We start from the raw sequence: 125,948 nt of genomic DNA, 5'->3' as shown, positions 1-125,948 counted from the left end.
GTGTGAAGTTGGCTGTCAAAAATTAAGTCCTTTGTTGGGAAGAAACGAAATTACTTTTCGAAGAACCCAATATAATGAAAGGAAAAAATCCTTTACAGATCCTTTAGTTTATTTAAACTTAGAAAATTGTTAAGAACAGTTACCAGTTGCACGAGTCATAAAATTCAATTCCATAATGTATAAAATGCAACAGGTTATATAAAATGGGATCACCATCAATCTGAACAGACATTTCCAGTTGAAATGGCTCCGACTACAAAGAGTTAACATGTAAATGTATGGAACTGTGTAAAATTGGGATACATTTTTGGCACATTTACGCGTTAATATCGATGTAAAAATTAACCAAAAATGCTATCCACTTTTACAAATTTCTTCAGCTGCATTCAAAAATTAAGATGACATAAAGTGAATTCGATAGTACAAGTTGCAACGAGAAAAATGCGTACTATAAACAAATCAAAATCGTGTGAAATAGGAATATAAATAACGTCGATTTTAAATAAATAATAACTTTTTTAGATTTCAAACTTTCTGAAATTTATTGTTAGAAGTATGAAACTAGCAATACAAATTAAAAAAAAACTTATTTTTTTAACTTTTGACCCTAACTTTATAAATTAGTACGAATACTTATGTTACGTAAAAATTCGATGTTTCTGTATATTTTTGCAATTATGTAAATAAAGTTTTATACTAAATCGAAAATTCGTTGCATTTTGACACTTATATTCTTGTCTTTAATATATTGTAAAGGATTTTTTCTTTCATTATATATTTATTTAAATATATGGCGTAGAAGTCAAAGTTACACTAGTGTGCGAACATTTTTTGGAGTCGCTGTATATTCGTGCCTTTGTTATTATATATATTAAAATCAATATATTTTTCTCTCATACAAAAGGCCACAGGTCTTTCTTTCGATCTATTTCGTTTCTTTCCTTCTCTTTGTATTTTTCGCGATTTTGTAAAAAATATAATATAATAGCATTGACTTCTTTTGTTTTTTTTTTGCAATTTGTACTTGACTTGAAATCCAGTAGATTAATTTCTCATCCTCGGTTATCACCTTTCCTCGTCTCATAATTCGATTTCGAATTAAAAAGTACTTAAACATTTATAATCCAACTATTAACAAATCATTTCTATAGAACAGATTCACAAAAAACTGCACACCAACGTTTTACAACAAACTAATTCAAGTATCCTAACAGTTTGAAACTTCAAACACTTGAAACTTCAAAACATTGAACATCAATGACCACAGTGCTTTAACTTTAGTTTGTTTATACTATTATGTGGCCTTGAGAAGAAGATCCCCGCTTATAACGTAGTTTATTTCTAACACATTAGCATCCGGGTGACTAAAAATAGTTTTCTTCACTGCTCTTGATATGCCGGATGTCTAAAAATAGTAATTTCCTTGATCGCTCGTAAAATGCTAGAACATTTAGATAGTTAAAATTTAACAAAAAAATTTAATAGTTGAAACTTTAATTTCTTTTTGAAAATGAGAACCTCTCTTCTTAACCCCTTGGCTACTGTGGCCTATAGGCGCTTAGAAATTTTGCGTTTGCAACACTGACAGCGCCTGTAGCCGTTCTGAGAATTTTATCGATAATTATTCCGATAGATCGGACCACGTTTAGACAAAAGGCGTAAATGTGTGATGCGACAAAAACATAACAAAAGAAGTGAGACATATTGGGTTGTTCGGAAAGTAATTTCGTTTTTCCCGACAGAGGCTTTATTTGTATTTTTTACACCCAACTCCACACTTAAGCCGCATAATCATTATATGTTTTGAGAGCTGATATAGCAAGGTTTGTGTGTGAAAAAGTCCAATTGATTCTACGCAGTAGTTTTTGGTTGGTGTCCTTTTAAATATGGAGAGTAATAAGCAGCATTTTCGTCATATTTTACTGTTTTTTTATTATAGATAAGGTAAAAATACTATTCAAGGCAAAAAGAAATTAACCGATGTGTATGGAGAAGATGTGTTGACAGTACGCCAGTGCCAGAAGTGGTTTGCAAAATTTCGATCCGGCAATTTTGATGTCGAAGATGCACCACGTTCTGGAAGGCCGGTTGGAGCTGATAAAGTCACGATAAAGGCATTAGTTGGTGCAAATCGGCGAATAACAACACGTGAGATCGGTGAGAGGTTTAATTTATCAAATCCAATTGTTTATGACCACTTGAAAGGCCTGGGTTTAACCTCAAGGCTCGATATATGGGTTCCCCATGTTCTCACGGAGAGTTTGTCGTTGCGTTGACGTCTGTGATTCGCTTCTCAAACGTCACGAAAATTATCCATTTTTGAAGCACATCATTACTGGGGACGAAAAATGGGTTGTACATATTTGGGTTGTGTATATAACAATGTAAAACGCGAGAGATCATGGATCAAAGAAGACGAACCGGCTCAAAGCATTTCCAAAGCCAATATCTATGAAAAAAGAGCGATGCTGCCTGATTGGTAGGATTTTAAAGAAATCGTTTTTTTGAGCTTTTATCGGATAACACAACAATTAATTCGGAAGTCTACTGTCATCAGCTGGACAAACTGAATAATGCACTTCAACAGAAAAGGCCAGAATTAATCAACAGAAAAGGCGTAGTGTTCCACCAAGATAATGCGAGACCTCATACAAGTTTGATCACTCGCCAAAAGCTTTAACAGCTTGAATGGGATACAATGCCATACCCACCATATTCTCCAGATCTGGCCCCTTCGGATTATTATTTGTTCCGGTCGCTGCAAAACTTTTTAGATGCTTAAACCTTCACTTTAAATGAAGAGGTTAAAAACCACCTCGATCAATTTTTTGTCAGTAAAGACCAAAAATTTTATGTGCGTGGAATCATGCTACTACCAGAAAGATGGCAAAAGGTAGTGGGAACAGAATGGCCAATATCACATTTAATAAAATATTTGTTCATTATACGAAAATTGTCTTTCATTATCACAAGAAAAAATGAAATTACTTTCTGAACAACTCAATATTACGAATGTAAGAAATGTGACGTAAGATTTTGTTTATATCCATGTTTCGAATTATATCGCACTTTACTAGATTACTAGATATATTGTGAGATAAGCCTTACATTAACCCTTTGGCTTCGGCGAATCAGTCTGCCGTTGCGTCACTCCTGAACAGGTCCTCCCGCCGAAGGTGAGCATATTGCTATCCAAATCAATTCTCAATCTATCCAAGTTGCACGCCAGTTGCAATTCCCTTGATGCCATTTTGTGAAGGGCGCCACATAACACTTCATTGAAATGATAGTAACTTATAATACTTATAAGAAATGGGATGATATTTTGAGACAGCAGATGGACGTACCAATAGAAAACTTCACTGAAATTCTTTACCCTAAACTTAGTACTTTCGATTTTCTATCCCTTTATGGAATGTAACACAGTAGTAATCGAAAAATGCAGGTATAACGAATATAATTTGAGTGGTGTGTCGTTTATTTGTTTCGTCAAAAGATTCACGCATCAGTCGCAAGAAACTGTGCTATCCAAAAATTAGACCGTGATTTTACCGGTATGTCGGATATATCCGGCGTTCGGCTCCGCGAGTTTTCATATGGATGACGGATATATCCGTCGTTCGGTTCTGCGAGTTTCCATGTGGTTGAAGCATATATCCGTCGTTCGGAGCGAATGGATTAATATTACATGTTCAATGTTTAAAGTAGCATTCCGGTTCAGAATATGAAGAAAGAAATAATATTGTTCTAATGTAGTGAAATTTAATTTCTTGTTCATTGAGATATGTTTTCATAAAACTGCATCCCTAACCAAGAATTTGCCGTTCACGGCGCACATCGTAATTCAATTCCTGCCGTATGGTAAAGCCGGTGCGTATCAAAGTTTGCCGTAGTCAAGGGGTTAAGAACCTCGTGAAAAAGGAACCAGGCCGTATTATGCTAATAATTTTAAGATTTTATTAAATATATTGGTTTAGCAAAAGATTAATTTCGATTTTGAAGCATGAAATGAAACTCATTTTTTCGTACGCAGAATAAACCTAAATCAATCATGTACTCTCCATTTTGTTTAATGATCTTGTGCCATCTCTCTTGCAGCTTCATGATTTTGATTTAACATTATCGCCATTTCAGCTGTTTGCAGACAAAATTGATTAACACCACTTTTTGAAATATTTTAAATGTCTAAGCACTATCGGTCATAAGTTGTTTTATCTATACTAAATTTTCCAGATAATACAGATTAACACCATTAAACAAGAATATATTTCGATCGCTGTGTAATAAGTAATTTATTTCAGAAGTCATTTCGATTAACTCTAATGTAAATCGTTGCAACAATGAAATCCACGTTCTCTAGTAAAAGCTTGATATAATTATAATAAAAATTATAATAAAATTATAATAAAAATGATAATTGTTTCATAATACTTGTGAATTATTATGAAATAGTTATAAGTCCTCTTCCTCTAACGTTTTCTTCAGCGTAATTACAATTTGTTTACGACTTATTAAAGAAAAACACTGAGCAAGAAGCGCGAGGCGGTCTTGCGTCAACTGAGCTTACATTGGTCACTCTTTTTTATTAATAACTCTTAAACTAAGGAAAAATTTACTTTAAATGACCTCAGGAACCCCTCATTTTCCGATTGATAGTGATTTTTGGGACACCCTTGTATATAAAATTTCTTATGTATAAAACGGTACCTCGTTATTTCGTTCATCAGTGTACGTTAATGGTTTCAATTATTGGGAAATGATACAACGGTATTCACACACAAGGAAGAAGAAAGATAAATAGACTTAAAATAATAACGTGATGTTGGGGCAAGTAGGTGTTGGATGAAAAATGAGGAAAAAGGTGCAGAATGTGCGGTAGATAAGAGTGATAACACAGCGTTACCTACATTTAATGAATGTTTGCGATGCAACGAGGGAAGATATGCTAGAGTGAAGAAAAACAAAATGAATGATAAAAGCAACAGAGAAGAGAAATTAAAATAGATACGAGATGGTTTATCTTTTTAATTATTATAAAAGGAAGAAATTTATATTATATTCCAGTTAACATGTCGACGCCGGATTGCATCACCGATGGGTCACACGTGCTGTATTTGTTTATTTTGCTTGTATTTCACGAAGTAGATTTATGTTATTTTATCTTAAGATTATAAACAGATATTCGACAGTAAAAACATTATGATCGAATATTATAAACGTAACATAATTATTTAATTTCTTTTTAAATTTCCGTGTCAGCGTCAACGTGTTAATAAGAGTAGAATAAACAAGCGAATGCAATTCTCTAATTAGATGACCTTAAATTAAGTGAGATATGCGACTATAGTTATAACTCATATGTATTCAGAAAGGGAAATATTATTCAATAAAATAAAATATTTAAAGATTCTCTAAATACTTTTACGTTTCGTATTTGGTCTACACAATGTTGTTGCAACTGTATAAAATCCACAGTCTAGTAATTATACTTCTCATCTTTGTGTTTAGCTTTTATTCCTAGGATCTCTACAATGAACGAATAAACAATATCTGCGAAACTTGGAGATAAGTTGAGTCGAATTTGAAGATTGTATAAAGAGATTGCATAAAATATTTTTAGAAAAATCACTGTTCAACGCATAAACATTTAACGACACATTTTCTAAACAATGCAATAAATAATAGTAATAACTGTACACAGCATTATAAAAATCGGTGAAAATAAGACAGAAGAATAAATTAAGAATAAAGTAACCTATAACACGATAAGAAATAATGAAATGACAAAATGACAGTAAGGTAATAACAATATTAATCCCAGTAACAATTATAACGTAGCAAAATTAACTGACAGAAATATTTCAAAAAGTGTCTAATCAAAGTAAAAGATAAACATCTAAAATCTGGTAAAATAAGTAAGATTAAATATAGTAGAAATAAATAAATGCAGCAGTAAATAAAATAAAATAATAAAGTACCAGTAATTATATATAAAGAATCGACGAATAAATAAATAATTACGTATATAGACCTGAGAAGCAATGAATGGACGAGCGGAGTCAAGGTCCAGCGTTGACCTTGGAGTTCATTGACTCGACCGAATTCTCGCCGGCAATTATAAATCGTACGATTATAGACCGGGCGGCTCCGGCGAACGAGATCCTGAATAAAAACAAGTGACACACGAGGCGGTCGTCTATTTCCTGTTCGCTGCTATTGATTGCTGCTTTAAATTCGACTGCCACGATCACGCCCAGTAATCCAACAGATTAAACGCTGTTCTGTGATGTGTCTCGATCCCGAAGCGAATACTCCCGAGGGTCGAAGGATTGGAGAAATCGTTAAACTAGTATTCAAACGTACCCAGACACCGAACCATGGAAGCTTTGGTTTCAAATTATAGTGCGAGTGTTTCCTATGTCTTGATCGATCCTTGGAAAATAACGATCCTTGTTCGTTCGCCGGAACCGTGAAACAATGATTCCGTTACAAAGCATTTGACTGTATCTGCAATCTTATTGTTATCGTCTTGTATACAACTGTATTGTTAGTTTTACTTTCTACTGTCGAAATGATAATTGTTGTGCCAAATTGTGGACTTCATTACTTAGTATTTGAATATAATAAGATTTGAACGAAGATTTCATTCATATTATTCGTAAATTATTTGTTATTCTTTATTAATAACGCGTAATGCGTAAAATACTATTTTTTATATATGCAGATACCTATATCTGTTAGTGTTCCCATTTTTGCGTATATTTATAGTAACAAAAATAATAAGTATAAATTTTATAAATTAAATAGTAAGTATAAATTGTGTAAATTAAATTATATAATAAATTATATAAATTAGATCGTGTAGTTTTCCGTGCACTTAAAACACACCAAAGTGTACAGCAAAATTGTTTCGTGATTAAGGCAATAAAGAAATAACCGATATAATATATAACGAATAAAAAACTATAACATTGTTTTCGTATTAATCCTATGATAAAATGTTATCGCAAGCCTGCGCTCGACAATTTTTTCGAATTTTTGTAATGTACGCTATAGTAAAACATATCAAGGCTGTTGTGATAGTACCTCGATCATATACTACTGTATATGATTGATATTCTATATAATTGATATTATCATATAATTGATAATATTCCCAAACAGAAGTACGAAATACTCAAATGTGGGGACGGTGCTATAGTCACGCTCCTCAGTGTGGCTTTCGAATACTTTCATGTATGAGTGTAAATGCTTCTCCACCGTATCAAAGCATAAGGTTCTCGAATTGGTTCAGGCGAATCACCTAAACGCATTCACGGTTCATCGTTCGACCCACTGACCCTGTGCACGCGAACAGGCTTCTGAAAGAGACGTCTTTCGACGGAGGCCATCGAATGCAACCTCTTCTCGCCGAGTTCTCGGTTCATTTCGCGAAAATGAAAATAGCGGGGGCTCTTCTATGCTCTCGTACCTTTCCGCCGCTACTTTTATCTCGCCGAAGAGGAAACTGAAGAGGAAGCCGAAGAGGAAGCCGAAGAAGGAAGCCGGAGAGGATGCCTCGCTTTTTGCGAGTTCCTGTTCAGAAGTGTCGAATTTGGTCCGCGCCGTTTCACAACGCGATGACAATGCGACCGCTCGGGAACTCTGTGCTCGTAGTACGTCCGATCATTCTCTTTGCCGAATCATTTGCCAGCGGGTCTCGTGCGTTCAAACAAGTCGGTACGACCGACGGTACACTCCAACTTCCGGTAGCTTTCGACCGCCATTTTTCTCATTTCGGTTTCAACCCGTCTGTTGTTAAATACTGTGTCGAACCGGAAGAATGGGGCGCATGGCGATCAAAGGAACCACATGGCGCAAACGTTTGAAGACGACCTCGACGGAGCGAATATCTCAAGGTCATCACCATTTAAATGGGAAAAAGACTAAAATGCTTGGAGTTGTGAAATTTGAATCGAATTTAAATACAGTAAATTCTCTCAAATTGTCCCTCAGCTTGTAAATATAATTATTGACAATCGATGACTGTAAAATTAGCCGCGAGGCTCTAGTGGTCGTATCTCCTCTTCTCAAATTATTCATTTTTTATTACAACCTGAGGGTTAATTCGAGAGAATTTACTGTGCTTTCCAACAGGCATCTTTTGAAACACAGTAACTATTTCAAAACTAGGTTAAATCTCTTGAATTTTTAGAGATGACAGAGTGTCTAATTTACTGTAGAAAGTTTACTGTAATATACTTGAAATGATACAAAATGGGAGAATCTTGATTCTTAACTTTTTCATCCGAGCTTATAGTAAAAATTTTAAGAATGTGTTTTCTAGATCTCGATAACTTATATCAGGGCTCGGAATTAACCTGCATGCGATATGAGATTTGCAAGGCCATGCCTCCTGACGAGTAGAAGAAATTTAACCCTCCATGGGCCGAATTTATGTCTTAAATATCTATCTGCAGACAACATATATGGCATTTTCTTTGACATTTCCGATTGATGGTGATGCCAACCGTTATCGATATTGTTATTGGCTAGCTCAGGGATCTTATGTAATCAAGTGTGTATAAACCATGTGATGAAAAATCTAAAATTATTTGGTGAAATGTCGATGTATTTATGTAGCTGCAGCTTTGTTATGTAGGTTTCAGGTTACATAGTTATGTAACCTGGAAGTTATACGGGCCTATAGAGGGTTAAAGCTGTAAAATAATTGAGAGAATTTCAATACAATGATCAATTTTCAGTATTTCTAAAATAATTACAGAGAGAAAGAAATTTCTATAAGTCCTGTAATTGATGCAAACATTTTTTATTTTTATATTTTGAGATTCTTGAAGGAATGTTGGAATTGAAGAAACTATGAAGTTATGTCAAAGTTATTTAACTTGTGAAATTGTTGAAGAAATTACTAAATTAGTGAGAAACTTTCGATTTGATTATCAGATTAATAATAATTTAATTTATATAGTGATTAATCCTACAACTACCCACTTATAATTTTTCGGCATAAGTAAAATTGCGGAGTTTGCAAGGACTTGAAATAAATTCTGAATAATTAAGATATTGTTCATTGTTTCCAAAAATTTCTTGTTTTATTCTCCGTTTGGCACCTCTCAATTATCAATAAAATAATTTTTCATACGTTGTCGAAGAAATTATAATTCACACGAATCATTGTTTCAGTACGTCATAGTTATGTCAGATATTTTCACTCTTCCTTACGACCGATGCCAAATCGATTAATTTTGGCGTTGTTTCATAGAGGGAGGCCAGGCCACTTCCGCGGTAAAAAAAGGAAATCCACGGAAGATGTTCGGATAAGTTTTTTTGAGGGGACGATGACACGTCGCGACGCACGGAGGTGTCCCGGTTTTCTTATACAGGTAACCCTCCTATAACACGGTGGTTAGGTTCCTAGAAAATGCCGTGTTGTGTGAAACCGTGTTGTATGAGACCCAGAGCTAGTACAAAAAGGGGGGTTACGTTCCAAAAACTTATTAAAAACAAATATTTTTTTTAATTCGACATAAACAACTTAATTTTTATTAAATAATAAATGTATATACAACACAAAGTAAGAAAAAAATATTTTTATCTAACGCAACCCTAATTTAATAAATTTATTCGTCCTCACTGCTCAGTATAATCAACCTAGAACGTTTTTTGGGTGGAACGATAACGCTTTCACTTTCAGAACTTTTTTCTCTATTTAAAGTTTTTGCATGTTTTTCCCTCTTAAAAAAATCTGTAATCGAACTTTGCTTGCTGGTTCTTACTAGGTCATTGTAAATTTCGCGGTATGGAGCTAAACAGTTTTGCAGTTCCCTTTTGAATTTTCGACTTCTTTCCGTGGAAGGGTCTGTATTCAAGAAAAATGACTCGAGATTTTCCGCTAGGCATAGGCCTTCTTGTAATTTTTTTAATGTTAAATTCTTAACTGCACAATCTTTTCTCATCACGTTATAGCGAAATCGTGTTATAGGATGCCGTGTTGTAGGAGGGTTCCCGCAATTTACGAATCGTGTTATAGCGAAACCGTGTTATAAGATACCGTGTTGTATGAGGGCTACCTGTACTTTCTTGTTTATGCTCTCGGAGAGACAGAGGACCTACAGGCAAAAGTTTTTTCGCCGATGTCTGTCAAAGAAACACAAAAGTTGTCCCGCGGTGGAATATATTCGATTAATGTAACGGGTGATCGACAAGTTACTATTCGACTTATCTGTGATTTTGTTTCATCATTCACAATATCTCGCAACATATAATTCATACTCATATTTTCAGTCTTAACACTTTACCGACCAGTCATTCGACCGTAATATTATCTATATTTTCATAACATTAGCATTAAATAATATTTGTTTTAGCTATTTTCATTGTTTTATTCATCGCGAAAGGTATGTACTATTTAAACAATTGTATAATATTACCTCAGTAATAGATAGCAAATTATTTGTTGCCATGACAACCGATTCACAGACTACCGGTTGGGGTAAAAAGCTGATTTATAAGATATCGGTGTTAAAAATTAGTGCAACGTAAATAATACAAAACAATATACTTTCATTAAATTTAAATATTGTAGATAATAACTCGAAGAAGTTCATACAGATGATTTATAATACATACCACCTTTCTCGTAGATAAAAGTCAGTCACTTTAACTAGCTGTAAAAATTATACCATCCTGTACATGGTGTAAGAAAATATTATATCAGGGCTGTCACATAGACACATTTTTACACTTTCAGATCGACGGAGATCTGTTAATAAAATTCTCATAGAAGTAACCATGACCATTTTCTTCAAGATCAAATTTTCTTATGATTGTTTCTATTTTATTCATCGAGAGGAAAAAACTTGCAAAACGAACTATATGTCCCAAAGCAATCGATTTTCCAAAAAAATAAAGAATGGTGGCCATATTGAAATTAGAGCACAAGCAGATTCGCTAACGTAACATAAACCGAAATAGATCTGTCTCTTAAAAAAAGGAATGACAGATAAATATTTTTAAAAATACGAAGGAAAGATTAACTACGAACTTTTACGACCTATGATCGCATTTCATTTTTTATTTGTTCGATTCTATCTTCACTAATGCACAGCGGCAAATACTAGAACAATTAGAATGACACTACTGATTCTGATCAATGTCTTTAATGTAAAATAATAGGTCGGTTAAGGAAGAAGATTATTTTTACCTTTTGGGAAAACGGTCGCTTTGGGATATCGATTAGTAGATTAGGATGCAATCGTAAACAAATTTGACTTTGAAAAAATCTCAGTTCTTAATAATATAATCGGCAAAAAGAATTCTTGTAAATATTAAACGTCAAGAAGCAATTAATTTATTAATAACTCAGCAATTCTTCCAAAACGTTCTTGCTCGAAAAATTATTCCACATCTTTGATTCTGTCGGTTATTGTCACTAACAAATTAAATGGTAAAATAGCCAAGAGAATGTTTGATCATATTTCTAACAAACGAAATTGTTACAAATATCAAGAAGCCAGAAGTAATAAATTTATTAATGAAAGAAATTCGATTGAATAATCGACAATATCAGAGTCAGTGGTGACGGTCATTGTAGGTTAACCATTCACCGGAGTATTATTATTCAATTAGTTAGCGCACGCTTGCCAGTGAAAGTTGTTGCATATCATAGTGTGCTCGTCGTGTGTGTTCTCATGAAATGCTCTGACCGAGGATAGACCTCCATGGATTACTGCTGACCATTGGTCCACCCTGTGGTCACTAGCGATCATCGTAGTGTTCTGTAGTAATCATTCAAGTAGTTATCAGTGCTCATTCAAGTGATTATCAGTGGTCGTCCTAGTGGTCATGTGTGGTCATCCTAGTGGCCATTATTGGTCATACTTGTGATCATTACTGGTCATTTTTCCTAATTTAGGCTGTCTCATATCTGCACTTCTTGCAGCTGCTTTTTTTCTTCTGCTGCCTTCCTTTGCAGTTGCTGCTGCTTCCCGAGCCAACGTCACATTTAAATGTGAGTCGCACGCTCTTTATTTTATAAGAGTATTGTTAATGTTACTAGTACAGTGAATAACATATATGCATTGTTAATTGGTCACAGTACTCGCTGCAGTAGTAATAATAGTTGTAGTAGTAGTAGCAGCAGTATTTAGGCTGACTTTGTCGCTTCAACGATCAATCAACCCAGATTGACACATCCGCGACTTGCAATAGCGTCGCGAAATAATCATGCGTTGTTTTAGTTCATTTTAAAGAGAGATCAACATGAGCGTTGTGAATAAAACAGACCGAATTATCACTGGCATTGAAATTAATTGCTTAAATTGTAGCGTTCCGAATAGAATAATTACGATCTCATTTTAATTGACATGTGCAATAGCTTTAAAGATAGCATTGCGGATATGTATGATCGGGTTTTGAAATAGGAACTTTGAAGATGTTGAACGGAAGAGACATCTTCAAAAAGTAGATGATGATAGTCAGAGTATCAAACTAATGGGGAATTATTACCAAAGATCGACTGTTCATGGTCTACAGTTTAGGGTCATATTCATCGTATATGAAAAGCGTACAGGCAAGGAATTTGAGTTCCTCATGAATTGTCGAAACGGCACTCGATCAACGGTGTACAATCTGCGCGTCTCTTTCGTCGCGGTATGAAACCGATCCTTTTTCGCGATGAACTGTAACTTTTTCCTCGTCCACCTTATTCACCAGTTCATCCACCAGATTACCACTATTTCAGATTGTTAGAGCATAAATGAAGAGGTAAACCTTTAACAATGTTGCAGAAGCGGAAACGCACTTGGAAAAGCTTTTCAATGCAATATCGAAGCACTTGGTTAAAAAAGAAATCAAACAACTGCCTATACGCTAGTAAAAGGTGTTGAGAAATGATGGAAATTATTCTGTTGATGAAAATGTAGGATTTCCTTAATAAATGAATGTTTTTCGCCAACAAAATAAAATTTCGATTACTTTTTGGTTTATCTAATATATTGCTGTAAGCATATTATAATTAGACACGATCTGGTAAAATCGTACCAAATTTTAGACCTCGTACCTTTGTCTCGCGAGCCTTTGTTCTCGTCGCACTCTGCGGCACCAGAGTATACTTATAGCGTATCGACTCTCAGCACTTAAACAGTTAAAGCTCCGTATAAAAGTCCCTGACCTTTACCAATATACCGATTGGTGAGTCAAATGTCAGATTTGCCAATTTGTTTTGGCTCGCTAAGGTTGCGCGCCTGCAGATAACATGACTGTTCTTTTTGCGGTACACGATATTTATCGCATTGATCGTGTTAAGCGTCGATGAATTCGAGCGGTTCGGGGTCGAAGCTGCTCAATTAGGGGTTTCGCCAGAGTACCGGTGAATGCTAACGACTTCCAATAATCGGCGACGCGGGGTATCGGCCACCGTGGGACTCGTTCTTTCGACAGAAACCGGATGCGCGTTGAACCGGGCCTTCGCGAATGCATCCGCGACCACATTCCTTATGGAACGCGGTCCACGTTAACTTCTGGTTTCAATTTATCCAGCGGCAAGAGCGTTAGCACTTCGACGAAAATTCCGGTTGACCGTGAATCGCAATTCACTCGTTATTATTCTGTGTCCGGCGAACTGGTTCGCCACAAGATCGCCAATGAAATGGTTTCATGAACGTCTCGTTGCTATACAATGCTGTTTCGACGTGATTATTTTCCATAATAAGCGCATTCAAATTCCTTGTCATATAGGTTAGTTACGTCGTCTGAAATCGGGAATATTAATTTATCCGCTGTTTTCTAATTATACCGTGTTGGCTGCGTACCAGAGTTGCTTAAAAATTAATCTGATTAATGATTAAATTATTATAAAGTAGTTATATCGTAACGTAATGTTATGAATTGTAAAGTCATTATTATAAGCTGTTACAAATTGTTATAAATTCTTACGAATTATTATAATTACAATTTGCTGTGTATATTTATTATTATTTTTTTGTAATAATTATTATAATTATAAATTATTATAATAATTGTAATTATTAGTTCTTACAAATTATTATACATATAAATAGGCATAAAATCTAACGAGTTATAATACTTAAGCATTTACAACAGCACATTATTCAACACCCAGGAAACATGTTCCCATGGACCTAACATATAACAAAACTATAACAAAATATTATATTCATTGTCTAGTATACTATGTTATTTTAAAAAATTCGAATCGTTTGATGCAATCTTAAAAAAGGTTATTGCGTTTTAAAATATGTCCAAATATTCATTAGAGTCGCTGTATATTATTTCAATATTGAGAAATATTGACAAATTGTAAAATGACGGGGCTTTTATATTTCAATTTACTAAAGGAGTGTAGAAATATTGCAAACGAATGAAATGTTCTTTCGAATGATCAATCGGAATAAAGAATGGCGGTGGTCGTTTAGGATTCTTTTTACGAATTGCTGATTTCTAGGAGGAACGACAGCGCGTAAGAAGGGCAGCTTCCATGCCGATCGAACCAATTTCTTTAAAAATTGAACGCAGAAGCAGGGAGATATCAGCGTTGCGGACGACTTAGAGAGGATTAACGTGGACGCCCCGCGGAATTGCTTCTGATTCAGGAAACTGCAGATGGAATGAATTTGATTAATTTTTAATAGCGAGACCTAGTTTCTTCTTCATCTGCGCGATGGGGTATTATAGTAATTGGTGAAAGAATTCGGTACATCGGTTGTACAAGGTGACCCATTTAAGTTGAGATTCTAAACGATCTGATAGACACGTGAATTAAAATAAACAAATTGACACACATTCTTTTATATTTCGAGTGGAGAATCAAATGTGCGAGTGTTTTCAAGGCCATGCTTATTTTTTCGATAATAAACCTACATTATTTTTGTCGGAATCATATTGTACGTAAAAGTATGGACAACCATTGTTTGAAACATTTCTGTAGATTAACACGTTCCGTGCCGAGCTGTATTTAGTCGACTTTCCATTCTGGTCGATCGAAGCTTTAAAAATCAATATATTATATTTATTTATCAATTATTGTCGATATAACTATGAAGCAGACTTATTACGAATCCATTCTTTTGGTGAAAATTATTTCTTGCATTCTAACTTGTCGTAAAATATTTTTTTAACACATTGGATAGCTATTTAAGCGTGTACCACAAATGGTACACGTGGCACGGAACGTGTTAAGATATTTAGCTGATATTTCACGTTTGTGTGAGCAATAATTTCGTTTTTCTGATAAAATGACAACGTTTCGTTCTTCTGAAAGGTATTTCATTTCATTTAAGAATTTGAAATTACAAGAAAATGTTCTAAAGTTGTGCATTTCTTGCAATAGAGATTAATGTAAGTTAAGAAACAAGTAAATACAGAATGTTAAAGATTTGAGCCGTTCAGAGGCTAAATTGATTAACTTCACTTTTTGAAATATTTTCAATGTCAGAGCACTATCAGTCATAACTTATCTTATCTATATTAAATTTTCCAAATAATACAGGTTAACACCATGGAACAAGAAAATATTTTTGATCGTTGTGTAGTAAATAATTTATATCAGAAGTCATTTCGATTAACTATAATGTAAACCGTTGCAATAATGAAATCCACGTTCTCAAGTAAAAGCGTTGCAGAACTAATTGTCACAGAAGTGAGTACATGTGAATTATTATTAAACAATTATTTCACTTTGAATGTCAGTTCTTTTTAGAAACATTAATATTATACCGTCATTGATGTTAAAAGTAGACCGAGAAGTACAATAACAAAAATACACTGAAGATATATTGACGAAAGGAATATTTAATTTTCTCTTATAAAATTTACATTACTTTTCTCACAACGTAAAATATATAAATATTATTATCATGATATGAATATATATCATAGTATATTAACATATTAAAGGCGGGGCATCTTGACGAAAGTATGCTAGGTAACGCTTCAAACCACAAAACATACTAAATACAAATGTAAAGTGCGCATAGATTGGACATGGATTGCGCAATGAGGTTGCAAACCGTACTAATACGACTCCCGCCTTTAAGCTACAGTCGAGATAAATTGTATTACTACGACTCCTACCTTTAAGCTACAGTCGATATAAATCGTAGTACTACGACTCCTGCCCTTAATGTGTTAATATAACAATATAAATATATAAATATAATAATACAATTCACTTCGTAAAAAGTTTATAAAGTTATAACAGTTTCTTATCGGGGTTTTATTTATTGAATTTTCTGAAAGTGTTCTAATACTTTTGGAGGGCGTTGTACGTATGTGCCGCTGTGAACGGTCCTTGACCAAATGTCAGTCGATGACAATATATTGTTAAATATTAGTGAAATTATACAACAGTGAATAATGCAAGAATAATATCAACGAAACGATAATAAAATATAATATAATACAATATAAAAATAAAATCGAAAAATAACTAAGCAGTAATGTCAGCAGAATTAATTAGGCAATATAATGAAATAAAAATCGAAGAACAATAGAATAATAAAGACTCCCATCGAGTTGCTCGCTACAATCTCTGGCGATGGATAAATTAGGGTTCAGGAGACGATCCAATTGTCCCGATTCCCAGACATCATCCTTACCATAAATCTGTTTACCCTCGTTGTAACGTTATTCGACTCTGGCAACGTTAAAAACTACGACCGCCGTTATGCAAATCGAATTTCGAAAAATCTCAGGTTTGCTCTAGGAATTTTTTTCCTATGGAAAGTTTCGTCCCCCCCCCCCCCCCTCTCTTGAGATTGATCAGTATGCAGAACAACCGCGTCTGCGCGCTCACGTATTGCCTCAAAATGATCAGATTTATACGAGCGACCTCCGTAGGACCGAACTTTGCGCCATAAAATGGTACGTAACGATACTCGGAGTCACCTTAAACTTGATTTAGATCGACCTTTAGCGTAAGGATATCAGGTTGAGGATTTCCCGGGTGGGGAAGCTCACCCTCGCATTCTCTTTAGAACCTGTTAACCCGAGGAGACGAATTATCTCGTCATTTTCTACGCTATTTGAGCGTCCGGACGTTTTTCATTTCACTGATCGAAGATTTAAGCAACCGTTCGTGCAAGATTCTAATATTAACACTATGCCGTCCGGAGATACCACAGTGGTGTCGCGTACAAAGCGTCGCTCAACGGCCGGCGACACCACGGTGGTGTCCCGTGCAAATATGTAAGACATACAAATTTTACATTAATTTCCATATGTATATCTTCGCAGTTTCGTGAAAATAGGGGGACAAGATTGACAAGATTTTCGTTTTCCCGATGAAGGCGACAAACGAAGTAATCTGAATCAGTGCTACCGAAGAAATTTTTGCAAGACGTGCGGACGGCAAAGTATTAATCCTTATCACTTCGAGAATTTTAAGAAACCCTGGAACGCTGGCTTATGCTTGGCAGTATCATTGCCAGTTGGAACGATAAGGGTTAAGATTGTGAACTATACATAGGTATACTATACATACGTATATATTGTCGAGTAAATTATTGCAGATCATACCTTTTATCGAATTGTAATTGTTTGAAATTAGGTTTGGGGTACCAGTTACTGTGAGTCAAAAAATTGCTGAGCCTTTAGTTTATTTTCAAACGTAATTAATTTTTATATTTATCGAATACAACATAGCAAGTCTTTTTAGTCAAGGCACTGATTTCACAAAGTGACCTTCATATCTTGATAAGAAAATATCATAATTTTCATATCTTGAAAATAACATAAAAGTGAATAGAATATTACATGTCCCTTTAAAAAGTATACAACTACTGTGGGAAACATTTTTTTGTACAACAAATATTTTATGTGTTATTTGAGGTTGAGTATATGTACACTTTCATATTTATTATTAAATTATGTGTTTCGTAAAAGTGTTGTATTTAAACAATGAATAAGGAAAGTCAAACATATAATTACGGTAATTCATACAATTGTCAAAGAGATTGCAACAGTTAAATTTTATAAATGTGCAATAAATATTGCAACTAATTAAATATTAAATTTTAGAGCACTAAGGGAGAGTTCTCAGTATTCGAAGCACAGTGATAGTATTCGTAGCACAGTAACTGATCTTTGTAAATCATATGCACGCAGTACTGATTCCAGATTTTTTTAGTTTCTTTCTCTTAATATTCAAAGACGATTTGATATTTTTTTCGTGGGAAAATTTATATAGGTAAAAGAATGTTTGAAATGTACTTTAAAATCTACAGAAACGTCAACTAAATTGCTAAAGTTGTTTACAGTAGCGAAAACTCCTTTAGTTCGACAACAGGGCACAGTAATTGGATCTTCACTATACGATTAACATAATACAATTAACATTAAACCTGCCACAGTCAAATGACCAATCTTTAATTTTACAGTATTACAAAGCTTAAAGAACTTTTCGTGGAAAATGATTGAGTAAATTACGTTATTGGAGCAAGTTTTATAATTAAAACTTTAATAAACCTAAGTGACTTACATCTTTCTACTTTTTATGAGTCCGTGTACACTAGCCGCCATTATTGATCGGTAGATTTATTCGAGGCAAGCTTTGCACTTTTATTAAATATCCTAGAATGATTTTAGGACTGAATTCTATGATTTGCTCAGGAAATGTTTATCAATTTCTTTGAGGTAATTTCAAATATAATCTGCAGATATTATTAATAATTGCGTTAACAATGCTTCGCGTAGAAAGAGACGACCAGAGGAACGAAACACACGACGGGAGTCAAGAGGCGTAGCTCTCACTATTCTAATATTGCATGCAGGTTAATTCCGAGCCTTGCATGAAATAACTCTTAATTTATTCTTCATTATCCAAAAAATAAACTTTCTGCCAACACTGTTTCTCCGTTCAAGACACAATTCATAATAATGTTAAACTAGGACACATCATGCTAATGACAAAAGTTGGAAATTCAAATAAAATCTTTTATTCTAAGAATTCATGAATAGTGATAAATAATAAATTTTAAGTAACGTTTATATGTATATTAACAGGCGTATCTTCATTATTTAATTAGTTCCTAGTGATTCTATAATCCATATACAAATACCGCAATGTTTAAGGGTTTTAAATTTTGAGAAGGGTTTGACAAAAATTCATAGAAATGTTAGACATGCGACTCGTTTAATATAAAGATTTGTGCGATTAGAAAAAGAAAGACTCAAATGTCAAGTGACTTTTGACGTTTGTTTTTACAGTTGGGACAATGTATTGTTTATTGTTGGAAATCAATTAATAATTGTCGTTAATACCTAGGGATTGTAAAAATCATTGTGGATGTGGGTCAGGATGATTATTCTAGGATAAATTATAGATTATAATAGGTTACTATTTATTATACACCTGACAGTATAATCACAATTTTTGTAAACATATTTTTCTTTTAAAAAAAACGCCATCGAATTCGATCGACAGATCGAAAATTACAAGGAGATCAATATACAACACTGTACAATAGAAAACCTGCGAGTTAACACGCTTCTTATATGGCCTCCGCGGCTGAATCAATCCTAATCCAGCAAGGAATTAAGCGTAAGCATTTGGTTTAGCTGTAGAATCACCATGGTTATTCGTAAAACCGGTTTCCAGTGAAACCCATCTCGGGAACTACTACCTGAAATGGTTTTTACAAGATAATTATTAAGAAAACGTATGCTTAACACATTCCGTGCCACGTGTGTACCACTGGTGGTACACGCTTAAATGTCTATGTAATGCATTAAAAAGATATTTTATGAGAAGTTAGAATCGAAGAAATAATTTCCACCAAAGGAATGGAACCATAATATGTCTGTTTAATAGTTATATTGACGATAATTAATAAATACACATAATATATTAATTTTTAAAACATCTATTGACCAGAATGTAGAGTCGACTAAATACAGCTTGGCACGGAACGTGTTAAAAATTATTATGCAGGTAATTTCCTGAGTAGTTCCAAAGCAAATGGAAGATCCAACTGTATAAACATTTATAGAGTAGAAACGTTCATCTATACTGTGGAAATGTTATCCCAAAGACCATTTAATCTCATTAAACAGTTACGTGCTCTCCAACAACGAACTTGTCTTGGATTGAAATGTCACTTAATTGATCCAATAACGGAGTTTGTAACTGTATTCAATTCTACCTGACAAGCTACTACTACAAGCTGCTTCTACGAGGTGTCCCAAAAGTCAGTCGCAGTCGAGAAATTTCCCATTCGAGAAAGTTTTTGAGATAATTTGCAGTAACTTTTACTTAGTGAAAATATAATCCGCGATTTTGTTAATCATTTGTTAATGAAAAACATCGACCAGCGACAGGAGAGCGCAGCTGGCGTAAAAAAGCTGAGCCAATCAGCAAAACTGGGCTTCAACTGCTCATTGGCTCTAGCGGAATTCGTTTCTTATTGGTCAGCATTTTTTGTCAATAACTCGTAAATAATGCTACAGATTGCATTTGCATTAAGGAAAAATTTGCTTCAAATTACTTTAGGAATCTCCCGTTTCCTTATTGTGAGTGATTTTTGGGACACCCTGTATACTATGCATATTCGGAAAATCATTTTCTTGCGAATATATTTACTATATCGAAATTTTATATATATAGTCTATTACATTTCTTAAATAGAAACTCCAATCGTAAATGTTTATTCAAACAAATTTATCACTTTCTGAAATAATATTATTAATTGCAATCTCTTTAAACTTTTTGAACATTACGTTTTAATTGATTACTCGTTTTTAGTAAAATTTGAATTGCAATCTTTCTGAAAACAATACATAGATAATCTATTTCGTTTAAAATTCCATATGAATCTATATAAATTCTATATAAATCTATATCGACTCTAAATAAATAAATATATTCTATCTAAGTCTATATAAATTTCAAATATTCTACATAAATTTATATAAATTCTACATAAATCTATATAAATTCTATATAAATCTATATCAATTCTAAATAAATAAATATATTCTATCCAAATCTATATTTTCAAATATAATCATTGCTACCATAGTTTATCGTTATTGTTTATAATTTTGTGTAAATTTAAAATTTATTTTAAAATTGCGTAAAAATTATTGAATATTGTATAAATTTTCTATATTTTTGTATTGATTAAATTTTCTGGGTTTTGAGTATATGTAATCGAGCTGTATGTTCAAAATTGAAGAATTACGTGCGGATTAATGTAACGGGTGTTCTGTAACTACGTTAGCAATGAACGCGATTCGTAGTTCGTGGTTGAATAAATATATTGATGAGAAACCGTTTTGGTGATGAAGATAGGGTGCAATATTTTCAGTTTACCTGGAAATGGTTCGATACACCGTAGTAGGGAAAGATGCCACCGAGGATGTAGCGGTAGTATCCGTTGTGCCTAATACGATATTCACCCTGTTTGATATCCTCCGGGACCTGCCACGTAATTGTCACCTGACTCGAGCCGAGGACCACCGACGTCCTCTTCCATTCGAATCTGTGTCAATCGTGTGAAATTGGATTCACTCAATATTTTCTTATCGCCAGAAACTTCTCCGTTCCGGAACAGTCAGTCAATTAAGAAATATATATAGTAAATTCTCTTCAATTGTCCGTTAGTTTGTCAACAAAAATATAAATAAATGCGATTATTTGAACCTCACGGTTTGTTCTAATCATGACTGGCAATTCTCTTACAAAATTAAATGTTAATTCAAGTTAGAAGAAATTGATAATATTCATATTTAGTTGGTCATGCATTTAAACCTTTATCACGAATCTGACTCGTTATTGCAGTGGATCAACTTCGTATAGTTTGTCAGCAGAAAGACAAATTCGAAAGCAGAATTTGCTCTGTCATCCTTAGTTTTCGAAAAATATGAATTTTTATAAAATAACACTATTTTGGGTAAAAATTTACCGGAATTCTACATCACACAGTGGATTGCAAAATCTCTTAATATGTCCAAAATGAAATTTTTGAGGTATTAGATGTAAAATTCTTATATTAGAGTTTAAGACATTCAGACCTAAAATGGGCGTAAAATTAACGTCTTTAAGACGACCAGTGCTTATTGAGAGAGTAACAGATCAATTCTTCTTTCGGATTTTAATTCGTTGGACAGCGCAATCTAACAAAAAAAAAGGTTTGTCTGTTTGTCGACGCTTTCCAAGCGTCTGTTTGTCAAAAGGTTTAATTATCTCCGAGTTACACGTGTTTTTGTAAACAACCAAAAGTTATCACGATAATGTACCATGTCATACTGCATTGATTCTTCGCGACTTTTTTGCCAAAAACTCGACTCATATCGTTCCGCAACCACCGTATTCGCCTGATTTGGCTCCGTGCGACTTCTGGCTATTCAGCAAACTCAAAAGGCCAATACGGGGACGCCGTTTTGACACGATTGAGGAGACAAAAACCGAATCGAAGAAGGTCTTGAAGGCTATACCGGAAAAAGACTATTCCGACTGTTTCGAGGACTGGAAAAAGCGTTGGCAAAAGTGCGTTTTATCGGACGCGGATTACTTTGAAGGGGATGAAATTGATTTGTAAGAATAAATAAAGAATTTACATTTTATAAACAAATTCATCTTATTTTTTGTTCACAGTAGTATAACGTCACAATTCGTCACTATTACTGACGACGCCGTGACGCCCCAACAGGTACGAACGTTAAGAAGAACACCCGGTATATGACTTACAGAAAATAAGCGTGCGAGATCTCGAGGTAAATGGGTTCGTGAGAAAGAATCTTACGAACGTTTGATATTTTGTTCAATATTTGCATGAGCGCGCCCGGTCGGTAGAAATGCATTAATATTGATGCCTGCGCCGATACCATGAATATAAATTGCCGTTAAATGACGGAATTTACGTACTTGGTCTCCCAGTTGGCATCTGTTGCAACGGGCACCCACACCTCGTCGTTCGTCAGCCTCTCGACCGTCAGAAACGTGTTCTCCGTCATCAAATTGTTACGCGGGTGACCGGAAATCTGCGGGTGCGAATATTTGCTCAGCAAACATACCAAAATAGAATATCAGTCGGCGGACATTTCTTTTCCGCGGAAATTTATTATCCACGTAAAATTAAAAAATGCGCCCCGGCAATGCAAATTCCACCGTGCAAAATAAATGTTACCGTATCGTATAAATTAGCGTGAAAATACTCAGACCGAATTCTACTATCGCTGCTATTATTTTAATTTATCAGTGCTGCGAATTTTTCCTATTTTCGAGAACAATTTTGTTCGCTAAACTTTTACGAATGCATCGATTTAGTGTAAAGTTCACATGCAAATTGACGGATGACTAATTTCTCTTTATTACAGAAATATATCGAATTCTGTTTTGTAGCAGACATCGAGAAATAAATTAACAAATGGCTCCTTATTGACAGTTTCAATTGATGTACCTTCGATCAATCTATGACCATAATAATTAATTTTTACAAAAGCGCCAAGCCATTTCGTATCCAAATTCGAGCGTAAATTGATAAACAATCTATTACTATTTTTAGAACTTGTGTTCTCAATTTTAATTCCTATAAAAAGTCAGAAATGAGTTAATAAATATTTGGCAGAAACGATCTCGCTATTATACAATTTTTCGTAACAGCTGTTTTATATAAATAAATTGAAAACCGGTTAATAAATGCGCGAACGTAATGATTTTCATGATAAGACCGAAGCTGAATAAAAATTCTCCCAAAGGACGCAGGATAGTTTGGAGCACTTTACGATCGAGATTAGTATGATGGCGCGAGATCGAATTTATTTCTCGATTTACATCGATCGACACGATATTTCCATCAACCGATGCGTTGTTTCTACTCGCAGAACGAATACAAATCGCTGATTTTCATATCGCTGAAACAGAATTTCCCGTCGAGTTTCACCGAGTTTCTGGATAATCGAAATTAGGTGAGTGGGTTTGCATAACCGGGGTCGTCTGTAACGCAGCGGGTCACGGTCGTTGGCCCGAATGTTCCGAGACAAAGGGAGAACCCTTCGGTCGATACTCACGAAAACAGCTGTGACCGTGTCACCGGGTTTCGCCACTTTCTGCGGCTGTTTGATACAATCGCCGAAATTGCGGCCCCATTTAGGCGTGTCGTATAGTACAGGTGTGACGAAGGTGAGCAGATTCTTCTTCCCTAAATCTGGGGGTGACGGACCGGGTTCCACTTGCTTTTTCTAAAACAGAGCCAGAAAGTTAACTCGTTGCCGTACCTTTATCTTCATAGTTACAATGATAAGCAATTTTTCTATTGCAATAATTTCTTGGAAGAAAAAGAAAATTTAAATTTATTGTATGTATGCATTTATTAGAATGATTAAATATTGGTTATAAGGGGATAGAACTTTATTCTGACATGAAAGAATGGAATCAAAATTATATTTAACAGTTTATCGGTCAATCATTCGACTATTTATGTCATTATAGAGTAATTAAATTTGCTAACATTTTTATATTTTTATAACATTGGCATTAAACGATATTTATTTTTTCTGTTTTATCTATTGCCGTAATCTTCGTTTGATCTAAAGGAATGTTATATTTAAAAAATTATATAATAATATTGGAGCTTACAGTAGTATAATTTAACACTTCCATCTTAATAATGAATAACAAATTATTGATTACCGTGACAACCGATTCACAGGTTACAGATTGGTGGAAAAAGCCGATTAGTAGTCAACACTTTACTAACGGTCATTCATCACTGACAAGTTCGAACTTTCTAATGTTCTTAATTATATAATGCCTCTTTACACTCAAAACAGTACTGTTTGACAAAAATTCATATTTTTCGAAAACTGAGCCCAGATAGCACTAGAATGTCGTTAAGACATCTTAAAGACGACTCGTGTACGTGTGAAAAATGCATCAAGAATGTGAGCTTAAAATAACATCACCGAACATAACTTTCCGGTAGCCTAATATATGTAATAAAAATTATATTTATACATATAGGAATGATTGTATACTTGTATATGTATACTTAGTATGTATCCAGAGGCAGATAGCTTGGTGATATTCTACTTTCAGTTGTTTTATCGTAGGGTCAAGGGTTCGCTAGAACGGAAAAGCTACATATGGTGTCGGGAATCTCGAAGTTATGCGCGTACTTGAATTTGTGCATTCGTTAACATATGTTTAGAGAGCTAGACATCTTTAAGTGTGGCAGGCGAGCACAGGACGTACCGTTACCTCTCTGAGGTGGTGCCCGAAATTTAAAAAATTAAACTATTACATTAAGTTTATAATATTGAATTTTTGTTTTTACTATAGAATGTCTGTTTATAATGTTGAAATAAAATAACATAAGCCTATTTCGTGAAATATAAGCAAAGTAAGCAAGCATAAAGAGTACATGTTGAAATATTTGTTTGAAAGATTTCTCTGCGAGTTCAATATTTTTTAACATGTCCCCCCTCAAAGTATTACAAGATGGGTGTCAGATGATTTTTGTTTTTTAGATCACGTAATTACGAGAGAGTTTACAATCTGTTCCTCTTTTTCTATGGAATTATTACAATAAAAAATCTTTCACTTGCACTAACCAAAAAGAAAATGACATGACAAGTGGTGAATTAATAAAACTACCGGAACATCCACGTAACTGATGTTTATTAGCTTAGAAGAATGACGTTTATAAAAGTCAGGCCATTTGCAACGTTTCTATAAGGTTGTTCAATCATTTCCTATGAAAGAAACCTTAAAATTTCAATAACGAGGGGCTAAAAAATGTTTACCGATTTCATAGGATTAGTGTTAAAACCAGCTTATATTAAACTATATATAAGATAATAAAAATGACAGAATCCAAGTTAATTTCTACTGAAAAACTATCTCTCTTACCAACAAAGTTTTTTTTATATATTTTTATTCCTCCAAAATAAATAATTAGGTGTTCAAATAGATTTAATGAAATTATAATTTTTCCTGACATAATCTTGACATTACAAAGTATAGTACTCACAAGAATGACAGCAGTGGCCAACTCGGTATACTGTTTCAAGTAAATAGTGAGAGTGTGCGGTCCATATATCGTGGAAGCACCCTCGTACCTTTGAATCTGGAAGTTGAAATTGCACGGTAATTAAACAATTGAATCGAGCACAAATAAACATTTCTAAAAATATCCTCGACATCCCCGAGATCATAATAAATCTGTGAAAAGTGGTTGAAAAATATTCTTGACAATTTTTAAACCGTAATTCCGTGATTCAGTTATTCTTTATTTCGCGAATACTGTGTCAAATTGATATTTGCGCGTCACGATGATATTATCCGTTCAGGCATGAAATGTTTATGCCATGGATTTGGTTCAGGCAAATGCATACACTATTTATATCATCAGTTCACGTTTTGCAATCGTCAGTCGGAAGAAGTCTTTTATAGACTAACTGTTGACTCAAAATGTTTTCACATTTATCTTTAGAAGATTTATGATGCATAACGATATTATTAGATTCAGAAGGAAAGGAGTAAAAAGGATAACTTCGTTTCGCTATTTATAAAATGTTGATGGAAGAGAAAGTTTATAGGGAATATTAAATATAATTAAATATTATTAATTTTAAAGCCCTTCGTATACTAGAAAATGTGAATGTACAGGTTCAATTTTTTCTTGCAAAGGATTGAAAATTCCACTATAAAATAAAATAGAATTAAGTAAGAAGTCTTTGTAAAAAACCAAGAAAGGTGTCATTGCATTAAATAAGAAGCAGGGAAGTATATCAAAATGATAGAATATGAGAATGTTAGGAAGTGAGAAAGCTAATATGTCAGGATATTAAAATGTCAGAATGTCTGAATATCAGAATATGAGAATGTCAGAAAACTAAGTGGCAAAATGATAAATTGTCAAATTGGCAGAATATCAGAATATCGGAATATCAAAATAGCATAGTATGGGCAAATCAGAATGTTAGGAAGTTAGATTGTCAAAATGTCGGGATATCAGAATGTCAAAATGTCAAAGTATAAAATGTCAGAATGTCAGAGTGTCAAAATGTTAGGTAGTCAGAATGTCAGAATATCAAAATATAAGGATGTCAGAAAGTCAAAATGTCTAACTGTCAGACCGTAAAATATCAAAATATCAAGATTAAGTTACATCACTCCAGTTCTTGCCTGAACTAAATGCATTATTCGGTTATTGCGAAAGTAATTGAATTTTTCTGTAAGCTATCCGTATGGAAACCCGAAATTACTTGTACAACGAGCGAATACATCGAACGGTCTTGCATATTGACGAAACCACGTTTCATCACGCGTTGCTTTATGCAAAACATTGTTTCAGGACATGCCAGTCGTCGCATGTCGGAAATGCATCGCGTTCGAATCGATTCCCAGCGCTATATATAGACATTTACATGTTTATTCCTACAATAATGTTTAGTTGAGCCGAACCGTGTCGTAAACGTTTCGCGCCTGAACGGATAAGGATAAATCGATCTAATACGTCGGAAACAATTCCAGAAATTTATTTGCGACCCTAAATCGTTTTTTTCTCCTGTGTTTCCTTTCTTTCTTTCTTTCTTTCTTTCTTTCTTTCATTATCGAAATAAATTATTTGGAAAAATAATCATTAAGATAATATACTGTTCTCTTTGGCTACAAGTTATTTCAAATAATTATGCGTTAGTTTAATCGAGCGGCCGAATTATTTTTAAAATGATATTTCTTTTATTGAATTTAAAATAAAATATGTTTTATTTATTATTCGATCAAATATTTATTTAAATAGTTTCTCAAATACTCTCTAATCCATTTACTCTCAAAAATGTGAATGCAGGGAAATTATATATTAATATATAATAATATAAATAATTATAAATTAATTTTTTCCATTATAATACTACCATTCCGTGTTCAGTTAGAGTTTATCTGTGTCTAACTAAATTTATTTAAATACAATTAATTCTCTTCAATAACTCTTAGTTAATTCCAAATTATTCATTCAAGTATTCTTATCAATTCATATTAATTTTAGTTGCAATTAATACGATAGTTCTTATATCAAAATATTTGTAATTTTATATTTGCAAGTAATTCAAATAAAAAAATCAATTGTAAACAATTGATTTGATTTGGTAATAAAGTTATTTTTCTATATTATCTGTAATAATAAAGTAAATTAAAAATAATAAAGTATCTGAAATAATGTGATTAACTCAAATATTATAGTTATTTGTTATTTTATTCCAAATGAAATGTGCCTAGATCTGCTTTCGAATCGCATTCCTTTTTCCAATTAAAAATGCAGTAACCTCCTCCCCCTAATCGATCGTAATGCGAATGAAATGGTTGAAATCCGGCGCGCGGAAACTAAAGAAAAAAAATGATTCTCTATTTTACTTGATATTCCTCGGGCGTGGCGATGTAATCGCTGTATATATTACAGAGGCCGGCGACTATGACGGAGGTTTCGTCGTCGGACGCTTCGTTCATGACCGTTCTGATAGCCTCTCGCAATCTTCTTCCGGACATTGTTGTGAACTCTCCTGGCACACCGGCGATGACTACGCTACCGATCAGCGCGACCTGCGTGGATACCACTTTCGGCTGCCATTCATACGGCAGAGTCATCTGAAAAATGGATACCCATCAATCAAGATGACTGCTCCAGAACATTCAATGGCGGTCTTCTGAAAGCGAATTCGACCCGTAATCCTGCAAACATAATCACTCGTGGTAAGGCATTCAAAAATTCCTGGTTTCTGATTTTTCTCTTCCACAGTTTCTTACAAATTCAATCGTTTATTCTGCATAAATGATAACACGTACAGAGATTTTTGATCAATCTCTGGCTTATGTTAGAGACTACGTTGAACACTACGCCAAATTCAAAACAATAATAGATTGCAACATCACCCAAATCAGTTGGAAATTAATTTAATCAATACTGGAAACAATATAAGAAGACTGGAGAGAACCAAGCCCCATGAATTAATAACAGACTACAAATATCAAATGGATAAGGGTACACATAGGTGTCCCCCTTCCACCTGCTTTAACGCATGAATTAAAATTACTGATAGGCCCATAGAGAATGGTGTAATTATAAATAGAAAATTAAAAAGAACTCTGCTTTGAGAAAAATTGCACTATTTGGAATGTTTAGATATAAAAAAGAGAGGTGGAGTGACTGTCATTATGGTACCACAAAATTTTTGTGACGCAAAAAGTTTACTTCCACGAGTTCCCGCAAGATGCACTAGTGAGATATCCGTGTTCGTCAATACTTTAATTTTTTTTAAATTATTTAGATCAACAATCACAATCGGCAACTGAGGGGTTCCTGAGGTCATTTGAAGTAACTTTTACATTTACAATAATTTTCTTCGAGCCATCGTTAACGAGTTATTAACGAGAAATATTGATCAATGAGAGACGAACTTGTTTGACGCTAAACGGTTGGATTAACGAGTGGGCGGAATCTAGTTCCGTTGATTGGCTCAACCGCCAAAAGCGCGTTTCTCAGTGGTTACAGTTTTTCGTTAATAATTCGTAAACAAAGCCACGAACTGAATTCGCGCTAAAAAGAAAAATTTATCTCAAATAATATGTCATTTATCGATTGTGCGTGACTTTTTGGGCACCCTCCATATTATTTTAATTACATGTTTATAAAGTTCAGCTTTCCTTGAAAACATCATGAATAGAAATGTAACTTTGAACTATTCAGATAGTGATTAATGATCGACACTAAAACAGTGTCTTTTCTTACAAAGTTTTTGTTCCACTAATGATTGTATAACCATATGAAGAATTTGTTAAATGATTTCTTTCATTGATTTTATGTAAGTAAAATGTTGCGATTATGCACAATAATAATATTATTCGAATTCTAGAGGGAATATTTTGTAGGAAAGAACTACTATGAGCAGGATATTACTATTATCTAAAAAATTATGAATCTTTCTTTAATAAAATTACTCTTATTCATTAACTACATTTTGCATATTTAAGTGGACATGATTTGAAATTGCTAGCAGTTAATACTTAACTATGACAAACAATTAATTTATACTATACTTGAAGATAAGTATATTTGTCCTATTCTCTCGTAACATTGTATGAAATACTGTTACTTTTGGTAGAACTTTTATTCTCCATGAATGTTCACATATATCACCAGATATTCTTTTTTTATCATAATAATTAAAGAAGTTAAATTTTTAATAACCAAGTTTATGGATAGACCGTGCACTAGCGTGCGTGCTCCCTATAGTCCTCACGCGACAAGAAGACACCTTTGCGTTTACATTCCCCCTCTTATTAGCTGCGGTAGTGTAGCAGCTAAAATAAGAGGGGGAATATAAATACTACAGTGTCTTTATCGTCCCGTAAGAAGCATATGCATACCCTAGGTGTTTCGTTGCCGCAATAACGTAATCGTAAAAATTAGAATTCAATTTATTTAAGATTAACCCTTTGCACTGCAAATTTTATTTCAATTTCGTTACCAGCATCTCCCAATGCTTTTAAGTATTTTATTTGATATTTATTTTAATTAAGAAATAAGGTAATTCAAATAAATAAAGGATGAAACAAATTCACTTAACCCTCTTAGCACCTAACAACGATATATCGTTGTTGGCTATTGTTGAAAAGATAGTTTTCTCAATATTTTTATTAAACAATAATTTCATTTCTTATTTCTTCTCCCCTTTTTGAATTTGTTATTTATCAGGCTTTTCAAAATTCTTGCAATTTCTTTCCGAAACTTTATCAAACTTCGTCAAACGAGTTTTAAACATTTCGCTCGGATACAAACTCTTTTGGCCGGTACTAAGAGGGTTAAACACCGATTTTATTTATACTATTGTCATATTTTGAAACTTTGAAGAGTATGATATCTTTTGAAACAATTTCCAGAATGCAATGGGTGACGTCGGTAACGTGTGCACATCTATTTCTTTAGACATGAAATAATGTCGAGTGGGACTCGACAATGGAGCTCTTGAGATAAAAACTAATGCCGAGTCACACTCGACATAGGAGTGCAAAGGGTTAAAAGAACAAGAACCAATTATTCTCGCAGTCAGTTTTGAATGGATGGGACGTGACTGGATGAAAAATGACTTATTCCGAGTTCGTGAGACTCTCGAAAGTGAAGGAAAGTTTTTCCTCGCGGAACTTACGCGTCCAGTGGCGAGCAAAATCGGTTTCGCGCCGTGACACTTGATATCCTCCGGCGTTGGGACCGCCAATAAGTTTCTAACCGCGTTCCACAGAGGATTGGCCGTGGTCGTGCCTTGCTCGAACGCGAACGATCCCGGACCGTCAGTTGTTCCAGCCGCGAAACTGTAACCCATTGCGGGTAGACAACCGTGAACCTGTCGATACAAGAAAGAAATCGATTATTAAACTTCTGAAGCTCTATTGTCTCCGCCAAAGCCGATTTAGAAATACGCTTCAACAAAATAACACATTTCAAGTACCGATATACATGTATGTTCCATCCTGTAACGGAATTTTATTATTTTTATTTCTCCTCCGACAGAATTTTCTGCTTTCACTTTGAACAAGTTTATTTCGTGATCGCCCTCTTAACGGAGTGATAACCTATTAATAAATTGAATTGACGTACACAATTATTATTGCATTAAGTTTATATTGGGTTCGGAAAGTAATTTCGTTTTTTCTTGTGAAAATGAAAGACAATTTTCGTATAATGAACAAATATTTTATTAAAATTGGCTATTCTGTTCCCAATACCTTTTCCATCTTTCTGATAGTAGCATGATTCCACGCACATAAAATTTTTAATCTTTGCTAGCAAGAAACCTATCGAGGTGGTTTTTGACCTCCTCATTTAAAGCGAAGGTTTTACCGTCTAAAAAATTTTACAGCGATCGGAACAAATAATAATCCGAAGGGGCCAGAGCTGGAGAGTATGGTGCGTGTGGCATTGTATCCCATTCAAGCTGTAAAAACTTTTGGCGCGTGATCAAACTTGTATGAGATCTCGCACTATCTTCATGGAACACTACACCTTTTCTATTGATTAATTCTGGCCTTTTCTGTTGAAGTGCATTATCCAGTTTGTCCAGCTGATGACAGTAGACTTTCGAATTAATTGTTCTGTTATCGGATAAAAGTTCAAAAAAACGATTCCTTTAAAATCCAACCAATCAGGCAGCATCACCCTTTTTTCATAGATATTGGCTTTGGAAATGCTTTGAGCCGGTTCGTCTTCTTTGCTCCATGATCTCTTGCGTTTGACATTGTTATATATAACACATTTTTCGTCCCCCGTATTGATGTGCTTCAAAAATGGATAATTTTCGTGACGTTTGAGAATGGAATCACAGACGTCAACGCAACGACACAAATTTCTCTCCGTGAGAATATGAGGAACCCATATATCGAACTTCGAGGTTAAACCCAGGCCTTTCAAGTGGTCATAAACAATTGGATTTGATAAATTTAACCTTCACCGATGTCACGTGTTGTTATTCGGCGATTTGGATCAATTAATGCCTTTATCGTGACTTTATCAGCTTCAACCGGCCTTCCAGAACGTTGTGCACCTTCGACATAAAAATTGACAGATCGAAATTTTGCACACCATTTCTGGCACTGACGTACTGTCAACACATCTTCTCCATACCCATCGGTTAATTTCTTTTTGCCTTGAATAGCATTTTTACCTTATCTATAATAAAAAAGTAAAATATGACGAAAATGCTGTTTATTGTTCTCCATATTTAAAAAGGCACCAACCAAAAATTACTGTGTAGAATCAATTGGACTTCTTCACACACAAACCTTGCTATATCAGCTCTCAAAACATATAATGATTATGCGGCTTAAGTATGAAGTTGGGTGTAAAAAATACAATTAAATCCTCTGTTGGGAAAAAACGAAATTACTTTCCGGACAACCCAATAGTTTTAACCGGTCATAAAGAAATTTCTGCAATAAAATCGGATGCTCCATTGGTATTCTCTTTTTGGTTTACGACAGTGCTGCTAGATGTGCCGTGTCGACCATTTGCTCAAGGTTTTCTGCTACCAGCTTGGCTGTGCTACACATGCCTTCTGACTTCCCTCTCTACTTTGCCGTCAATCAATCCATGTTCAAGTTCCCTCTTCGATAAAAGTATAAAGAGCAGAAATTTTGACTCGAGACACTTTCTTATTTGCGCTTATTCACGATTCGCTCTTATTCACTTTTACTAAGGCTTTATTCACCCTTAGGTCTTATTCGATCAATGCTCTTCATCTTATCGAGCTCTAGCTCTCTTAGTTCTTATCGAGCTCTAGCTCTCTTAGTCTTATCGAGCCTTAGCTCTCTCAGTTCTCATGGAACCTTAGTTCTCTCAGTCTTATCAAGCCTTAGTTCTCTCAGTCTTATCAAGCCTTAGCTCTCCCAGTTTTATCGAGCCCTAGCTCTCTTAGTTCTCATCGAGCTCGTCATTTCTTCATCATTTCTCGTATAGTCTCATCGCGATACTCATTCTCGCTCAATCTCGCCAGTCAACAATTCGCTCTTTCAGATTGCTCAAACAATCGACAACCAATCGATCGCGATATCTGTGCAACTCAATCACCTGTAAATACACGACTTTTTTTCCAAATCAGATGTTCATTTTTAACACTTTATCGACCGGCCATCTGGTCGTAAAAATTTTTGTTTCTATTTTGATTTTATTTATCTTATTAATCGCGAAAGGTATTTAATATTCAAAAATTTATGTAATAATATTGAAGTTTGTAGTACAATCTAACACATTTATCTCAATAATAGGGGGATCGGGGGAAAAAGCTGATTTATAAGCTACCGGTGGATAAAGTGTTAATTAAACAGGTAGTGATATCGTTCTATCCCGTTGCCTAACGTCTCGGCCTTACAACTCAAGATATAATTTGATAATCGCGGAGCAACGGTATCACGTGCTCGCCGCGAGTCGCCTGCAATATACGATTCCCAGCATTAAACAATATTTATTTCATCTATTTTATTTGTTTCATAATACCTCATTAATAGATAGCAAATTATTAGTTGCCATGACAACCGATTCACAGAGATAAAGAAATCGAAGGAAGAAAGAAAATCGCAGAAGCGAAGAAAATCGAAGTAAAAGGCGAGAATCGAAGAAAAAGATCAGAGAAAATCAAGGAAAATTGACGAAATCGGAGAGAATCGATAAAAAATTGGGAAAATCCGAGAAAATCGAAAGAAATTTGGGAAAATCGGTGAAAATCGAAAGAAATAGTGAATATCGTAGTAAACGTCGTGGATTACCTCTTCGACTTTTTTGGTGGTCTCGTTGTAGAATTCGGCTGTCTGCTCCGGCATGTTGACGTAACGATGCACCACTCGGATTGGCCCGATCACTTCCTTGGCATTCCCGCCGCGCCAGAGCCTCTGCAATCATCGGATAACGGAACATGAATATGGAATGGAGACGAGGCGCGAGAACAACGGGACAGACCGCGTGCGTAGCTATACAAAACAAACCGGCGGGGTACGAAACGCGTTCGCCTCGACTGTTTCTCTCCGCACGGCTGCATTATCATGCTAATGGTCTACTCTCGAAACTGTCGGAGGCTTCGCTGACCGCGTCACGGTTAAGGAGCACGCGAAGCGGATGCTAATGACGACGCACCGTGCTCCCAAATCAAGATTTACCGACTCCGAATCGATGCGAGCTATTAGGTTGGTACGAAAATAATGTCGGTTTCCAAACTATATCTTCAACCCTTTCGCTCCGAACGACGGATATATCCGTCATCCATATGAAAACTCGCGGAGTCGAACGCTGGATATATCGGACGTAAAATCACGGTCTAATTTTTGGATAGCACAGCTTCTTGCGACTGATGCGTGAATCTTTTGACGAAACAAATAAACGACAAACCACTCAAATTATATTCGCTATACCTGCATTTTTCGATTATTACTGTGTTACATGCCATAAAGGGATAGAAAATCGAAAGTACTAAGTTTAGGATAAAGAATTTCAGTGAAGTTTTATATTGGTACGTCCACCTACTGTCTACAAATATCCTCATTTCTTATAAGTATTATAAGTTACTATCGCTTCAATAAAGTGTTTAATTTGTGCCCTTCACAAAATGACGTCAAGAGAATTGCAACTGGCGGGCAACTTGGATAGATTGAGAATTTATTGTATTTGGATAGCAATGTGCACATTTTCGGCGGGAGGACACGTTCAGGAGTGGCGCAACGGGGGAGTGATTCGCCGTAGCGAAAGGGTTAAATCGACATATCACAAGTCGGAATAATTTTTTTTAATCAAAATAAGATCCATTAAAAGCTAAACATTTTTGCCAATAAATTGACAGTTTGTTAATTCCAGTAGCGTAAAATTCTGTTGTTCTGGAATTGATAAATTCTTCGAACGCACTTTCAGCAGCAGCTTGGTTAATAAATATGTTCCCTTGCAAGTAGTGGTTGAGAAGTGTGAAGAAGTGGTAATCAGTTTGCGACAGATCTGAGGAATATGCTGGATGGAACAGGTGTTTCCCGTCTCATTTCCCGGTGTTACTTTTGAATAATAATAATTTTGTTACAGCCTGTATATAATGGAACAATTAATATTTGGTGTAATACTTCCTTATGTAAAATTCAATGCTCTATCCGAATTCGGGAAGAAATATTAACTATTCCATTTGAAAAAATTAAAGGTTTATATCTTGATAAAAAACAAAATAATATAAAACTGATTAGAATACTATATGTTCCCAGACGTCATGCGACTTTTACCCGAAACTTTTTCTCATACAATAAATATTTTATGAGTTATTTGAGGTTATGTTACGAGACACTCTGTATACGGTTTTTCAATAATATATAAATTCTAATAAAATAAATTCTCGATCGGTCTAAAAACGGGTTCTTTGTTGGTGAAAAGTCAATTGCACAAGTTAAATCCTGTAAACAGCGAGTTCCCCCAGCGTGCTACTCTTCCTGTCCCCTGCGCACGTTCGCCGATAAAGGGGATGAAGATTAATGAATTGACCCTCGTTAGACCGGAATTCGGAAGACTCTCCCGAGCCTCCCTCGAGAAACCGGGCGCGATAAAACGGATTCCTGCGCGACGCTTTCCCTGTTTTCTTCTACGGCTTTTAATTTACACGTTCCTGTGGCAGTATTAGGGCACTAGAAGCCGCTTTCTGTTTATCGATGATGGAAAGAACGCGTGGAATACGCCCCGGGGTTTCGAATTCGGGGTGTGTTTAATCAATGACCCCGGATGCTTATGCTAATTTACTAATTTCTTGAGGAGCTTGTCGAACCTGATGTAAAATACTATTCCCGCTCTGTATTTTTATTTCACTATTATATATTATTTTAGATCTTTTTCAAATGCAATAATTTTTAAGTAGAAACACAAGAACTTATATTTATTCTGTGCCTGTATTTAATTGAATTGTTTAGGGGAGAGTTGCCATAATCGTACCATTTAAGCTTTAAAACTCATGTAAAACGGGTAATCTTATTTATAAAATTAATTGTTTAGAATAATATGATGACATGTTATTTAAATGTTTTTAATCTTTATAAATGTGTAGAGAGGTTTATTATTAACTCAGATTTCGATTTTCAAAAAGGCTGATAATTACGATTTTGGGAACCTGTATCCTAAATCGTATTGCTATTAGAACTTTTATAATTTCTATAACTTTTATAATTACATAGTTTAGAAAGTGCACTGCTCAAGGTGAAGAATAGAATACGCTTATTTATAGAATGATTTCAGTTTAATTTATGTATTTATTTATTAAAGAAATATCTTATCTAACACATTTTTCTAAAAAAAAAAAAGGAGTATGGAAGAAATTTAATCGATAAACTATGAAAAAAACACTTCGTACTCTATCATTCTTATTAGAATCCAATAAACTCTTATTTTCGATCGAATATCAATTTCACAATCTTGAATAAAATTAAATTCGTCGATTCTTCCATAACTGTCACACATAATACTTCCTAATGAAATAAAAGAAACCAATACAATACAAAACAGTTCCTTTTTTATTTAAAAAAAAACTTCCCATGGTCTATTTCGATTCAACGAATATAGTTTGATTCGAAATTGTGGAATAACTATTCGATTGAAAATAGTATTTATCCAGATGAAAATTTGTTTGAATAAGATTTCATGGTATTCGAAAAAGTATCCAAGTTGAATCTTTGCAGAGGTTCAAGGCCAGGCGATAACCAATCCCAAGTTCGACCCAGTACCCAGCATCCCCTGAATTCCCAGCAGCGTTAAAGCAGCACCCTCGTCCCCAAGCGTTAAAGGAGCGGCAGCGTTACGCGGATCGTCGTAGATCGCAATCGAGATCGCGATCGACCGAACGCGTTCCTTGACATTAATCGTCATCCATTTCCACGGGAATCCGGCCGGGCCCTATTCGCCCGACGTAAATCGCCGCTATTAATAAGCTCCGCGCCGGTCCCTCGGTGTTCTTGACCGCGCACGATTGCAACACACTTTCGCAGAGACTGCCGCACGCGCGACGAGAAAGCGGCATGGCAGGAAGATAGCGTCGCGTGTGCACGGAGATCCGATCTACGGATACGAGGAGATAGTGAGGGGGGCGAGGTGGATCGGGGCCGATCGAACGAGTTGTTAAAGGGAGAACCGGCGTTGCGCGCGGCTGGGGGAAAGGGGTTGAAAGGAGAGTGACACCGGCGAGGGATTGGGGCCAGCCAGCTAGTAGTGTGGCCTGAAATTCTGCCGACATCAGACCGGTGACATGACGTATCGGGTGGGGATCGATTTCCTCGGGAACCCAGTGTTGATTAATTCTTTTTCCCCCCCTCACCTGCGGGCTCATTGTTCGGCTCAGAATGCAGATGGTTTTCCCTCTATTTCGTTCATTGGTCATTTTATGACTAATGCGTTTAGGATAAATGTGGCAATTACTATGCCACCACCTGGTTACTGAGCTTATGCGATAATGTTATTTATATTTGAAAGCAACATGATTGAATTAAAAATATTCCATTCTTTCGATGGAATTTGTTCAGTATTTTTTTATAATTAATTTTTTTAATTTTTGGTAATACTGTGGTGTATTTTATGAAAGAGGTATAAGATATATGCTTTCGGAAATAAAAGTATGAATTATTGTATTCGTAAAACTCGTTTATATTACAGTAATATAATAAAATATAATGTATTGTATTGTATTTTGTCATATTTTATTATGTTCTGTTGTATTATGTTATATTTTGTTGTATTAAATTGTATTTCCTTATATTATATTGTATTTTGTTGTATTATATTATATTGTATTTTATTGTATCGTGTTGCATTGTATTGTATTCTATTGTATTGTATTATATTATATTACATAGTACATATCATAATAAAAAATATCAAAGAATACAAAAATAATAAAATAATCTCAGGTACACTTTTTTACCTAAAATAACTATTGTAAAACAGATTTACGTTTTGTTTCTATCACTGTGCACGGTAACTAAATTAAGTATTTATGTATTTCCCGATGCGTGCATTGATTTTTAAACCGTCCCATATCGATATACGTGTTAGACATGGGATTTTCCCCTGTGAAATAAAAAAAGGGTAATTAACGAATCGATGCTGCTATACATGTTCCACAATTCTAATTGATACAATGAAAACTGAAAACAATTTTCATCGAAAACGTATCACACCACGGCGTTACAAATAGTTAAATTTACCATACAAAATTAGGATTTACCATGCAATTTGAAAAAAAATGAAGGTGGTTTTGATCTTTTGGAATAAAATATTTCTTTCGAAATTTTCCTTATTGTAATTTGTAGTTAACCAAAAATTGATTTGGATTTGTTAGAAACACATTTTCATCAGATTGTTGGAAGTGTTTGGAAAAATCGCGGTGACTGTTATGTGTAACACCCGGTATAACCCTATTTTTTTAGTTCGTGAAACGTGTATGTTACGCGAGATTTTCTTTTCTTTTTTGAATCATATTGAACTTATTGGAACATTGGTATATAATAAATTAAGCTAAATCATTTGCTACGGAATATTTCAGGTTTTCACATTTTTACTGTACTAGCAACAATATTATATGTATATGTATACTATGTAATACTTTTACTATACTATACTAGGTTATCAAAGTATTTCCCTAGAACTGATCGCAGTAATCGAAGCACAGTAATTAGATCAGTGTACAGAAACTGACACTGAGTAAATAGATCAATGTACAGAAATTGACATACAGTAAACACAAGGAGCTGGCTAACTGACACACAGTAATTAACTTTCCATCTTTTTAAGGGCTCAGTACCTCATTCAAAAACTGTGAATATTTTAATAACTATTTTATATTCTCCACATATTTCAATCATGTCAGAGTTCGTATTTATATAAAAAGAATTAACTGTAATTAGAATATTTCAAGAAGTACGTCGCTTTAATGGGCACAGTAATTAACAGACTTACTCTAGAATTTTATTTTAGGATTAACTCAAACCTATACTATATAACCTCATAAATAAAAATCTAGAGGCGTGAGATGCGGAGATCTCGGTATATGTTTGTAAACACTGTCCCGGACAGAGGCAAGCAGAGCAGTGAAATACACGACAAGCAAATTATATTAAATCGTTTACAAGTTGAATGAACTTTGAAGTGGATTATTATAAAAACGGAGCACCGGATGAAAAAATGTTATACCAAAATATTTTCTTCTTTGTTAATGTAGAATCACCACCTGCCCGGTTGTACTATGATTTCCGGGACACCCTGTATGTCTCTTAGTAATTTTATCATATCTTGATTTCATTTCTTGTTCCATCTCGAGAGAAAACTTCAAGAAAACATTCATTCCTTAAAAATTTGTGGTGGAATAAGTCCATTCTCCGCAATGGGATATCCGAATGACATGCTAGAATTATTGTCCCCCGAGAGGGTACAGCGGAGTGCAAAGGGTTAGTATTTCTATAGACCTTAAAGAAACATTTGAAAATTGTAATTAATTGTCAAAAGCTGCGTAATCAAATAACAATATTTATACTCTGGGTTCTAAAGGACCCTAGTCCCGTAAAAAAAAGCGTGTGTAAGAAAAGAGACAGAAGAGCGAACACGTTTTCTCATTTTTATTGCAGCCATGTGTATCAATTTGTAATACCAAAAAAATTCCAAGCAGTTTTCAATTGGTAATGGTATTATGAAACGGTGAATTGAAAGACCCTTTTCACAATATTTTCACTTTGCCCTGTTCCCCGTGCTTCGGCGCCAATTAAAATCAATTCATTTTATCGCGGAGGAGGCCGCGAATCAATAAACACCATTACGGGCGTTCAAATATCAATAATCGATCGACAGCCGTCCCAAGCACAATTTGCCGTAGGTGAGATTAACCTCTGCGAAACCGAGCGGCGACGCAATCACATCGCAATTTCAATATCGAGAATAGTGCTTAATTAAACGATGAAAACATTTGAATATATCGCTGGAGGCTTTGATCGAACCAAATCGGATCTTGGCTCCTTATGAAATTTCACCGAGTATTCCACAATTCGCATTACCTACAGCGTAGTGGAGCTGGTTATTACGCGATGGCCAATTGCTGCGCCTTTTCGTCTGCTTTTCAGCATAATTACGTCTTATTCATCGTATGCGACATATTCAATTTTTATATTCTTTTATTTTGGTTGTGTTTTGAAGCAAATTATAATTAGCGACTCGAACGAGGAGCACAAAACTATGTCACTGACTGTTAAAAACTAAATGTCACACTTTTTGAAATATATTGTTAAATAATAGAAGTATAAAATTACTAATACAAATTTAAAACAAATTAATTTTTATATCCTTGTAACTTAATTTTATAAGGCCTTCAAATACGTATGTTTATTTCATATTGTTTTAATTATATAGGTAACATTTTTTATCAAATAGAAAATTTTTTTCACATTTTGACATTTATATACTATATTTTAATACACCGTACAGAATATTTTCTCTTCAGTGTATGTTTATTTAAATATATAATGTTGGAGTCAAAGTTATACTGTACTGACAAGCATAACTATAGCAGCATCCTCATTTTTTAACAGTTCGGACTTCTTGATGGGATTGCATAAAGTGTTCTAACGTAAAGTGTGAGTTATAGCACTTTTTTCCATACCCTTTACCCTTTCTGCACGTTATTGTTTGTTCTACAGCTTAGTTATAAACTGTATCCATGTGCTGTTATATCTTCTATATTTATATTCATTTATAATCTCTTTGTATTATATCAAATATATTCATTATAACTTTACATTAAGCCATAATTTTTTAATAGAAGAAATTAATACGTCTTATTCGATAAATAAACACTTAATTACGCTTGATAATAAATCAGAGACACGGCAACTGGTAATCCATAGTACCCTTCATTGATACACAATAAATTTGAAATCAAGTCATCATTATTGATGCACAATCAATTTGACATCAAGCCATCATTATTGATACGGTATCAGTTTGTCATCAAGTCATCATAATCAATATTTGTTAATACTTGAGTTGTTACTATAAATACAGAATCATTTTGGCATCAAGTAATCATTATTGATACAAAATAAATTTTACCTTACGTTCCTGCTAGTGATATTGAAATAGTGTTCACTATTTAGAGATTAACGGAACGACAGTCAAAACTCAAAAAATCCAGAATATTTCTCAGAAAAGTTCTTATTGGATAAATATGAAGCTAATTACCCTGAAAACCAAAGCAGATGCACTACGATTAACCATCTCAATTTCTAGCTTTATTACCCTAATCGAATAATAAAATGACGACTCCGCTTTATCATAGCGAGTAGAATTCTTTACGTGGTAGAATACGCATGACTAGCTAGAAGATTTGTCGCTTCTTCACTTTTTAATTAAGTTAGTGCCGCGTTGTTAGACAATTTAGATTGACCCAATATTATCCAATGTTCTTTCCAACCTATGCATCATAAGTTGCGTTCATCACGCGGACAGCGCGTGTCTGTGATACTACTACGTTCCATAAAAGGAAAAAATGAAATAAAATTATGCCGCGCGGTGTTCAAACGTGTACCATTGCGATCAATCAATCTCATTTTGAGAAAAAGTTGTCCTCACCGTAAAGCAAACTGAATTTACAATAGATCATTCGATAGTTTGTTAAAAAACAGAAACAATTTATGAGAATTTTCTACATGACTAACACTAATTAAGTAATATAAAAAATAATCGGTTTTTTATTCTTTTTATTATGAAATCCTACTTTGACAAATCTGCAAAAATGATATGTTAGGAACCACGATGAGATCCTAAAATTATAAAAATATAAACTCGGTCGTCTTAAATCTTTTACATATAACAAATCAGTATTTTAAATTCTTTTTTTTGCGATCAATTCTGAAAAAATCCATAGACTTCCCTAATAGCTAAGATATGATTGATCTTATTAAGATGTACGAAAAAACATGATTTACATTGTCACCCCAAGAGACAACTTGTGTTTTCTTTTATAAATTATCGGATGGCCTATTTCAAATTTGATTTGGTTTATGGAGGGCAACTTATGCTAGGATAACTTTTTTCCAAAACCAGATTGTTTGATCGTAATGGCACATGGTTTTAACAATGCGCGAGACCTTTTTATACCATTTTTTTCCTTTGTGGGACGTGGTAGCTTCGTAAACACGCACTGTCTGCATGATGCACGCAATCTAAGTTGCATATGATGAATACAGCACTGGATAATATTTGGTCAATCTAAGTTGTCTATCAACGTAGGATTACCTCAATTAAAAAGGAGAAGAAGCAATGGAAGTTTGTAGCTAAATCGTGCTCATTTTACCACACAAAGAATTTTAATCTGTACAGTAAAGTTGTATAGTTGTTTTATTATTCGATTAGGGTAGTAAAGCCAGAAACTGAGATGTTTAATCGCAGTGCTTCTGGTTTGGTTTTTAGCGTAATTAGCTTCATATTTATCGAATAAATCATCTCTAACGTTAACTGTCAATTCGACGAATATCACCATTCAAATGTTAGAGAAGGATGCACGCGCCGAATAAGCTTTCGTCATGGACCTGTCATTAATTATGCAGTAACGTCTCTGCACGCAGAATTGCATCCGTAATGAAGTGGGAGCTGACGAGTTCTTCTGTTCACACGAGTCCCAGTTATTACCACGGAATGACTTAAACCTTCCGCCGGTCGACATTGAACCGTTTATCGGTTTTCCTATTATTTATCGCGTCATAGCGATTAGAACAGTCATCGTTCGAGAAACCATATCGCTTGTTCTCGGCTCGAGGTCTCTGCTCCACTTCCTGACGAAGCGCGTACCAACTTCCAAGCTCCTTAAAAATACATTCCGTGAACTATTAACGAAAGAAAAGCAGCTCTAACAGAAACTCTCGAGGAACGTAATTTTAATTGGAAACTTTATTAATCTCACTAAGAGAAACTTAGAGTAATCTCCGAAAGCAAGTTTTAATCCCCAGCATGATTGAAATTTTGATTTTATTGCGCTCCCGCTTGTCGCAATAAATCCAGCCGCTAAAGATTAACCTTTTGCACTCGAGCGACGCCTCTGAGTAGCCAATGAAAATTGTTATATCATTTCCAAAATAATTTTGACATTATTAAAGCCCTTTCTATTTAAAGAACTGTCAAACGTAGTTTTACAAGTCACAAGACTCAAGTTCGTGTGCATACAATTGCACTTTAATCTTGTTCCTTAAACATAAGTTCTACACACTTAGCTCCTTCCTAATCGAATCTGATATTAAAAGCCATCAAATTATATATCACTTCGTAATAAAATGAAACATAAGAATTTAATTACTAATTTCTGATAACTATCGTATATAATGTACACAATTATAGTCTCCTGTACAAGCTTCATATGGTTTAACCCCTTGCATTATAACAATGTGCTAGATTAGGGACGAAGATTTCATACATAACCTACAAAATATGAATTTTACATATTTCTAAATTGAAACAAAATTTGGTTCTGTTTTTATTAAAATCTAGGAAAGAATGCAGATGAAAATATAAAGAATCAAAAATTCTATCGTTCTTTTAAGGAAATTATTAAGAATGATGCAGCGCTCATCAACATAATTGTGAAAATAGTCATAGTGCAAGGGGTTAGGCAATAAGATGTGGTATCGGGAATATTTCGGCACTCTGTAGATAATTTTAAGAGTAGTTTTAAGGACATAGTTGTAAAAAGGAAAGCGACGTTGACCTGCCTTAAGTTGCCTTCGGTCCATCGGCGACGCGAATGCCCTCTGGGGTTTGTAGAAATTAAGGTAAGGGAGGCAGGTATGTATAAAAAGCCGAGCCGAGATTGAAACGTGAGATTCTTGTTTTGAAAGTCGTTGCGAAAGGGTCGCAAGTTAAATTGTAAAAAGTAGAGAGTCGTCGTGGTCGTATAAAGTCGAAAGTTGTATTTATAAGTTGTAGTAATAGACTGACAAGTTGTTGAACCGCGCAACTATCCTACAATATAGTCTTAATTTCTATTGAATCCACAATTTGTAATAATTAATAAATATCTATAATATCGTTACTATATATATATAATATAAATCAAATAAGTATATATAATATAACACTAATATAATAAATAAAATAAATATAAATAAATATATGAAAAATAAATATCTTTTCTTTATTATGCCAGTCGATGAACGAAGCTCTCGCGCGACAACCCCGTTTCGCAAAATCAGCCAACGGAAACAAGGATTCCCGAGCCGAAGGACCCCGTTCAATTTCGAGAAAATTGCTGCGGCAACAGGGAGCGATCCGCTCGAAACTCCTTTCGCTCCCGCGAGACGTGTGAAAACGCCGCGACGTGATTCACGAAGCTTCGTCACGGAGAAAAAAGTCCATCCGGGACACGGCTCTTGCTCGAGGAAGGAACAACGCCGTCCTTGCGAGCTAGTCGCGTGAATCGTGTCTCGTAGGCCTCCGCAGGGTGTGGCGTTTTCTGGGAATCAGCCTGGAAGCAGCCTCGTTCAGCTGCACTTTCCCACTCGATCCCGAACGATCGGCTGTCTGCGATGTTTCCAGCGGACGTTTCGCGTGATGTCGTGGAGACCGACGAACCTTTCGCGGCTTTGTAACTTTTCTGACATTTAGACCCGGCTCTCGGCGCCGTTTCGTTGCTCGAGTTAGTCACCTTATTCGTGAACGGTGTATGTACTACCGCCGCTTATAAAGATACCAGGTGATTAGAGACGTGTTCCGCGGTAATGGATGTTGAATTCTATAGTTTGGTCTTCGTTCTGCCAAGTTTCTTTCAGAGATCGGCGTTATTCGGATTTCGAATCATGTTATATTATATTATGCTATGCCATGCTATGCTATGCTATGCTGAGCTTTGCCATGCTATACTATACTGTACAAAATTACGAAAATTTATTTTATCCTAGGTCAATGCGTAAGATGATATGGATTTAAATCTCACTTTCTTATTCGGAATCGCATATTTTTTCTTGCACGAATCGACGAAGCTCATTAAATTCTACGTAAAAGACACGTTGCAAAAGATCACTGGTTTAGAGAGTGAATTTTAAGTTTAGTATTAAGAAGTTGTCAATACAAATTAAATTTTGTTAAATGCAATTAATTAAATTTAATAATTTTCAGTCAATTCCAAATAATGATTTCAAGAATCCTCATTAACCATTTTTAATTTTTGTTACTATTTATTCAAGAATTCTCACGTCAGATTTTATTCCAGTATAATTCCAATATATTTCATTTCTAAATAAAAAGTTATTCAAATAGCAAATTATTTCGAAATAAAAACGAAAGTTTGAATTAAAAACGAAATAAATTTACTTTTCTATATTATCTGCAAAATAAAAATGATAAGCCATTGAAATAATCAAATTATTTGATACCTTATTTCCAAGGGCTCCAACCCTTTTACTTAAAAATTTGTCTCCTACGTACCTCTACAGATTTCCATTTCGTACATTCAAAATGGGTGCCTCAGTAACGAGTACACATCTTTCGTCGTTCGCAAAGTAAGAACAAGCATCGACAAATAATCGAAAGGACAAACAAACGTACGAGGAAATCTATCCTTTATTTATAAAGGGAGCTGCTGGAGCTCGGTTTTCGCAAGAATCGCTAAGACAGGATTTTTCTTCGTGTTATAACTCAATCGCTATCGGACGGTTGATCAGCCGAGCCCGAAACGTAACATCGATGTTCACCGTCCCCCGGCAAAGACAATCGGTCCTCTTTTATATCTGTTCTCGCAGCGTATCATCTGATCCCGTTCGGTCGGATACTAATTCATAACAAAACGGCCGTAACGCGCGGGGCCGTATGTACACGTCGCGCGCGTCCGCGGCCGACGGATTTTCATGCGCGGAAGCAGAATCGTGTCTCGCGAGATCCGAGATAAGCCGGCATAATGAGGCGAGATAGTACGCGATTGCAAAGTCCTGCTTCAACAGACGTGGGAACAGGAACGTGTAAACACGTGGATCACCGTGCCCGGCTGGGCTCGTTCCATTTTTTCCCCGTTTTCTTCTGCCACCTCTTCCTTTCCCTCTTCTGCCGTCCTTATGGTTTGTCCTCGTGCTGCGCCTCCCTTTCGCCCCTTTTTCCTCTCTTCGACGACAACCGAGCGGTAATCGAACCTTGCACAAGCGATACAGAGATCTATTCGAGGCTCGTGGGATCAAATTCGTCGAGATAATTATTAGGTCTTCCCACAAGTTCGTGCCGAGATCGTGTTTATTATATTAGGTTAGTAAGAAATTAATGTCGGGTTTCGAACTTTCGAACTTTCGAACTTTGACGCATGTTTTGGGATAACAATTCACTTTATTCTGTTTACCTTCCAATGTCATCTTACAGTGCAGATGTCGTACTGCGTTCTGATAGGTATGCTTTTGTTTTTACTGTTAATTTCTGGTCACTTCAAGTTATTTACTCAATGGATACCAAGCAAGTTCTTGTAATATTCTTATATCAATATAAACTGGGTTATAAAGCTGCAACTGCGACACGTAATATCAACAGTGCATTTGGAGAAGATGCCGTAAATGAACCCACGGTGCAGGGTTGGTTCAACAAATTTTGAAATGGAGACAAGAGAGCCTCGAAGATGAAGATGGTCGTGGACACCTTCTCTCGTCGACAATGATCAACTGAAGGCACTAGTAGAAGCTGATCCACGAACAACGGTTCGACAACTTGCACAGAAGTTAGATGTAATCCATTCAACAGTTATCGACCACCTGAGACAGCTAGGAAAGTCAAAGAAGCTCGACAAATGGGTGCCGCATGAGTTAAGTGTAGACCAAAAGAATCGTCGTTCGACCACATCGCACAATTAACGTTACAAATGTTGAATAAATTGAGATTTGAAACCTTGTCCCATCCAGCAAATTCCCCAGATCTGTTGCAAACCGATTACCACTACTTCACACCTCTCAACCACAACTTGCAAGGGAACATATTTATTAACCAAGCTGCTGCTGAATGTGCGTTCGAAGAATTTATCAATTCCTGAACAACAGAATTTTACGCTACTGGAATTAACAAACTGTCAATTTATTGGCAAAAATGTGTAGCTTCTAATGGATCTTATTTTGATTAAAAAAACTTATTCCGATTTGTGATATGCCGATTTAAAGATATAGTTTGGAAACCGACATTATTTTCCAACCAAGCCAATATAATACATAGAAACGTTTCAACGAATCCATGGAAGAATCGTCAGAATTTTTTATCTCTGCGATAGAGATTGAAAGCTGCAATTGATAATCGAGATTCGTGTGAGGTGCACTGTAAATCTGGATAAGGTGGAATGTCAAAGGTTTTACGTAACGACAGATTTCTTTTGATACTGTGCCGAGACACCTTCCAATTTCTTTCTTATTTCGCTGGTGAAAGAAGCTCTACCGAATTGCTTGCACGCTTCGATCATTAGCTTTGGCTAGGTTTCGAAGGAATTGTGCTTGGTGCTGTCACGTTTGCATTTTTCTTCAATCAGTTGTCGTTTCCAGCTGAATTATTTTCTTACTTCGGGTTTACTTACATTATTTTATTATATTATTTTATATATTTATACTTATACATATATTTATGCGTATACACTTATATATTGATTTATAAAGAATTTCTACAATTATTTGAATGAAAAGTTTTCCAATAAGTATAGAACAGAATAATTTATATATTCATATTTATATATTAATTTTATATATTGGAGCAATTCTATTATTGGTTAACCTAGCTTTTATATTGATAAAGTAACCCTTCACTGAATTTACTTTGCAGTAACCTAAATCAATTTATGGAAAGCTAAACTGACTTCTACATATTTGAATAATTGTATTGACAGTTGATATAATTTTGACACAACTTACAAAATAAATTTACTAATTTTCAATACATATGACACTTGTTGATTGAGTATAAATTGTAAGTTGTCATTCAGTGTAGGTTATAGTTTATATTTATTATTAAATTTAATAGCAACGTATTGTTGGAATTACACATTAAGTGGCATGTGTCTGTTAATTATGCAATTAGTTTATTATTTCTATTACATACATTGGATTCATATATGATTATATACATACAATATTTCGATATAATCCGGTTATCTCTTAATACTCTTCAGCTAAAGAGAATATAGTATAAAATATAAAATTAATTCTAAAATATAATTAATAAATAAAATATTAAAATAAAAAAAACTATATAAATAATATACACAAAATATATAATCTATAGAGAATTTATTAATAGATAATATATGTATTTTATATTAGACAATTTAATAAATGATTATTTATCAGAGAATCAATGTAAAAATAACCTATAGTTTAATTTTCAAAAAATGTTCCTTGTTTTCCATTTTTCATAATCACTGCTTGCATCCGAAAAATCCGAAAAAATTCTATAATATGCATCTCGATGTCGAAAGTAAGCCACATTTTTTCAGAATTTTAGGAAACCACACAAAGGGAGAAATCAACGGAAAAGCGCGCAACATAATTTTACTTTGCAACTACCCCCAAAGACAAGTTACAGGGCTAAAAAATTTCGCAGAAATAACTTCTTCTTAATCGACTATCGAACGCCACAAGAATCATTGAAAACCCTCGAAGTGCAGTTTAGACTACCCTAATCAACTGCGCGGATCAGAAAGGACTTGCGTCACTGTAGATCACCGTAGGAAACCTGGTGTTTTCATAGAAATTCACAGTTCGCAACAGGCCACAAAGTGGAACCGCAGCAGCCGACTAATTTAACGAACGCCGTGCACGGCGCGCGCGTGGAATACCGTGGCGGTTCAGCCCTCATTAAACCCGGTGTTGCAACCCTCGAATTCGAGAGAAGCCCTGGTCCCGTGTAATTGAAGCGGAAGTTGCGCGCGGACCAGAAAATCGCTCGTAAATTTCGGCGCGTTGCGAGAGATCGTTTTTATCGCAAGCGAAATAACGCGAAGCGGTAACGCGTGCTCGGCCGGTCGATTTGCGCAACTATGGCCCCCTTTCGCCACCGTGCCTGTTGCGCAACCCCTCAATTATCTTTTAATTAGATGCGAGAGGAGAGCGCGTAACAATTGTCCACTTTCCAGATTGTAGAAATCGCGAGTTTTGAGAAGCGCGGAGTAACTGCCATTTTTCCAGCTGTATTCCTCCCCGGTCATGTCTCGCGAAATGATTATTCCAGTCGTCAATGGGAGGGGAAAAAAAAGGAAGGAAAACCCGACGGATCGACGGCAGCTTCCTTCTGGGTTACGACACGGTTATTCAACCGATGAAGTTTCACTCTCGTCTGGCCCGGAACGGCGCGTGTGCGTGAAATCCAAATGCGCTCGTCAACTATCCGCCGGTTTATGTGCTCTCATCGCGGTTCGACCGGCCCGGAATTACAAGCGCATCTGTTCCCAGTCGCCGCGATTCGAGCTGGCCGCACACAGGTTCGCTGCGAGTCGTTGCCATTCTTTGCCATTCGCTGGACGCTTCGCTTCCCCCGGCCTTTGCGGAACCGTCGACGGAACGCGAAGAGGAAACGTCGTCGCGTCGCGCAGTGGAGTGTTTGCCGGATCTAGCCGGCCGAAATGATTTCTTTCACTTAATGCGTGTAAAATATGCATTCTAAGTTGATCATTGAATTTTAGCTTGGAAGAAATAATTTTAAACACGAAAAAATAATTATAAACAAATGTAAATAAATGGAAGCAAATAAAAACAATCATAACCAAATGTAAATAATTACTAACAAGTGAAAATAATGATAAACGAATACAGATAATGACTAACAATTAAAAATAATGATAAACAAATACAAGTAATGGCTAACAGGGGAAAATAAGGATAAGCAAATACAAATAATATTACAAGGAAAAAAGAATGATAAACGAATACAGATAATAGCTAACAATTAAAAATAATGATAAACAAATACGAATTACTATTATAGTAAAAATAATTAATCAAATATTCAAAATTCCAGATAGGAACTTATTTGTATCTACGATAAATTTGATAAAATCGACTTTCCTAATAGCACGAGGACATCTTTAAGACGTCTCAAATGTCCTACGAATCTCTTAAAAACGTCCTAGAAATGTGTTGTGTTACAAATCAAGGCATCTTATGGACGTTTTATGGACGGTTACTAAAATGAATGTTAAATAAACGTCTTTAAAAGGGTCAATGTTTTGGGAAGAGATTACAGTACTTCGAATAATTATTGTTACCGACGGACGATGCGCGTCTTTATCAGTCCTATTAACTATTAAATTATATTTATATATTACGTGTGTTCGTATATTCCATTACGACCAAGCTCCTGCTATCAATTATAAATTCAAAAGTAATTTTTACATTCATGCACGTATTTAAACAAAAATCGAGAAGAAGAACTATATTTGTATATGTCCAATTTCGGATGCTTTTAATATGTCTGTTACAAGACGTCGTTATGAAGTCCCAAATTGGACGTCCCATTAACGTCTTAATAACGTCTCAATTTAACGTGCTATTAACGTCTAAAATAAGACATCCTAAGGGCTTCCATTATAGGGCGTAGAACGGCTAGACCTAAAATTCTTTAAGACATTCGTCTTTAAGACATTCAGTGCTTATTAGAATAGATAGATAAACCCAACAAATACCCTACTTTGTGTCATCACCGTCGTCACGGTCGTCTAATCGCCTTCAAAATCTCCTTTCGTTTCTGTACCATTCAACACTTCTTGCAGCTGCTGTCAATGTTAAAAGACTCTAAGAACTACTCTGATTCTGGTCCAGTAACCTTAAGAATAAGACCCAGGACGCTAGCCCTTTAAATGGAGCTGCAACATTCCGCTTCATGGACCACGTTGCTTCATTACTTGCATTTGCAACATTCAAGTCCTACGATCTTTTTTACAAGGTTCACACTCTTTCTGCAGATGTTATAATCTTTATAACAGTTCTACAATAATTTAATAGGTCCTAGAATTTAATAGGACCTAGAATTTTCGTTCTAAACCTACTATGTTTTACAGCGTCCACAATTTTTCTGTAAATGCTACACAATCTTTATATTGATTCCACAATAGTTTTGCTGAACTTATCATTTGTACAAATAGTATAATTTGTGAAATAACAACTTCCTATAGACTTCATAGCTTTTTCTACAGATTCTACAATTCCTTTATGGCTTCTATAACTTTCTTACAAGTTCTACATTATTGACATGTACTTCATAGCTTTTCTATTAATTCTACAATTTCTCAATATTTATATAATTTCTAAATGGAGCAATATTCATACAGTCTCTACAATGTTTCTGCAGCTTTTACAATTTCCGTATACATCTTGCAATTTTTAAATAAATTTTGCTTAATATCTCGCGTATTTATATAAAAAAAAACCAATAACGCCAATTAACGATCGCCTAAATTTCCTTTTAACAATGTTCGTATCAACGTTGATCTAGAATTACCGAATCTATTAGGTTGGTAAGAAATTAATGTGATTTTTCGAACTTTCGAAATTTGACGCATGTTTTGAGATAACAATTCACTTTATTCTGTTTACCTGCCAATGACAGAATTTTACGCTACTGGAATTAACAAACTGTCAATTTATTGGCAAAAATATGTAAATTGTAATGGATCTTATTTCGATTAAAAAAATGTGATATGTCGATTTAAAGATATAGTTTGGAAACCGGCATTATTTTCTTATCACCCTGATATAAAGACCGTGGAAAACGTTACTCTAAGTCAGCTCATCCGTGCGTATCCGTCGATCAAACGTTCTCGAATTGTGAAAAACCTGCAGGCCTTGTCCGCGGAGAAAATCGAGAGCAGTTCGTAGCCAAAAGGGGGCCCTCGTTCTGGCAAGGCCCAGACCGTTCGCGAATGGAACATGTATCGGGGTGTGCCAAGGATACGCCAAGACATTTCTTCCCCACGTTTTGCCAGCCGGAGAGTTCTCACACGATTGTATTGAAATACCGGTCGTAAACAATGAGTTGCATCACGGCTGTATCCGATTGACAGAGGCGTGACAGGAGGAGAGCAGACGGGAGAAAGAGAAGAAGTTATGATCGAGAGAAAGGATATACGGGCAGTCGCACTACGTAAGATTATCGCAAATTGAGCGGGTCAAACGTCAAAAGCCAACTTGCAATATATAGCGACTTCCAATAATATTCGGACACTGGTATGACTTTAACTTCGACGCTGTATATTTAAATAGATTACATTGGAAGGAAATATTAATTTGTGGATATAAATTAATTGTTACATGAACTTAAGAAAACTAGATTGAAGCCAAATTTCTGGATTTAAATATAGATCCATATATAACCCTACAAATCTAACAAGTAGTCGCTAAATGTTCTTAAGCAGAAGCGACATTAAATAAACAAATTAAAAGAGATCATTATATCCCCTGAAAAGCGTTCTATAATAGGTACTTCTACCTTAAATATTAGGTCTACCGGAAAATTATGTCCGCTAATGTCATTTCATTTGCAACATATATTTCTCAAAAATGATATTCATAAATCGCCACCACGGTGGCAACAGGGCATAAGTTACGATTACATTAAATTATTATAATAATACAATAAAAATTAGGTGCATATAAAATTGATTGTTTTCTTTCTTTTTAAGAACAGATAGAATTTTCCGGTAGACCTAATATATTCAGCATTATATGAGTAATACATAATGATTATTACGTTAAATAAATATTAATATTTTAATATTTGTTAGGGTTTGAATCTGGCGATAATATAAACCTTCGGTTTATATCTAACTTGATATATTTCTGTTCTACTCTTTTATGCTAACACAATGAAGCAGGCGTATATTTAAATGGTCAAACTTACTTTAAATATGTAATAATTAAAATAACATTTGAGGTGTTGTTTTCTTAGACCTTATTATTTTTAAGCCTTCCCCATCACGATAATTTACGGTTTCAACAATATTAATACATGTTAATTGTTATATTAAATATATATATTAATATATGAATATTACTTTAGAGTATAGTAATCCACAACATGTTTAGAGCAATTCTTAAGCGAATTAACGCTCGCCGCGCATCTTAAATTAAGGGATGTTGCAGGTACTCTTCTGAAAGGATTGACTAGAAGTCCCAAAAGTGTCATTGTAATGAAAAAGCCATAAAGAAACTGCATACACGGCCGCGAAATCCTCAGGGAATAACCGAAAAAGGAACACAAAGAAACGACAGTGACTCATTTTCTAATATCTCCAATGACACTCAGTAGCAATATAATATGTAGTGTATACAGTAATATCCCTTCTTATGACAAGACCATTTTAAATTGTATAAATAAATTTTAATTATCATTATCACTCTAATAATACCCAGTAACATTTTATGAAATGTTGGACTTGTGAAACTTTTAGATTCAATTATTGTTAGAATTGATTAATTTTAAAAAAAAATAAGATATTGAATGTAGATAAATTTTAAATGTTATGGATGATTTGAATTTAGAAATAATTTTGGATGTTTTAAAGAATGTATAAATAAATTTTAATTATCATTATCACTTTTCATTGTTAATGTATGTTCGTCCCGCTAGGTTTATAAAATTTTGCAACGCGCGTCGACGAAATTAAAAGCGACTGCTGGTTCCATCGCGTGGGCGAATTGAGACCAGCAAGAGAATACAGAGAATCAGATTTGGAGATAGTTCAATAATTGTTCTTGTCAAAAATAAATGTTTATGCCGCAAATTTTGACCCGGGGGAATTCTAAAAATTTATATGTAACGCAAGTTTTAGATTTTTATTTCGGTCAAAAATATTTCATTAGAAACTTCTTATTAGCTCTTGATTTATCGATTTGCTATATTCGTATCCATGATCATTATTTCCATGTTCTATTGTTAATAATTACTATGCGAATGGAGCTCACCACAAACCGACACGATTATTATTTCGTGTAAACTACGAATTAGTTGCCGGTACTAGAAAAAGCATCATTTCAATCCAGTCTGTATTAAATCAAATTTCATTAAGCGATTAACGTCTATACATATCTCGTAATCTTCAATTGAAACACCACTTTGAATGGATGTATGAAATAATTAATTAATCGCACGAGCAAATTCGATTCCAATACCTGTAATTCATTATGCAAAATTCTCGCACCAATAATTTACACAGATTTTGCGTTTCGAGATCACTACTGTGACTTGCATGATTGTAGACTCAAAGTAATTTTTATAGTATTAGCGATATTTCAATAAAAGCTTACCGAATCGTCTTAAATACATCCATAAAACATCCATAAAACGTTCATAAAATGCCTTTTAGACGCTTAAGGAACATTTTAAAGGCGTATAAAAGACGTCTTGATTCGCAACACAGGACGTTTCTAGGACGTTCATAAAACATTCGAGACGCCTTAAATATATCACGAACGTCGTACATCAGAAGTCCTTAAAACGTCTTAAATACGTTCTAGTACCATCTGAATTTCATGTGAGTCATCCTGTATATTTAGAAAAAAATGTAACAAAACACCATATGTATATATTTTCATATTATAAATAATATAAAATATAAATATATAGATATAATATTTTGTTCCACAATTATAAAATTTTCATTTAAACATAAGCAACATTGTAACATAAAAGTTACTTTTAGTCTATAATTATGGACAGCACTGTACCTCCGTGAATAGTTAATTAAACAAATTAAGCAAAAGATTCTTCTCTTGTAGCAAGAAACTTGATTCCATCAAGCTAAGTTCTTCGAATTCACCAAGAAACACCACTTGTCCAAATTGTTTTGGACAAAAACAAATCTGTGGAAGAAGTTTGCTACAAATCGCGATAACTTCGATCAACAATTTCCTCGATCTCGTCTAGCCTGTTGCTTCGTGACGATATGCAACCGCGAACCGGAAATTGGCGACAACGAACAGTGTTACGCCCTGTACCGTGGGAGTGTGTAATCATTTTTTCCGGGAGCGTCCGCGCTGCCATTTCGAGTGCAGTCGCCATATTAAACAACCCCGCGACGCACGGTTCGAGCATTTAACGTGCGGCGTCCTATCCGCTTTTGCATTACGGTCACGAGCCAACCTTTCACGGTTTCACGGCTGTTAGAATCGTAACAGAGACAAGACCTGGGCCTCTTCCAGGTTCGACGCGGCGCGTGCTCCGGATTGTTAGTGTTGCTTTTAACAGCGGAAGGGAAATTACTTTCACTCGTTCTTTTTTTCGACTGCCTTCTTCGCCGCGCCTCCGATATTGTATTAAAACCGGCCACGACGGCTTCTACTTGTCGTAACCATACAGAATCCCATAACTTGAAAACCACTTCCCGTGGTAATTGTATACAACCCGGGGCAAATAGACAGCACTATTCATGATTTATAGCACTATCTATTTTCAGTAAATTTTTGCACCGTCATTTACAAAATGCCATTTTTTGATACTATTTGTAGAAATGATATGGTCTATGTAAAAAAAACGTAACGTGTTAAAAATCATATAGTCTTCAGTGATGGTTATAATTATACCATCTTTGGTTAAAATGATCTCTGTTTAGTAAAAATTAGAGTTTAATTTACTTAGAATTAAAAGAACAAGAATCAATTATTTTCTGTGATACGATTTTAACCAAAAATGGTATGATTATAACCATCACTGAAAAATATATGATTTTTATGTGTATCAACGTAGCTTTAGTTTCTTTAACGTTACAATCAAAACTTTGTTTTAATAAAATCTTTCAAAATGATACGATAAACATATATAGATTAAATAAAATTGAATTTGTCTAGTCCATATAATTTTATTTAAAAGGGAAGCATTTTTAAAGTAATAAATTAGGATAAAATGATAGTACATTTAGTTAAAAATTATGTACAGCAATAATTCAGCGAACAATATTTAATGCTTAATATTTTTAGGCTCTTCATTTATATTTAATAACAATTATCATTTTCTTTGGCAAAGATTTATTTAAAGAAATACCTTAATTGTTTTTTGTTCCAATTGTTTCATCTTGGATATACTTTTTAATAAATTAAAAAAAATCTTGGTTTTAATATTAAATAAATAAAAATGACGTTACTTTTTATAGTTTTTAACCATTTCCTACAGGAAGACTAGGTTATCTTTCAGAATTAATTAAAGAAAATCACATAAAGTAACTTTTTGCAATGAATTCCAGTATGATTCAGTACCGCAGACTCATTTTTGCATCATGCTACAGTGAATAGTGCGTGTTGTAGACAACGCTGAGTCACTTGCTGATAACATAGAGTATCTTGTATAATTTATCATAAAATTAATTGCTATAAGAAGCGGTCAATCGAGAATTCAATCGATCGATCCCATTCAGAAGTGCCTGCCATAAATCGATTGAACATTATTCTAGATTCAATAATTAACTTTTAATGTCATTGATCAATGTTGTTGCAACATTATGGACGACTACTATACGATTAAATTCAAAGGACTTAGTAGAGTTAGATATTTGGAAATAATTCCATCACTGTCATCTTGCAATTATTATTATTATTTTTTTGTTATATTATATTATCATTTTTATGTTACATTATATTATTAATGTATATGTTATATTATTATCTTCCAATTATTATTATTTTTGCAAAACGATATATTGTTACGGCGTCTTGTCTAAATCATGTCTTTATAATATAATGCTGTCTTATGATGAACGACATGTCAAAAAACAATAGAAAACAAGGAGTTTCTTTGTAGTTGTTACACTGATAGACAGTCGTGAGTCAAGATCGAACAGTTCAAATCTTGTTCGTGTTGCACATATTAGTTGTGAATATGCCACGTAAAGGGAATAATACCTCGTTTAATGTACGCCAACTTGTTATTTATCATCGCGAAAAAGGAAAATCGTATAGAGAAATCGGAATATTATTAAATTTGAGCAAGAGCACTGTTGCGGACGTTGTACGAAGATATAACCGTAAGGATAGAATTGAATCTATCCCTCATAAAGATCGCCCAAAGTTACTTAACGATCGCGATAAACGTAATATTATTAAGAAAATAAACGTAGACCCTAGTTTAAGTGCCACAAAATTGACAGCAGAGTTTTTTGAGAAAACCGGCGAGAAGATTCATCCCGAAACAGTTCGCCGGATGCTTCATGAAAATGGATATCATGGCAGAGTTGCCCGAAAAAAGGCATATGAGCCGTTCAGTGCACACATCGACTACTCCATAAAACAAAAAGTCGAGAAACGCGATGAAATGATGTACATTGATTTTTAAAATTCCTGTTATAACATAGATTCACATATATAATGTAGAATGAATAAATACAGATATAGCTTTCATTTAACGTATAATTTAATGTATAAAATTAATATTATTTAATGTATAAAATTAACAAGAAAGAATAGCTAAAAAGAAAAAAAGAAAAAAAAAATTTTGCCGTTTAATGGTGTTAATCTTTATTATTCAGGAAAGTTATTATAAATATAAAAAGTTATGACTATACCAAGTGCTTTGACACTTAAATTTAAGATTTTTCAAAAAGTGGAGTTAATCGATGTGTGCACTGGGCGGCTCATATGTATATTAACGCTATTAATCGAAAAAAGCGAATACTCTTCACTAAAAAATACACTTCTAAAGAAGAAACATGGTGGAAAGGTGTAATTTTTGCAGACGAAAGCAAATATAATATTTTCGGATCCGATGGACACAAACTTATATGACGTAAAGCTAATGAAGAGCTTCTTACTAAAAAATTTAAACTAACGTTGAAACACGGTGAAGGAAGAGTTTGGGGTTGTGTCTCAGCTGCTGGAGTAGGTAAATTAGTCTTTATTGATGGAATTTAAGACAAAAATAAATATTTAAATATTTTGAAACAAATTTATTAAAAAGTGCTATTACTATGAACATTCGTAACAATTTTAAATTTTACCAAGATAATGATCCCAAACATAAATCACGTATAGTTCAAGAATATTTATTATATAATTGCCCAAAAGTATTGAAAACTCCTCCATAATCACCAAATCTAGATCCGATTGAAAATTTATGGGATTACTTAGATCGTCGAATCAGAATGTCGCCAATAAAGTCCAAACAAGAATTAAAATTACGATTAACCGAAGAATGATCATGTATTCCATTAGAATATTTAACTAAAATTATTTCGAGTATGCCTGAACGATTAAACCATGTAATTAGGCAAAAGGGCAATCCAACAAAGTATTAATATCAATTTATTTTTGTTAAAATATATGTATATCCTTAATGATCAGATTATAATTTGTAAAGTGTCCGAATATTTTTGCGACGTCAAAATTAAGCACTAGTTCATTTAATATCATTCAATTTAATATCAATTAACAATGAAACTATACAAATTATGTAAGTTAAACTTATGTTTGTAGAATCTAAACTAAGTGTTCTGACTTATTAAAAAACTATAAATTCATTAGTTCAACAAAGAGTAAAAATACGGAGTAAAAATTTCTCAAATGCGATGGTGTCCGAATATTAATGCGGCCCACTGTATCTAAACTAAGCAATATATTAGCAACACCATCTCTTGTGAGAATCGACATATTAACTGAAATATACCTATTAATACAATTCAGTATTGCGATGCTATAAATAAAATGTCGCAACACGTTACGAGTAGAGTTAATGAAATTCGCAACGATATAAATAATGCTCGATCGTTACACCGTTTCGAGTATCACTAGGAAAGGATGTTCCAAATCCGCCAGCCGATCTAGATATCCAGCTTTCCTCCGAGAAAGTAAATTGTTTTAAACGCAGCTGGAAACTATTTTCGCCCGGATCCGATAATTGGCTAATTTAACGAGCGCTGGAACTCCGATCGCATTTGTTATCAAGTTGCGATGGACTTCCCTCGATTTTCCATGCACACTTTCTGTCGCGATCCACGGTAATTTCCTTAATTGATGCCGGCGCAATCAACATGGACGGTAATTGCTTCGACAAACATTAATATCGCCGCGAAACCGATCGAGCCACATTTACAAAGTGCGCGTTGCGCTATCCGACGATCGTCGATCCGGATTAGAGATTCGGTGAACGATGTTTGCGAGAGCGGCGAATTTGTTTAGCAAATATATGGTACAGAGTTTGATAACGATGATGTAAAAGTAGAATTATTTTGGGACCATCGAATAAATATAAGAATAAACTTAGGACTGATCGTTCTCAGGATATGCATTCAATTGAAAATAATTAGCACACTGCGAAACTATGCAAAGACAATTTCTTATATGCATAATTATTTGCATTTTTTGCTTGCGATATAATTTATAGAAATCTGTTTTCCTAAATGATTTTGTCCTGACTCGATGTAGATATTTTAAACGATTTTGGAGGAATAGATTGTAGGATATTAAATAAATGAAGATCAGGTATTAGACAGATAGCACGAGAACAACGTATCGAATGTCGTATGAATGTCCTAGAAACGTCCTGTGTTACGAATCAAGACGTTTTTTATACTTAAAAGAAATCGCCCACAGTGCTTTGAATAATTATAAATTCGAAGTATCATTTATGTATAATATATAATATTTAATTCATTTAATAAATATTACATATAACATATAATATTTAATTCATTTAATAAATATTATATATAACATATAATATTTAATTCATTTAATAAATATTATATATAACATATAATATTTAAGAAAATGCCAATGCTTTGTAAAATATAAAATCGATGAATAAAGTAAATTGCATAACGACTCATTACGAATGTGGTGTAAATTACAATAAATATGCAATATTAATATCATATGTTAATATAATTTAAGTAATATTTAATTTTTCGTAATTGAAACATGATTTTTGCAATTGACTAATTATGAAAATGGTGTATGTCCATTTACGGTCCATTTATATAATCAAATGCCGTATTAATAAATTAGTTGAAACATTGTCAGACTTGATTAATTTATATTAACATGATCAACCGTGACATAATTAATTTACATATTTAAGCTGACTAATACGCTAACCTTTCTTTTCCCGAAACAACAGAAAAAAATTTACTTGCACCACTATCAAGCTAAACGGTCCATATAATGAATTTAAAATTGCAAAATCCACTCGAAGGTGTTGAAGGTAGGAGTCCGTGGCTCGCGGAGACGCCTCGCGGTTGAAATGGCTCAAGTAACAGGTACTCTTCCTTAATAATCCTTTCACGCCGGCTGACCATGGACATTATCTACTTTAACTGGCCGTAAACCCACGTTCTTGCCTGGGCAAGGTCCTCCTTCAGGATCGAGCGACTTCCAAGCGTTCCGAGTCAGTAAGAAGCGAAAGAAAAAGGTCTGGCCAGGGCTCTTTGAAAGATCGTTTCCGTTAAATGGATTAGAGACCAAGGTTTGGCAACGCACTATTATTCCCCCGCGAGCCAAGGATTCCTTTCGTAACGCGCGCTGCCGCCGGAATCCTCACGCGAAACGGCAACCATTATTATTTATAGAAACGCTTGTAATAGTTATACGTGGCTTCGTTCGGATCTCAGACCCGTGACCTACGAACGAGACCGGGATTACTATCTTTATGTCATGGACAGGGAAGAATGCAACGATTGATACGGATCTAACTCGCGTTGCAATTTCGCGGAATTTGTTCTCTCCCCGTCGTTTCGCCAACGAAACTGAATACAAAGGATCCTCCGCTTTATCCGGGCTTTATCGTGTACGAGATACATTGACTTCTGTTATTATTTGAACACTTTTGTGAAACGAAATAACTTTTTTCAAAGTGGGCTAGACGATTTGAATTTTTCTTAAATAGAGGGATTAGATAACAATACGTGTACAACCCGTAGCAGAAAGTTTCCAATAAAAACTGTTTGACACAAAAATTTTACTGCCGAGAAAACTGCCGTGTTTGGGGATATTAAAATGTTATTGTGTATAATTAAAATCGATCAGAAATGTAAGGCAGTTTTATAAGAAATAATTAACCAGAAAATAACACAATATAGAGGAGAAACAAAATCTGCAATTTGTAGTATATATAGTATACCATATATGTATGTATCATGATTAAACTACTTTGTTAGAGTTTGCTTATTACTTAGAATGATAAAGCAAGGTAAAAAGCTCTCGTTTTTTTAAATTTTTTAATATATTGTATTATCATTTATTATTCAGAGTTCATAATTTAAGTAGATAGCCTAAAATAATATTATAAAATATTCTAATATTTTTGTGCATGCTGAATATTTCATCGACATCAATTGATCCTAGAACGACACTGTAGGGTTGCCGGTGACTCCATAACATTTTTAAATTGTATGCAAACATATAAATAAATACTGAAACATCGAGGTTTTTCTTATTCTACTGACATATTTTATGTTTAGAAAATGAAAAAATAATATTTTGATTATTAAGATTTTGTTATGAATCGTCTGCAACCCCATGATGTCACTTGTGTTGAAAAATGAAAGGGGGTTGGTCTAGGGTTATTGTAAAAATTACAATAAAAACTACCAATTTTAGCAACTGCAGATTTCGTACAATTTTTTATCAATCGTGAACTACGATTTTTGACAATCTTTAATTTGTTGTAACACTCTACAACATGAACTGATTTCAATAAAATTTTCAGTATATGCGTATGTTACCGAAATCTGTAACAGACATTTTAAAAAATTTTGTTACAGGCTCACATAAAAATGATAGAGACGAAAAATTAAAAAATATTTTTGCCATTCCAAGTAATAGTCTTTAGTATAGTAAAGTATAGTATTTAGTATATTAAATTTTTGTATACTTGTCTCTAGTACACTAAACTTTGGTACACCTATTTCTAGTATAGTAATTACTCTATCATTAAAAAAAAAGATCGAGGCACATAGTTCAGTTCGAAAAAAGTCATTACGTACCGGATAATGTACGGTTTCGCTTTAAATCGTCAGCTTAAATCCGTTCTACGAAACGTGTTTATGACTCTCAAAAATGAGCGTCCAAAGTCCTCGAATTAATGTAAACATGCTCGCTTGAGCTGTTGCGTGAATTAAAAAAACCGCTTTCGAAATGGTCTACATAGGACCATATTGTGACAAGAGCGCAGAATGATTTCTGTGCAACGCGAGATTGTCACAATCGCGAATAAAAGAAAACGTCTGCGCAACGCGTGTCGCAAACGACGAAAAAAAAAGATTCATAATAATTCGACGATCAGCGGGTCTAAGGAGTCGTGAAACCTCGAGCTGAATATACAGGACGGAAAGCGTTCGTTTTTTTCTGTGTTTTTTCGATGTTAGTTATGTAAACAACGGACAGACGAAGGCGCGGTTAATTAAATGGAAAGAGTTCGGGGAAGGAAGCGACCGTACGGGGGAGAAAAGGGGGACGGCAAAAGAGGTCCGTTTTCCCATGTGGTCCGCTCTTGACCGACATTACCGATCCGCAGCCAGCCGGGCGAAATCGTTGCCGTTTTTTAACGTCGCCTTTGCATAACAACCGCTCGATGCGACGCTGGAACACCATCGCCATTCGTTCAGCTAGACAAACGAGCTTTGTTGCGGGTATTGTTGCATCATTTCGGCGGGAATCGGTAGAGCAGACCACGCCCTTTACGACGAAGCTTCGCGTACTAACACGTGTGAAACGAGTTTCATTCATCGAGGTTCGGTGTCGTCGCTTTCGGGCCATCGGACAATTGATTTTCAACATTCTGTAAACATTTCGAGGTTATCTCCGCGTACAATTGTTCGCAGGAAGCTAAGGTATCGTATTACATTGTTTGGAATGTATTGCGAGCAAGCTAAAGTATAAAAATAAATGCGCAACTCGGAAATATTTAAATGAATCAAAATTGTCAGTAATTTGATGTAATTTAATGTGAAATCAATAAAATGGGAATTTGGAACATATTAAATGATTAAGGGGATGGATATTGTCCAAAAATTGTGGATTTAAAGGGAATATAAATTAGTGTTGGCAGAAATTTTATTTAGACATTGAGTGACAGATAACGAGTCAAGTATTTATTTGATACTTTTATTCAATTAAATGAAAGTTTATATCGAACAAATTTTATTTATATAACAATTCTAGCAAGAATTTATTTCTACAGGAACTAAATTGAAAATAATTGATTTAAATATGAATTATAGGATGTAGTGTTTATCTAGTTGATTACTTTCTTTCATGTTAATTTTTGTAATTAACTTTTTAGTGAACTGATCATTGACGCATGATTAAGTAACCTTCCTTTGGATGCAAAGTATCTCTCAAGATTGAGATTGTTGAATGCTTAAAAATTGTGATAATAATTTGCGAATATTTTTACAATATTTATTTAGAATTAAAAGCTGTAGAATTATTCGTATAAACAAACATAATAATTGATAACGAATTATGAATGATTCGAACAAAATATTCGACTAAAAGGATATCATTTGAATAATTATTTTACATAAATATGTACTCGAAATAATTCGAAGAATGCTCAACTACTTACAATAGGGCAATACAAATATTTTCTTAATAAATAATTAGTAATGGTATTATAGGAATCAGAAATTTCTTTTGTTCAACGTAGAGAGTAATATCAATGATTACTTCTTCAAACAATTTTAATTTTAATTTTAAGAAGTAATCATTGATATTACTCTACGTTGAACAAAAGAAATTTCTGATTCCTATAATACCATCACTTAATTCAATTAATAAAATTAAGCGATTCCAGAAATCCTTTGTTTTCCTTGATCACTCCTCCATAGAATATTCATGGTATGTAGTTAGTTCAGTCTTTCAACATTAACGCAATACCCGCCATTGTCCTTTTTAAGAACATATACATATTAAAATTTATAATATTAATCTTTATTATGTTTGCAATAATTTATTCGGTCAATGTCCCAAATATGGGACAGGAAATATTTCTAAAATTTGCAAATAAATAATAATAATAATAATAATGATGATCAATTCAGTTTAAATAAGTTTAAGTATAGTTATGTTGCATATAGATATTATTATAATTATATTGATTTTTGAATTGCGGCGGTTAATGGGTTAACAAAACCCTTGCGAGCCGCGGCGTCGACCTCCTCTCCGATTTCAATTAACCTTGTCATAGGAAAAATTGTTTCGACGGCGCAAATTTTTTCATAGGGCTCCAAGGTCCGTATTGGATAAAGCCGACCCTGACAAAACTTCGCGTTAAGTGTCAAGAATCGAAAGAGAACGTGACCAGCCACGCGTGACCCTCTCACGCGTTCGGCATCGATGTTTTGAAAACACTTAGTGTCTGACATCCCCTTGGAACAGGAACCTTGCGAAAATACCGTACAATATATGGCAATGTGTGGGGTAGCACCCTCCATTTAATTTCGTTTTCGTAAATCTTTTAACCTGCCCACGAATATTTTTCAGAATTTCCCTTGCCAAATCCTTTATCCTTTTTTTTATTTAAACGAAATTCCCTTTTATGTGAAAAAATAAGTATTAAACGGTATTTAATACTTGTTGTCCACACTCCTGTGATTTCAAGGTTAGCTTTTTTTACAAATTTCAAACAGAATGTTTTACTTTGCATGAAATATTATTATATTATTTATTATTACTGCCTTCAGTCATTTCAGCTTATACAAAAGGCTGCAATATTGTACATTGTATAGTTAAATGTTACAATCCATTAAAAAGTGATATATAAGTTTCAGGTCGAAAATCATTACTTATTAATTTTTAATTTTTTAGAAAGATTAATTTTTTGAAAGGATCTCAGAAAGAATAATTAAAAGAAAGAATAATAATTAATCTCAAGTTTCAATAGATTTCGAATTAATAAATTCGCGACCGCTTACGTGAATTCACGTCATTTTAAATTCTATTAAAGCAAGTATAGCAAATATAATAATTATAACAATTATAACAATTATAAAAGTCTGTTTATTTCAAACAGCACATAATTTCAAAATCAAATGTTTCAAAACAAATTTTATCATTTTTGCGATCTATAGTCTATTAATTAATTTTCAGACTTTTGTAAAGATTTCAGATAGAATATATTTAATTTTATATGAAACATTCTGAAATAATTTATTTGAAGGCCCAATAGTTCCAAAGTTAATTTTCTAAAACGTTTTAGAAAGAATGTTCTATTTTGCACTAAAATCTGCAGTCTAATAATTAATCTCGACGTTCAGGGGAAACATAATGAACATATCAAAATGTTTCAAATAAAACATTTCACTTTACATGACAATCTACAGTCTATTAATTAATCTCTGTACTCGTCGCTTCCAAGACTAATTTTCCCGATTTGTTCGAAAAGCAACATTTATTTTGCACAACGATTCGCAGTGCAATAATCACTGGTACAGTGATTTCGAATGAACTTTTCCATAAGATTTGACACACGCCATTAAAGTGGATAACGATTCGAGGCACGGGTTGTCGAAAAGAATGGCGTTTCTTTTCCCCTATTTCACACGTGTTTAATGCCGGGCGAGAAAAAGAGTCTGGCGTCATTAGCGCCGAGGGAATTATTTCGCCGACGGGACGATTGCATCGGGTGCAAGATCGCTGCGCCGTACAAAAGGCATATTACCTATGCGGAGAAGCGAACAGGCGAGCTTTGTTCCAACGCTCCTAATCATTACGACACTTCCTAACGTAACGGAGGCGGCCACGCCTCTCGCGCCTCGCGTTCCTCTTCTTGCCAAATTAATTTCTTTACTCGACTATCCATCTCTACCGTCTCGCCAGCACGATGCGCAAGAAAATCGTCGATTAATTCGACGACCTGGATCGAGACACCCTTAACCCCTTGCACTCTAATAACGAGTCAGAGTAGTGATAAAGATTTCATGCATGGCCTACTAAGTATGAATATTATTAATTTATTTCAAATCGAAACCAAATTTAATTCTTCTGTTAGCAAAGTATGGAAACGAAAGTAAATAAAGACAATACAAGAACTAGGAATTGTCTAGTCCTATTAAAGAATGTATTAAAAACGAATAAATGCTAATTAACGCAGCATGAAGGAATCATAGTGCAAGGGGTTAAGGAAATGTTCGAAGCCGATAAAAATTGCTGGCGTGAATCTTTGCCTATAGTTTCTATTTTTATGGAGAAATTGTAGTTATATGACTATACATAGTTATATTAATTAATTATGTAATTATGGCACTGTCATTTGGATCTTTCACTTGTGCATCTTTCTAGGATCATTTAGGATGAACCCCTACAAATTGCATAAATATTAAATTAAATTAAATAATAATAAAATAAATTCCACAATGTATAAAATGCTTCAGGTTATATAAAAAGAAAATATTTGCTCTAAGTCTGGAAAAATATTTTGGATTTCCAGTTAAAATGTCTCCGACAGCAAAGGGTTCAAACTTATGGTATATAACCATACACAAAAATAGTGAAATCAATGCAGTGATGCTGTTTACGTAAACTAAATAAAACAGTTATAAATATGTCACTTCATTGATTCCATTTTTTTTTTACGTTAAGGTATTTGTCTTGACACGAGCTATGATAATATGTGAAGTAAAAAATACATTTATCATACTATTTAAGAAAATGAAGGCGATGTTCATTCTGATGCGACGCCATCAATATTTGTCGAGAATCTGTTATGTTAATAATGAAGTTAATAAATTACAAAGGTCAATTTTATTGTCAACCCCTTGAACTACGATTTTTTTTATGCCTTCATTAGCACTTATTTCTTCTTATAGTTTACTTAATTTACCAGACAAGTTTTATTCCATGTATCGTCTTTAGCTATTCACGTTTCGAAACTTTGATAACAGAAGAAACTAAATATTAATTCGAGTTAGAAGAAATTAATAAAATTCATATTTAGTAGATCTTGCATGAAATCTTTACCACGAATCTAACTCGTTATTACAGTGCAAAGGGTTAAATAGAAAATTTATAGAAAATTAATAGAAAAGTCTTTCCTCATTCTAAAAAATATAAAAAAATTAAATATTCACGTCAATATTTACCTCAACGATCTTAGCAAATATTTAAAAAAAAATTAACTCAGTACTCGAATAGTCAAGCGTGATAATATAAGGGAGAGTTGCCATAATCGTACCACTTAAGCAAATTTTAAAAATGTGTAAAACTGATAATCTTATTTATATAAGTAATTATTTAGAGTAATACGCTGACACGTTATTGAATCATTTTTTAACTTTATAAATGTGTAAAAGGACTTATTATTTGAATTCTCAAAAAAGTTGAAAAAGTACGATTTGGCAATCTATATCCTAAATCATACCTTCGTTATAACTTTCATAATGTAATACCTTTAACTTTTACAATTACATAATTGAGTTTATTGCTTCAAATTGGAGTATACTTTCATTAAATAAAATCGCTTTTGAAGAAAGATATGTAATTTTATATATTCACATAGTAATCCGACATTTCACATGCACCAACCTAATATTTATTTATCAATAAATGTTCCCCCGGGCTTACAAAGAATACCCGCGGGTAATTACAAATCCACTGCTATTTTGCGGGCGCTAAGAAAAATATATAATAATAAAATAAAAGTATGTAGACAAAATTAATAATGAAAACATTGGCTAACCAACCGATCTTCCAATGGGTGTTACTAATTACCTTCGCAATTTCAAGCGAAATCTTCAATTTAAAATGAAATACAATCGAATAGAAACTGGTACGATATTTGCAACTTCCCCGGTAACCTCTAAACTCGAAGAAGAAAGTGACCGTTGTGAAACGAGTTGCACGAAAGTTAATTCACCGATTAACAGATTAGAGGCGTTCGCAGCCTAAAAATCGGCCGAAATCTCCGAAAGTTCCTGTCCGAGCCGGAAGTCGAAGCTCGGCCAGGTCGTTCCGCCGTCCGTGGCGGGGAAAGAGAAAAAGAGCGGCACGTGGACGATCTGCGGCCGTGTGTTCTCCAGTCAGAGAAAAAAAACGGAAAAAAGGAGCCGAGGAAACCGCAGGTGGGGGTGGAGTGCCGGGAGAACGCAGTAGGAGGACGAGGGCTTTTGCCCGGAACGGAATAGTCGCCGGGTGGGAGATAGATATAAGGCGATCGTCCCGGAATAACGACTATCAGTGTGTACCGCGGCGTTTTCGCATATACCAGTGAAACGGGACACCCCTCGAACTCTCGAGCAACGATGCTGAAGGTACGCTGCTGCGGGGTGGGACAAAGTCGGCTTGTGTGCGCGCGCGCGCTCTTTCTCTCTCTCTTTCTCTCTCGCGTCCCCAAGTTTTCCGCCGGGTATTTCTTGTGCCGGATAGATTCGTCGGGATATTTTTCAGAACTTTCCCTAATCGGTCCTCGGCCTATCTATTGTAATTCTTCGAGGCTTCTCTGTGAGAGAACTTTTCCTCGGACACACCGGGGGAGCGAATTGGGTCGCTCTTCCGGAATAAATTCACCCTCGGCTCTATGTCCCGCCGGTTCGGCCATCGTGGACGCTGAATACACGCGGATAGGGTCGGTCCTTATTGTCGCGAGAAGCATTCTTCTTGACCACCAGAAATTATTTTAACCCCTTGCATTCGATACCTCTCGAGTGGTGACGTGACGTCAAATTGGACTTTGGGACGATGATGATGGTGACTTGACGGCAAATTGGCTGGCGTATTCGGTAATGGAGACTTAAGTCGAATGGACTCCCTCTATTTAGTAATGGTAACAGCGTCAAACTGATTCTACACCAAAAGTTATAGCGGACGCGGTATTAATTTGTCGTTGTATCATTAATTGATATTAATTGATACGGAGTCAGTTCGATGACATGTTACCGTGTTTGATGTGTAATCAATTTGAAGTTAAGTCATCATCATTCAGAGCTGTGCAGAATTATAGTTAGATTGCTAAAAGAATTACAGCTATAAAGTGATTCGATCACATTAATTACGAATTAGGATGTAATTGATTAGAATTATGAATTTAAAGATAATAGATAATAAGATGTTGAAGCAAATCACGCGACTATTCCAAAGTGAAATAGCAAATTATAAATTAAACGAATATTTTATTTGCAAGTAATTGTTAAATTTTTATATTTAATAGAAAAATCAATTATTTTAAAAACGCAAAAATGTATCTTACTTCTTGAAAGTTTTTCTTCCAGAAGAACTGTATTTTAATTGTATTGTATTTCAATTGCACTCCCGATTAAAATAATTAGTAATTCAATTAACTGAAAGGTTCGAATAGCAAAACTGAAATCCTTTGTGGTCTAAGATTTTATTAGTTGCTGTTATAATTTAATTAACTGCACAATTTTCAATTCACATGATCCCCTATTTTTAAACCAATTGAATAATCTTCAATGAATTTTAATTCTACCTCGAGTTATTAACTGCAAATTCAGAGCAGTCTTCTGTGCATTTCATACATATGAAATTAAGTGTTATGAATCATGCAACAGTTATGTTTTTAACAGTTTCTTTTCTAAATATAGACAATTCTGATAATATAAAAATGATTTTCGAACGCGGTGCAACAATTTTTAATGGTGCCTCGGTGTCGCCACTCGCGTGCGAAGAATTGGAAATAACAAATCTAAAATAATGACAAATAATAAAAATAGCTAATAACAAATGCAAAATAATGGCAAATAATATAAATAACTAACATCAAATCCAAAATAATAATAACTAATAGCAAATCCAAAACACAATTCTATGAGACATATACAACGACAGTTTTTGTTATTGTTCCAATACGGTTTTATTGTTGTTCCAATAATTCTCTTATAGTATGATTCTGTAAACTCTCCAGGACACGATAATATATTTTGTTAATAATATTAGGAGCATATTTAAAGATTTAATATGTAAACATTTTTAAAGAATTTATTTAGAACTAAATTTTAGAGCTTCTCTTTGATATAGCGAATTTAACAATACTTAATATATTTTTTAAAATAGAGGGATAAAAATAAAACTGAATTTTATTAAATAATAGAAGTGACTTTCTTTCGTCAGAAAATACCAAGAGAAGGTGCACGCTTTGTTTTTGCTTGCCAAAATAAAAGAGTTAACGTTTGTTGGACAGCTATCACTATTGTTAGGAGAAATTATCCCGAAATTATGTTTTCGTTCTACTTTCCTGCTACTTTTCGCCTCGATCACCGATATTGGGAGCTTCGACGTCGTTTCGATACCCGGCCAAATTAATTTCGTAGAGTTATATTGTCGTTTGCTCGATATTTAGGAGCGTCGATAGATGTCCCATCAGAAGAATGGTAATTCACGAGGGTCTGGTAGTTCGGAAAATAATCTTCCGCTGTATCTTATTCATCGACTTGCTTGTGAAATTAACATATTATAATACTATTCAAAAATTTCCCGCCCTCGGTTTCACAATTTAACAATGGCCTTACACTATAATTAAAACGTAAATTCTATGCTTTTTACGAGACTATATGCAGTGACAAATAAAACGATAAGAAAAGTAATGAACATAACCTTAACTGAGTTTAAAATCTGCATTATGCACCTATTTTAATTCTACAAAACAATGAATCGATGTAAAAATGTATTGATTGTTATAGAAAGTGAATAATAGCCAGGTGAATGTAATAAACTTATAAAACTGAGAATTTAGAAACTTATGTAGCTAGAGCAATACGATATTAAAAATATTTAAACGATTCTAAACGTCTAAAAATCTCGGCAATAATTTATCTGTAGCTCAGCAAAATTAATAACAGTTATAATGTATAAATTGCACCTACAAGATAGCGAATACAGAAAAACTATAGTTTAAGCTATAATGTAGTATATAATGTATTATAAATATAATGATATATAATACATTAATATATAATATGTAATTAACTATAATATATATAAAATAGAGAAAATTAATAAATAGCCTTACGCAGGACCAAGATTTAAAAAAAAAAACAAGAGATTCACAACGAAATTGTTCAAAAATTGAACAAGCATGAAATTTCAGTAATAAAATGACGAGTGCAGATCGTGCAGTTTCTGATAACATAGACAAACGGTAGACAATAGAACATCGGTAAAACGCGTCTTCCTACGATTGCGAAGAGGTTCTACAACTCGACGAAAATTGAAAGAAGGTTTCCTTCAGCTCCTCGCGACTCGTTTAGAATTCACAATCGGTTTGCTAAAAAAAAAAAATTTCATCCGAAGACAAAGAGGCTGGTTTAATTAGACACCGACGGAACAACGACCCAGGGAAAGATCTGTTCCCAGCGATGCCAAGAACCACAGCACCGGAAACTCGTTTTGCCGGATAGACGATAGATTCTATAGGAGATAACGCTCCGCTCATAGACGATACTCGGGGAAGTTTCGTTTGCGGTTTATCGCTGGCATCCACACAACGCGGTAAATTGATGGCGGGGCTATGACCACTTCCGCGGATTCGTATTAGTTTACGGGGCAAGGTCGAGAAAGTGAGAAGGGACACTTTTATTGGAAGACGACACACCGGTAACACGAGAAACTTTCTCGGCGCGTGAGTCGACTTTCCTCGCTTTCCGTTCGTCGAACTCGTCACACGGTTGCCAAAAACTCTTACGGTCTTTTGTGTCGGTTGTAATAACAGCAATAATAATGATAATAATAATAATAATGATGATGACAACAATAATAATAATTACGACATATCGATTCCGAGTGATAAAAACATAATATCCAAATACAAAGAAAAAATAGAAAAATATGAAGACCTCAAAATTGAAATACAAAGAATTTGGAAATAAATGAAAGTCATAGTGCTACCGTTCATTATCTCAGCCACAGAAATCACACCACACTCGTTCACAGAAAACTTAGTTAAATTAAATCTAAAGAAAAACACACACACGTACATCCAAAAAGCAATAATACTAAAAACATGTCAAATGGTTCGGTCGTTCCTACAACTAGAAACATAAAAACATACAATAGAATGAAACAACAGTTAGACTTGGCTCTATGCGCGTCAATCGAATTAAAACCCAGATATAACACTGGAGGAAAAAAGAGATAGTACTGGTAATAGTAATAATTTGTTTACTGGTTAAAGCTATTTAGTTAAAGCTGACATAGAGATCTTACGATCGCGATTTAGTTAAAGTACGCACGTAATAATATTGTTCTCGATAATAAACATTTAATATTAACCTTATGCACTAGAAGCCATTTTAATTGTAAATTTGAAATCACTTTTCTGCCTTGTAATATTTTCATTTTATGTGACAAAGTGTATGTTATGCATATGAAATTGATTTGTGACTCGTAACAACAGTTCCACTTTGAATTATTTTTCAAATCTACAAATTCAACATCGTAAGTGTAATAATTATTTTAGGACATAATAGAACAATTTTAATGGTGCCTTAGGGCTACCACTGGAGTGCAAAGTGTTAAGGAACCTCTCAAAGAGGTTTTCAAAATGGATCTTTGTTTTTGAGATATTTTTCTTTAAAGATTGTACGCAACTAGCTTTTTCAAGGGTGTTAAAAATTAAATTCAATATTCTTTCTATAAAGGGTATCCCAAAATTTACCTGAGATCGTATAATAAGGAGTTTTTGAGGTCATTTGAAGCAATTTATTCCTTTACAAAAATTTTCCCCGAGGTATCCATAACGAATTATTAACGAGAAAGAGTGACCAACGAGTGACCGAGTTCATCTGACGCGAGACGATTGATTCAACGAGCGAACGAAGCTCAATTCTGCCGATTAGTTCGGTCACCTCGCGTCAACCGAGCTCACCTCTCATTGGTCACTCTCTTTCGTTAATAACTCGTTAAGGACACCTCGAAGAAAATTTTTGTAAAGGAAAAAATTACTTCCAATCACCTCAAAAACACGTCATTTTCCAATGTTGAGTAATTTCTACGAACATAAATGATCTAAACTACCAGAAAAATCTCAAAAAGAATTCTCTCTTTCAAACATTAAAAAATCGAATTTTATCTTCTGGTGAAAGAATAAAACCAATTGTCCGACTCAATAGACTCAATTTAGACATGACTTTGGAGTCCGAAGAATAAGATCTATTTAAATTGGAATCGTTTACGCCTAAATGAAACATCAGTTCTCACGGTCTAGAATCGAATGAAGTCGCATCTGAACCAGAGTTCGGGATGCGTCTGAATTCGTACGAAATGATCTAGATAAGCAACATCCAGGCTACTCTTCAATTAAGATGCTATAAAGATAAGTTAATAGTGTTGACGTTCGTGATGAGAAGAAGCAGATTCACGCAGTTGTCGTAGATGGAAATGCATAATGAGTTGGAGGTACAATGGCCTGCAATGTCTGCTCTAAAAAGTATAATACTAGTGCAGATGTCTTAATTTCTGCGTCTGCCCAATTACTGTATCACGGTTTTAAAAAGAAAAGAAAATGGAACAAGAAAAGGTTTATACATAAAATGATTCATACTATTACATATTATAATTTATGATTTTAAAAATAAAATAAAGTAGAAAAAAAAGATTTATACATAAAATGATTTATATTTTTTAATATGTTTACTTATCAACATGTTAAATATAGAGAAAAGTATTGCATAATTTGTGCGTTTTTAAAAATAGAAAACAAATTATTTTCAATTCTATTGTATTTTTTTTTTCTTTCAAAAAAAGCACCGCGATCATGTTTATAAGACTTTGATTCGGCTATCAAAATTTTCGATAACATTATAAGCACGTATGATCGTTTAATTCACCAATTTCATTTCTAATGTTGTTTTATAGATCATGAATTATTATTATATTGTTGGCGTAAACTTTGCTTTTAAAATAACCCCAATGAAAAAGTTCAACGGAGAAAAATCACACGAACGAGATGGCCAATTCGCCGCACCATTTCTTGAAATTGAATTGAAACCATTGAATTTCGATCGCAATAAAGCGATGTTTCCACGCACTATGTACGGTATAGTTTCATTTTATTGAAAATAAACATTGCTTGTGTCGATTCCGTTCAATTTCAGCTGTACATAATTAATAATTGCTTTATCATAACGTGCAGCATTCACTGTAACTGTATCTTCCTTCTCGTTTTAAAAAGTGAATGGACAAAATCTACACGAAATAGTAACTTTTCTTTGATAAAATGATTTTTCTTGAGTGGGTCTTGGATTTTTATCTTCCTTATGCAAAATTAGTTACAAAATGTCACAAGAAATGTTCAATTCTTGAAAGAACAACGTGGAGTTGACGTTAATGATTTATTATCAGCACTTTCACGAATTGTAGCAATGTTTTCATTCGAACGAACTGTTTTTGATCCGCCATGACTTTATTTTATCATTTTGTAAACAAATTGCAAATTATTCGCTCAGATGGACGACTATGTATTTCGAAAAAGTCGCGTAATTTACTATACTGTGCTCCCTATTATAAAAAGAACAGAAATGTAGGCAGATACAGAAATATAAATATAATTTAATATATAATATAATACAACGTATAATATATCTAATAAATCCTCTCAAAGAACATATAATTACAGTGAAAAATACCTTTTTCTATTCCACTAAAAACATTAAATTATTAATTTCTGTCATGCAATAAAAATATGTCTAAATATCTGAAAAATCAAAATACAATTTTTCTGCATCAAATAAAAATTAGGATATTTAATAAGAACCTCGGCAAAGCAAAAATTATCTTAAAGACGCGGAAATTGGAGCATCTACCCTAGTGGTACTTGAGACTTTCGATCGATGCAATGTATATTCTCGTCATGAAATGTCGCCGCGATCGTTTGTCTTAACAGTTCCCACATTTTCCACGAGGAACTTCCCCTAATGCATTTAGCGCATCATTTTACTCATAAACGCGAGAAGCACCGTCATTACTGAAGTTGCGTTTATATTGCTTGTAGTAGCCCGGCCAGCGTAATGTTTGCCATAATCCCGTTAGCTTTATGGCACTTCCATGTCCGTGATATACCGGTCCGGCGTGAATGACGATCTCGAGAAAAAAAATGTCGTGATTCGATGGAAAAACTAATCCGGGAAAAGTTCAAACTTTCCCCTTCTCGCTTGAGCTTCGGAAGAAAGAAAATTCTTTCCACTGGAACAACCGACATAGTCGCTAAACCGAGATCATGAAGCCTTTAGAACTTCCCTGCCCTTAACACGTATTCGTCCGGTAATTTTTTTGTGCCGTCGTTCATGAAATGTCGGCATTTTTTGACACTATCTTATAGAAATGATATGATTTGTATAAAAGCAACGTAACTTGTTACAAATCATATATTTTCCAGTAAAATTTTAGAAAATGATACGAAACGAATTCGTCTTTATATATTTGGTCTACCGGAAAGTTATGTCTGCGAAGTGAAAAAGTATAATCAATTTTTCGTATATTTAATAATATTTATAACACAATAAATATTATAAGTAATTAATACTTCTTCGGGGAAGGGTATAGTTCGAAATATATTTCAGTATGAAATTTGACTATAATACCGATTTGATTCTAACGTCATACACTCAAAGAGATTATTTCCAATAAGCAAAATTATTACGTCTTCTACGCTTTCAGGTGAATTTAGCATGATTTTTACACTAGACACTCCTTCAGAAAGTTCCGAAACGGGTTCTATGTCAGTGTCATGTCACAAGTCATCTTCAAAATCACTATCACTTTTAAGTGATTATTGACTAACTTCTGTTGAAAATAATTATATATATAAGAATATTGTAATATAAAGAATATGTTACATTCTTCGAAAATAAATAAATAATAATCAATTTTGACGCACTTCTCGAAAAGTGTAAAATGTAAAGTGTAAAATAAAAATGCTGCAATCGTGTCTTAGTTGAGTAGAAAGGTTGAGAGCTTGGAAAAAGAGAAACTTGAGTTGATTCGCGCTGTTTCAGGCTTCGAGTCGAAATTAATAATCCCGTGCATTAATCGACAATGAAATTCCAGGTACTGTGCTTGGTGTGTGCGACGCTTGCGTACAGCAACGGCGTGGTTTTGAGCGGTTACAACGGAGGCCACGGGATCTCATATTCCGATTACGAGGGTCTCGAAGGATACGCGGCAGGATCTGCTGACTACGAAGGACACGCGGTACTGCCGACAGTGGCGGTCCCGGTGCACGCGGTTTCCGCCGCACCGGTGCACGTCACCGCATCGCTCGATCACGCCGCTCACGCTTATGAGCACCACGTCGATCATGAGCACGATTACTACGTGAGTATCCGACCACATTAATCATCATCGCCTTCTCAACCTCTTCGGAAATAGTGTCAAGCACTCGCATATTCAACTTCGACATTGTACATTGTTAAGTCTGTGTACAATGTGGATAAAAAGATTAGATGTTGAAATTTGATAATAAAACTAGATGTAAAAAGTAGATACTAAAATTAGATGCAAAAGTGAACTTTGAAATTTGACGTTTTCAAAATGCAATATAATATTATAACCATTGTTTCGTTGTAAGAGTATGTATTATTGACACAGATTTAACATAGCTTGATTAAAAAGCTCATTTTATGCATTTATGAAAAGTGAGCCTCTTACTGGACGAGTGACACCATCCCTGTTCTTTACTATTGCAAAAATTGCACATTTGTCTAATGCTTCATGAAAACTTACAATCTTACAAACAAACTAATGCTATCTTATTTCAAAAAAGGCTTACTATAAAAAATAAAGCGATGCTGCACTAATCATAATTTTGCTTTATCTAAATCTCTTAGCTCAAGAAACACAATGCCACGAAATAATCATCTCAATTTATTTAATTAATCCTTCTCGCATCGAAAACATTTCGTTTACACATCTCCCAATTTCATCAGAATATGTAATCAAGGACTCGTCGTTGCTGCTCCAACCGTGATACTTCTCACTGCGAGGAGAAAAAAACTGTCCCCATTGTGAAACGGGTAGAACAAAAGTTAATTATCCGGTTAACAGGTTAAGTACCCATCCATGCTGCGTACAGTTTCATAAACCATTGTCTAAAATCTACGCTATCTCCGAAAAAATGTTCAAACAGTCCGTTCGACCGAAACCCGTGGAAGGTTACAAAAGCGTGTGTAATGCATACGACATTACGTGTTTGTAAGCTAAAAGTGGATCAGATAAGCGTTCCAGTAGATCGAGCGAGCTAGTTTAGTTCCCATAGAAATTTCGTAACCATGCATCCGCGTAACAGATATCCGTCTAGATGCAGACTGGCAGACTAGCGCAGAGACTAGTACACCAGCAGACGTCGCGTCGCGCGGCGCCGCGAGAAAGCGTCACGGAAACGACCGCGACAATGAGATACGCCGCGGAAGGAGTTCTGATGCGAAGCACCGGTTTACACAGTCAAGAATTTCAATTAACATACACGCGAGCCGGCTGAAAGGCGAAGTCGCATGCCGACAAGTTCGCGTAAAACGCGATCTTTCATGCAAATTATATATTCTTCATATTTCCTAGTCACGATTAACAGAGACCAGTCGACGGTCCGTAATTTGCGCTAATTCAACGAGACTGATTGATTTCTATTCCATTCTAAACGCCGGCAGAGCCGCGCGCACGTTCGTTCCACGACAGATTGCGAATGTTTATGCAAATCAACAATTTTCGAGAGTAATTCGCGGACAAGCGAGTAGTTGACGAGATTGCGTTTTCTGCACTTGAGAGCTCCTATTATGCTTAGCATATCGTGCGCGGAATATTAATCTCTAGAACAATTCTCTTTCGTGGTTGACCAGGTCGTCTGTGTTAGAGGCGAATTAATGACTCATTGTTTCCATTGATCTTGCGATTCAATTTTACTACTGTGAATAAATTTTATTCGAATCGCGGGTGAAAGATATGAAGACTGAGGAATCAAATTTTGTTCGACAAAATTGAATAATTCATTCAATCGATGGTAAATTTATATAGATAAAAATTGTACTGAATACAACTTTAATTGAATAGGGTATTGAATATTCCAATATTATTTTATTTGAATAAGAATTCATTCCAATACAATTTTATTCGAATAATAATTCATTCGAATGAGAATTAATTAATTCAAATACGAACTTATTAGAATAAGATTTCATTAGAATAGGAACTTATTCGATTGTGAATGTATTCGAATAAGAATTCATTCGATTAAGAACTTATTCAAGTAAGAATTCATTCAATTAAAAATTTATTCGAATAAGAATCCATTCTGTGACGAGCTTCGTCGAATAAGAATTTATTCGCGCAGAAAATCATATGCAAAATAATTGGTTTAATAAAAGTGATAAAATATAAAGTGTTGTTACATTGTTGATCGAGTTATTTCTTTCTACATTGCTTATTCGAATAAAAAATTACTTCGACAAAGAATCATTCGTATTACGAATATAATATTCAGAATAACGAATTATTTAAATTAAATATTCGGATAATCGGAATACATTCAGATAATTATCTTAGACAAATATTTATTCGAAATAATCGGAATAATTCTCGACTGTATTGTACAATATTTCGGGTCAATGAAGCTTTGCAATCCATCTTATTGCCATTTAATTTATTGAACCGCGAATTTCAATTTTAATTAAAGTCGATTTTAATTAAAAGCTGAATGCATCCTTTGCTTCAATACACTATTGAATGATTGACATAATAAACGTTGTCGGAGAACTCTGCAAGCTCGTTTGCAGCGACTTCATTGATTTGTAATATTGTCAAATTTGTTACTCAAATATTGTGTAAATATATAATTGACAAGGACAAGGACTCTTCAGGGATACTATCACGTATGTGTCTGTTTAGCTTTTTTTTTTAAATTATGATTATTTCAAGTGTAAAGAAAATGAGACTGAGTTTCAAAACTATTTATTACAGAATCCTTTAGCAATATTAACAAAATCTCATCCAACGAAATGAGATGGATGATAAATAAAAAAGAAACAATTAAATAGATTATTCCCTGTTATAAAAATTCTTCGCTGAAGAGGTTAATAAAAAAGAAACATCAAATACATCTGTTATTACAATACAAACTTCTCGAACAATATTGGAATATTTTTCATGGCAACTTTCGCTACGTTTCTCTTTGAGGTCAGCTCAAAATCGTGTCGTCTAAAGCGTCGAGATTTCACGAAACGAGAAGCAATTTTTCATAAAAATGAGAGTAGTAGTCGTGAGATACGTGGTTACATTTTGTCACTTTAATTGGCTTGTCAACCGTACCTGGAGAGCGGACTTATTTGCTCGGATTTTAAACGCAATTTTTACGCTGATCTGTGAAATCTTTTTAATTTTATTAAGATCAAAAAACCGCAAGAATGTCGAAAAAGTGATCAACATTGCACACATTAACTTTTTAATTTTAATTTCATTATATAAATGAAATATTTCAATCTTGTAGCACTTCTGACATTGTAACGTGTAATTTCAATATCAAAACGCAATAACATTTATAAAATTGTGAAAATTGTTGAAATGTTTCCGACTGCAATGGGTTAAGTAAGCCAATATTAGCATCAAAATAAATACGATTCTACTATTACTAAAATAGAAAACGCGTATTTAACATTGCCAAAATTTGACATTAGTATTATCTATTTTATAGAAACTGGTGAGGGCAGTATAAAAATACCTTCTCGCGCATCATAAAATGTTATCAACTATTATAATCGACTGAGTTTTTAATTAATATTTAGTGTCTAAATTCGCTAAATAAATCTCGCCAATTTGCCGCCACAATTCAATTTCAAGCGAATTTTAATTGAAGTGTGATTTAATAAACTATTGGGTTGTTCGGAAAATAATTTCGTTTCTTCCCAACATAGGACCTAATTTTTCACAGCCAACTTCACACTTAAGCTGCATAATCATTATATGAGCCGCCCAGTGCACACATCGATTAACTCCACTTTTTGAAAAATCTTAAATTTAAGTGTCAAAGCACTTGGTATAGTCATAACTTTTTATATTTATAATAACTTTCCTGAATAATAAAGATTAACACCATTAAACGGCAAAATTTTTTTTTTTTTTTGGCTATTTTTTCTTGTTAATTTTATACATTAAATAATATTAATTTTATACATTAAATTATACGTTAAATGAAAGCTATATCTGTATTTATTCATTCTACATTATATATGTGAATCTATGTTATAACAGGAATTTTAAAAATCAATGTACATCATTTCATCACGTTTCTCGACTTTTTGTTTTATGGAGTTAGTCGATGTGTGCACTGAACGGCTCATATATATTTAGACAACTGATATAGTAAGCCTCGCTTGTTAAAAATTTTGTTTGATTCTTTGCAATCATTTTTGTTTAGTTATCTATTGTGTTTCATTTTCACCTAAAAAAAACGAAATGACTTGCCGAACAAGCTAATAGTAAGCGAAAGAGAGAGAGAGAGAGAGAGAGAGAGGGGGGGGGGGAGGGGGAGAGAGGGAGACTAGCAATTTCCCCTTAACATTCATGAAATGAAAAATGAAATGATCATGAACTGATTATGAAGAACTCTGAAATTTCACCGAAAACCATTCCCTCATTTTCCAGGCACACCCGAAGTACACGTTCAACTATGGCGTCCACGACCCCCATACCGGCGACGTGAAGACCCAGCACGAAGTCCGCGACGGCGACGTTGTCCACGGGTCTTACAGCGTCAACGAGCCCGACGGCAGCGTTAGGATCGTGGAGTACACGGCCGACGATCACAACGGGTTCAACGCGGTGGTGAAAAAGGTGGGGCCGGCTGTCCATCCGAAGCCGATCCCCGTCGCGAAATACGTGTCGCCGGCGTACTTCAACAGCTACAAGGACTATGACAAGCACTATTAAATCCCGTGATCGATCCCACCGACGCAACCGAGGAAGAGAAAAATAGGCGGGGTCACCGAGGCTCCGGGACAGTTTTCGGGATCGAGAGAAAGGGGAGATCGGCGCCGGATATCGCGAGGCCGGATATCGGCAGCCCGGCTTGATCCTCGAGTGATGTTTTAGGGTCCCGAAATGACTATCTTAAGAACCGATCGCGCCGCAATCGACGCCGTAACGTCTTGCGTTCAATTTATCAATAACGGGCTCTGCCCAGCGAAATTCTCCGCTTCCGTTTCCGTCGCTTCTCTCCTGGCTCTAAGATGTCTGATCTAACGGGTGGCGCGATTGCTCTGCATGCACATAGTACATTTTATCCTCCCGACGTAATCGGCCGCGTTCGGTCAGACTTCCCGCGACTTCGGTGTCTTCGTGGTTCGTTAGAGAAAGGCGGAACCAGCAACGTTTATAATAAGTGTCGAATGATCGGTGCGTGTCACTCCGGCAATTGTTTTCCGGCAACGCGATTATTTATGCATTGTGATTTGGTGTGCGTCGGGTTGTCCCAAAAGTTTGTTCGGCATGCTCGCGTTCGATGTCGGCGAGTAAGTGATGCCGATCCAATTCTGATCTCCGCAAGATCGATCTTCTATGGACATCTTTTATGAACACTATCGATAAGCAGCATGTGCGCTAAACAACGTCGTCGTCCCTTTTCCGTAAAGGTTTCCCGTGCTTTTTAAGCTTCCACTGATTTCAAAGCGCCAATTGCTCGTTCGACAAATTGTTTCGCGTTAAGGTACGTTTGCGTTCGGGTTGTGACAGCACAATTTCGGTCGCGGAGATGAGCGATTCTGATCGAGAATTACTATTATCTCCCAGCTTAACCGCATACGGATTCGTCGAGCTTTGTCAATTATTGTACAAACAGAATGCATACTCCGAGCATTCGTGACGAGATTTGTGACGGAACAGGTGCTGTAACTTAGAGAGCGTAAGAACATCAGTGTACTGTTTTCGACTTATTAAAATGATTGAGAGAAGAAGGGGATTGCTTGATTGATTTAAGAGACTTTAACACTCTTGAATGGTTCAGGAAACTATCTTGAAATGTTCGTTGAAATTGTAGGCATGGAAATGGTGGACCACTGATTCAGAGAACGCACTTTACGAAGCTTTTGGGACAATCCATAGTACTTAACCAGTTAACTGTGGCGATCTCTTTGCAAAGCGCCCACCAGTGTGTGTCGCGATAATCAAACGATGACGAGAGATATTATGAATCCAACTGAAACTATTTATAATTTTCATTTGTTTGTTTCATTCCGTCCTGACCTCTAAACATTTTAGACATATTAAAATTTACGAATATAATTTAGTTTTCGCCAGAATTACAATTTAAATATCAAATTGTAATAAAATTTTACGCATGACGGATATAATCGTCAAAAACACTTAACTGGATAATTCAGCGTTAATCCAGCCTGTGCATCCAAGCGATTTCGTCCGAGGTGTTGAAAAAAGTGGAACATGCTAATCTCACGAGACGTGAAATCACGCGAAGTTATGCGACGCTGGAAGAGGGTGAGCTTGCTTATTTCTATAATCTAAATCTAAACGCCACGCCATACATGAAGATAGAAACATAGCGACGCCACGTAACATGAAATAATGTGGTAGCGCGTGACATCATTAGAGAACAAAGAACACATTAATGTCGCGTCGCATGAAATCACATGCTACGATGGTGCTACGAAGTTGCTACGATTTAGTAATGCAGCGTTTCCGGTGGAGTGTGAAAGCTCGAGCAGCAGTTCTTCCAATTGGAAGGAGATGCGGGATATATTGCAGTATTTCTATTAGGTTGTGTACGCGGTTGTGCTCGCGAACCTGTTACATATAGTAAAAGATAAGGAAAATTATAAAAAATTCAAGGCGATAGACAACTGACAATAGACAAACGGCAATTGTCAATGGACAAACGTGCCGGAGGTTAATTCCGAGCCTTGATTTTAGATAAATTTTGAGATACGTTCTCGTAGGGCTAGTTTTGTGAAATTTAGTTCGAATGAAAGCTGTAATTATCTACTTTAAGATAGGGTAGATGAGTTATAAATAGGATGACGAGATCATTTTAAAAAATTAAAAGGACTTGAGCTCTGATATTATGAGTTTTAAGAGACTTAAAAGGAAAAGTTTAGATGGATTTTAAGATATGTTTTCTCATAGAAATATTACAACGCATTATATTAGTAACATGAAATCCGTTCACGTGTGACAAAATATATAATAAATATATAACATACAATATATATCAACAACGCGATAAGATCCAGATCTGTTTCTCATAGAATTAACTCACACTCTTCGACTGTCACATAGCGCGATATCAACATGTTTTCACCTAAATCGTCACGGATTTCTTCTTACGATTCGACGTGATTTCCCATGATTTCACATGACGCGACATTGGTACGTTTCTATCTAAACCCTTTTAGTGCCGCACGAAAACGGATGCTCATGCGAAGACAACTGGACGAATTTGACGAATTTACTAAGGTTTGGGAAAAATCTTGTGAAAACGAAACTAAGAATGATATTTAAAAAATTCAAAAAGCAGTAATATGATAACAAAGGTACTTGTTTAGGAAAAAATATTTACCCTAATCATAGTTTGATTAATTTTATCTAGATCGCGTAGCATGAAATATAAGTACTTGATTTTCAATCATTTTTAATAAAATAATCAAAGCCATCTGATGTTTATCATAATCAGATTGCGATTACGATCTCAAGAAACTATTCCGTGTCGAATTTCTACCTTATCGCTGCAACGTATACAGAGCCTCGGCACCAACCAGCATAGAATACAGCAAAAACCATTTTTCCAATTGTGTTGCAACGAATTTGAACGATTTATAACGTTTTATAAAGTCATTTTGAAGACGCATGCGCAACGATATATCCTCGTGACACTTTTCGCAAACGTAGCAAATGACGATATATCGTTGTTTGGCACTAAAAGGGTTAAGCCTAGATCCAAAATAGTTATTTAGACCAGCTATATGCCCATTTTATAGAACTTAGTACAATTGATGCATATGAACTTGAGTCTTGTGACTCGTAAAACTGTTATACTTTTAACAGTCCTTTAAATAGAAAGATCTTCAATAATGTAAAATTTATTTTGGAAATGATATAACAACTTTCATTGACTCCTCAGAGGCATCGCTTGAGTGCAAAATCTTAATCTTTAGCGGCAGAAATAATTGCGACAAGCGGGAGCGCAATAAAATCAAAATTTCAACCGCGCTGGGGATTAAAACTTGCTTTCGGAGATTACTCTAAGATTCTCTTAGTGAGATTAATAAAGTTTCCAATTAAAATTACGTTCCTCGAAAGTTTCTGTTAGAGCTGCTTTTCTTTCGTTAATAGTTCACGAAATGCATTTTTAAGGAGCTTGGAAGTAGGTACGCGCTTCGTCGGTAACTGGAGCAGAGACCTCGAGCCGAGAACAAGCGATATGGTTTCTCGAACGATGACTGTTCTAATCGCTATGACGCGATAAATAATAGGAAAACCGATAAACGGTTCAATGTCGACCGGCGGAAGGTTTAAGTCATTCCGTGGTAATAACTGGGACTCGTGTGAACAGAAGAACTCGCCAACTCCCACTTTTTTACGGATGCAATTCTGCGTGCAGAAACGTTGCTGCGTGACTAATGACAGGCCCGTGACAAAAGCTTATTCGGCGCGTCCTTTGTATCCTTTTTTAACATCAGAATGGTAACATTCGTCGAATTGACACCTAACTCTAGTAATTTATGTGACTTACGTCCAATTATCTTTAAAATGACACTTAAAATGACACTGTTCGGCTTTAAAAGGATTCAAACATAGACGCCAGCGCCGATATTCAAGGTTTTCTTTGCGAGGCAGCGCCCGAAATTAAAAAAGAATTAAATAATTATGTTAAGTTTATAACATTAAATTGTTATATTTTTACTATTGTATGTCTATTTATAATGTTAAAATAAAATAATATAAAACTAGTTTGTATTACCTATTTTGCGAAATATAAGCAAAATGAGCAAATACACGCGGCCTCACAGGATAGATACGTGCGACGCTCACCATTGACGCAGGCGTCAACGGGTTCGACGAGCGCAAAGATACACGGTGGACTCATTGTCAGAATCGTTCAGCGCAGCGTTAATCAGCGGCGTTAGTAAAACAAAAGAAAAAACAAAGGCGCTCCTTGTTCCGCGGGGGCTCGCGAAGCCGTTCGGAACGGAGAAACTCTAGTTCGAGGAACTGATCTGCATGCGAACATGAGCGCGCTCGGACTTATGATCGTCCGAGGTCGAGACGATTCCGAGGCGGATACGTAGGATATGTAAACGAGTCGCTGTTTGTTAAGTGGTAGAAAGCGGCGCTTGGCTGCTCGAGGATTCCTGAGACGCCGGCGTCTCGTTTTTTCCTCCGCTTTCCCGCGGTACCGGAAATACAGAATGAGGCGGGAAAATTTGAATCTCGTCTCTTCCCTCGGTCAAAACCGCGATTGACTTGAATAGTGCACGGATTGCGAATCCTTATTCGTTTATTTCGCACTGATAATTTGAACAACAGCATAGATTGTGATAGTTTAATTGCAAAAGTCACGTGGTGAGTTGGTGAGATTAAAAATTATTGACATCAATGCACCGTGATTGGAGGTAGGTTTATGGATATAATAAATGTTATATAAAACTTATAATGTTTATAGTACATATACAATATATATTATATTATGTACATAATTATTACGAATATAGATATATATAAATTTTACTATTTATAAATATATAATTTTACTATATATATATAGCATAATTAATATTCTGTTGCTTATTGTACAACAAATACGTGTAATAATTCGACAAGATCCGATAACGTTATACAAGAATATATGGAATTCATCGCGCGAGCCTTTGTTCTCTCCGCGGCGCGCGGTGGTGACGGGATTGCGCGGAATGATTTCCCGATGGAATTAATAACAGATCCCAGATGGAATCGAGACTATCTCGCTAAAGAAAGAACCGGAAAAGGTATGGAAAAAACTGGTGACAAACGGAGCAATCAATTACGCGCTCGGCGCATTCGTTAAGAATGCTAATTCCCGATTACAATGACTCGTTAGCAGCAGATCTCGGCGCGAGAACGTCTTAATGAGACGAAGAAAGCATCCCGGTGTCTCTGGCCATGGGTTCCGCCGTTGGAGATAATTAATCGATATACGGTAGAACGCGTGCGAATCTGGGAATCACGTCGAGAGAATTCGAGAGATCTCTTGCGATGGAACGTTCGCTTTAACAAATTACGGGTTTGATGAGTATTAATCGTGGTTTGTTTTGAATATTAATTAGCCCATTGCCGTACCATTTTCTTCATAGTTACAATGGTGAGTACCTTTTTGGTTATAATAATTTTTTAGGTCTACATTTACTAGTGTGATTAAATATTGATTGCAAGAGAACAGAATTTTAATCCGATTTAGAAGAGAGGAATAACAGTTATACTTAACAGGATATTAATACAAATCTCCGTCACGAGTCTGACTGGTTAAAGTACGGCAAGGGGTTAATGGTTTGTACACAGTATTTTCATTTTGTGAGACGTGAATACGAGACCTTGAATTTAGTGTATAAGTATAAGATGTGGCGTTTAGGATTGTAAGTGGAGGGTTTTAAGTTAAGGGTTTTAAATTAACCCCTTGCACTACGATGTCTTTCAGAACCACGTTGATTACTACTTTTTCGTTCTCAATAATTTCCTCCATGTCACGAAATGATTTTTGTTTCTCGATTGTCTTCATTTACTTACATTCCTAAATTTCGATGACAGAGGATTCAAATTTTCTTTCGATTTAATAGAAATGATTGGCAGCCTTATTTATTGTATCGTGCACGAAATATTCATTACGAGTCTGACTCGTTATTATAGCGTAAGGGGTTAATACTTGTAAGTTGGGATTGTAAAAAATATCATGGTTTTGCGGTATAATTAAAATAAACTGATTCATGTCCTTTAGTATTGCGTCAAATGGTTCTACTAGGTTCTACAAGGTTATTTCAAAGCCAAAACAAATTTGATGTTTTTATAACGAACCTGCATGTTTTTCATTTCACTGTATCTTTTTTATTTTATTTGAGTTAAGAACATCATATTATAAGAAAATGTTTCGAACGTGTGTATTCTTTAACTTGGAATGTGTATTCAAACTGAATGATACAGGTTTATCGTACAAAAAAATAAGATTATATTTACATAACCTTGAAAACGCTCATGTATTAAGAAAATACTGTATGCATTTTCTGCGACTGGCGCATGCCAGATTATTTGACACTAATCCTACCATGTTCGAATGACAGGTCTTTGGTTTTAAAATTATTAGAATAATTAAGGCATTATCATGCAAAATAATTATCATAAATTAAAATATTGAAATAACTACTGTAACAAAAACTGTACGAAATGTAAATAAATTGGATCTTTTCATTTATGTCAGGGAATGCGCGTCAGTTGATTTTACTATTCGATAAATTTAATGTTAACACGTTCCGGGCCACGTGTACCATTTATAGTACACGTTTAACTCAATCTGCAGGCCACGTGTACCATAAATGGTGCCGAGACATATTTATTTAATGCGCTGTAAACACATGTTTCACGACAAATTTAATTGTAAAATATATGTCCACTGAAAGAATAAGGCATTATACAAAATTCAGTATAGAAAAAAGCACATAAATGTGTTTAATTGCTATATATACAATAATAACTAATTACATGCAACGATTGACTTTTCCAAAGCAAGAAATGCACAAACTAACATTTACAGTCGAACTAATCGTACCGCCACGTGTACCACAAATGTTACACTATGTGACAACTGTTCTAAACAAACTAATTATTTATAGATCAATGACGTAATAGCATATTATGCGATAATATATATGAATTTGTAACCAAAACAACAAATAGCCTGGAGATCGTGTCGGGCAAAAAACGGCTCGGCACGGAACGCGTTAACTCGATAATTATAGTGGTTTGTGAACGATGGAAAGGAAAGAGCGGCAAAAAACTGGTTAAGGTGTGCACACGATCTACGCCGGAAAGATTTGCTCTATTGTAAATTAAAACCGGTATTCGCGGGCAGGATCACGGTTTGCCGAGCGCGTTGCGCATTTATTTCGCTTCACCGATCGTTATCGTTCGCTCGTCGTGCCCGTGATTTCGTTCGAGGCTCCGGGAACCGTGTCTCTCCTTTTCTGCGATCTACGCTGCGGCAACGATCGTTAACAGCCAAGCTGGTATCCTAATCAACGCGGCGAAACAAGAGAGCGAACTGGAAACGATTTAATGTAATCGCCGATCGTTGCGCGCGCGGATCAGTCATGATCAATTTAATCGGCCAGCCAAGAAATCGTCTTAAAGGAACTTTGGAAAGATATGGACCGTTTATTTTGAAAGTGGTTAAGTCCATTTTTGAAAAAAAATGTATAACTGGTCCATGTTTAATTTCTTAAAAAATTCCCATGTTTTGTACAATTTAAAATCGGTCGGTAAATGAAATTGCATAATCATCAGTTATGAAAGTGGTGTAAGTCCAATTGACAGAGGTAGGTGGTTTAGCAGATGGTTGCTGATCAGTAGCCTGTTATTTTACATTTGTTTTATATTACGTGTCATATTACATAAAATGAAACGAGAGAATTTCGTTTCAATACAAAATCTTCAAAATGCGATTAAAAAACAGATAAAAAAAAACACTAATGGAGACCAGGTAAATTGGTTGCAAATATGTTGGACGAGATTTCTCAAAAGTGCACCATACACTATTATATATAAAACATCGAATTTAAAACTATAAATTTAGTGCCTACACGTCCTGGAAGACCGCTAAAATTTGAATAAACCACCCTGACGCCTTTGTACCAAGATTCCAGGTCTATTACTTATGAAAAATGTAAAGACATCAAGCAGTTATTACCTTATATACCTACAGCGCATCATGCGTATTTCGAAACACTGCCATATGCAGAGCATAAGTAAATACTATCAATATCTTGTAATTTTAACAATGTAATTAGCGTCTAAAATTAAAAATACTACTTCTATTTTATGTCGTGTCATTATTTGTAAACAAAATTAGATTAACATGAAGTATATTTTAAGTGATACTTGATTTTTCAAAATTGAAATTAAACGATTTTCACAATTGTCTAATTTTGAAAGCGGTGTAAGTCCATTTGTAATCCGTAAGTATACATCAGTTTAGTAAAATACACCTAAAACAAATTTATATAACCAAATTAAATATTGATAAAACAGTAGAAACATTGCCAGCTTCATATAATTTGCCTAAATTTATAATTAACAGATATGTTAACCTTTCATTTTCTCGAAACAAGAGAAAATGGACTAACACCACTTTCAAAATAAACGGTCCATATAATAATTTTACTTCAATTGTAAAATTGTTTTATAACAATTTAATATAATACAATTGATATAAATGATAAAATAATTAATTTCAGTACAATTTAGATGGTAGCCATATTGTATGTAAACCGTAGTATCAAAGTTGGCATAAGTGTAAGTAGAAACAGTAGTGTGTAACAGTGACTTGTAACTGTTAAGAGAATTTAATAAACGGGAGTATCTGAACGATATTTACATTTTGTTCACGCTGGGCAAATTATTTATAACGACTTAAAATGGAAAAAGTGATCCTATTTACATAGTTAGAGAAATAAGCGATGAAGAATTATTTTGGAAGATTTTTATCAAACTTTATGAATATTTGGTTGTATTTGTTCCGGATAAATATAAATAAATGTTTAACATACTGATGTAATAATGCTATAATTTTCAATTGAATTAATCAATTTCGAATTAAGTGTATTACCTTTGAAATTAATAATTTCCTTTTTAATCGAACGAATTAATTTCTAAATAAATGAATTAATGTGGACTTGAATGAATTAGTTTTTAATCAAATTAAGTATCTTTAAATGAAATGAATTAATTCGAATTCGATCAATTATTCTTAAACTGATCGAATTAATATTGAATTGTGTTAATAAATTCACGATAAGTAAAGTTACTTTTCTATTATATAGTTAATTATATTAATATAATGAATTAATTTTGAGTCGAATGAATTCGTTCGAAATTGTATGAATTAATATTGATCGAATAAATTCGTTCATAATTAAATTAAATAATTCCAATTTGAACGAATCAATTCGAATAGTATTAGTTATTTTTGAATTGGTTACATTAACATTAAATTGAATTAATAAAGTCTGCATTAGTTACATTAATATTACATTGAATTAATGCAGTCGGCACTAGTTAAATTAATTTTAAATTAAATTTAATCATTTTAAACAAAATGAATTAGTCCAATTTCAATGAACAAACATTCATATTGTCCCGGATAAATTAATTTCTAATTGAATAAAGTAATTTTAAATTCAATTAATTAATTCGAATTTTATCAGTCTGTTATAATTAAATCAATTTTTAATTGAATCTTTAATTGTATCGAATCGTTTTAAACTAAATGAATTAATTTTGAAGTAAATGAATTATCTTTGAATCATTATATACTGATGATAATTTCTGTCTGAATGAAAATTGAAGAGAATCTCGCATTTTCTGTAATCCTGCTTCAATCCAGTCGAATTTTAAGAAAGCGAGTTTTTCGGGCTCACGCGCAAGAAACCGGTATAATTAATTAGCGGAAAATGTTTTTCTAGCGACGCGTGCAGCGATAACGAGACTCATAACCCTAAATCGCGGCGTCGTATCTCGTATGCGCGCATCGCGATCCTTCTATTGTTAACTTCGTTGACCATTCATAATAGGAAAGATCTTGAATAGAACTTCGAAACAGTCACTGAGAAATTCGTCGCCGTCATTCATGTCGTAGTCTCCATGGCCTTCAAAGCCTGTGGAAATTCAATGGCTGCGAGAAAATGGAGTCTCCGTGGTGATGAAAATCAATTAACTGTCTCACGGAGAACGCGCGGCAACTAAATTATTACGAATGTCTTCCATACTATATCATTCATGTCGGCTTTTTCTGATACCTGAATTTATCGCGAAGTTGGCTGCAACGATTTTTCACGATCGATGTCACAATTTAATGTATGCAAGTTCGAATTATTAAATTACTCCGATATTTATATCCTAAATTACATTTAAGGCATTTATTAAGACATTAAAGGCATTTAAGTTCCAAATTACTCGGACATTTAAGTTCTACATTACTCGAACATTTAAGATCCAAAATTAGGCAAACGTTTAAATTATTATTTATTATTTAAAAACATGAAGTACGGCATGAGTTAGGAGGACAAGGAAAACGTCAATGTTTTAGTATCTTTTTATACGTTTTCAGACAATCTAAAATTGTTATGGGGTAGCCGGCATCCCCACGGGGTCCTTCCAGAACTAAAAACCGGAGCCATTTCTCCATTTAAATATTATTGTAAACCAGATAAAATAATGTAAATTAATATAAAATAATATAAAATAATATAAAATAATATAAAATGATATAAAATAATACAAAATAGTACAAACTTATCTCTTTGAAAATTTTACAGTATGCTAATGGAATTTAACAAAACTTAAAATTAATAATGTTTCAAAGAATTTCAATGAGACTTTTACCAAAATTATAAAGACCTGAATAATCGAGTCACAAATATCTTACACATAAATTCGTTTATGACTGTATATCTCAACTGTGTCGGAATGAATGGAAAAATATTTGGTAATATTTTAGATCGCTGAAGAATTTTATCATTGTCCAGCGTGTACATATATGCGTAAAGCGGTGTGCATTAATTACGAAACTGCGAGACACTCTGTAGGAAGGAGTTCATTGTTGCCTGTAAAACAGGCTGCACCACGGACTAATTGCGCCGCCAATTTATCAAAAGAGAAGAGATATATTAACAATATTCAAAACCATCTGCCAGCAATATTATTACTCCATTAAGATGCCATTGTCCGCCATATAACAGCCTCATTTACTTCTATGGAATAAACTGAACCGAATTAAAGCCGAAATGGATCTTAAATGGAATATACTGCTTCGCGGAGATTGTTTAAAAGTATTTCTGAAACGCATAGATTTATAAGTCTATTACCAGTCAACCGTCATATCCTTTCTAATTCGACAATTATTATTTTATTGTTCCAAGAAACCTGCTGATTAATTACTTTAATATTAAATTCAACGGAGGAACGATCCAGCAACTATTTAATAGAACATTATTTTACTATTTAACACTGTTTCTATCAAAGGTATCCAAAAACATTTTTTAATAATTTCTATTTAACACCGTTTTTTCTAAAAGGGTTAGACGTTTATTTTATTCTTCTATTTTATTATTTATCTTTTAATCACAATTATGTTCTATATTATAGGTTTGCTATGTAATCGCAAGTTTATACATTTTTATGCACAATAAAAATTGTTTGCATTTATTGTCAACTACAGAAACTGTACAGACATTTATTTATTTATTTTTAAAGAATTTTAGTGAGTTAAAAGGGACAGAACAATATTTTTAAGTTCTTTAAATTGTATTTCCTGTTTTCTATTTGATCCACTCGTTTTTATCATAAACATATAAAATCCTCAGTCTAGTAAACATTCATCAGATTTTGTTATAATAATCACAAAATTAATATGACAAATTGATTAACACAAAATATTGGTGATAACAATGTTTGTTATATCTGCACTCAGTAATATACCATTTAGAATTCTGATTTTTATTCAAAGAAAGATACACGTATTTTTGTATACATCTCTTATTAGATGACTGCTGAATAAATCAATGAATAATTAAATAAATAAATAAATTGTACAAAATAACTCACCCATGATTCTTTGAAGATTTTGTTGGCGATAATGCTGGTGCTTTCGAACATGTCCCTTCCTGGTCCGGACGCGAAGCACATCTCCTTTTTCCCAGGACAAGTGTACTGCTCCGAGCAATTTTTCCCAGAGAATTCGCATTTCGGACCGCTGGTGTTCGGTGAAACATCGCCCAAATTAGTAGAAGCGAATGCTGCCACGAAAGGACCCTAAGTACAACAATGATTTGTCAATTTCGAAAATATTCGTACAAATTCCACAATTTATTTGGTTACAAATCGAATATTAAACTGTTCGGAAAGTTGAAATTAATTACATGAAATATAAAACAAACTTTCTTAACAATCTAATACATGCAGAATTTGTTTAAAAACAAGCAAAGAGTTATTTTCATTGAATTCGTGGGTATGAAAGATTTGAAACGAATTTTCTGAATAATCAAATGTACAGGATGAGACGACAGAAACAGTGAGTGAGTGAGTACGAAATTATCAAATACCAGTTAAATTTATACAAAATTTTGATACAAATTAAATTTATCATATCCTATTTAAAATCGATTAAACTAGATTTCTTAATTAAAATTTAAATTTAATTAAAAATCGTGATCCAAGTTTATAATAAAAGAAACTCGAATAAACATATCCTCACTGTTAGAATAATAGTTTGTAATACGCGCCTAAACAGAATTATGTATAAACATTTATTGAGCGGTTGCGCCGTTTTTGTTTATCGACCATACGATGTTGTCTTGTCGACAAATCTGATCGCATCGTTCGTTATGTTGTACAAACACATCGCGTTACATAATTAAATACAATACGTTATTTCTTATTCAGCCAAATATATGTATATATAATCACGCATCAACTCTAACACTCACCAATTGCAATAGCTTTCAATAATTTGCTTTAAATCTTTTTTTATGTATTCAACGAAACAAGTTCCATGAAATATAAAACAAACTTTCTATATAACATATTCTATATAATATGTATATAACGTATTCTATATAACAGTTATAACATGTAATTCACATATAACTTTTACATTTTTAACCATTTTTCTAATCTAAGATTTCGTGATATCTATACAAATAATTTCGAAACGTGGTACAACCATTTTAATGGCGCCTTAGAGTCGCCACTCGGGCCCAAAGGGTTAAAATAAGATAACACTAAATTTCGTCAAATCAATATTAATAATTAATACTGTAAACGCCGCTTATTTATGGCTCTTTCTTGGAACGTATCGTAAATAACACAATAAACAATATATAGAGTATATGATGTTGAACGTGAAATTTTTCCTATATTTTCGCAGATTATTCTTCATAAATCCAGTGACACAAATATTCTCATGGAATAAGCAGATGTAAAATAATGATTATTCGAATACAGGTTTTTCCAAGCATGAACATATTGTTCCACATTGTTGTTACAATTTTTTCATTGTTTCGATTGAAGAAATGATTGGCATCCCTGTTTCATATTCAATCTCTAACTTGGAACAATTATTTAAAATGAACTTTACTATGATATTTCATTGGAATTATTTTTTTCTTCATACCTAATAAATATTCCGAAGTTCTTTAGAATAGATATTTTCTTAGGTTAGTAGGATAAGTATTTTACAGTAACGCTTCTAAGTTGTAAAGCAATGATAATCATATATCTGAAAAGCGTTCCAAAATAGGTGCGTTTACTTTAACTGTTTTAAGAGCAAAAAGCAATTAACATAAGTATTGAAAATATCAATTGATAATATCATTTATCATTAATATTTAAAAATCTTGTTTGCAAGGCCTAGTATATACAATGTTAACCCTCCGCCAGCAAAATATTTTTTTAGTAACGCGACTGGCTATCTGAAACACTTAAAGCACAGATATTATTTTATTACTGCTCTAGGCTTTTTAATTCATTTTTTAAACATTTGTAATATTTTTATTTTAATATAAAACTGTTGAGTAAGTCTTTTTACCTTGAAAGTTACCTATTATGAAACGCTTTTAAGAGGATATGAAATTATCGTCGATTTTATTACACCTGAAAGTGGTACTGTTGAATATTTATGCTTCTGTTTTATAGATTGTTTCTAGACAACGTAATGGACGAGCTGAAATATTTAGTCAATATGACTAAAAAATAATACGAGCAAGATAGTAAAGTAAGAGCATGTACTTGTTATGGGCCACCGTTTTCATTCCATGTCTCAGTGTTGCATATTCAATGTTCCTATTGTGGAACACGCGTATCTTACTTAACAAACAATAGATTTGTACATATTTTGAGTTACAGGCATCGACTTGAACTGTCTGTTGAGCGTAAAACATTATTCGTTGTTGTCTCATTTAATGTATTATCATATTCTTTAATGTATTATTGTAAATTTTAATATATTATTATAGTAAGTAAAATATTATTCATTATTATATCATTTAATGTGTTATCATATTCTTCAATGCATTATTATATATTTTAATATATTATTATATCGTTTATATACAGGTTGAGCCATTTAACTTTCACAGTCCATGTAATTTTTAAATTACTCATCGAATTAAAATGCGTTAAATACAAAAGTTATAGTGATTTGAGGGGAGAAGTGATGACGTATTCATCTTCGTACTTGTAGGTAGTATAGCTCTAAACATTTCAAGATCGACATATTTCTTTCGAGTAGAAAGCAATATTTTACTCGTTTTAGATAAGTCGTTTTACTTCGTTAAGATAAGTCAATCCAAGGATATTAGGCGCGTGGCTAAAATTGGCTAAAATCTCGTTAACCGTTAACTTAATAACGACCACAGGTCTATACTTTTCTAATTAGAATTTTATATTTTTTTAGACTACAAATAACTAAATATGCTATTTTTAATGACATTATAAAAAAAAAGATGAATAAGTCATCACCTTTCACTCTTAAAACTCTACAACTTTTGCATTTAACAGTTATATTAATAAGCGTAATTTAAAAGTTACATGGATTGTGCAAGTTAAACGACTCACCCTATACAAGATATAATACTTGAGTTAGAGTATTAATTGTTATTTTATATTCTTATTATTATATTATTATTATGTTCTGCTAGTATTCCGTAAATCGTGACAAAAAACAATTGGAGGACGCAACAAAAAACAATAAGTTCTTGCTCAGAAACATATACGTATTCAAAGAAATATTTGTTTTATAGTTAATTGTTACATACCAACATTTTTGAGAATAAATTTATAAAGAACAATGTTAAAAAATATGGCTAGAATATTCACATCTACTTTCATATAGTCTATCTAATTACGATTATATTATTTGTTTTAGTGTTTCAAGAAGGGGTCACACAATGGACCAGTGTTTCATAACACGTACTTTTACCTTATTCAGACATAAAAGTTTTGCTTGCTTACTTAAAGACACAGATTTTCAACTTGATCGTCACGAGTCATTAACACGGAGCTACAACATCATACCAAGGCCTCACCTTGCCGACCAGAGCGTCCTTGTTCATCGCCTGCTCGAACAGAATAGATGCGTAACCAACGTTATCGCTGGAAACCAAGTGGTTAGTGTTGTTCATGCTAGTAGGATGCACCGGGAACCAATTGATGACACCCAGCGGTTTGTTATCTGCGCCGACGAACTGGATCTGCGTCAAGGTCTTGTCCACGTCGTACTTATACCTAGAAAAAGTCAAATTATGTCAGCTCACGTTTGCACTGTTAAACATAAAGATTCAATTCTCACGGATAAATTAACACTTTAAAGACCGCTTATTCCGTCATTGTAATGACATTTATGTGATTTATTTATTGATTATAGGGAGAGACATTTATGTCATTAATATTTATTGTATCTACGTCATCTATTTTAATTTTACTTTATTAACTTTATTCATAGCGAAAGGTATGTAACATTTAAAAAATACTTTATTTACTTTATACTTTATTTATCTTATTTTTATTTTATTTACTGTATTTATAGCGAGGGATATCTAACATTTAAAAAATTATATGATACTATGGTAGTTTGCCTTTTTACCTCAACAATAAAATTGACGAAGTGATTGCGAAGTGAATAAGCTACAGTTCTGTAGAGCTGAAAGATATCTTTCGAATAGCTTGCTTACTTTGCTAATTAATGCGCAAGTCGTTTTAAAACAAAAACAGAAACTCTACAAATTTATTCGCCAACTCAATAGAAGTGCAATAGTGTACTTCCAATTTGTTGCTATATAATATATTACGATGGGTGAGAGCACCCAATCCTTATTTACTATTAAGCTAAATTCGTTAGATTGTACTATTATAAGCTTCCATATTATTTATATAATCTGTTAGATATCAATGATCTTCTGCTATTATTAAAATAAATAAAATAAAAAATAAGATGAGGTAAAGCAGTTCATATAAATATTGTCTAAGGCTAATATTATGGAAATATAAAAATGTTAGTAGATTGAATTACTCTATAATGACATTAATGATTATGGTCGAATGACCAGTCGGTAAAATGTTAATTAAATTAATAATACATCTAGCACCTGATGATAGCACTTAAATATACGTAAAATACATAAAGAAAGATTCGAGAAATTCGAGCAACTCGAATATTTTCAAGTAACTCGCATTTTTTCAAACAGGTCGCGCGCTCGCGCACCTTTGATAAAAGAACATTGTCTGGCCCTTTCTAATTGTGCTCACCTGTCTCTCTCGTGTTTAGGATTATTCAGGTACGCGAAAGGACTTCTGTTTATGTTGGCCCCCAGGACCTCACCGTGCGTGATGAAGACGCGACCTGGCACCACAGCATTGTGCGCCCGCTCGATACTCTGCAATGTTTGCGTTGACAGGTTAATTTGAATCACATTTGCAAAGTTTGTATTCACAAGCTGATGAAAATCGTTCGAAAATCATGCTACGCGTGCACAGATTACTTGCATAGGATACCGACAATCGTATTAAATCATTATCATGATTTTTAGACCAATTTTTATTGGTTTTATTGGTTAGATTTTAGACCAAAATTTAATTGACCAATTTAATAAGCTCATTAATATCAATACTTTTCCAATTAAATTCAAAGAAATTGAAACAGCTATATTAGATGAACAAAATAAAAATCATATTAACCTCATCTTAGCTATATAATTAATTATCCCTTTATTAATTATCAGTATTCGACTACCTCTCTCTTGATAATTTAAATTTACTAAATAAAACAATCCTGAAGAACACAACCCATGAGAAATTATAGTTATATATTCACCTACAATTCTTATTTTATAGAAAGTTAATATTCTTCTAATTAACAAACCTCTATGATTAATGTGTTATAATAAAATTTTGGTAATTGAAATATTTATTATTCTTGAAATATTAAAAAAGAAACTAAAAATACAATAATACAATCGTAAAAAAAAATTTTGTTCTTTTGTACTGGTTGGCATAAGTGGTTAAGAAAAATCTCATTGTTTTAATATTTATTTATACGTTTGTGGAGAAATTAAACGGTTGGATTAAACGGAAATTATAGGGTTGAAATATTATTTCTGTCTTCTTCACTTTTTCTATCACTTCCGCAATGTTTGTATCGACAAAATAATAAAAATTAGTTAGATTTTAATTTTTGCGAAAGATTGCAAATCATTAATTTCAAGGGAATATTCAAAAATCATTTACTCCCATTTTTTAAATCGCTTATGCAAGGTTTATATCGAAAAATTAATAAAAATAGTTCTCAATCGTTTGAATAGTGTCAGAAAATTGCTAATTCAACATTTCTAACTTAATACCCGCCATTGGCCTTTGTTTAGGACACAAATATATACCTAACTTTATAATATTGTTTTTATTATATCTGCATCTGGCCAATGACCCAAAAAAGGTACAGCCAATATTTTCAAAATTTGAAAATAAATAATAATAATAGACGCCACAAGAAAATGGCTATTTTACATTTTACAACAATAATACTTCTGCTACGTTTTACGTTAAAATACTTGTGCAACATATTCATCAATTTTGCACATGTGACAATTATTCTACGACAACTTGTTGAAAGAAACTGCACCCTATGTGATCGATAAAACACCTACGAAATTGACCTTAAAATCAATGCAACGATCTTAAAAATAAAGTAAGCTGCAAGTAAAAGTTCTATGTAGACATATTTCTACAATTATATTGATTTTTCAATTGCCAGGTGAATGAGTCAATGAATATCTCTATATATAATTCTGAAATCTTTTTTCCATTGTCGCAAATTTGCGAAGCAAAATGATGTTTATTGCTCGAATCATTAATATGTTTCGTGATAAATTGCAGTACTGTTTGCGGACTAATGTTTTATCAATTTTTGGATCGTGGAAAATGTAGGTATCGCAAACAAAGGCAATAACGGATGGATACGATAATAAATACGAGGAATTTCGATTCTATATCAGATAACAAAACCGACAGTCGCGAGACGGAAATGATAAAACGAGGATTGTAAATGCACTTGTTCATTATCTTTGCTTCTCGTAACGTAAGTATTTGCAGTGATGGATTGCGTTGAATATTTACCCTAGTTATACCAGTGATCAAAGCATCGAACGTCTCTTTAACGAATCCGAACGTCGTCAGGTCGAATAACATGTCCTGCATGAATCCACCTGGCGTCGAATGCGAATGCGTTCCACTGATCATCACGTTCTTCTCAGTGTATATGCTGCCAAACTGCATCTGCAGTTTCTGCAACACCTGTGGTAACATTCAATTGCAAATCAATTGTTTATCACAATATGTATAAATATATGTTTCTTTAAACTATAATTATAATCACGGAAATGAAATCGTTAAAATTATAATTATTTAATTGCAACTCATTACTATAATTACTATTATATATAATATTATAATGTTATTTTACGTATGATTATATGTCTAAGTATAATTATGATATTATTAAAATATTATTGTTAATTAGTAGCGCATAAATTAAGTAATAATGATCTTAGTGTCGCCACTTTCACGCTCACAATAATTACAATTATATTAACTATTATTATAATAATTGTTATTATTTTAATTATTATTATCAACGCATTCCATTATAAGGAACAGATTGAGATGAATATCAGAATTACAATATATTATGATAATTATTGGCAATAATATTATAATAATATAATATTAACAATAATAATTAATATTTCATTCATATTTTTTATATTATTATATAAAAATATAATAAGTAATTATTAAGTGATATAAATTAGCCTTAACAGAGACACGAATTCACTAATATAAAGTTAGTAAAATAATCCCTCGTTATTAAAAAATCAGTGACTTTGACAATAAGTTTGTCGAAAGATTGAAATGAACGATCAACTTTTTTCGAATTGCAGAGTCGTAGATACAATAAAGAGAAATATGAACACAGAAGGATTACCGCCTGGCGAACGCCGTTTCCCATCATCGCGCTGTCCACGCTGACGAAGACGAACCTCTCCTCGCCATCGTCTATGATGAAAGCGCGGGAGAACGTTCGCAGATGGAGTCCTGATCCCTTCTGATCGATTTTCGCGTAGCCCATCTGGAAAATAAACAATTCTTTCGAGGTGTCCTCTGTCTCCGACGTTCCGTTTCCAACGTGTCCAAGATCTTAATGTTTCTGCGGCCACGAATCGTACAACCATAATATTCGCATATAATACTAGAAAAACCGGAAATACTAGAAAATAACTGCGGCCACAGTAATTTCGAATAATGCCTCAATTTGATAATGATTCGAACATTGTGCGTTTATGACAAAAATTAGAGAATTAATAATTGATATTCGACATCCTCGATTTCTTCAATAGCAGAGTTATGCTAATACAAGTGTATTGTAAATCAATTATATAAATGAATTTCATTGTCTTTCAATTATATCGTGAATTAAACATTTCAGTTAATTTTGTTACTTATTACTTTAATCAAGAGTATAATTGAAATGCGATGTAATTGAAATATAAATGTAAATAAATAATGTATGATAATAATAGATCATAATAAATAATAATTTGAAGAATTCGATTTTCAATTCTATTGTACAATAATTACAAGTAATATATAAAATGTAAATACTAATGGAAATATAACTGAATTCATTACTTGTAATTAATGTGCAATAGAATTGAAAACAGAGTTCTTCGAATTACTTTGAAAAAGTTAGATACATTTCTGTGTTTTCTTGTGATATATTCATAACCTTGACTTCTCCGAGTACTTTTTAATTTCCGTCGCCTTTGTCTATCATTGTTTCATGCTAATATTAAAACTTTTATTATTCGGCTATATAGAGATAGCATTATTTATATCATTATTTAAATACGAAATTATTAGTTATTTGGAACTTCAAACGGAAGATAACATCAATTACCTACTATGTATTTATATATATCTAAATCCTGTATTTAAAATAAAAAAACTGATTTCTTATTCACGAATACGTTTTAATTGTTTGATATTAATTATCATTTAATTGTTTACTATTCGACCGGCACAACGTGTCGAATAAGTAGCCATTATTCTAATTATTAATAATAACTTTATTTATTTAGCAATTTGTAACTGCATCTTTTTTTTAAATTATGTTTGACGGTGATTTGTAATTAATATAATTAAATTGCACTGTAATTTGTAATTAATGTAATTAAATTAATTGTATTTTTGAATTAATCTGTATTTTGTAATTGTTCTCCTACCGAATTACGAATTACATTGTAATGTAATTGAAGAGCAATGTGAGTTAATAATGACAATAATTGAATTACTTTGCAATTTAATCTAAATCGTGTATTACAATGTAATTGAATTATTCCGTGATTTAATTGAATGACTCTTTCAATTACGAATTCCAATGTAATTGATCTTCTACATAATTATAATTGCTTTACTAATTCAATTGTAATTCTATACAACTCTGTTCAATTAGTCACACTAATTTTCTGTAGTGAGAATCAATTTTTTTTCTAGTCTTCAAATTATGCCGAATATAATTGAAAATTAAGAAAAAAATTAAGAAAAAAATTGAAGGAGGTAATAGTAAAATGATGATAAATGATCTAAGTAACAATGTATGGGCTCACGAAAATATTTTAAAGTACATAAATTGTGTATAGTACAGATAAAACATTTCGCCGAGAAACTCCGATCGGAAAATAATTGACAGATACCATAAACAATAATGAGACAATGGTCTGAAGAGAGATTGTCGCGCTTAAAAAGGTATTTTCCTGTCTTATTATTGCGTCTAATGTTAGATAAGATATGTTTCTGTCGAAACTCGATTAAAGAATAATTAACAAAGCAAAGAAACAAAGAGGAGACAATGATCTGAGACACAATATACGCGTTTAAAAAATGATTTCGCAGTCTGTTAACGACATATAATTAATTTAGCAATCCTATAACAGTCTAAATAACAACTGTTTAATACCCTAGATCGAATGATCCATTAATATTTTCATTTATTGCTGTGAATTTTGAATAAATTGATGTTAAAGACGCGACGATATATGTAATAGATAAATGCTTCAAAAAGCAGAAGCAACGAGATAACTATCCTTACTAATGTGTTCTCTGAGTCTTAGAGGTTACTTTTTTTGGTTCTTCTCAATTATTTATGCAAACATAAAGATTCTAGATTACGAGTATATTATAAAAAGGCTTTTTAAAATATTAATTTTTTTAATTTCTTTCATTGCTCGAAGCATTGTATGGTACCCCGTTCGGTGACGTTACTCCGGGGGAACGGGCCGCCGTAACGAAAGGGTTAATTGAATCAAATACCGAGCAAGACTTTGACAAAATTGGGTCAGAAAACAACTGACAAAGGAAACAAAAGTAAAGTGTGATAGTGTTAATTAAAAAAATATTTTACAGTCTCTAACTTGAGGATGATAATTCAAAAGAATATTTTAAAGTCTACAGATTGTGTCAAATAGCAAATAAAGGTTCAACAAAATCAAAACAGGAAACAATTGACAGAGGGAGTATAACAAATTATAGAAATAATAGTTAATGATTTCAACAAAAATGTACAAATTTTAAAAATTATCTCGCACATTACAATTTGTATCAAATACCAAATAGGATCGATTATATTCGATAAGATCGAGGTCGAAAATAATTTATAGAGATTTTAGGAACAATATGTCAATTAATAAATAAGACAGCCACAAAATTCAAACAAAAAATAACTAATAGAGGAGATAAACTAAAATGATGACAATGATGTGAGCAACAATAATGTATGCGTTCCAAAATGTATTTTACAGACTACAAATTTTGTTCAATAGCAAATGGAAAGAATAATAGACAAATAATAGTGAATGATCTGTGCAATGATGTAATTTTTTAACAAAATGTTTCGCAATTTACAAATTGTTTCAGATCTCAAGATAAAACTTCGATAATATTAAATCCGAAAATATCTGACAGAGAAAACAAAACCATTGCAATTATTTCAATATTTTATAGTGTACAAATTGTATCCCCGAGGAATCGAATTTTCAATAACATTAAATAAGGATACAATTGACAGAGGAAGTTTAATAAATTAGAAAAACAATAATTTGAGTAATAACGTAATTGTTTAATAAAATATCTTACAGTCTATAAATTATATCAATTATCGAGTAAGTCTTTAACAAAATCGTAACAGAAAATAAAACTGAAATAATGACAACGATTTGAGCAACAATATACATATTCCAAAGAATATTTTACAATCTAAAAGCTATGTCCAATAATATATGAGACTTCAGAAAAATCAAGTAAAAAAGCAATTGATAGATATATAACAAACTCGAAAAGGACAATAACCAAAGTAACAAGTTCAAAAAAAATATTACAGTCTACAAATTATCAATTACGACACAGAAAATGAAACTATGAAACTGAAATGATGGCAATCATTTTTGCAATATTTGCGTTTAATAATATATTTTATATAGATTAGGAATTATATATAAATATATTTTAAAATATTTCATATAAACTAGGAATTATATATAAATATATTTGAATATATATCATATAAATTAGGAAGTATATATAAATATATTTTATTATATTTTATACAGACTAGGTAACATAAAATGAGAAAACAATTGACAAATAAAACATAGTATATACGCACATATTATCGAACAAAAGTCTGACTAAGAAATTGTAAAAAATATTTTCCAGTATACAAGTTAGAAAAGAAAATTATAAGGGACTCACAAAGACGACTTCGGCAGTGGGCCCAGTGGTGTCAGCCCTGCCTACCCCAATGCTGTAAGATGCAGCCGTGCCGGGCAATGCGGTGTGTAGCAGCCATAGCGAGACCAGTCCAATGATCTGCAGGCGTCGTTTTATGATCGTTGTCTCCATTCAGCTTTCTGAGCCGCCCAGCCTGATCGCGCTGAAATCAAAGGATCGACTGTCAGAGGTGCTCGGTTCCCATGGCTTTAGTATCGTCGCCGATCAGTGTACACAAGAAATCGGAAATTCTGTTGCCGATTTTTTTTCTCTTCACCGATATCGCGGCGAACTTGACGTACGACCGTTATTTGTTCTCGCGAATGTTTACGATCGCATGTTTGATAAGCTGCGGAACATATCGTCCCGCGAGCGCTGCAACCAGCTGCGTTGTTTATAATTAGACAGGCAACGCCGTCTAATATGCCCGTCTAATTGCCCGTCTAATTATAGTATTCGATAATAATATGGCACATATAATAATGAACGTGTTTTAAGACCGCATAAGTGAAATTAGAAAATATTTGAACAATATATACCACTTTTACAGTATATTTATCGCAATTACGTACCCGAAGAGGCTCAAAAAAGTATTTGAACTCTGACAACGAAGAATTTCCGAAGTCTACAAAATTCAAACAAACATTGCTCAGTTCATCAGCATTTAGTCCAAGGGAAACAGTGTTAAAAATTTCTGTCATTATTTTCATTAACAAGAATATAAGACAATTAATTACAAGAAATCCGAAAAAAGCAAATCAGTAAGAAAATTAACAGTGAAGTGGTATATATGCAAGGTAAATTATGCAACAAAATTTCACAACATTGAAACAGAAGCAAGTCAACTATTTATTATATTGTACAGAAATTGAATGCGCAAATCAAAAGCGTTAAAGTGACATCTCACCGTATGTTATACTGCAGCGCACCGCAACCATGAGTTTATTGGTAGCGCAAGTGGTTAAATAAAATTAATGTATGATGAATATAATAGTGTGTGAATTTTTAATATTTTTGTTTGGCATATTTTATATTCGTCGGTGCTTATACCATTAAATTCCTGTGCTACAAATGGGATTTTCATATATTAACCCCTTGCCATACTTTGACGAGTCTGGTACGCGACAAAAATTTTTAGTAATAATTTATTTAGTGTGCATGCTGTTCCGTTGTTTTAATTTGAATAAAATTCAAATCTCTTATCATTTATATTTAAATATTGAAGTGACTGTAGACACGCGATAAATCTAAATTGTCTTTCTTCTTTTCAGAAAATATTACAATCAAAAAACTCCTAATCGTTGCAACTATAAAGAAAATGGTACGGCAAGGAGTTAAATGAATAAAATAAATAGAATCCTATTTAACTTGAACGAGAAGAGCGTCGTACATATTTGGGTGACGGAGCAAACATAGAAGCATACCTGTCACCCGGATATGGGTGACGCGGCGACGAACGTGTTACAACAATGGTAAATCGCTACACCGCGTAGTGTGCTACGCTAATCTTGTCGTCACGGTCGCTCAGCTCTGACTCGTATTTCACACTGTGACTCTTTGTCGCTGCATTCATCTCCTAAACCCTTGCACTTGCACTCTCATTCATGCACTCTCACGTTCTAAAGACTACCTGCACTTTTACTTAAATCTAAGAAACAAACGCACTGGCGAACAAGTCTTTTTCATTCATTCTACGCATTGCACCTATCTCACTCTACACATTACATCTGTCTCACTTTACACACTGCACTTATTTCACTCTACGCATTGCACCTACAGTGGGTCAAAAAAGTATTGACACAACTGGTTTTCTTTGAATATCTTTAAACCATAAAGTAGTCTATTAAGATTTACTATGTTTATATGCGCCTTTGTTGCGTCTTCATTGTTTTGGTACATTGTACAATAACCATTCCCTTGTTTTCCTTGCCGTGTGCTTCGGGTCGTTGTCTTGTTGGAATCGAAACGATTCGTTTATGCCCATTTTTGTTGCATTCGTTAACAAATTATTTCGCAATACGTCGATATAGACGCTTGCATTCATTGTATCGTCAATAAAAGCCAAATTTCCTAATCTATGATATGACATACAGCCCCATACCATGACATGACCACCACCGTGTTTTACTGTAGGAATAATATGCTTTTGATTTAATTTGGCGTTCGGTTTCCTCCATACAAATCTTTTTCCATCAGTGCCGAAAAGATTAAACTTGCTCTCATCTGAGAAAATAGCCGTCTTCCAAAATTACATTGTCTTACTTACATATATTTTTACAAACCCGAGTCATTTTTCCCTATTCTTCTCATTAATGAACGGTTTTTTTTGCTCGCTACTCTACCATAAATTTCCGCAGAATGTAAAACATTGGGAACTGCTTGGGCATTCACTTCTTTTCCCGAATATGTTGCGATGTCAACAGCTAAACTTTTGCCACTTTTCCTTCTCTAGTGGTAAGTACTTTCGGACGACCTGGTTGTGCCAATACTTTTTTGATCCACTGTATCTCACTCTACACATGTACCTATTTCACTCTACACATTTCATCTGTATCACTCTATACATTGCACCTCACTCTACACATTGTTCATCGACGCCAGTCGTACTTCACACGCTTCCACAAATATTCGTCATCCTACACTACCGAGAATACTTCTCTTCCTATAGAAGTGACCATTATGTAACAGAATTACACGTTAAATTCTTGATGAACGGGATTATGTATTTGGATTTATCGTGTTACGCCCAAATATTAAAGGTTCTTGTTTGTTTTTTAAATATTGCGGTTTCACAGAATTTTCTGTATCCAGCATAGCAAAAGGATGGTTAAGTATTGTACTATCTGTAATTATTGTTGCGTTGTCAAAGGATTATTTTCAATTAATTAGTCATTATCTTCACGATTTATAGACACGCTGTTTGTAATTATATGTTTATATGTTATTGAATTACATGTGTATATAATACTAATACTTATAATTAATGATACTATTTTTTTAACAATAGAAAATTCTAAAGAATTACTGACAAAATTATTAAACAGCAGACGCAAATAATATCATAATATTAATTAAATAATAATACTTGAACTTATAATACTTAATAATACTGAAAGGAATTTCAGCACGTCATTTTGTGCAACGATGTCACGTTGCTGAAGATTATCGTGATTCACAGCATTCTTTATTCGTGGAAACAAACTCAGTGAAACAAATCTCGAAATAATATCTTTTTGTACGCTGACGAAATCACCAGTCATGAAATACTGTACATACTTTTAGCATGATTCCACAAATTAGAGTATGTACGTCTTTTTTAATTTTACCATTATCTGGAATTATAAAATAAACTCTCGTTTTTTAACTTTTTTATCTAGGCTACTAACCAAAATTTAAAACAAATGCGTTGCGTAGATCTCAATAACTTAAACGAATACTTAATTTGATAAAAATTGATTCATGGAGAATTAAGCTTCAAGCATGAAAAGATGTTGAAATTTGCAGATTTCTGATATTTGCCAATTGTAAATGCAAAAATCAATTTCCGTGATCTCTAATTGTTTCCAACTTTTAACAACGTCAACCGATTTCGATGAAATTTTCAGCATGCATAAAGGAAAATGCGTCAATTATTGTACTCCGTCCTCTAGTTACTGTGCTAGTTACTTAAATAATTGTTTAAAATAGATGAAATAAATATTGTTTGATACCAATGTTATAAAAATATAAAAATGTTGGTACATTTAATTACTCGATAATAAAGAGTTAAAAATAAAAGTGTTACTCGAAGTGTTTCAAGTAATGTGTTAAAAGATTGATTTTTGCAGAGACGTAATTTATTTGAAATAAATAACTACTCTAGGTTAAGATTGCATTATAATGAAAAAGAAAGTAAATATTGATTTCTTGATTTATTTCCATTGCTCAAATCACCGTGCGTTGCGACGCAGCGGAGAATTACATTCACGATCCCGTGATCCTTCTCGTCGGCGGGAGAAAGATAGGAATGCAAGGTTCGCAAAACGTTTATAGAGGCATTCTCGCTCTAGCGGATTCCAGCTGGTAGTAATACCTGTCGAAACTGGACAGATAACCAGCGGATTGCCGGTATCGGAATTTTCAAAACCTCGGGGCAATTTGTCCTGGGCAAGGATACTTCGGCAACCTCGACGAATTTTTATCGCTTATCTCTAGATTATGCAACACGAGTATGCTTTTAACACCTGAAACGACTATTCCATTCATGTATATCGTAAGACACCGCACATTCCAAATGTGTAAGTTGATACAAAACCTGGGTTACGTTGAGAACTGCTTAAAAATGCATGTTTCATACCGTTGGCTGAATCCGTGATATTAACCCTCTGCACTCGAAATCATTGCAACTGTGAATCTAAAATAATGTTTCTAGCTTGTAATTCTTTCATTCAACACTTTATATGACAAACTGCATTTTTGGCGTTGTAATTTTAATTTCAGCAAGCTCCGTTCACATGAGTTATTAATGAAACACGCATGTAACTATAAACGAACTATTTCATATAAACGTTTGCAGCAAAAAAATACAGCACAATTAAGGCACGCGTCCGCACCACATGACCGAATATCGGCAACGACACCCAACAGTCATTTGTTTTATCGACAAAGCACACCCAACAGTCATTTGTTTTATCGACAAAGCACACCCAACAGTCTTATCCAATCATAGTGATTTCTCACATTAAGCATATGAAATTGTGTCTTGTGATACGTACAACATTTGCGGTTTTAATCATTGTTAACGTCTGAACTTTATGTGTGAAGATGATCTTAAAACTTGATGTAACAAAGGGTTGATAATAACTAATATAAATCAGTACAGTGTGGCATAGATTGACAAGAGTTTGTTGTCACGGTTAACACATATTTTTCCGGTAATATTTTGCACTGTCATTCACAAAATGTCGGCATTTTTTGACACTATACAAAAAGTATAGTGCCCTCATAACACTATCTATAGAAATGATATTGTCTATATAAGAATAACGTAACTTGTTAAAGATCATATATTATATTCAGTGAAATTTTGGAAAATGTTATACAACAAATTTGTCTTTATATATAAATTTTTAATTCCATTTTTGCTTTATGAAATTGTATAATTTCCGAACAGCGAAGCGCTTAAGCTTTGAATAAAATCCTTCTATACGCAATATTCAATACCACGCTTTTACTTTGTCATTGTGTAGGTTTTGCACCGTTATGTGACGCAACTGAAGCTGAAATCAGTTCTTTATTGAAATCATCTCTGTTTGGTAAAAGATAGAATTTCATTTATTTAGAATTAAAAGAACATGAATCAATTATTTTCTGTAATATACAAAGCATCAATTTTCGTAATTTGGCTATCGGTGATTGTTTGCAAAAAGTCGAATTTTCGTCATACGGACGAATATGTATTAAAAACGAGCTGCTGCAGGTGTAGACCTTGCACGTGAATGGCTGTCGTACGTGTACGGATATACGATTGCCCATCGCGAATCCGCCATGCCGTCGGACGACGCGCGTAATCCGATCACGTCACGGTCCGCTTACGCAAAATTATTTCGGGCAAACGTCACAGAATTTTGACCGTTCGTTTTCTCGCCATCCAGTACGGTACAGTTACGGCGGAAAGTGTTACGAACGGTCGCGTTCATTAGAACAATGTCTGGCCTTGTTACGCATCAGCGAGCATTAACGAAAGAAATCGTGTACTTTCAGCGCTGCCAGTCGCTACTGATAGAATAGACGGTAATCTCTTTGCTAATTGGAACCGCGCTTCATACTCGGTCGCACAAAATATTCGAGAGTCGACACGTAAAATAAGATATAATTATAAAACGAGAGCGGATCTGGGGAAATTGTTGCAAGATTTTCTGGGCCGAGAAATATTAGGTCTACCGAAAAAATCTATCCGTTCTTAATAGGAAAGAAAATCATAAATTTTGTATGCACCTAATATTTATTGTATTATTATAACAATTTAATATAACCATAATTTATGATCTGTAGCCAGCGTGACGGCGATTTATGAATATCATTTTTTAGAAATATATGTCGCAAATAAAATGACATTGGTAGACATCATTTTCCGGTGGACCTAATATTTGAGGTAGAAGTACCTATTATGAAACATAATAGTTCCAGGGGATATAATGCTCTCTTTTAATTTGTTTATTTAATGCCGCATTTGCTTATGAACATTAAACGACCACTTGTTAGATTTGTAGGGTTATACATGAATTTAAATTTAAATTTAAATCTAGTTTCCTTAACACTAAACCTACCACGGTCAAAATGGCCGGTTTCTAGTTTTACAATATTACACAAACTTTAAGAGACCTCTTTGTTTGAATAAATTACATAATTGCAGCAAGCTTTATAATTAATGCTCGACATCAGTCAAACAGTCTAAACGAATTTTATCTTCTCACTCTTACGAGTCAATGCACACCAATACATACAATATCACTGCTTTGTAGGGTTAGTGTTAAGTTATTATAAAATTTCGATAAACAATATGGTTTCTTCTAAATATGACATAACTTTCACTGGTTGTTTATTGTTTAAACATTCTTTGATGATATTGGACATTTTTACCTTTTTCTAATATTGTTGACGGTAATCATTGATTTTATTAAACTGAAAAGTATTGTTACAGAATATTCGTACTACTGTTCGATAGATTGATGTTTGTAGGTAACACAATAAAGTTTTAAATATTAATTTAATTTGAATAAAAACTGATACGATTAAAATAGTAAAGCACAAGCATGTACCTATTTGTATATAAAGACGAAAATTGTTTTATATCATTTTCCAAAGTTTCACTGAGAAATGTATGATTTTTAACAAGTTACGTTGCTTTCATGTAGACCGTATCATTTCTACGCAGAGCGCCAACGAATGCCGGCATTTTGTGAATGGCGGTGCAAAGAATTACCGGACGAGTATGCGTTAACAGTGTCGCGTGTCTGTCGGAATCGGAATGCTCATTGTTCACGAAATGACTGCATGTATTTTTCACAGGGATCGCGTGTTCGGCCGTGCTCGTTGCGCTTCGCGGTTTCGTTTTCCATCCCTCTTTCGAACAAATATCTCGCGCGTTAAATTAATATCTTCGAAGTAATGCGTAGTCTACCTCACGATTTCAATAAGTCTTTTTTTATTATATTTAGTTAGCAGTTTCAATCGAAATTGGAAATACAAAATCAATAGTGATTTAGTGATTTAATTCCGTACGTGCTGTTTCATTACTTCATTTATTTAAAAAAAAATTCAATTAAGTTTTATTGGCAATGGGTGTTTAGATATATTTAAACTAAGGTATAGTTTTAGAAAAAAAGAAACTTTATTCTACGGCGCGAGAGGAAGCTCTTTTCTTTACAGATGCTTTACAGCGAATGGCCATGGCTTTTCCGGAACCCCGAAAAGAAAACTCGCGTCCCCTCGTAATTCGAGACTGTTATGCTTGTGCCCCACAAGGCCAAGCACTTACACGAGATGTATATTTTCCTATCTTAATTTCCATCGCTTCTTAGAACCTTGATTTGTTTTTGCCCATGCACAAATATCGAATTGTGGCTGATACGTAATATTCCAACAAGTTTATAGTAATTTTATAATTTAATTCAATGAATGCTGCTTTAATATTCAATTTAATTTCATAAGAATTCTGCAACATTGACAGTAATTTCATAAATTAATTCGGTATAAGATATTTTATTATCCAATTAAGTTTAAATGAAATTAAGAAAAATTGACAGCGATTGTACAATTTACTTCGGTAGATGTTCTTTTATTGTTTAAGTAAATTTTAGTAAATTTAAGTAAAATTCAGAAAAATTGGAAGGAATTTCATAATTTAATTCAATTTATGCTATTTTGCTATTCAATTGAGTTGAAGTAAAATTCAGTAACGAAAATTCACTCACGAGAATTTAAATAAAACTCAGCAAAATAGGAAGGAATTCTATAATTTAATCCAGTAAATACTATTTTATTAACGAATTGAGCTGAAATAAAATTCAGCATTTCATTCGCTGGAAAAGAACCGCATTTCTCGCCAAGGACGTGGACAGCATATTTCGCGCTTAAAATCGAAGAGGATGTTGAAATTTTATTTAATCCATATTTATTCAAGCAGCAGATGAAAAGTTTCATTTACAATCGACGTTCGAAGAGCTACGCATATTACATTGAAACAATTTTTAAATTGTCTAAATTCTGTACACGATCGACAATATGTATATCCAATTCCAATTTCCAAGAGGTAAAAAATAAAACTAGATTTTATCAATAAGAATGAAGTTCCGCGATAATTAACTCCGCCGTTAGTTAATTAGCAAAAATACACGATCCTCGCGCACAGATTTCTGCGAAGTATTCGAAATTGCAGGAACCCAGCCTTGATACTGCGACAAATACATCGAAAGTCCGTGTGAGCCAATTAAACTCCACAGCCGACGCAACCCGAAGCCCTACTTCTCGCGGTGCACCGGCGGCACTTCTTCGCAGATCTAATTAAAACCATTCGATATCACAGAGCAGAGAGCACACTCACCAAAACAAACTGTTCCAAACGCGAGTCCCGCAGCTTTCTAACTTGCGCCGTTATCGCGCACGATTAGGATTAATCGCGTCGCACGGTTATCGAGAAACCGAGCCGCGCTTCCTCCGGTGGTCTGATTCATCGCTTTAACTTCATTCGAACGAATTTGCCGTCGTTTCCGGCGGTGCTTCTCCGGCGATCCATCAAAATAACATCGAAACCGGCCGACGACACGACAATGACGCGCGCGCACGATTCTTCTGCAGCATCCAGCTTTCACCGGACGTTTCCTCGAGGAGACACGCGGACGATCTGCGTTCACCTTGAGCTTCGACTGCGTGCGCTCGGTTCACGCCGATCTCACTGACACACTGCACCTTTTCCAGCCGTGAGTCAACCGACGATCGAGATCTCCGCGCACGTGGCTAGCCTTCGATCCTACGCAAGGGAAATCGAAAGTCTACGCAGAAATGGTCTTTGACGCCGTCCTATTCGGGAACCGCCATTTTCAGAATTTCTACCGCGATTAGTTCTCGGAACGGATTAATTTTATTGGGTTGGCAAGTTAGTGATCATGGATTTTGGTAATAGATGGTCTTAGCATATTATTTTGTTCTGTCAAGGTGTTCGAAGCAGCTAATCTAAATTGTTTTCTTTTCGTCTGGACTTCCGTTTTTAATTTAGTAAAAATATTGTATCGACTAATTATTTAATTTCGTTTTTATTCAAGTTCTAAAAATTGAAGAACAAATCATGTATTTCAGATGCATTTTAATGTATTATTTCCCAAATGGCAAGATCAAAGCACCTAACCCATATTTTTTTCTTATTGTTTGGACTTTCACCTTTAATTTAGTAAAAACATTGTATCGATTAGGTAATTAGTTTTGCTTTTATCCCACTTTAAAAAATCAAAGAACAAGGCGCGCATTTCAGACACGTTTTATTGTATTATTTCCGAAATGGCAAGAACGCATCGCAAGCGCACAAGAAATAAGTATTAAAAGAAAAGCAGCGTCAAAATTGATTTGCCTAATTGAATAAAGTTATATTTTAGTAATATATCTTAGTTATTTAATATATATCTTAGTTATATTTAACATCGTTAAAATAAAACATTTCTTGTTTTTGAATAAAGACCAGAAGTCTAGATATAATTGTTATGGTACTTGGATTAAACAATTCGTCGAACGGACTTGTTGAAACCATTAACGCTTCTCGGAAAGTACCAACGACAAAGTCTGGGCAGTGTGTCATGAATTTGTTTACAAGCTATCTTAAATCTCGTTCTCAAGGCCATTGTCAATTTTTTTAAATGAGACAATATTTCTTCGTTACTGCAATATTGCAACTTACAAAAGTTGGTGTAACATTATTTTATGCGATGCTCCGTTTTATTGTATTGTATTGTATTTTATTATATATCATTGTATTATATTGTAATGTATTGTATTGTATTATATTATAATATTATTTTTATACCTGAAATAGTTCATCCGACCAATGTCTCAAAAATGGTCAATATCTCCAAAATTTGAAAATGAATAATAATAATAATAATCATAATAATAATAATAATAATCATAATCATAATAGTAATAATAATAAGAAGAAGAAGAATTGTAAATTCAATTTAAGTAAGCTTAAAATAAAAGCCCTATACATATAAACATTGTCATAATTTTATTGATTTTGGAATTGCAACGGATAACAGGTTAATCATCTAAAATGGTGCATTTTCTATGCTACCTGTTGAACGACTACTAAGCATTTCATTTTCTCCTTTTCTAAGAATTTTCGAATCACTAAACCAAAGCCACCATTAGTTTGTCAAGCATTTGTTTAGTTAGTCTGTTCTTAAAAGAGCTGACACGTTCAACAAATAGAAAGCTACGACCACCGCGTCAACGATAGGTGGTTTAGCTTCGAGGAGATAATCTCCGAGATAAAAGCAACGTAATTATCCACCAATTTGGAGAATAATTTCAGCTAATTTCATTGTTAAAATTGTTTCTTTAATTTGAGATCTGTAAACAGTTAACTTTACTGAGAAATATCTGGACAGTGGCTATATGAAAAAACGACTAATTAGTTACTTAATTAAATGTTGCGTCTAATAATAAAAAAATCTAAAATTATGTCTAGAAATGTTGCTTCTAATAATAGAAAAGTCTTCAAATGTTGCATCTAATAATAAAAAAAAATCTAGAATTATGTCTAGCAATGTTGTATCTAATAATAAAAAAGTCTAGAAATGTGCTTAGAAATGCTGCTTCTAATAATAAAAAAAAGTCTACAAAATATGTCTAGAAATGTTGCTTCTAATAATTTTAGAGCTTGTATTTGAAGCAACACTGAAAACTGATCTGTCACCATCCTCGACAGAAATTGTTACGTGCCAATAGAACGATTAAAATACCGACAACCCACTCTATCAATCGCTCAATCTATTACCAGCAATTAATCGGAATAAAAAGGGGGATATTAAAACTGACAGAGCAGTCTTTGATCCAGAAGAAGACCGAACCTCCGTCAGAGTTAAACAAAATTTTATTCGGAGGACGGAAAACAGATGAAGATCAACGAGTCAAATTTTATTCGACGCTATCGAATAAATGTAAAATCGAATAAAAATTTATACAGATCAAAATTTGTCTGAATACAATTTTATTCGAATAAGAATTTATACAGATCAAAAATTAATCGGAATACAATTTTATTCGAATAATAATTAATTTGTACAGCAATACGTACGGGTAATAATTGATTTGAATAAAAATTATGGAATGTAAAGTGTTTTTTTTTCATAGTTCCTCGATATTAACTTTTTTCAAATTCTACTTTTAAATATTACAATGAAAAATTTCTTATTTTTTTGCTAGATTTTTATCAACGAAGCATGGGTAAATAATCTTTCTAGAGGTGCAAATGACAGAATTGATCCTGAATATATTTGTATTAATATATTCTTATAAAGTGTAAAAGTAAAAGGAGGTAATAATTATTCGTGATACTATTTAAATAATTTTATAATTTCTATTCCAGTAACTTGTTTGAATTAAAAAAATGATTTGAATAATAACCTTATTCGAATGAGTAAAAATGAATTATTCGAATAATTTTCTTATTAGATCAAATAATAAAGAACAAAGAATTATTTAAATAATGTTATTATTATGTAAAGAATGTGTTATTTAAATCATTAAATAACATTCAAATTATTAAATTATGTAAATAATTCTTTATTAAGAAATAAGAATTAAGAAATAAAGAATAATGAATTACCTAAATAATTCTTATTCGAATAAGTAATAAACGGATAGAATAATCTACAACGAACAATAATTATCGTTATTTGAATAAAATATTCGCCTGAAACGAATGCATTAGGTAATAATCTCGAACGAAGATTTATTCGAAACGATCCGAATTAATTTTTAGCCTACAAACAAATCAAAAAACACCTGTCGCACATCACAACGTGGAGCAACGAATTCTGTAGATTGTTTTTGTAACAAGTTATACCAGAATTATGCAAAAAAGTATACGCAATCTCTGACTCAGAATCAGATGGAAGCTGTTACATCAACTGTTATCTTCAATAACGATCGAGCACGAATGGCGTGGAACACGTGTCGTACAAATATTAGCGGACCTTGCAGGACAGTTCATGTTTGCTGTTCAGCGAGCCGTACCATTTAGAAATGGAACAAATAGATAACAATTGCGCTACGTTGCTCTGTGTCGGCAGTGTACAAGATCCAGTTTCATTTCCTCGACCAGATAATTCGATCAAAGATCGAGCTCCGGATGAGAGAGTTACTCGCGCGATACTTTATCACTTCTTTTTCTTTCTGCGAAATTCGAATTTCACTCGGCACAGATTATCAGCATTTTATCGATTGAGATACAGGGGGCCGCATTAATGTTCGGATACCATCGTATTTGAGAAATTTTTAATCCGTATCTTTACTGTTTGTTGAATTAATGAATTTATAGTTTTTTAATAAGTCAGAACACTTACTTTAGATTCTACAAACATAAGTTTTATTTACATAATTTGTATAGTTTTATTGTTGATTGATATTAAATGTATAGTGATAATAAATGTAAATAGTGCTTAATTTTGACGTCTCAAAAATATTCGGACATTCCATACGCTTTGTAGTTAAAGTGACTACTTGGCTTGATGGCAATGTTTGTAAACATATGGTGTAAGCACTATCTCATAGAAATAGCTTCACTTCAAATCCTGTTCGTGTTGCACATATTAGCTGTAAATATGCCACGTAAAGGGAATAATACTTCGTAAGGAAAATCGTATAGAGAAATCGGGATATTATTAAATTTCAGCAATAGCACTGATGCGAACATTGTATGAAGATATAATCGTGAGGATAGAATTGAATCTATCCCTCAAAAAGGTCGCCCAAAGTTACTTAACGATCGCGATAAACGTAATATTATTAGAGAAATAAATGTGGACCCTAGTTTCAGTGCCACAAAATTGACAGCAGAGTTTTTTATGGAGACCAGCAACAAGATTCATCCCGAAACAGTTCGTCGGATGCTTCATGAAAATGGATATCATGGCAGATTTGCCCGAAAAGAAGCCATATATGAACGATATTAATCGAAAAGAGCGATTACTCTTCGCTAAAGAATACACTTCTAAAGAAGAAACATGGTGGGAAGATGTAATTCTTGCAGACGAAAGCAAATATAATATTTTTGGGTCTGATGGGCACAAACTTATATGTCGTAAAGTGAATGAAGAGCTTCTTACTAAGAATCTTAAACCAACGTTGAAACACGGTGGAGGAAGTGTGATGGTTTGGGGTTGTGTCTCAGCTGCTGGAGTGGTGAATTAGGTTTTATTGGTGGAATTTTAGACAAAAATAAATATTTAGATATTTTGAAATAAAATTGACTAAAAGATGCTATTAATATGAACATTCGTAATAATTTTAAATACGAAGATAATGACCCCAAACATAAATCACGTATAGTTCAAGAATATTTATTATATAATTGTCCAAAAGTATTGAAAACTGCTCCACAATCACCAGATTTAAATTCGATTGAAAATTTATGGGATTACTTAGATCGACGAATCAGAATGTCGTCAATAAAGTCCAAAGAAGAATTAAAATTGCGATTAGCCGAAGAATAATCACGTATTCTATTAGAATATTTAACTAAAATTATTTCTAGTTTGCCTGAACAATTAAACCATGTAATTAGGCAAAAGAGCAATCCAACAAAGTATTAACATCGATTTATTTTTGTTAAAGTATATCTGTATTCTTAATGACGAGACTATAATTTGTAAAGTGTCCGAATATTTTTGCGACGTCAAAATTAAGAACTAGTTTATTTAATATCAATTTACAATAAAACTATACAAATTATGCAACTAAAACTTATGTTTGTAGAATCTAAAGTAAGTGTTCTGACTTATTAAGAAACTATAAATTCATTAATTCAACAAACAGTAAAGATACGGAGTAAAAATTTCTCAAATACGATGGTATCCGAATATTAATGCGGCCCACTGTATGTACACCGTAATTGGGCTACAGGTACGATTTGCTCGTTGCAAGAAGAGACGAACGTTGCGCTCGTGACTGACCCGAATCTATTGATCTTTACACAGATCTAGGTACGATAGGATTTTAAATTAACACTTTACCGAGTGGTAGCCTATAAATCGACTTTTTATCCTGATCGGTAGTATGTGAATCGGTTGCCATAGCAATCGATAATTTGTTATCTCTTACCGAGATAAATATTATGATATAATTTTATGATATTCTTATAAAATTATGTCATATTATTATATAATCATTTAAATGGTAGATATCTTTCGTTATGAATAAAATGAGTAAAATAGAAATAAAATAAATAAAGGAGATACAATAAATATCGTTTCATGATCTCCCTATTATTATATAATTTTTTTAGATATTATGATAAATATGAGATAAATATAATATAATAGATGAAGTAAATATTGACTAATGCCAATATTATGAAAAAGTGAAAATATAAAATAAGTATTGTTTTATGCTAGTGTTAAGAACATATAAAAATGTAAAAGTATAGAAATATGAAAAAAATATTGTTGTATGTCAATATTACGAAACTATGACAATGTTAAAATATAAAAATGTGAAATGAATATTATTTTATGCTAATGTTATGAAAATACAAAGTATTAAAGTCGGTAAAGTGTTAAAATGTATAAACCATGAGATTCAGTGTACTATCATTTGGAATCATTTTTCATTCGTTGGAAACATTGATGAAATTGACGAAGTCGAACTGCAGTATTTTATATTGATTGATTACATGTTTATATATTGTTATAATTACTATATGCATAATATTAATTATATTTAATATATATTAATTATTATATAACATAATATTAATAATAGGTCAAATGTTTGAATGTTTAACATTCTGTTTGTAACAGAATTTAAGAGACACATAGTCATAGTAAAAGTATAGTAAAAGTTGTTAACATAAAATACTGATTTGTATTGTTTCAACGAAAATATTAATGTTATTTTTTCTTCTCCATTTTCTATTTTCACATTTCTCACACTTTTTTATTTATTTTGTTTCTTTTTGTGTCATCTTTCTATCTGTATTATTTTCCTTTGTTCATTATATGCATTAAGTAAAACAACATTGAAATGTAAACAATACGTTGTATGCTTCACTGTGCTCTTAATTGTGCTTTCAATGTGCTTTTAATGTTTGTTAAAATATCAAGCTGATAAAATATTAACGAATCTGAAATGTTTACGAAACGTAAAGTTTCGTAACTTTTGTCTTTGAATCGGTGCATATGCAACGAACAGTGTTCAACCAATTTGAATCCATTTGAACTAATGAAACATTGACGTTATTTCTGTTTAGAAAATTCTACACTCTTGTGTTAATTTCAACGTTTCTAGATCTGTTATTCCAAAATTGTATAGAGTTTGATTCAATGATGCAGAACTTTCCTAGAAACTATGAAATATGCAACAGTACTAATCTAATGCTTAGCGGACGCAGCACTTAAATTCTAGTTAGCAATCAATTAAGCCACACTATATTCTGTTCGGAACATTCCAAAGAGTTTAGACTGAATTTAAATATCTTCAACTTTTATAACACTTGCCTGTTTTAGCTTAGAATTATTGTCATTAATTACGATTCTTCCCAAGATTAACAAAATTCTTATTTTACAAATTTTTATGAGTTCCACTTCATCTTTTAACATTTTGTACCTGATTGGCGTCTCCTAAGTGCCGCTAATAGTCACTATAACACATTTCGAACTAATTTTAAAAGTGTCAAATCTGTTTATAATTATTGAAAATCTATTTATAATTTAACTTCGTATTTGCAAGTCGAACATTTAAAAGTGCTTATATATCTTATATGCACGTTGCACATTTTGCAGTTTCCGTTGGTATAACGGATTATTTTTACATCGTACTAAAATATATTATTGAAATTAAATATATATATTTAACTTTATATTTTTACTTCGATGTAAAAATAAAAACAATAAATAAATGGCTTTGGTGGTTGAAAAGAGACCTTTAAACATTTTTAAAGTTTATAAAAGTTATTAACAAATCTTGTTTTTCCTACTTAATCTTGCATACTATACTACAAAACGTATTCTTTAACTTTTCGTTATAAACTCAGATGAAAAAATTGAAAAAGCATTTTACAATTTTTTAATAATACCGATTAATTGTAATCTAAACAAAATTATTCCATGGCACCTACCAATTTAAAAAAAAAGCAATTCCATTCCTAATGATGTTAGCATACTTTCTAACGCGAGTATATAAAAACAGTATTTTACACATAAGCGATATCATAGCTTATTTCTAACATTAAAAATTAAGCAATATCATAGCTTACTTTTAATTCCAAAAATGAACATTATCGTAACTTATTTCCAATTCTAAAAATTCAGCATTATCTTATCTTATTTTCAATTCCAAAAATTCTCGAAATTACATGAATTCGCGCTGAAAGTGCTCGCGTTACACACAGGTGTGTTTACCGTGCTCTCAGATGCGGCCGAGCTGCGAAGTGTTTTATTTTTGGGTCGTGAAGCTGCCGTAACAGCCGTGGTGCAATTAACGAAATGAAGCGGGGCGATACAGGTGTGATTGTAGAGAAGTAACAGTACTCACGCTGGTCAGAGCTCCGAACTCATGATCGCCAGAGCTGCGGGATGAATGATCGAGGGGGACACCGTGTTGTTGGATCGCAGCGTGGTCGGAATCGATCGAGAACCGGAGAGAGATAGAGAGGAAAAGGGAGAAAACAAGAGAAGGAAAGAGAGGAAGAGAGAGGAAGAGAGAGAGAGAGAGAGAGAGAGAGGGCGAGGACAAAAGCTGCGTGAACAGCTGGTCAGCACCGGCTCCTACTAGCCAGGCCCTTGCCGAGCAAGACAGACTCGGTCGGTGTCGGGAGTCGGAGCATCAAATACGCTCGGACTGACGCGTACAAGAGGAGGGGAAACGGAAACGGTCCTCTACGGCTATTCTTATATGTATGTACATAGTGCGATCACTGTCTCGCTTCGACATCATCGCGCGTCGCTCCGTTTCTTTCATTCTTTCCTCGTCTATTCTGTTTCGTCTTCTGTCCCCCTTTTGCTTCACGTTCTTTATTCTTGCGCTCGTTGGGCATTCAACAAAGTCGAGCCGAACTGTATGAACTCGTCGGACCGCTCCGAAGACCAACGATTCCTTCTCGGATCCTTACAGACCCATCTCTTTCAGTTTGGGGACGTTTTCAGATTTTCTTCTAATTTCTTTCAATCACGATTGTTTCGCATGACAAAAAAAAAATTAAAAAATACATGTTTCTATAACTATTTACATCTTGTCTTTAAATGAAATTTTCAAAATGCTTGTATAGCTTGTATGTATGTATATTGAAAATATCTTACAAAAGACTATGTACAATTCCAAAGCTTTGGAAATAAAAACTAACAAACCTGTCATTTTGACCGTCTCGGTATTCGGCGTTGAGGAATACAAAAACGCTATCCGCGAAGATTAAAATAATGGGACAGCATTCACAGGTGTCCACAAGCCCGCGCAAGAACCTGTATAATTATAGCGCGCAACATAGTCGAAAGTTTCATAACAGCAAATCTCCATAGTTTATGGAGATGAAGTGTGGAGGGATTATTGAGATTTGCTCACAAAATGTGATCGAGTAATTGGCTACTTATTTCTTCGAACTGATGAGACAATTACAGCTGAAAAGTACTGCCAATACAATGACAAAATGCATAAAAATTGAAATTATAGCCCATCGCTGTTAATCGGCATGGTCCAATACTTCATCATGACAACGCTCGGCCGCATGTCGTACAAAACAATTGCGAGATTAAATAAATTAAAATATGAAATTTTGCAGCACCCAACTTATTCAACGGATCTTTCCCAACCAACTTTCTCTTGTTTAAACATTTAGAACAATTTTTACGGGCTAAACGGTATGGAAATGAAGAAGTCTCAAACATTCCATATCAGAGTTTATCGATTTTAAAGATCAGAATTTCTTTAAGGCAAGCGTCTATGCATTATAATCTCATTGGGAAAAGTGTATTGAAGCAAATGGAGCATATATTGGTTAAATAAACAGCTTTTGAACAAAGATATGCAGTTTTATATGTACATCTATAGACGAAAGTATTCGAACGCTTACATTTCTAACATTCACTAATGAAATATATACGTTAAGCTGAAGCATTTGAAATTATATTACACACATAACAAAAGATGAACCTTAAGATTACACAAGTGAAAGTGGAAAATAATTCAACAATATATACCGTTTTTACAGTACATTTATCGTAAACATCTACCAGAAGTGGCTCACAAAAGTATTTGCATGGAACATTTAATAGCTATTTAAATTAAACAATTAAAGGTTTTAATAGGAAGTTTGCTTTTATAAAAACACTAAGTCTGTTTTTCATTCAGTGTATTAACTTAAAAGTAACATATGCATCTATTGATTGCCATATTTCAATAATATTTCGTTTTAACGCTTCTTTCGAAGTAATAATGGTATTTCTTGATATTTTTTCGACTTCATTCCATAAGTGTTCAATGGAGTTTAAATCCGAACTTTGCGGTTGATGTGGCCATACGCGTGAAACATTATACAATATCCATTCATTGACCTTTTTTGCGACATGCGTCGGGTCATTGTCCGACTGAAATCAATAATTATTTGGTAAATTCAATTTCGATACACTGTTTTTGAAATTTTCCTGCAAAATTTTCAAGTATTTCTTTTTATCCATTATGTCAACGATAAAGACGAAGTTTTCCATTCCACTGGATGCAATGCAGTCCCAAACCAACATAGATCCACCATTATGTTTTATAGCCAATCACAGATTTCGCGGTTCTAATTCTGTGATTCGTTTCCACCAAACACTTTTACGTCCATCGCTACCAAAAACGTTCAATTTACTCTCACCAAGGAATAATACTTTGTTCCAGAACGAATTATTTTTATAAATCAGTTTCCCGGCGAATTTTAAACGTATAATTTTACTTTTAGCTGAATGTTAGAAGCGTAAGCGTTCGAATACATACCTGCGTGTACGCAGTATTGACTTTGTGTGGGGACAGGTGAAGTTTGGTGTCAGATCGATCGTAGCTTTTGTGTTGTTGAATATGTGCAGGCCGTGCGCATTCTTCCTTGTGTATACGCAACAATTAGCAACAAGTCCACGACACCCGGGGATCCTATTACGCTTGAAATGTGGCGAAAATAACAAGCGTGTTGTTCCACGTGTTGGACCCTTTTGTGGAAAAGTGTGCGCAGCGCTTTTAACTCGCGTGTAAGCATATATATCCGCGTTCTGTGAAAGGGGAAGTTTCACAATAAATAGAAATCGCTTAAACCAGTCGTCGCGTTCCTGGCAAAGTAATAAAGTTGCCTTTTGATCTTCACTTTTATTGTTTCCTATATTGCTAAATATATTTTCACAGCTGCTTTAGAATCTGCTTATGTTATCTGATTACTTAAAAAGGTCATTATCATAAATCTTGTTATGAAATATTTATGTACGAGGTCTTTCATGGAAGATGTTCTCTATGCGAACAAGGAATAAACAAATTTTCTTCCTACAACTATTTTAAACTTATTAAATATTCTACAACTATTTTAATAAGTTCGAAATAATACATAGATATTGGTAACCAGTTTGCTGTTGCAATTTCTTTGAAAAGTGTGCAAGATACTGTAATTGTACTGTATAATGTTTGGTTTCCTTTATATTTTATTGAAATACAACTCTTTGAGAAAATATATAATTTAGTAAAGGATGTCAGATTACATGTCTTTTTTAACCAGTCAGCTGCTTTTGGCGAATATAATTGCTATAAAGATATAGCAACATACTGTGTTATAGATTTATATTGACCATTTATTTTGAAAATGATCTAAGTTCATTTTCTATTGTTATATAAATTTCTTGTAGGAAAATTTAACAAACAGTATCCACGTATTCCTTATCGTTATTACTTCATGATTGATTGTATAAACAATACCAATAGGAATATCTTCCATTCAAGTTTATTGAAGAAAACTAATTGTTTTTGAAAATAATAACAGTTTAACAAAGTATGCACCGTGTATTTTTTAATTCTTGTTAAAAGCACAAATAGAACATATTATGTGTAGTCTGTCAAAGTAATATAAGTGAAGTAATATATTTACTTATTCATCAATGCTTTCAAACAGATGATTTATTTAGCAAATACAGTGATATTACATGTAGCTACGTATGTTCGATATAGCAAATTTACATAAGCATACTTACCGAGGCCATTTCACTTATCATTCGTGATGTATTATATACATATATAGCCAGCAGATAAAATTAACGAGAATGAGAAGGTCATGCTTTTGCAAAATTATGAACGAATACACACATGTATATTAACCCCTTGCACTCTAAGCAATTTCAACTGGAAATCTAAAACAATTTTTCTAGCTTCTAGTATTTCCATTTTATATAACAAAATTCATTTTATCTATACGAAATTAAGTCTCGTGGCTCATACAACAGTCACACTTTCTATAAAAATAATTACTATAAAAAATAATCACTACAAAAATAATTTTCGAACGTGTTATAACAATCTTAATGGCGCTTCAGAGTCGCTACTCGAGTGCAAAGGGTTAACAAGAAATGTTCTATTTAGCTTTCGTTCATTTTGTGCAACTAATGCACGAAAATGTACAATGCAAGTGAGCCATACGTGATATATTATATACAGGGTGTTTCGAAATTATACATACTCCTGGAAATGGGGGATTCCTGAGGCCATTTGAAGTAACCTTTTCCTTTGCCGAAATGCAATCCGCGGCTTTGTTAACGAGATATTAATGAATAAAGTTGGCCGCGCGCACGCTTCAACCTGCTGTTACGCGCGCGAGCCAGTCGACTGAAGCCCATCTCGCTCCCGGGGCGCGACGGACGAAGAGAGGGCTGCGCTCCGACTTTGAGCCGCGTTCAAAATAACGAACAAGGATTTCATGAATTTCCTATTCATTTCAAAAATGTCACAAATATTATTAATGAAAAACTTATCCATTCAGTTGTAAATGTTGTAATCCAGAAGTAATCCACGTATGTAAGACGGCACAGATTACACTAACGTTCACTTTCACTGCACTGTTATTCTACACTGATCACGAATTATTCAACAGTTGACACATGTCCGAAGTTTCCAGCGTTATTTTGTGTGGCCCTGAAAAGGGCCGATTAAATTCAAAATGTTATTGTTCGATTAGTCAGCGCGCCCCTGTCGA

At 33.8% G+C, this 125,948-nt stretch overlaps 2 protein-coding genes across 4 annotated transcripts; one reads left to right on the top strand and one right to left on the bottom strand.

The window, feature by feature from the left end:
• Positions 1–19,334: 19,334 nt before the first annotated feature.
• Positions 19,335–125,454, bottom strand: Cdase (neutral ceramidase). 3 transcript variants are annotated; one of them, XM_078196914.1, is made up of 15 exons: positions 125,436–125,454; positions 104,489–104,669; positions 100,668–100,811; positions 99,800–99,976; positions 97,937–98,064; positions 96,718–96,916; positions 93,239–93,445; positions 34,271–34,393; positions 31,162–31,356; positions 28,373–28,603; positions 25,989–26,084; positions 24,028–24,198; positions 22,883–22,998; positions 21,329–21,497; positions 19,335–19,640 (listed from the first exon to the last, which is right to left on the bottom strand). In XM_078196914.1, exons 2-15 carry the CDS (start codon positions 104,636–104,638, stop codon positions 19,593–19,595), a joined length of 2,154 nt encoding a protein of 717 aa, XP_078053040.1. In that variant the 5' UTR covers positions 104,639–104,669; positions 125,436–125,454; the 3' UTR covers positions 19,335–19,592. The 3 variants fall into 3 exon arrangements, with proteins under 3 accessions (XP_078053040.1, XP_078053039.1, XP_078053038.1); XM_078196913.1 differs by lacking the exon at positions 125,436–125,454 and adding an exon at positions 121,289–121,516; XM_078196912.1 differs by lacking the exon at positions 125,436–125,454 and adding an exon at positions 113,091–113,446.
• Positions 68,607–82,556, top strand: Cpr6 (cuticular protein 6). Its single transcript, XM_078196916.1, has 3 exons — positions 68,607–68,703; positions 76,451–76,717; positions 81,032–82,556. Exons 1-3 carry the CDS (start codon positions 68,695–68,697, stop codon positions 81,314–81,316), a joined length of 561 nt encoding a protein of 186 aa, XP_078053042.1. The 5' UTR covers positions 68,607–68,694; the 3' UTR covers positions 81,317–82,556.
• Positions 125,455–125,948: the final 494 nt, after the last annotated feature.

The sequence above is a fragment of the Augochlora pura genome, chromosome 3, assembly GCF_028453695.1.
Source record: "Augochlora pura isolate Apur16 chromosome 3, APUR_v2.2.1, whole genome shotgun sequence".
Classification (NCBI taxonomy): domain Eukaryota; kingdom Metazoa; phylum Arthropoda; class Insecta; order Hymenoptera; family Halictidae; genus Augochlora; species Augochlora pura.
The sequence above is the reverse complement of the archived record's forward strand: the minus strand, read 5'-3'. Positions and strand labels throughout refer to the sequence as shown.

What these genes read in the sequence shown, in the direction of transcription:
- Cdase (XM_078196914.1), bottom strand. Translation starts at nt 104,638, where the DNA reads ATGGAGACAACGATCATAAAACGACGCCTGCAGATCATTGGACTGGTC. An exon ending in CCACTGCCGAAGTCGTCTTT is followed by an intron (nt 100,812 to 104,488) that starts GTGAGTCCCTTA and finishes TTTATTTTCCAG; the next exon opens with ATGGGCTACGCGAAAATCGA. An exon ending in TTTTGCTCGCCACTGGACGC is followed by an intron (nt 28,604 to 31,161) that starts GTAAGTTCCGCG and finishes TCCATTTTTCAG; the next exon opens with ATGACTCTGCCGTATGAATG.
- Cpr6 (XM_078196916.1), top strand. An exon ending in ATCATGAGCACGATTACTAC is followed by an intron (nt 76,718 to 81,031) that starts GTGAGTATCCGA and finishes CTCATTTTCCAG; the next exon opens with GCACACCCGAAGTACACGTT.